Genomic DNA, 137,823 nt, shown 5'->3' with positions numbered 1-137,823 from the left:
CACTGCTGGGTGATCTGAAAAGTATATAGCCAATTGATCAATAATATAATAATACACTTAGCAAACATTGTTATCTTTAATTTACAATCTGTAGAAATTATGAGAATAGAACAGTTCAGAACTTTTGTGGAACATTACAGCACAATTGAAAAATAGAAACTGGATGGTGTTCAGATATAGATGTGAGGGGTGGAGGGGAGCTGAAGGATGCGACTAAAAACAAAATAAAGATAACTAATATACTAATATACTGTGTCTGTAAAATGTATATACTATGTATAAGCTGGGTGTAGAAGCCGAAGTGTTTTTGTCCATCAGTTTTCTCCAATTAGGGGAGAGGTGGTAGGATTAGGGGAAAATAATAGTCAGTCCTTGCATAAATGGCTCGGTCTATGAATTTGAGAGTAGTTACATTTCTCCACCCCCATCCCTCAGCTGTTTACCGAAACAACAGCAGCCGGGGGGTGACCACTTTGGTGTAGATTCAGTCCGGAACATGGAAGATCCACGCTATATCGCGTTTGAAATTTGAAGGCAATGTTCCCATGTTCGCAGAGATTGCATTCACGGTAAACGTTGCATATGTCGGCTCAATCGGACATTACATCTACATTTCAATCACCCTATAACGCGGATCTTCCTCGGTCCGGATTGAATCTAGCCCTTTGTTTGAATTGCAGATTGCCCCTTTAAAAGCCACAGTCTGTAAGACTTCCAGTAATTTCAACTAATGATATATAGCCTACCCTTGGAGATTGAGATAAATACAAAAACAATTCTTACCATACACCAAAACATGGGACCTATGACTCTACTGTTTATGTTTCTGTTGTTATGAGACTTGTATAGCTTACCATTATGTTTAGAAAAGTAATGTTGCATTCTCATGGAATGGCATTCATTGACTCCTATATATATATATATATATATATATATATCATATAAATCAATAGATGTGCATGTGAAAATGGCATAGGATGCACGTGCTCCATTGTTAACATTTTTGTTGGTGGCCCACTCTTTGATGGTGCAGTATGCACATACTGTAAGTGTATGCCTAGCCCTAGTCTATATTCATTGTCAAAATAGATTTTATTCTAACTCAATGAGTTCATTTAATAAACAATGAATTATTTGATGATACAGAGTGTCTTCAGAGTAACCAAGCCAGAGTGAAGATGGTTTGATTTGATGTATTATTTCATCTGAGTGTGTCACATCCTTTGCATTCAATTGTACTCTATATGTGCTTTCAACTGCAATCAATCAACATACATGTATTAGTATATACTAATTATACTACAGGTCTTCGGGCAGAAGATCAGAGGAACTCTTGCAGTTATATTCTGATTGATTCCACCACAAGCGTTTAACAGTTGGCAATGTAACATGTTTAGTGGGAGTTTGTTGTCATGCTGAATGACTGAGTGGTTAACAGGTTGTTAAAGTGATTTATCAGCATTACTCTCACATTTTCGAATGAAAACATGTACTTTTTAATTTTACCTATTTTTCCTGTAGGTTTGTAGTAACATCAGGCACGGCCAAACAAATGATCAAAAACATTTTCTCAGCACCCCCATGGCTGAAGAAAATGAATATGAGCGAAGTGCCCAATTCTAATAACTCTGTGTAATATGCTGCCTTTTTTAAAAGAATGTGCAGTGTGTCTCATATATTTAATGTTAAACTGAGCAGTTTATGGCACACAAGAAGGCACCAGCTCCCCTCTCCTCCATGCCTATGTCATCGGCCCTTTTTTTAAATGATCCCACCAACAGGTGATGGTTAACAACCTTGCTAGACTGGTCTTGCCTCCCTATCATGTTGCTTGAGAACCTACAGTAATAATATCCCATATCGGAGTATAGAGAGCAAGGTGATCCCAACCAGGCACCAATGCAGCACTTCAACAACCAGTCGGAGAACCATTTCAGTGGACAGGTGAGATGCACAGCCTGGGGAAACGTTCCTGGGTGAACCAGGGGTTCTGTGGCTCTCCTCCATACATTACTCGGGCCATCCGCACCGTCTACAACCCCCAGTCCCTCTTCCACCAAGGCTCCTTCGACAGCATCTGCAAACTTACCACAAATGAAGGAAGGGAAAGGGGGATACCTAGTCAGTTGTACAACTGAATGCATTTGACTGAAATGTGTCTTCTGCATTTAACCCAAACCCTATGAGCCTTTTCCCAACCGAGATCAAGCGGCTAGAGACAGGTTCAGAAACAAAACGTGGTGGATGCTGCTCGTTTTTCAAAGGTATGATTTGGTTCAACACAGTTTGTTGTTGCATTTGCGTTTGCTTAATTTTTACTATATTACCGTGTAAGGATATCAAGTTGAAGTGATGTACAGACTAATACTGTGTTGGAAATCCCTTCCTTGTTATCTCATTTAAGGAAATGTGTAATGTCTTAAATTAGTATATCATTTAAGAATTATCTGAAATTATGGGATGATCTTCAATTATGTAGGACTACGGGTCACTACACTGACTTAGAATACATTGGACAACTGGAAACTAAATGAGAGAGGGTGCAGGCCAGGCAGCAGGTTGTTAGCCAGCCTAAACATGGCGGTGTTCGCTTAGCAATCTCACTGGAGAAAAGACCTCCTCCATTCCTGTCATTATTTAAAGAGATTGTAATATCTCACATCTCAAAATAGGGCTACTTAACCACTTTTTATTTTACACACAGAGACTGATCATGTAGATCATATTCTTTATATTATTTTTCACTTTAACTTTCACTTCACTACATTCCTCAATGAAACAATGTACTTTTTACTACAAACATTTTCTCTGACACCTAAAAGTACTCTTACATTTTGAATGCTTAGCAGGAAAGGAAAATTGTCACATTCATGCACTTATTAGAGAGAACATCCCTGTTGCCTCTGATCTGGCGGACTAACTAAACACAAACACTTTACTTGTAAATTATGTCTGAGTGTTGGAGAGTGCCCCTGGCTAGCAGTAAATAAAATAAAACAATTATTCCGTCTGGTTTGCTTAATATAAGGAATATTAAATTATTTATACTTTTACTTTTAATACTTAAAATGTAAAACCAAATACTTTTACTCAAGTAGTATTTTACTGGGTGACTTTCACTTTTACTTGAGTAATTTTCTATTAAGGTATCTTTACTTTAACACAAGTATGACAATTGGGTACTTTTTCCACCACTGCTGACAATGCTCTGGATTTACGAACGTCCAGAGCGCACTCTGGCACTCAAGATTTGAATTTATGAATACAACCGAAATTGTAAAATGTTTAGCTAGTCATTTGTTATGCTAACAAGCTAGCAAGAGGTTGCATAGCAACAGCATCAACTTCCGGTAGACAGGCGAAGCTTTAGTAAGCTCAACTGAAACAATACGTTTCATTTACAGTATACTAAAATGTACTAATAGTATATACTCATTAAGTATACAGTATGTTCGTATGGGTATTTGAACACAGCTATGGCCTGTGTATGTGTGCCATTCAGAGGGTGAATGGGCAAGACAAAAGGTGTGCCTCTGAAAAGGGTGTGGTAGTAGGTGCCAGGCACGTCAGTGTGTCAAGAACGGCAACGTTTCTGGGTTTTTCATGCTAAACAGATTCCCCTGTGTATCAAGAATGGTCCACCACTCAAAGGACACCCAGCCAACCTGACACAACTGTGGGAAGCATTGGAGTCAATGCCCTGACTAATTGAGGCTGTTCTGAGGTCAAAATTGGGTGCAACTACATTTTAGGATGGTGTTTCTAATGTTTTGTACTCTGTGTAGGTGTGCTCTACCTCTAGCCAATAGCGCTGTTGGCTAGAGCTAGAGCACACATGCCAATACCAGAGCGGGCTCACTTGCTCAATAATTTTTGGGGGGAGAAAATCAGTTGAGTTGAAAATGCTAAGGAACTCATTTAACATGTATTTTTTATTTGGTACATAGAAATTTACTGCAAAATCTATTTTTATGTGCACTTTATCATGACACATCATCACATATCTGCAGGAAGTCAATCTGATGGAAACAAGTCTCTGGTTTCCATCTCTGGAAATAATAAATATAAAATGGGATGCTTGCCAGCAAAGCCACTACACAACACTAAACAATACATTAATTGCACTATACCACTGCTACACCTGGCTATCAGCGGAGCCTTGTCTGACGATGAAACAGTTCATTCAGCCTCATTTACTGACATTTATAAAAACATAGCTGATATGGCTGTCTTAATTAAACAAATGTGGTTTCTACTGACAATTGATATGTACAAACTATGGCGTAAGTGGATGACAAGCGCATAAGAGGCAATCCATAATTAAGACTAAGACAATGAGCGTATTTTCTGCTGGCTTGTCCCACCACCACAGAAAGCACTGAGCTAGGCTGAATCACCTGCATTTTGGAGCTACCTTACCTAAGAAAACAAAAAAAGAGACCATGTTTGTATGCTGCTTTATTAACTCAATGATATATATTTTTTTACATTGTTTGCAAACTGATATGTGACTGGTATTAATGCCAAAATAACATTCAAAACAGGCAAAGCCTCCAAAAATATATATATAATAATAATTGTTACTTTTTTGTGCTAAAAATGTGGGGCTCAAAACAGGTGTGACTCTGCCCTGAATGACCGGTCGCCACTATTTACTACAAACAAAAATGCGCAATAGACCACGTCTGGAATCAAACAATGAAAAAGCATATGCATAATAATCCACTGACACAGACAGCCAATATGTTCTTCATATTTTGTTTGTCTTGCAAAGGAGCGCAACTGAAAAAGTTGTTCTGGCTGATAGTGTATTTACAGCGAGTTAACTGGGTCGTTCCACGAAGTGAGACCCCTTTGGTAGTGTAACTTTGAGATTTTTCTTCACATAATTTTTACATTTTGTCATGAAGAGCACATGTTCAACTTAATAAAAAACATGTTTTCACATCTCATGAGATTAAATTTAAAAAATATGAAGGGGTTGCATGTTTCTTCACAATATGGTTTGAACGTTCGTTTTGGACTGATGCCATACCGAGCATTCTACTCAATGCATCGTCAATGAGTGCTGATGAAGATTTTCATCAAAAGTGCATTACAGTGGTTTGGAAATACAAGGCAAATAACTAATAGGAAAACCTTTTGTCATAATTTTGATGTCCCCAGATTGCTTGCCAACTATAACTTTGGCTAGCTAAGATTGAGGGGAGGCCACCGGATTTTAGCTAGCTAACGTTAGCATTGCTAGCTATTTTTCACTAAATTTGCTAGCTAATGTCAACATTGCCATCTATCTAAAGTAAATACATGCTAATGCTGGCAAAGTGTAATCCTACTAAATATCTGAGTACGTTAGCAATGTCATCGTATTTCCATGCACTATAGTGAAATTAGACAAAACAGTAGTTAGCCTCCTTCCAGAATGACTGGGCTTATCACCACTTCACGGCCCCACTACGGCACCGCCGATAAAGGGCGGCTTGAGAACGTTCATAACAATGGCATGACGCAACCCAGGGATCGAGGTGCAACCTATGAATAGCAAGTTCCTATAAAGTGTCAACTAAAGTAACATGGTTGACTGTAACTGGGTTGATGATTTCATCTCAAATCAGCTATAAATTCCCTTGTGACAGGGGGAATGGAAGCTTGTTGTGTGCAACTATGGGAGAAATTATGTACATATATGGAGGAACATAAATACTGTAACACAAGAGAGAGATACACTTATAGAGTGCATTTGCCATTCTGGTAAAATACATTGTCTATTGTATAGGAGAGAAGAACAGAGGAGGCCATAGATGTATAGTCTTCTGATCTTAGACAACCACATGAAGAGAAGGCGACACCTAGGACAGCTGGACATACAAAGGTCAGAGGGATATACAAAGGAGGGGGTCAGCCAAATGACCAACTGATGGATTATAGACATAACTCACATATTCTTAGGACATGGAGATGCTGAAGGAATGACAGGGGAGATATGGGCGTTATTGGGCTGAACAAGCAGGATGCACGGATTGGGATGTAACTTCATTTGCATGTGGGATGGTCTCATATGTTGTATGTGTATAAATCAGAGCGAGTGCTCTGAAAAAGTGTGTGTGTTCCGCGGACCGTTTTGAACAAATTAATTTATTCAAAAGTGAAGGAGAATCAAAGGAGAGAGCTAGCTATATTTTGTTGTATTCTTTTCCCACTTTCAGCTAGTTTAGCCTACTCAAACACCTGGCTCAAACAGAGAGGGATGCTATGTTAGCTAGCTGGCTATGGCTATCCAACACTGGAACTCTTCCAAGTCAAGGTAAGCTTTTGGTTTTATTCATTTATTTCCACTGGGGCACACCGGTGTAACTGCTAAACTGCTTGCTGACTGTACACTGTATTGCATGATTGTAGGGGGTTTACTAACGCTTTAGTTCTAGTAGCTATGTTGACTATGACACCAGCTAATAATGGTGACAGCGATTGTAGGCTGTGTATAGTGGTTATGATATGAAGGTTATGGCTTGGAAAGGTTTTTCTCCTGGTCACAGACAGCTGATGTTTTGTGCACTGAATTCCACAAGCGAAGGGAAAAGGTGACAGGAGGAGAGCATGTCGAGAAGGAATTATAGCTACAATGATCAAAGTGATCATGCTGTTTGTATGTGGCTGTGGTGAAAGTGAACTGTGTTTTAGTGTGATCAGGGGTGTATTCATTCTGCCGATTCTGTTGAAAAACATTCTTAAACGGAAGCAAACGGAACGAAACAGGGATAAACATACCTGAATTTGTCCCATAGAAACCATTGTTTGCAACTGTCGGACTAATGATTACACCCTAGATCAGCTCGATGTATTGAATGTATTACCATCTGTCACCTTGATTACTCAAATGTCTCTCAACATGTGCACCTACGTTGTAAACTTACATTCATAGGTTATGTTGTAGCAACCTCATGATGGGTATACGGAAAATTTGAGTGTCATGTAGTAGTTAACCTATCGATGTTACATTGAGCTGCATGAATGGAATATGAATGACAGTCATCCAATATGCTGTAATAGAAATAAGGCATGTTCATAAAAAAAAAAAGTCATCTTAAACGGCACCGACCGCCACTGGGTGCAACAGGGAAGGGCAACTGAATGCAAGCTTCACACATCTACTTATCAGTAACAGGGTTGACGCGTTATGCTCGCCCCACTCAAACACCAGAAAATGGCCAAAAAGAGTAGAACCAGCTCACCTTCTGTTTGACTATTAGATGTTCAATGTTTCTTTCAAATAATTTTGGGGGGGAATAGTTTCACCATATTAAAACAATAATTTAGTTCATGTAACTGGGTTACCTTAAAATGTATCGCATTAAATAAATAATAATAGTATTCAGAAATGACTTTGTCAAAGCAACAAAATAACTAGGGCTTTACAATAATGGTGAAAACGTGGAGAAATGTTGGGGTTAAGTGGGGTAAAATTCAGATTTTAGAATTTTCCATGTGGTCTATATTGAAGGGCACTTTATTTTTATATAACAGGATTTTAAAATTCTATATTCGCGCACAATTTCTAATTATAATATCAAAGGGATGCAAAAGGCACTCATTTCGAGGAATGACCCAATTATTCAAGTGTCTGAAAATAGGGTAATGTGGGGTATTCTCACAGAAACCTCTTTATGTCACCAATTATTTTCCAAAACTTTCTCTGTCTGCCACTACTCTTGTCCAAAAAAACCAATTCTGTCTCATCTAAAAATGTTGTCACTAACAAAATGATTCTGAGATAAGTCTATTATTTTGTAATGTAGATTAAATATACAGTGCCTTGCGAAAGTATTCGGCCCCCTTGAACTTTGCGACCTTTTGCCACATTTCAGGCTTCAAACAAAAATATATAAAACTGTATTTTTTTGTGAAGAATCAACAACAAGTGGGACACAATCATGAAGTGGAAAAACATTTATTGGATATTTCAAACTTTTTTAACAAATCAAAAACTGAAAAATTGGGCGTGCAAAATTATTCAGCCCACCTTTTGCTGCGATTACAGCTGTAAGTCGCTTGGGTTTTGTCTCTATCAGTTTTGCACATCGAGAGACTGAAAATTTTTCCCATTCCTCCTTGCAAAACAGCTCGAGCTCAGTGAGGTTGGATGGAGAGCATTTGTGAACAGCAGTTTTCAGTTCTTTCCACAGATTCTCGATTGGATTCAGGTCTGGACTTTGACTTGGCCATTCTAACACCTGGATTTGTTTATTTTTGAACCATTCCATTGTAGATTTTGCTTTATGTTTTGGATCATTGTCTTGTTGGAAGACAAATCTCCGTCCCAGTCTCAGGTCTTTTGCAGACTCCATCAGGTTTTCTTCCAGAATGGTCCTGTATTTGGCTCCATCCATCTTCCCATCAATTTTAACCATCTTCCCTGTCCCTGCTAAAGAAAAGCAGGCCCAAACCATGATGCTGCCACCACCATGTTTGACAGTGGGGATGGTGTGTTCAGCTGTGTTGCTTTTACGCCAAACATAACGTTTTGCATTGTTGCCAAAAAGTTCAATTTTGGTTTCATCTGACCAGAGCACCTTCTTCCACATGTTTGGTGTGTCTCCCAAGTGGCATGTGGCAAACTTTAAACAACACTTTTTATGGATATCTTTAAGAAATGGCTTTCTTCTTGCCACTCTTCCATAAAGGCCAGATGTGTGCAATATACGACTGATTGTTGTCCTATGGACAGAGTCTCCCACCTCAGCTGTATATCTCTGCAGTTCATCCAGAGTGATCATGGGCCTCTTGGCTGCATCTCTGATCAGTCTTCTCCTTGTATGAGCTGAAAGTTTAGAGGGACGGCCAGGTCTTGGTAGATTTGCAGTGGTCTGATACTCCTTCCATTTCAATATTATTGCTTGCACAGTGCTCCTTGGGATGTTTAAAGCTTGGAAAATCTTTTTGTATCCAAATCCGGCTTTAAACTTCTTCACAACAGTATCTCGGACCTGCCTGGTGTGTTCCTTGTTCTTCATGACGCTCTCTGCGCTTTTAACGGACCTCTGAGACTATCACAGTGCAGGTGCATTTATACGGAGACTTGATTACACACAGGTAGATTGTATTTATCATCATTAGTCATTTAGGTCAACATTGGATCATTCAGAGATCCTCACTGAACTTCTGGAGAGAGTTTGCTGCACTGAAAGTAAAGGGGCTGAATAATTTTGCACGGCCAATTTTTCAGTTTTTGATTTGTTAAAAAAGTTTGAAATATCCAATAAATGTCATTCCACTTCATGATTGTGTCCCACTTGTTGTTGATTCTTCACAAAAAAATACAGTTTTATATCTTTATGTTTGAAGCCTGAAATGTGGCAAAAGGTCGCAAAGTTCAAGGGGGCCGAATACTTTCGCAAGGCACTGTATATACAATGCATTCGGGAAGTGTTCAGACCCCTTGACTTTTTCCAAATTTTGTTACTTTACAGCCTTATTCTAAAATGGATTAAATCATTTCCCCCCCCCTCATCAATCTAGACACAATACCCCTTATTGGCGAAGCACAAACTCTTTTTTTTATTCTAGCAAATGTATCAATTTTTATTATGAAATATATTTACATCAGTATTGAGACCCTTTACTCAGCACTTTGTTGAAGCAGCTTTGGAAGAGATTACAGCCTCGTCTTCTTGGGTATGACGCTACAAGCTTGGCACACCTGTATTTGAGGAGTTTCTCACATTCTTCTCTGCAGATCCTCTCAAGCTCTATCAGGTTGGATGGGGAGTGTCGCTGCACAGCTATTTCAGGTCTCTCCAGAGATGTTCGATCGGGTACAAGTCTGGACTCTGGCCTGGCCACTCAAGGACATTCAGAGACTTGTCCCAAAGCTACTCCTGCGTTGTCTTAACAGTGTGCTTAGTCTGTGTGCTTAGTGTCATTGTCCTGTTGGAAGGTGAACCTTCGCCCCAGTCTGAGGGCCTGAGCACTCTGGAGCAGGTTTTCATCAAGGATCCCTGTACTTTTCTCCATTCATCTTTACCTCAATTCTGACTAGTCTCCCAGTCCCTGCTGCTGAAAAACATCCCCACAGCATGATGCTGACACCACAATGCTTCACCGTAGGGATGGTGCTAGGTTTCCTCCAGATGTGAAGCTTGGCATTCAGGCCAAAGAGATACATCTTGGTTTCATCAGACTAGAGAATCTTGTTACTCAAGTCAAATCAAATTTGATTGGTCACATACACATATTTAACAGATGTTATTGCGGGTGTAGTGAAATGCTTGTGCTCTTACCTCCAAAAGTGGAGTAGTATCTAAAAATTCACAAATCTAAAAGTAAAATAATAAAATGAAGGAATATAGAAATATTAGGACGAGCAATGTAGGAGTGGCATTGACTAAAATACAGTAGAATAGTATTAAGCAATAATGCTCGAGGGGGTGTGGTATATGGCCAATATACCATGACTATAAGGCCTGTTCTTGAGCATGACGCAATGCGGAATGCCTCTGGACACAACCCGTAGCCGTATATTGGCCATATATCACAAACCCCCAAGGTGCCTTATTCCTATTATAAACTGATTACCAATGTAGCAGTAAAAATAAATGTTTTGTCATACCCGTGGTATACGGTCTGATATACCACGGCTGTCAGCCAATCAGCATTTAGGGCTCGTACCACCCAGTTTATATTACAGTATATACATATGAGATGGGTAAAGAGGAATGTAAACGTCATGGTCTGAGAGTCTTTAGGTGCCTTTTGGCAAACTACAAGCGGGCTGTCATATGCCTTTTACTGAGGAGTGGCCTCCGTCTGGCCGCTGTACCATAAAGGCATGATTGGTGGAGTGTTGCAGAGATGGTTGTCCTTCTGGAAGTTTCTCCAATATTCACAGAGCAACTCTGGAGCTCTGTCAGAGTGTAAGTTCTGTACTTACAGCATTCCTATAAATTCATTGTTATCAGGTTTGAACTTTGATGGACCTTTTTTGTTGTTGACATTTGTCAATATACACTGAACAAAAATATAAACGCAACATGCAACAATTTCAAAGATTTTACTGAGATACAGTTCATATAGGGAAATCAGTCAATTGAAATAAATTCATTAGGCCCTAATCTATGGATTTCACATGACTGGCAATACAGATATGCATCTGTTGGTCACAGAAACCTTTTTTTTTAAAGTAGGGGCATAGATCAGAAAACCAGTCAGTTTCTGTTGTGACCACCATTTGCCTCATGCAGTGCGACAGATTTCTTTCGCATAGAGTTGATCCGGCTGTTGGTTGTGGCATGTGGAATGTTGTCCCACTCCGCTTCAATGGCTGTGCGAAGTTGCTCGATATTGGCTGGAATTGGAACAGGCTGTCGTACAAGTCAATCCAGAGCATCCCAAACATACTCATTGGGTGACATGTCTGGTGAGTATGCAGGCCATGGATTAACTGGAACATTTTCAGCTTCCAGAAATTGTGTACAGATCCTTGCGATATGGGGCCGTGCATTATCATGCTGAAACATGAGGGGATGTTGGCAGATGAATGGCATGACAATGGGCCTCAGGATCTACGTCACCGTATCTCTGTGCATTCAAACTGTCACAGATAAAATGCAATTGTGTTCGTTGTCCGTAGCTTATGCATGCCCATACCATAACCTCACAGCCACCATGGGGCACTCTTATCACAACATTGACATCAGCAAACTGCTCGCACACTCAACGCCATAAGTACAGTTGAAAGCGGGATTCATCCATAAAGACCACACTTCTCCAGCGTGCCAGTGGCCATTGAAGGTGAGCATTTGCCTATTGAAGTCGGTTACGACGCCGAACTAAGACCCTGGTGAGGACGACAAGCATGCAGATGAGCTTCCCTGAGGTTTCTAACAGTTTGTGGTATTCTTATTCATTCTTCATTTGTGCAAACCCACAGTTTCACCAGCTATCCAGGTGGCTGGTCTCGGACGATCCCGCAGGTGAAGAAGCCGGATGTGGAGATCCTGGGCTGGCGTGCTTACACGTGGTCTATGGTTGTGAGGCTGGTTCTCTAAAACGGCGTTGGGGCAGTTTATGGTTGAGAAATTAACATAAATTCTCTGGCATGCCAATTGCATGCTCCCTCAAAACTTGAGACATCTGTGACATTGTGTTGTGTGACAAAATTGCACATTTTAGAGTGGCCTTTTATTGTCCCCAGCACAAGGTGCACCTGTGTAATGACCATGCTATATAATCAGCTTCTTGAAATTCCACACTTGTCAGGTATATGGATTATCTTGGCAAAGGAGAAATGCAAATTTGTGCACAACATTTGAGAGAAATAAGCTTTTTTTGTGTGCATACAGAACATGTATTTATTTACATATTCACTGTAATTTAAGCTTTAAAACAGCAGTTTTCTCCCTGCCTCATGAAAATAATAAGAATGCCTAGAGCGTGCAAAGCTGTCATCAAGGCAAAGGGTGGTTATTTGAAAAAACTAAAATATAAAATATAACACTTTTTTTTTGGTTACTACATGATTCCATATGTGTTATTTCATAGTTTTAATGTCTTCACTATTATTCTAATGTCTTCACTATTATTCTACAATGTAGAATAGTAAAAATAAAGAAAAACCCCTGATTGAGTAGGTGTTCTAAAACTTTTGACCTGTAGTGTATATCACACTGTACCGCAGCTCTTCAGCACTACAGATTGAATTATAGAGCCCTAAGATGACTTTTCCTTCTTGAGCTCTAACCCCATGAGGGCTAATCATAACACTTTACAATCACTGTAAATTGACCCCGTTTTAGGTTGCACTATTATAATAATGTATAGTGTAAGCTATTATAAATGCTTAAAAAAGCTTTAAATTCATTCATGAAACTTTACTTTATAACTTCCTTTTCATTTTTTCCAACTCAATTTATCACTGTGTCCCAACAAAGTCTTTAAAAATATATACATCTGTTTATTTCTTTGTCAATTTCGAAATACTTAATTACTTAATAAAAAACAATTCAGCTAACGTAATCTAATTTTAACCATCATGAAAGGTCCCGCAGTCCAAATCGTGTTTTTCACCAAAGTAGTATGACCAAAGTATGGAAAATGACTGTTGCTGGTATATTGATAAAGTTTGATTATAAAGGTACTGGATTCCTCCTCTGTGTCAACTTGAATTCAGGAGGCAAGATAATTTAGGCTTTGTGTGACATCACATATAGCCACTCATTTGAATACACCAATGGTAACGTCTTATTCCCTTACCTAATTTAAATAAGTACTGTCTTGTAACCATCATCGTTGAAGGGGTATTCACAGAGGGGTGTGGTTTACATAGCTAGCTAGCTAGTCAACTGGTGCCAGAATTTGACTGTGGGGTGTCAGCAAATACAATTACATGTTTTCCCTATTCATCTAAGGCAAAGATACTTATACCCCTTTCATCTAAATGATTAATAATGGATTTATTTTATATAGCGCTTTTCATTACGAGAATAATTTGTCACTTTAAAAACAAATTTTGTGATCTGGCAGTTCTTGGGAGATGGTCATCTTCAGATGATATGCAGTTCGGAAAGGTAGTCTCTTGAGTGGAGGGAGCATTGATGCTACTGTCTTTGGTGTTAGCTAGTTACTGGCTAGCTAGGTCTTCAGCCAGCATGGAACCAAATTGGGGAGGGTAGTTTCAAGTGCAACAGAAAAGACACGCCAAACAGAAGCTGTATAAAACATGTATAGTCATGGTTTATGGACATGGCCTGGGAGTTAATATACACTGAGTATACAAAACATTAAGAAAACCTGCTCTTTCCATGACATAGACTGACCAGGTGAAAGCTATGATTCCTTATTAAATCCACTTCAATCAGTGTAGATGAAGGGGAGGAGACAAGTCAAAGAAGGATTTTTAAGCCTTGAGACATGGATTGTGTATGTGTGCCATTCAGAGGCACACATACACAATCTGGTGCGCCTGACACCTACTACCATACCCTGTTCAAGTGCCTTTGAACAGGGTATGGTAGTAGGTGCCAGGCGCACCAGTTTGTGTCAAGAACTGTAATGCTGCTGGGTTTTTCGCGCTCAACAGTTTCCTGTGTGTATCAAGAATGGGCCAACCCCCAAAGGACATCTAGCCAACTTAACAACTGTGGGAAGCATTGCAGTCAACATGGGCATCCCTGTGAAACACTTCCAACACCTTGTAGAGTTCATGCCTCGAATTGAGTCTGTTCTGAGGTCAAAGGGGGGGGTAACTTAATATTAGGAAGGTGTTCCTAATGTTTGGTATAGTCTGTATTTTTTTTTTTAGGTGTACCCAAACATGTAATTTCACAGATCATGCGTTGATTTCTGATATCAGTATTTCCGTTTGAGTAGGTTACTCTCTCCACTCACATAAAGAGAACAATATGTCACTCACACTTGAGGGATACACAGTAAGGTTTATTCAAATGTATTACATTCAAATTATTGGTATTATTATTTCTAATGTTTAACAAACCAATGTTATGGTTATGATATTAGTGCAATTTCCAGATTTGAGTTACTCGTAACATTGATTGCATCAGTAGTGGACATGCAGGCACAGACCCTGATGCATGGGCATGCAAGCACACATGTTCTCTTTCACCTCCTCTCGTCCAGACACCCATGGAGGACCTAGCTACTACCTGAATGTGGTTGTACTGATGGTCATCACCTTGTTAGCTAACAGCCTTATCATGTCTGGTAGACTGTTGTAACTATCTGGAGCGCTACCTGACCATGGTCCACGCTGTCGCTCAGAGTTCCCTGGTACAAGTGTCGTCTGGTAGGGATTGTACTTTTTATCCTTTCCAAACAAAACGTTTTTTTGGTCTGTTCCTACTGGCTATTATGATCATGTGCGTCTGCAGCGTGACTGTTCTGACAGCTCTGATTCGTCCAGGGTTGGGGGTGGGACAGGGAGCGGAGGGACCAATCAAAGATGAGGGCATTCAGAATCATCATGGTCATCCTGGCAGTGCTGGTGGTCAGTATTGGTCGTGTCTATTGAATGAAGTGCTTTGTACAATGAGATGTGCGTAGCTCGCTCAGTCACCTATGTCAGTGTCTGAATCCCAAATCACCCCTCTTTCCTCCCATTTGCACAAATGTCCCAAAGCTGAGGGAGTGAAAATTATCGAGAGTGAAGGGCTAATTAGACCCTCAGATAGCCACTAATGACCAAGCCAGCAAGGCTGCAGGCTTCAGAGCAGAGCAAAGTGCTATTCCAAGACGCACTGCAATATGTTTGGAGTTTGCGCAATTCCATACAAAAGAATTGGGAGACGTTCATAATTATATGCAATATGCATCTGTTTATGTCTAATTTCGAGACTTGGCACATGTAACAGATCAAACACCTCCCAAATGAAATGTTTAACTGTTACTGAGGTTTGTGTCTTGTAAAACGACAAGGGGGATTTGTTCATTTGAATTTGAAGCTCATTTTATTTTTTAAAAATGAACATGAATTGCATCATTCAAGTCAGGAGTGTGTCCCGATGTTGATGAGTTTATCAATCCCATTGTCACGCTCTGAAAGTCACCCTCTGGGTTTCTTCAGCAACACGTGACAACAGAGGGCCCTCCCAAGAGAGTTGGTAGGGGGGGGGGGGGGGGGGGGGGGGGGGGGGGGTACTGGATTCAACGTCTGTTTCCCAACTTTGGTACTCAAGTACACCCAACATTATATTTTTGTTGTGGCACCAGACAAGCGCAACTGATTCTACTTGTCAACTAATCATCAAGCTCTTGACAAGTTGAATTAGGTGATTTTTGTCTGGGGCTACAACAAATGTGTTGTTGGGGCCTTGGGGTTACTCAAGGACCAGAGTGGGGAACGCGAGTTTGGAAAACTGCATTGTCTTCAAAACCATTGGACTAGTGACTAATAATTAGGTTTTATGTTAAAAGGTGTCCAACCCTTTCTTTTCACTAGAAATTGTATTGTTTCAAAAGGAGCATTTGGCTATTTTAAGGATCACAGGTCATTTTAATTATTCATATATTAAATTGTACAGTTTAAGCATCAAGTAATATGTAGTATTTTGAGTAGTGTAATTCATAAATTGTTATAAAACATTAGCTTTACAATATTTACTCCCCATTTAGGCAAACAGCTCAAGACTTGTAGTAGTTACAGTAAATGCACCGAACACAAACAAGACGGGGGATCAGCTTATTTTCTTCCAATAATCATTTTTATTGAGACCCTTTTACATTGAAAAGGGAATTTTGTCAATCGCTGAGCTTTATTCATCATTAAAACAATTCTGCCATTTACATTCAATACTTTGAGCAACCAAGATAATACATTTTCAAAAACGTGCAATACACCCTCAATGTTTCCAGGAAATGTTAACTCCTCGTCGCCTGCTATTAGCTGAAAATGGCACACAACATCAGTTCTAAAATCTAGAGTTCAGGTTTCTAACAGGGCTTCAGTGAGTAAAATAATGAATGGTGACGTAACTGACATTTAAATTAAGGCTTCTTTGTAAATTATATTGAATATATTCAATATGTCAGCCCTGCATTGCACACCCATCTACAGTATATACAGAATTAGGTTTGTGGAGGTCCTGTGTTACTAAAGAGTACATGCTTGGAAATCCTTATTTTAAAATCAGGTTGAGGGTTATATAAATGTTTGGCCTTCCTGACCCTTTTCCTTTATAAGTGACATTTACAGGTATAATCAAATAATAACATACAGATTTACACGCATTTTCAAGAAATTCGGCTAGTACAATGTCAAGAGATAAAGACAGTGAAGCAAATAAAATGTAAATATACATAATGGCACGCAAATCCATACTCATTCGAAGATTTACAGCTAACATGTGAACCCTAAAAGTGCTTCTTAAAACAGGAGACTGAAAATGTGTTTACTCACATCTGTCAAAAGTTCAGAAAGTGATTTAAAATCAGCAAACGCACAATCAGAGTTGATGGGGAGAAACTAACCATTTAAAGAGCTTTATGTTCCTATGCAATGTCCTGTGACAAACTAGGGTATTCAAATGACCTTTTAAGTCCATTTTAGGCTACATTAAGTAGTAAACAAAAACTCATATTTTTTTATTTTATTTAATTTTTTAAAGATATCCCCTATATAAAAGCATGAAAATTCAGTCCAAGTTTGGTTTCAACCACCTGTTGACATTTAATTTGTACATAACTTCAGCCAATAACCCCCCCCCCCCCCTCACTACTTGTCTTTATAAATAACATTTGCTTCCTCATATATCTGAGAGTTAAGCTATTGTTCCTGATCTTCTCTGCTTTAACACAATCTCTCCAGATGATTAGATTACAATGCTAATTTCTTTATCTTCTCCTAATTGAAAGTCCACTAATTCTGAATTGGTGACATGCCTGTGTTATTGATATGAGTGAGAGCCTGCTCACTGTGTCTGGTAGCCAGCCATGTTGAAGTTTCCCTGGTTGGGCATCACAGGACCGGTCTGGGGCTGGGACGGTGCCGGGGATCCAAACCCTCCAACCCAGGCTGGGGACTGGGACTGTCTGCAAGAGAGAAGACAACCACAGTATGGGTCAAGGAATGACACAGAGGCTGGTAAGTGAAAGCTTTGGGCTATAAAACACTGATTGCATTTGTCACCTTGAAAGGTTCTGTGCTGCTGCAGCCAGAATGGAGTCCCTGTGAACAAGATCTCATAGTTTAGTGTAGCTCTGGAGTCAAACCATTTCACCAGGTTCGCCAATGACACTGGATATAAGGCCTATGCTTGCAAATGTCAACATGAAACTGTGGTAAAGGAGAATATTGTTGACAGAAAAGTAGTAATGGTGTTGAAATGTTAAATAGATACTGTTGAGGAAAGCAAACAGTCTTGATAAAAATGTTCTGAATGTAACCAGCAATGTGAGCCTCTTTTGTGCAATCACACCAGGAAGCCTACAGTATAGTCTGAAAAAAGAACAGAGCTCCCTAATGAACAAGTGCTGCAAACAACTGAACGAGTATGGATACTAAGGAAATAATTCTCATTTCAAGAGCATTTCACAATGTGCATGATCTGAGTAATTAGTTTATACTTACTCTACACCAAATCCTTGCTGATTCCAAGACTGTCCATAAGACACTCCATAAGAGGGCACTTGCCAACCATTTGCCATGTACTGTTGTCCATACTGCTGGGCCTGGGGGCTCCCATACATTTGGCTCCATTGTCCCCACTGACCCTGACCATACTCCATCTGTTTAAAGATACAATTGATCATAATCCAATAATTTTCTGGGTGAGTAAAGAGAAAAAAATGTGCACTTGGAAATGTCAATATTTTAATTGAGCAGTGTCTCAATTAAAGATACTTGTGTCCTACCTGTGGTACGCTTTTGGCCATGTCGGGGGATTCTTTGCCCCAGTAGCACTTCACTATGTGGCATTCGATGGATGTTCCATTTACAGAAACAATTGCATGGGCAGCACTTTCATGGGAGGAAAACCTGTCAGAAGAACACAAATGTCGACAAGAAACGGTGGTCAAGAAAAGTAATTCAGCACTGCAATCACAGTGTAAAATAAAAAATGTGCAACATGAGAGGAATTTGTTTTTTTATGGTTGACAGTGTTAAGGAATAAGTACCGTTTCAAGAATATCAATCATAGGAAAACACACTGTAATAACTTATGAATAAACAAACTATTTATAAAGAGTGTACATACTATTCATAAATTAATATTTCATTCATGAGCATTTATACCATTTAAAACATGCTTAAAATAATTTATAAGGATATATAATAATAATAATAATATCCAAATTATTATAAAGAATAACCAAAAAAGGATGTAATAAAACCATTTAACTACTTCCACAAATAAATCTGATTGGATTCTACAGTAGACATTATTATTGGGGGCTTTTGGTGTAGTATTAGAAGATTTATTATTGAGTCATATACCGGTACTGCCATCTACAGGCAGAATGAGGCAATACATAGTGTTGTACATAAATAAAATAGGGAATCTTTGCTCAGAATAAAACGGTACCTGATGAAAGAGTAACCTTTCTCTGGGAAAACTCTTATTTCCATGATTTGTCCAAAGGGTGAAAATGTCTGTCGCATGAGATGCTCTGCAAGGAAAAAGATTTCAATGAAACAATCATCCACCTTTGTCTGCCAACCCAGTCTTTGTTTCCCCAAACTCTATTTGTTGGGAACATCTAAAGATTGATTCTAAACAGTCTGAGTGTAACTTTTCATGTTTAAATTAACTTGCCTGATAGTCCGGACTGGATTCCTCCACAGTACACGGTGCAGTTCTGGGGACTGGATTGGTTCACTACATCTTCAAACCTCAGCTGCTTCGAGCCATCTGGTGTAAATATACAAAGGAGATAAATATCAGCCTCATAACTCCCTTTTCAACTCTATTAAAGCAACACAGTCTTATCTCACTCATACTTACTGTCTTGCACATTCTTTGGGGCGGGTGGCTTGCGAGTTGCCCAGTTGGTCCTTATCTGGCGTCCCCCTAACCACTGTCCCCCCATGTGCACAATGGCATTCTCTGCATCCTGTTGTTTAAAACAAAAGACAACGTTTCCTCTCCAGATTCTACATTGTTCTATACATATTCTATAAACTATGTGCTATTATTATTATGTCATTTAAAACATGTTTTGCATACTAAACGATGGAAAATAATATATATTCAACAGGAATAATTATCAAATAAACTACAACTTGTACTTAAGTTACAAAATAAACCAACAGAGCACACAAAATGTGCATTTACAGTGTACTTATTTATAAAACTTTAAAATTATCTTAAGATCAAATCTAGTGAAAATAGAAAATAGTAAACAGAAATAGAAATAACCTTCATCTTGTGTTCCTGCACCGGAGCCTTACCAGTTTGTTATAGAAGGACACAAATCCATACCCCTTAGATTTCGCTGTAGTCATGTCCTTCACAACACGAGCATCCCTGGAAGGACACAAGACAATAGCATCAGACCATTGCACCACTGTATAACATGCATAAATTAAAAGGAACCACACACACACACACACACACACACTGAACTTCGAATCGACTACATTGTCCCCTAAAATCCCAATAAATATCTTAAAGGTGCTACACATAGGATTTGTTGAAATTTTTGCATTGTAATTTCAGAAAAGGTCCATAATATATCTGCCATAATATATCTGCATTAACAGTGTAATGATAGTGTTTTACAGTATTACTTACTGTACCTGCCAGTGTTGTGATTGGCTGTGATAGTCTTGATTTCTCCCGCCGGAACAGCATCTGTCGTCAAAATGGGAAAGCTGTTCTGACTATGTGGCATTGTTATCTAGTGGAAATCGCTCTGTCCTTTCCTGGTTGCAAAAATTCTACACTGTTCACTTAACTTCAGTTTATGTGAGAAAACAAGCACTGAATAGTGTAGGGAATCATTTTGCAATCTAAATCGCTGTGAAATATATTTTCAAAAACAATAAATACCGTTTTTACAGCTGTTTGAAGCTGTAACCGTTTCAGTTTTGGTCCACCAGCTTCAAACAGCAGAATAAAAAAATAACATTATGTTATTGAAAAGATAAATACACAGCAATTCAGATGGTACAATGATTTCCTACACTATTCAGTGCTAGTTTTCTCACTTAAACTGTAATTTTGCGAACAGTGTAGAATTTTTGCAACCAGGAAAGGACAGAGCGATTTCCACTAGATAACAATGCCACATAGTCAGAACAGCTTTCCCATTTTGACGACAGATGCTGTTCCGGCGGGAGAAATCAACAGAATGATATCCCAGCCAATCACAACACTGGCAGGTACAGTAAGTAATACTGTAAAACACTATTCAAGCACCTTTAACTACCTTAAAAACCCTCAACTGATTACTGATAAAAAGGCAGCATTTGAAAACAAAAACAAGTACAAACAAATGCAACCTACACTGATAGTTTAACTGCTTCTTTCTCCAGATTCATTTTCAGTTAAGGGTTCCCTGTCAAACAGTGCCACATTATAATCCACAACACTTCTTATGGACTACCATGCATTCCTAATATCTGCTGATGGTGCTCATCCTACCAATATAAATATATATAAATATCAAAGAGAAAAAAGGAATTAAAATGGCATACATGGCCTGTTAACAGATTTCTTTATTTTTCCTGGTAAATTCTTTACCACCATTATGGAGTTTGGTGAGCTGCAAATTTGAAAACATTTTCAGATTTTTAGGAAAGGAGCATAAAAACTATCAACATTAACAAACCAGAATCAGTTTTACACAAATCTTTAAGTATATGTATTGAATATTGGAGTTTGTTATACTAAACTAGGTCATGTTAATACAAAAACACAAAAAGAGAGGAATAGAATAAATAGAGAAAAAGTCTACATCTGAGTTTCCAGTGTGCACAGTTCCTTGCTGTTAGACTTCAAGCTCCTGTCCAATCCTATGAGCATTTCTGTAAAAATAACCAGAACGCTATTACTTAACTGAGACTCACAACTACTGAAAGGCTGAATGCTTTTCAGGGTTACACATACAAAGCTTGACCTGCAATCTTATATTTGACATAGCAAACAACTTACCATTTCCTACATTTATCAAAAAAGCACGAGGGGAAAACAGAAAGCTGACATTCAATGTTGTCAGTGAAAATAGTTGAGTTGTGAAATTAGTGGGGTTTTAGTCAACGAATTACAATTGAAAATAATTTGTCACTTGTTCTGTCATCCTGCTTTTCACAAATGATCAAAACAGGGATAGAGATGTATGTATCAAGACTGGGTGTGATGTGCTTTAAAATGTTATTTCAACCAATAATCAAAGAAATTACATTTACAGTATACCACACATTCGGAAAGTATTCAGACCCCTTGACTTTTTCCAAATGTTGTTATGTTACAGCCTTATTCTATAATGGACTAAAGAAAAAAAATGTCCTCAACCTATACACAATACCCCATAATGACAAAGCAAAAACAAGATGTATTACAAATGTATTACAAATAAAACAGAAATATCTTATTTACATAAGTATTCAGACCCTTTGCTGTTAAGACTCTAAATTGAGCTCAGGTACATCCTGTTTCAATTGATCATCCTTAAGATGTTTCTTCAACTTGGAGTCCACCTGTGGTAAATTCTATTGATTGGACATGACTTGGAAAGGCACACACCTGTCTATAATAAAGGTCCAACAGCTGACAGTGCATGTCAGAGCAAAAAATCACCCCAAGGGGTCGATGGAATTGTCCAAATAGCTCCGAGACAGGATTGTGTTGTGGCACAGATCTGGGGAAGGGTACCAAAGAATTTATGCAACATTGAAAGTCCCCAAGAACCCTGTGGCCTACATCATTCTTAAATGGAAGAAGTTTGAAACCACCAAGACTCTTCCTAGAGCTGGCCGCCACTCCTCGGTAAAAGGCACATGATAGCCCACTTGGAGTTTGTCAAAAGGCACCTAAAGGACTCTCAGACCATGAGAAACAAGATTCTCTGGTCTCATGAAACCAAGATTGAACTTTTTGCCCTGAATGCCAAGTGTCATGTCTGGAGGAAACCTGGCACGATCCCTACAGTGAAGCATGGTGGTGGCAGTATCATGATATGGGGATGTTTTTCAGTACAGAGAGATCCTTGATGAAAACCTGCTCCAGAGCATTCGGGACCTCAGACTGGGGCAAAGGTTCACCTTCCAACAGGATAACGATGCTAAGCACACAGCCAAGACAACGCAGGAGTGGCTTAGGGACAAAGTCTCTGAATGTCCTTGAGTGGCCCAGCCAGAGGACTTGAACTCTAGAGACCTGAAAATAGCTGTGCAGCAACTCTCCCCTTCCAACCTCCCAGCGCTTGAGAGGATCTGCAGAGAAGAATGGGAGAAACTCCCCAAATACAGTTGTGCCAAGCTTGTAGCGTCATATCCAAGAAGATTCGAGGCTGTAATCGCTGCCAAAAGTACTTCAACAGAGTACTAGGTAAAGCAATACTTAAGTAAATGTTATATATTTCAGTTATTTTTAAATTTTTGCACATTTATTAAATAAAATAACTGTTTTTGCTTTGTCATTGTGGGGAATTGTGTGTAGATTGATGAGGGGGGGAGAAACTATTTAATACATTTTAAAATAAGGCTGTAATGTAACAAAACGTAGAAAAAGTCAAGGGGTCTGAATACTTTCCGAGTGCACCGTATATACTGTATGTGGTTACACATCTATTCTGTTCATGGACCTCTTACAAACACATTCATTATGAGAAGATCTCTAAAGTTACTTGAATGATTCGAAAAATAACAGAGAAAACCAATTTCCAGGAGATGTCAAGTCTGGATACAACATACTAAATCCGACAAGCTTAAAACACAAAGCAACTTACGAGATTTTCCCAAAAGGTGCAAATGCAGCTTTGATATCCTCAGTGGTGATCTCAGGGCTCAGGTCTCCAACAAATACATGGAAGTGATCTGAAATTATCAAGACAGAATAACTATTATTCTCTAATGTAGCTACTGGGTGGCAGGTAGCCTAGCAGTTAGAGCGGTGGGCCAGTAACTGAAAGGTCGCTGGTTCGAATACCCGAGCCGACAACGTTGAAAATCTGTCAATGTATCCTTGAACAAGGCATTTAAAGCGTTGCTTGTCCTTATATTTATATATTCTTAATTCCATTCCTTTACTTAGATGTGTGTATATGTTATGTATTTGTTAGATATTACTGCACTGTCGGAGCTAGAAGCACAAGCATTTCGCTACACCCACTAAACACGTATGTCACCGTACTACTAAATTTCACTGCACTTATCCGGTGTATGTGACAATAAATCTTATAGATTTTTTTTACTGAGAAAAAATAAACAAAGATAGCTCAGATGTGCGAGTGCATTTAGAATTGTTTTTATTATTTTTTACTGCCTTTGTAGTAATAGATGAAAAGGTTCAAATGTAAAACACTTACTAGATGTGTCTTTCTTCTGGCTACTTGGAGTGGTTGCCCAATTTACTTTGACCTCCTGAAGAAAAAAACAGTTCACAGAACAATGAAACGTAAGTGGAGCAAAGACATTCATTCCATGTCCCTTAAAGCAACTGTGAAAGGTTTTACAACTAGGGTTGAATATTATTCCGGTATTTCACAGATGTTCCATCCTGAGAATAAATCACTTTTCTCCCAGGTGACCGTGTTTCCAGCCAAAACCGGAAGTGTCATTCAAAAGCATTATAAGGCATATAAATATGTCTGGATTTGATTAGAGCTTTGATCAGCAAGAACATTCTAACCTGATGCTACCTGCGCCTGATGAGCCACATATTAAATACATTTTATGATCCCTACATTAACGATATTGAATGAGCCCAAGCCCAAAAATGCCCAAATGATTGTGCAGTTTTCCAATATATACAGTTGAAGTCGGAAGTTTACATACAACTTGGCCAAATACATTTACACGCAGTTTTTCACAATTCCTGACATTTAATCCTAGTAAAAATTCCCTGTCTTAGGTCAGTTAGGATCCCCACTTTATTTTAAGAATGCGAAAACGTCAGAATAATAGTAGAGTGTAATTTATTTAAGCTTTTATTTCTTTCAATACATTCCCAGTGGGTCAGAAGTTTACATACACTCAATTAGTATTTGGTAGCATTGCCTTTAAATTGTTTAACTTGGGTCAAAAGTTTTGGGTAGCCTTCCACAAGCTTCCCACAATAAGTTGGGTGAATTTTGGCCCATTCCTCCTGACAGGGCTGGTGTAACTGAGTCAGGTTTGTAGGCCTCCTTGCTCGCACACGCCTTTTCAGTTCTGCCCACAAGTTTTCTATAGGATTGAGGTCCGGGCTTAGTGATGGCCACTTCAATACCTGGACTTTGTTGTCCTTAAGCCATTTTGTCATTGTCTATTTGGAAGACCCATTTGCAACCAAGCTTTAATTTCCTGACTGATGTCTTGGGATGTTGCTTCAATATATCCACATAGAATCATGAAGGAAAATTATCTATTTTATGAAGCGCACCAGTCCCTCCTGCAGCAAAGCACCCCCACAACATGATGCTGCCACCCCCGCGCTTCATGGTTGGGATGGTGTTCTTTGGCTTGCAAGCTTCCCCCCTTTTCCTCCAAACATAACAATGGTTATTACGGCCAAAACAGTTATATTTTTGGTTCATCAGACGAGAGGACATTTCTCCAAAAAGTACGATCTTTGTCCCCATGTCCCCACGTAGTTTGGATTTTTTAATGGCGGTTTTGTAACAGTGGCTTCTTCCTTGCTGAGCGGCCATTCGGGTTATGTCGGAATAAGACTAATTTTACTGTGGATTTAGATACTTTTGTACCCGTTTCCTCCAGCATCTTCACAAGGTCCTTTGTTGTTGTTCTGGGATTGATTTGCACTTTTCGCACCAAAGTATGTTCATCTCTAGGATACAGAACGCGTCTCCTTCCTGAGCGATGTGACGGCTGCAAAGGTCCCATGGTATTTATACTTGCATACTATTGTTTGTACAGATGAACGTGGTACCTTCAGGCATTTGGAAATTGCTCCCAAGGATGAACCAGACGTGTGGAGGTCTACAATCTTTTTCTGAGGTCTTGTCTGATTTCTTTTGATTTTCCCATGATGTCAAGCAAAGAGGCACTGAGTTTGGCCTTGAAATACATCCACAAGTACACCTCCAATTGATTCAAATGATGTCAATAAGCCGATCTAAAGCCATGACATAATTTTCTGGAAATGTCCAAGCTGTTTAAAGGCACAGTCAACTTAGCGTATGTAAACTTCTGACCCACTGGAATTGTGATAAAGTGAATTATAAGTGAAATAATCTGTCTGTAAACAATTGTTGGAAAAATTACTTATGTCATGCGCAAAGTAGATGTCCTAACCAACTTTCCAAAACTATAGTTTGTTAACAAGAAATTTGTGGAGTGGTTGAAAAGCGAGTTAATGACTCCAACCTAAGTGTATGTAAACTTCCGACTTCAACTATACATGATACAGGCTACTACACATTACGCACGACAGAAAAACATAAAAGCCCATAGACGTCGTTAGCTATATGCTCTCGTGTAAATAAATTAAACTAGCTCCAGTAGGCTAATCTTTTTGAGTGTGAATTTATTGTATTATATGGACTGAAATTATGCACCTCGTTCAAACCATGATAATGCAGAAGAAAACATATGATTCTAGTGCAGCATAGGTATAGGCTTCCGTATTTTTATATTTTTTATATTAGGGACCATTTGCATAGTTATTAGGCTGACGCATATACAGTGCATTCGGAGAGTATTCAGACCCCTAGACTTTTTCCACATTTTGTTACGTTACAGCCTTAACATTTATTAAATTGTTGTTTTGCCTCAATCTACACACATTACCCCATAATGACAAAGCAACAACACGTTTTTAGAAATGTTTGCAAATGTGTATATACAGTGGGGCAAAAAAGTATTTAGTCAGCCACCAATTGTGCAAGTTCTCCCACTTAAAAAGATGAGAGGCCTGTAATTTTCATCATAGGTACACTTCAAATATGACAGACAAAATGAGAAAAAAAAAAATCAGAAAATCACATTGTAGGATTTTTAATTAATTTATTTGCAAATTATGGTGGAAAATAAGTATTTGGTCAATAACAAAAGTTTCTCAATATTTTGTTATATACCCTTTGTTGGTAATGACAGAGGTCAAACGTTTTCTGTAAGTCTTCACAAGGTTTTCACACACTGTTGCTGGTATTTTGGCCCATTCCTCCATGCAGATCTCCTCTAGAGCAGTGATGTTTTGGGGCTGTTGCTGGGCAACACAGACTTTCAACTCCCTCCAAAGATTTTCTATGGGGTTGAGATCTGGAGACTGGCTAGGCCACTCCAGGACCTTGAAATGCTTCTTACGAAGCCACTCCTTCGTTCCCCGGGCGGTGTGTTTGGGATCATTGTCATGCGGAAAGACCCAGCCACGTTTCATCTTCAATGCCCTTGCTGATGGAAGGAGGTTGTCACTCAAAATCTCACGATACATGGCCCCATTCATTCTTTCTTTTACACGGATCAGTCGTCCTGGTCCCTTTGCAGAAAAACAGCCCCAAAGCATGATGTTTCCACCCCCATGCTTCACAGTAGGTATGGTGTTCTTTGGATGCAACTCAGCATTCTTTGTCCTCCAAACACGACAAGTTGAGTTTTTACCAAAAAGTTATATTTTGGTTTCATCTGACCATATGACATTCTCCCAATCTTCTTCTGGATCATCCAAATGCTCTCTAGCAAACTTCAAACAGGCCTGGACATGTACTGGCTTAAGCAGGGGGACACGTCTGGCACTGCAGGATTTGAGTCCCTGGCGGCGTAGTGTGTTACTGATGGTAGGCTTTGTTACTTTGGTCCCAGCTCTCTGCAGGTCATTCACTAGGTCCAACCGTGTGGTTCTGGAATTTTTGCTCTTGTAATCATTTTGACCCCACAGGGTGAGATCTTGCGTGGAGCCCCAGATCGAGGGAGATTATCAGTGGTCTTGTATGTCTTCCATTTCCTAATAATTGCTCCCACAGTTGATTTCTTCAAACCAAGCTGCTTACCTATTGCAGATTCAGTCTTCCCAGCCTGGTGCAGGTCTACAATTTTGTTTCTGGTGTCCTTTGACAGCTCTTTGGTCTTGGCCATAGTGGAGTTTGGAATGTGACTGTTTGAGGTTGTGGACAGGTGTCTTTTATACTAATAACAAGTTCAAACAGGTGCCATTAATATAGGTAACGAGTGGAGGACAGAGGAGCCTCTTAAAGAAGAAGTTACAGGTCTGTGAGAGCCAGAAATCTTGCTTGTTTGTAGGTGACCAAATACTTATTTTCCACCATAATTTGCAAAAAAATGCATTAAAAATCCTACAATGTGATTTTTCTGGATTTCTTTTCCTCATTTTGTCTGTCATAGTTGAAGTGTACCTATGATGAAAATTACAGGCCTCTCTCATTTTTTTAAGTGGGAGAACTTGCACAATTGGTGGCTGACTAAATACTTTTTTTGCCCCACTGTGTATATATATATATATATGAAAAAACTGATATCACATTAACATAAGTATTTAGACTTTACTCAGTACTTTGTTAAAGCACCTTTTGGCGGCAATTACGGTCTTGAGTCTTCATGAGTATGATGCTACAAGCTTGGCACACCTGTATTTGGAGAGTTTCTCCCATTCTTCTCTGCAGATCCTCTCAAGCTCTGTCAAGTTGGATGGGGAGAGTTGCTGCACAGCTATTTTCAAGTCTCTCCAGAGATGTTCGATCAGGTACAAGTCCTAGCTGGGCCACATTCAGAGACTTCTTCTTCTACTTCTGCGTTGTCTTAACTGTGTGCTTAGTGTCATTGTCCTGTTGGAAGGTGAACCTTCGCCACAGTCTGAGGGCCTGAGAGCACTCTGGAGCAGGTTTTTATCAAGGATCCCTCTGTACTTTTCTCCATTCATCTTTGCCTGGATCCTGACTAGTCTCCCAGTCCCTGCCGCTGAAAAAAAATGCCCCCACAGCATGATGCAGCCAACACCATGCTTCACTGTAGGGATGGTGCCAGGTTTCCTCCAAACGTGACGCTTGGCATTCAGGCCAAAGAGTTCAATCTTGGTTTCATCAGACCAGAGAATCTTGTTTCTCATGGTCTGAGTCTTTAGGTGCCTTTTGGCAAACTCCAAGCAGGCTGTCAGGTGCCTTTTACTGAGGAGTGGCTTCGTCTGGCTTCACTCTACTATAATGGCCTGATTGGTGGATTGCTGCAGAGATGGTTGTCCTTCTGGAAGGTTCTCACATCTCCACAGAGGAACTCTGGATCTCTGTCAGAGTGACCATCGGGTTCTTGGTCACCCCCTTGACCAAGGCCCTTCTCCCCCGATTGCTCAGTCTGCCCGGGCTGCCAGATCTAGGAAGAGTCTTGGTGGTTACATACTTCTTCCATTTAAGAATGATGGAGGCCACTGTGTTCTTGGTAGACCTTCAATGCTGCAGAAATGTTTTGGTACCCTTCCCCAGATCTGTGCCTCGACACAAACCTGTCTTGGAGCTCTACGGACAATTCCTTCAACCTCATGGCTTGGTTTTTGCTCTGACATGCACTGTCAACTGTGGGACCTTGTATAGACAGGCGTTTGCATTTCCAAATCTTGTCCAATAAATTGTATTTACCACAGGTGGACTCCAATCAAGTAGTAGAAACATCTCAAGGATGATCAATGGAAACAGGATGCACCAGAGCTCAACTTCGAGTCTCATAGCAAAGGGTCTGAATACTTATGTAAATAAGGTATTTCAGTTTTGATTTTAAACTCTAGCAAAAATGTCTAAAAATCTGCTTTCGCTTCGTCATCATGGGGTATTGTGTGTAGATTGCTGAGGAAATAGTTTTATTTAATTCATTTTAGAATAAGGCTGGAACGTAACAAAATGTGGAAAATGTCAAGGAGTCTGAATACTTTCCGAATGCACTCTATATACCTTTCATAATATTTCCCCTGTTATTAGCCTACCTCCTTAAAAACTCTCTATTGTTGCTTCATTCCTTCCTCGCTTTCAAAAGTTAAATGAAATAAGTTTTGTTGTCCTTGTCTTCATCATTCTAATGACATCCTTGAATAATATAGGTCTAGAATTAGATGCAGAAGGCTTTCACTTCTCTTCAAGAATGGTCATGGGTATGAATAAATAACTGCTATAGCCTACCGCCATTGCACATTCGCTCTTCTTTCAAACTACCCGTGAGTTCTATTGGCTGCTGTATTTAACATTCAGCAAAAAAGAGCTTGCGTCCCTCTTCAAATAGTCTATTGGTATAAAAAAATGCTCAAAAGAAGTATGTCCAGCAAGCTATTCTAGTCTAGCTTTTCCTGCATGGGACTACAAGAGCTAAGGAGCGTTTTTAAGGAGAGGCCAGCGGAGCACAGGTCTCTTGCGCAATATGCACACACAGAGATTACAAGTTAAAAGCTTATTATGCACAACCCATCATTAACTAGCTAAATATAAGGCTGATACTGCATTGAATGTATTACCTGAAAGAGGTAGGCTAGGACTATCTATATATAGGGCTATATAGCAATCTAGAACAGGATGATCTATTTGGATGCAATTTGAATGGAGTTGATAGAGGGAGAGAGACTGAGAAGAGTGCTTGCACGTGCACTAATTTATGGCAATGACATTCGAGTGACAGGCTGTTTAAAAACTCTGCAGCTGAAATAAAATGTTTTTTTATCTTCACAATTAAAAAACAAGGTGACCCACAAAAGCCAGATAGAGATGGGTAAATTAGACACACACTCTGTCTTTATATTACTGTAGCATAGGCTATGCTGCAGAAAATGTAGGCCTACCTGTCACAAGAACAAAAGTTACCATGATGAGCTGATACGTCTACATGCAATCTCGATTTAGACATGGCACGTAATTTAACAGTTCCATTTCACGCCATCCTTTATAAATAATCTACCGGTTTCTTGCAGTTATTTATCCCGGGGAAAAGGGAGTGGTGTTGTGCGGTAAATCCCGGTAAATCTCAGTAATTGGGTTCCTGCCATTCAACCCTAGTTATAACCAGCACTTCTTAGCAAGAAAACTGCCTCCACACAGAGTACTACATTTGAATGGAAAAATTACCTTTCCCAATATCTTCCTCCCGTTCATGGCTGCTAGGGCAGCAGCAGCATCTCTATGTTCAAAGAACTCCACAAAGCAATACGGGTCATTGCTTGACTGCTGCAAAACAGAAAATCCGACAGAAGAGTTCATCCTCCTGCTATCGGGTTGCTGAGGGAAAAAAAGTTGGGAGAGTATATTATTGCCAAACATATAACATTATTTGGAATACAACGGCAAGAATTGAGTAACCATGTAACTCTACTAGGGGGATTACCATGTATCATCAACATTGTCTTGCAATATGTAACATTGTTTAAAAGGCTGGGATTCAATAACCCTAGCTTTCCTCTTTGGGACAGATATGCCAAAGGCTAACCTAAAGGCTGTTCTGTACATAAAAAATAAAAAAATAAAAAATATATGTGATCTGATTGCATTCATTGCACATCTAGATAAAACCCACTATAATAGTAGAGGCCTTGAAAAAGGCCTAATCATACATTTACTAAAGGGGAGAGAAAAGTATCAGAAACAGAAAACACCCACTTTAAGATTAGTAAATATCTCCTGATATATCTGACTAAACAAGACATTCAGGAAAAAAAAAAAAAGAGATCAAACCAAAGAATGTCATCTAGTTCATATGGATGGAAGCCTATACCGTCTCACCCAGCTATGCTGGAGAAGTTGAGAGACTCGAGGACAGGTCCACTACAGGCCATTACATCAGCATCCCATGGTAGACCATATTAAAATAGCATACAAAAAAACAAATGGATAGAGTATGATCATAGATACAATTTGATCTGAAGCCATTCATGTGATTATTGTGATTTTGCTATTGTAAATGTTTTGTAGGCTTATGTAGCCAAATTGTATCTATGATCATACGTTATCCATTTATGTTTTTTGTATGCTATTTTAATATATGAGAATTAACCAATGATATCAGGCCACACCCGGCCATGATTACAGACACGTGTGTCTTTTGACACTATATAAATGAGTCATCCCGCAGTGTTTGTCATTATACCCTGATGAAGACAGCTTGTATGTCGAAACGTTGGACATAAATATTTTTGCATCTGAGCTCCTAGAGTGTGGCTCTCCTTTATTTTTTTTACGTGTTCCACTCCGCTAGCCAGCACCTCGCCTAAAAAGGTGTGCGTTTCTTTGCCTCTAGATTATGGTGTGTTTATCAACATGATGGAAATGTAATCAGTTTTAAGTAAAAAATAAGAACAAAGGCAACATTAAAATTTTATGGAAAATGGGACCCAATTATGTGAAAAACTGGTATGTGCCATAACCACGTTTCCATCCACTGTATTTATCAGAGTAAAGTCATACCATTGAAATTGACGTAAACGCTGATGAGCTTGATGCTCCTTTCCAAGGGTCTTATTCTGGTGACATCATGATTGACTGCCATTTGACAAATATTTTTTTTTCTTTTTGTTTTGATATTTTAATCTGCGTGCCCTGAACGCTTCTGGACAAAATCAACATGCGGACGCACACACGCATGCGGTCTAGTCAACATGTTATCCATAATAATCTCATGTAGACTAGCCTACCCGCACTGTATCTGCGAGCTGTTGGCTAGAGTGCATGTGCCAAGACCAGAGCAGGCACTATTTAACAGATTTTTTTCCCCCACAAAACTATTGGTAGTTGAAAATGCAATGGAAACACATTGAAATTTAGATTTTATTCAGTACATGAAAACTTAAGCGAAAAAGGATATTGTGTGCGCTAAGTCATCAAGCACTGATTTTTCTCCACAACAACTCTATTTGGTGGAAACACACCACTGGTGGGAAATGCATACCTTTTCTTTATGCAGATTTTTGCATGAAAATCTGTCACCAATTGGATGGAAACCTAGCTAATGACAGTTGTTACAGTCAAAGGTTAACCATAGTAGGTACCCTGTATACAGACTTGAATTCCTAGACTTAGTACATAATCCAATAAAATAATTGTCTCCATAAATCATCAAAGTTAATAGAGCAGAATACATCTTACCTCAGTTATCATTTTACAACTTTTGCAAGGTCCAATTTGGGTGAACAGCTGAAGAATCAAAATTTCTGTTACATCTCTGGACAGGTTACCAACATACCTAGGAAAAGGATGGGGTAAATTAGTGATCTTAGAAGGTTGGAAGCTGATGATTTAAGGATAGGCTACACTATGGAAGTTTAGTTGCTTAAAATGTCACTTTGAATGTTATTTATGGAATAATATCTCATGAATCTTTAGTTTTAGGCAGACAAATCTGCCTTTGTTAATGGTTGTGGGAAGGCATGGCCCTGTCTGTACAATGAGGACATATCTGGAAAAGAATTCTGTCCATTTAGGGGACTTTCGGCTCTAGGCCTAGGAGACCCCTTTTAGCAATAGAGCACCCCCAAAGGCAAAAGGTCTGAATATGCATTTTAAAGTTCAGCCTATAGGTCTGTATAGCCTCTAGATCTGAAATAAATGTAGACTGAAATAGTTATTTCAAATTGTATCAGTCACATGCTATGTAAACAACAGGTGTAGACTAAAAGTGAAATGCTTATGGACCCTTCCCAACAATGTAGAGACGAAAATGAGAAATAATAGAAAAATAATAACACGAGGAATAAATACACAATGAGTAACGATAACTTGGCTATATACACAGGGTACCATTACCGAGTCGACGTGCAGAGGTACGAAGTAGTTGAGGTAGATTTGTACATATAGATAGTGATAAAGTGACTAGGCAACTGAATAGATAATAAACAGTAACAGCAGTGTATGTGATGAGTTAATGCAGGTAGTTAAATAGTTAACCAATAGCTACCCGGATGAATTACTTAGCAGTCTCATTGGTTTGGGGGTGGAAGCAGTTTAGGGTCCTGTAAGGTCCTGACTTGGTGCATCGGTACCGCTTGCCGTGCAGTAGCAGAGAGAACAGTCTATGACTTGGGTGGCTGGACTCTGAACATTTTTAGGGCCTTCCTCTGACACCGCCTGGTATCGAGGTCCTGGATGGCAGGGAGCTTGGCCTCAGTGATGTACTGGGCCGTACGCACTACCCTTTGTAGCGCTTTGCGGTCAGATGGAAAGCAGTTGTCATACCAAGCGGTGATGCAGCCAGTCAAGATGCTCTAAATGGTGCAGCTGTAGAACTTTGAGGATCTGAGGGCCCATGCCAAATCTTTTCAGCCTCCTGAGGAGGACACAGCGTTGTCGTGCCCTCTTCACAACTGTGTTGGTGTGTGTGGACCATGATTATTCCTTAGTGATGTGGACACCGAGGAACTCTAACTGCTCCACTACAGCCCTGTCGATGTGGATGGGGGAGTGCTCTGCCCTCTGTAGTGCACGATCAGTTCCTTTGTCTTGCTGACGTTGAGGGAGAGGTTTTTGGAACCACACTGCCAGGTTTCTGACCTCATCCCTGTAAGCTATCTCATTGTTGTCGGTGATCAGGCCTACCACCGTTGTGTTGGAGTAGTGGCGGTCACACAGTCGTGGGTGAACAAGGAGTACAGGAGGGGACTACGCACAGACCCCTGAGGGGCCCCCGTGTTCAGGGTCAGCATGGCGGATGTGTTGTTGCTTACCCTCACCACCTGGTGGCGGCCCATCAAGAAGTCCAGGAACCAGTTGCAGAGGGAGGTGTTCAATCCCAGGGTCCTTAGCCTAGTCATGAGCTTGGAGGGCACTATGGTGTTGAATGCTGAGCTGTAGTCAATGAACAGCATTCTCATGTAGGTGTTCCTGTTGTCCAGGTGAATCTATTGAGGTGGTATGCGAATTGGAGTGGGTCCAAGGTGTCTGGGATGATGGTGTTGATGTGAGCCATGACCAGCCTTTCCAAGCATTTCATGGCTACAGGTGAATTTAGACAGGTTACCTTGGCATTCTTGGGCACAGTGACTATGCTGGTCTGCTTGAAACATGTAGGTATTACAGACTGGGTCAGGGAGAGGTAAAAAATGTCAGCGATGAAGATTGCCAGCTGGTCAGCGCATGTTCTGAGTAGGTGTCCTGGTAATCAGCTGGTCCTGAAGCCTTGTGAATGAATGTTAACCTGTTTAAAAGGTCTTACTCACATCGGCTATGGAAAGCGTGCTCACACAGTCGTCCGTGAGCAAACAGTCGTACATTGGCTAGCTAGCTATCTAACTTGCTAGCCACCTAACGTGCTAGCCAGCCAGCCCATAGAGAACACAGTGCATTGTGGGTTTTGCAATCGAATTGAGCTGCAACAGATTTCCACAATGATTTTTAAAACGTTTTTTTTTTTAAAACACGTTTTTTAACTTTATTATAACAACAAAATAAAACATTTGTTCAAAAAAATATTGTTCTTACATATTAGTGTTATGTAACACTGTAAATGATAGGAATTAGTGGTTTTGGGTGGATTTTTCCTTTAACATCCACTTCCGTATTGAGCACGTCATTGGTACTTCCTGTTTCAGTTTTTGCTTGTAAGCAGGAATCAGGAGGATGAAGTTATGGTCAGATTTGCCAAATGCAGGGTGAGGGACTGAGGGTGAGCTTTGTATGTAGAATAAAGATGATCTAGAGTTGTTCCACCTGCACAGGTGACATGCTGGTAGAAATGAGGTCAAATGGATTTCAGTTTTCCTGCCTTAAAGCCACCGACCACTAGGAGCGCCGCCTCTGGGTGAAAATGTTTTTGTTTTCTTATGGTTATGGCCATACTGAGTCCCTCAGTGGAGGTGCCATAATACCATTTAAAGCTAGTGGTCAAACAGGGAAATGGTTCCAATCATTTTCCCCATAAGGGATTTTAGAAACACTTAAGATAAGGGCTGCGTTTCAAGTAGGCGTACCCTGAAGTGACGTGTTGATAACCATGTAAATCTCTTTCGGACAAGGTGAGTTTTATCAATATATTCGGCTCTATTTACTCTCAGATTCGAAAATTCTAATAAGCATCAAAGTAGACATCATGCAAAACCTGCACGTCATCTCTAGCTGACACCTTTGCTAACAGGTATTGTGTCAATTGAAAACTTGCATAAGACAGTTCACAGAATTTTTTATTTAAATGAATGTAGCCAATTTATTAATTACTACATTTAGCTAACATTAGATAGTTCATCCAGAGATTCTTACCATTGCCTCAATTTGGCAGTCTCGTTCAGATCATCATGGCATTTGTAGTTCTTTATGATAGTCACATTAGCGTTTCCGAATATATTGATAAGTCACCTTGTCCTAGATAGAGTTACATGGTTATCAAAACGTCACGCCAGGGTAAGCCTACATGAAACACAGCCCTTATTTTAAAATGTTTCTAAAATCCCCTATGGGAAAAATTAATGGTGGAAAAATTATTGGAACCATTTCCCTGTTTGACCACTAGGTTTTATGGGTATTATGACTCATACACTGGTACTCTATACAGCTCATTGAGTGCGGGTCTTAGTGCCAACATTGGTTTGTGGTGGTAAATAGACAGCTAAGAATTTTTTTGATGAAAACTCTTGGTAAATACTATTTACCAAGAGAGTTTATCGAAATTTTTCTTAGCTGTCTATCATGAGGTATTCTAACTCCTGCAAGCAGAACCTTGAGACTTACATAATTAGAGATTGCGCACCAGCTGTTAACAATTAAGACCTAAATAGGTTAAACAAGGAGGACCAAGGCACTCTGTTTGCAATGAATTAAAGCCTAATTATTTATTATAGCTAGCTAGACTAACCAAAGTAACATAGTTACAGCTGTAGCTAGCTAACATATCTACTTGAGTTTATACTACCTAACATTAGATAATTAATTTCAAATAACACACTTTCACCTCACCACTTCAGTATGGAGACAAGGGGAAGGCATCACTTGACACCAATGTACGCATAGTTAGCTGACAAACTTTTGTACATTGTGCTGTAACGCACAATTGACCTTATTTTAGTGCCTAAAAAAAGTAATACTTCCAGGTCAACTGTAATATGAATACCATTGTAAAGCACAATTTCTCCCCTATCCAGCGAAATTAATGAAGAGAACTTCATGCTGCACGTCTCTGCATGATTGAAGAAGGCAATGAGCTCCGTCTGGTCTTTTTTTAAATGACGGGAGAGGAAGCGAAACCTACTGTGTGAAAGGGGGAGATGTGGGAAACTGATTTTTTCACCCTATGGCTTATCTGTCCAACTTATCACCTCTAAACTGTAAATAAAACACTATAAAGAGTTTATATAAAATGTAATTACATACCTATTTGAAGATTTGTGTCGAATATGAATCGTTTTTAGGGCGGCGCTAAAGTTATCTTCAGAAGTAAACAGCGGCTGTCGCAGCTTTTGGGAGTCATGTTGACTTACAGTGATGACGCAAAAAATGAATACATTCAGTTGTACAATTGACTAGGTGTTGGTACTAAGTACCCTTTCTTATTTGTAATTGAAGAGAGAAGAGCTACACCAGGTGGAGAGACTGTACGACACAGAATGATTTGCATTATGCGTGCTGTATGTTATGTCATGAGACTTCACAATTTAATGTACAGCGTCAGAGGATTCCGTTTTTTCAACTTATCTCCAATACAATCGGGCAATTACCATGTCAATCAACGCATGAATAGAAACATAGTTCGCACCCCAGATTTTGACGCCAACACAGTCCCATTTGTTTTCATTGCTGCCTCGTTTGAGCAAGTTTGTACGGAATGGGGTTAGTCAACAGTAAATACACCTGCGTTGCTAAAAACAATTCGTTGTTGCGGGGAGATTTACATACATTAGCTTTGCTTTCAAATGTATTAGGTTGGACGAAACCAGTCTATGGGAAGCCAGAAGTTAAATACAATTCCATTAATATACTGCGTTGGCGGGCAGGAAGGTTGATCATTATAACGGGGGAATTTGAGATATTTAAAGGATCGTATTATTAAAACAGATTGAAACGTGAGTCTGTTGGAGACTCACTTCCTCTGTTTACCTCATGTCAAAATAAAAGTCCACCACAAATGATTCACTTATTGTCCACATATGACGTACGTGCAGGACTTTTATTTTGAAATGTTTAAAAGCACCTCGCTGACAGCTAACGTTATCCAAAGCCAGCCAAGCTGAGGAACGTTCAACTCCGTTCTCGATATAAGAACGAAGTTGAGCGTGCCGACCTCAGCTTAGACCAGCCAGGATTGGGACATTTCAACATGAAGATAGCTAGTTAAGAAGATACCAATAGCTTGCTAGCTAAGTAGCTCTAACTAGCTGATGTGTCATGCAATATATTATTGCATAAGTTAATGTATATAGTTTGGTCAGCCTACTTGATAGTTCTGTAACCTTTGTTTCACTTGGAGAGAAACAGTATGCCGATGAGTGAGAGGTTGAAATGAGGAAGCTGTTGAGGTCGATAGCTAACTAACATTAGCAAGCTAACTTGGCAACGTCGTGACTGTTGTGTTGACTACTTACAGGGTTTTGGGGTGGCATTCGTCTTCCATGTTCAGAAATCGATTGGCATAAATGTCGACTAACGAACTGGGTGTGCTGAATTAAATAAGAAGAGGGCCTAAATCAATTTATTTCTACGTTATCTAAACTAGCTAGCTAAGAGAAAGAAAATGGCGCAAACCGGAGAGCCAGGAAGCTGATTGATGCACATGCGCATGTCGCCTACAGAGGGACTGGGAGTGAAAAATAAAGTTGAGTCAGCACTAGAAGAAAACAAGGCAACAGTAAACACTCACAAATGATGCAGCGGGAACGTAGTTAAAAATAGTAGCATACACTGCAAATTGACAGCAAGAATCCCAAACAGATATAGTACGTTAGGCTATTTGACAAAAACAGAACCGTTTCATACCTTACAGTGGGATACGATCACATAAACCTCTATGTATGGGAATACCTGGGAATAGATTTTCTAAATTAAAACTACTTTGAGCTCATTCCCTGCTGATTTTACAGTATTTGATGTCCTATATATATACACAGTGACAGTCAAACGTTTGAACTACTCATTCAACTCATTCTTTATTTGAACTATTTTCAAAATTGTAGAATAATAGTGAAGACATCAAAACTATGAAATAACACATGGAATCTTAAACAAATATATTTTATATTTGAGATTCTTTTTTGCCTTGATGACATCTTTGGCATTTTCTCAATCAGCTTTTTAAAAATGTTTTTTTTTAAATTAAATGTAATTAGGCAAGTCAGTTAAGAACAAATTCTTATTTACAATGACAGCCCACACTGGCCAAACTCAGATGACGCTGGGCCAATTGTGCACAACCCTATGGGACTCCCAATCACAGCCAGTTGTGATACAACCTGGATTTGAGCAAGGGTGTCTGTGGCGACACATCTAGCGCTGAGATGCAGTGCCTTAGACCACTGCACCACTCGATAGCCCCATGAGGTAGTCACCCAGAACTGCATTCCAGGTCAAATCAAATCAAATGTTATTTGTCACATACACATGGTTAGCAGATGTTAATGCGAGTGTAGCGAAATGATTGTGCTTCTTGTTCCGACAATGCAGTAATAACCAACAAGTAATCTAACTAACAATTCCAAAACTACTGTCTTATACACAGTGTAAGGGGATAAAGAATATGTACATAAGGATATATGAATGAGTGATGGTACAGAGCAGCATAGGCAGAATACAGTAGATGGTATCGAGTACAGTATATACATGAGGTGAGTATGTAAACAAAGTGGCATAGTTAAAGTGGCTAGTGATACATGTATTATATAAGGATGCAGTCGATGAAATAGAGTACAGTATATACGTATGCATATGAGATTAATAATGTAGGGTAAGTAACATTATATAAGGTAGCATTGTTTAAAGTGGCTAGTGATATATTTACATCATTTCCCATCAATTCCCATTATTAAAGTGGCTGGAGTTGAGTCAGTGTCAGTGTCAGTGTGTTGGCAGCAGCCACTCAATGTTAGTGGTGGCTGTTTAACAGTCTGATGGCCTTGAGATAGAAGCTGTTTTTCAGTCTCTCGGTCCCAGCTTTGATGCACCTGTACTGACCTCGCCTTCTGGATGATAGCGGGGTGAACAGGCAGTGGCTCGGGTGGTTGATGTCCTTGATGATCTTTATGGCCTTCCTGTAACATCGGGTGGTGTAGGTGTCTTGGAGGGCAGGTAGTTTGCCCCCGGTGATGCGTTGTGCAGTCCTAACTACCCTCTGGAGAGCCTTACGGTTGTGGGCGGAGCAGTTGCCGTACCAGGCGGTGATACAGCCCGCCAGGATGCTCTCGATTGTGCATCTGTAGAAGTTTGTGAGTGCTTTTGGTGACAAACCAAATTTCTTCAGCCTCCTGAGGTTGAAGAGGCGCTGCTGCGCCTTCTTCACGATGCTGTCTGTGTGAGTGGACCAATTCAGTTTGTCTGTGATGTGTATGCCGAGGAACTTAAAACTTGCTACCCTCTCCACTACTGTTCCATCGATGTGGATAGGGGGGTGTTCCCTCTGCTGTTTCCTGAAGTCCACAATCATCTCCTTAGTTTTGTTGACGTTGAGTGTGAGGTTATTTTCCTGACACCACACTCCGAGGGCCCTCACCTCCTCCCTGTAGGCCGTCTCGTCGTTGTTGGTAATCAAGCCTACCACTGTTGTGTCGTCCGCAAACTTGATGATTGAGTTGGAGGCGTGCGTGGCCACGCAGTCGTGGGTGAACAGGGAGTACAGGAGAGGGCTCAGAACGCACCCTTGTGGGGCCCCAATGTTGAGGATCAGCGGGGTGGAGATGTTGTTGCCTACCCTCACCACCTGGGGGTGGCCCGTCAGGAAGTCCAGTACCCAGTTGCACAGGGCGGGGTCGAGACCCAGGGTCTCGAGCTTGATGACGAGCTTGGAGGGTACTATGGTGTTGAATGCCGAGCTGTAGTCGATGAACAGCATTCTCACATAGGTATTCCTCTTGTCCAGATGGGTTAGGGCAGTGTGCAGTGTGGTTGAGATTGCATCGTCTGTGGACCTATTTGGGCGGTAAGCAAATTGGAGTGGGTCTAGGGTGACAGGTAGGGTGGAGGTGATATGGTCCTTGACTAGTCTCTCAAAGCACTTCATGATGACGGAAGTGAGTGCTACGGAGCGGTAGTCGTTTAGCTCAGTTACCTTAGCTTTCTTGGGAACAGGAACAATGGTGGCCCTCTTGAAGCATGTGGGAACAGCAGACTGGTATAGGGATTGATTGAATATGTCCGTAAACACACCGGCCAGCTGGTCTGCGCATGCTCTGAGGGCGCGGCTGGGGATGCCGTCTGGGGATGCCGTCTTAGTCCCACTATCATTTGTTTTTCTTTCAAAAACAAGGACATTTGTAAGTGACCACAAATTGGCTCCAATTAAGTGCCGTCCACAGGGTATGACATGGCGTTGCAAAATGGAGTGATAGACTCCCTTCTTCAAGATCCTTTTTACCTTGCACAAATCTCCCACTTTACCACCACCAAAGCACCCCCAGACCATCACATTGCTTCCATCATGCTTGACAGATGGCGTCAAGCACTCTTCCAGCATCTTTTTATTTTTTCTGTGTCTCAAATATGCTATTCTTTGTGATCCAAACACCTCAAACTTAGATAAATTGTCAATGACACTTTTTTTTTCAATCTTCCTCTGTCCAGTGTCTGTGTTATTTTGCCCATCTTAGTCTTTTCTTTTCATTGGCCAGTCTGAGATATGGCCTTTTCTTTCTTTGCCTTAGTCCACTGCGCCACACGGGAGGTCCGCAAATGAACTTCTAACAAGGCACACTTGTTAATTGAAATATATTCAAGGTGACTACCTCTTGAAACTGGTTGAGAGAATGCCAAAAGTGTGCAAAGCTGTCATCAAGGCAGAGTGGCTAATTTGAAGAATCTCAAATCTAAAATATGTTTTTTTTTTGGTTACTACATGATTCCATATGTGTTATTTCAAAGTTTTGATGTCTTTACTATTATTCTACAATGTAGAAAATAGTAAGAGTAAAGAAAAACCCTTGAATGAATAGGTGTTCTAAAACCTTTGACGGTAGTGTATATATAATGTCAATTATAACGTTACTTAATCAACATTGACCGACGATACATTTGTAACTGTAGCCACCATCTGAGCTGCACACATTATAGCCACCACGTGTGAAGGATACATACAAACATAACTTTGAGTTTCCTGACTGAAATGCCAGTCGCCTTACTGTCAGGCTGGAACCCCTTGAATCTCGAGACACACTTGCAACTTTTACGCAACATTGACCGTGCTATTTATTTCGAGAAACTTCCAGCCCCATCTCCCACACGTCACCGTGCGGAATCTTTAAAGGGTCCATTGACTGAATAAAATGGCACGGTATAAAGGATCAAGGAGTTTGAGCAGCATGAACACACAGTCACCAATGGTAGATATGGTCAATAATAACGATCCTCTACCGCCAGGATGGGAAATAAAAATTGACCCACAGACAGGATGGCATTTTTTTGTGGATCACATTAATCGCAAAACAAGCTGGAATGACCCAAGACACGATTCCAAAAAGGTAGGATCATGGATGTGTAGTAACATGATGTGTACCGTGGGAGGGCTCGTGTGATATATATTCAAAGTTGGAGTGAAATGTCATGTCTGCTTGACAGCATGGCAGACACAACACATAATCTCTCTAATATATGGCACGGTCCTCGATCAAGCGCTTCAGTGGTTAATAATGATGGTCACTGCTTCTGATACGCACTGGCTTATATTATAGGGGAGACAGAGTGGGCATATTCTATTTATAGTAGGCTATGCTTCTATACATTTTTATTTACTTTAAAAACATGGGCTACAAATTGTCTCTGCTAAGACTTAATATACGCCAACGCAATGGAATGCTGTCTATTGTAGGCTCCAGCTCTCTCCCACATGCATTATAACGGGTTAACTAACAATAGCAATAGCTGTTATAAACGGCTATGTTCTTGTGTTATGGTCTAAGCTGAGCAACGGCTGTTGTAAAAGGCTATGATATTGTGTTATGATCTAAGCTGGCAGGTTTGTTGATGACGCACAGTCATATGTAAAGCCATGCCTTTGAGTGTTTGATCATTTCCATAATGTTTATTTAAAGCCTATTAGACCAAGCAGACTACAGACTGCATTTGTTCATATTTCTTACACTCTTAGAAAATAGGGGTTCCAAATGGGTTATTTGGCTGTCCCCACATAGGATAACCCTTTTTGGTTCCAGGTAGAATTATTTTGGGTTCCATGTAGAAAAGGGTTGTGTGTAGGGTTCAACATTTAACACAAATGGGATCTACCTGGGATCAAAAGGGGTTCTTCAAAGGGTTCTTCTACCAGGACAGCCAAAGAACCCATTTAGGTTTTTAGATAGCACCTTTTTTTACTAAAACTTTTCCTTACAAGGGATTTGAAGGTGTTCATCACCCACCCATATATAACAGCTCCAAGAAACCTACAATAGCCTACATTAAATTAACAAATCGCTGAATTTGTTGACATGTTTTTACACCATTGAACTGTGCAGAAGTACTATGTGTCAACTTTAAATGTTGAAGGGTTGGAGGAGCAGACCCTAGGCTGCCAGTTGGCGTCTTGCATTAGGAAGATCAACACTTTCTGCTGTCCGAAGTTAGTGTCACTAAGAATCTGCTGGAAAGACACAGCTGTTAGGGGATAAAATTGGTGCAATGCTGGAAGTGCACAGAGACCCTGCCAAAATGGCAGAGGGCAAATGGTCGTTCAGAGCTATTGGCTGTGTCATAACTACTTTTGTTGTATAAAAAAAAGTCAAGGAACGATGTAAAGAAAAGGTAGAATATACCCCACACATCACTCTTAAGTCATATTTAATTGTAATTCTTATTACCATGCAATATACAGCTATTTTGTTATTACATAGTCATGGCAGCTTGAGACTGTTCCAATACAGTGAGTCCAATGGGCCAACAGTCTTGTGGACAAACTTTTGTCTTTGTCGTATCAAACTGTGTGGACTTATACTGAACAAATATATAAACGGAAGATGTAGTGTTGGTCCCATGTTTCATGAGCTGAAATAAAAGATCCCAGAAGTGTTCCATACGCACAAAAAGCTTATTTCTCTCAAATGTTATGCACACATTTTTTGACATGCCTGTTAGTGAGAATTTCTCCTTTGCCAAGATAATCCAAACACATGACAGCGGTGGCATATCAAGAAGCGGATTAAACAGCATGATCATTACAAAGGTGCACCTTGTGCTGGGGACAATAAAAGACCACTCTAAAATGTGCAGTTTTGTCACACAACACAATGCCACAGATATCTCCAAGTTTTGAGGGAGCGTGCAATTGGCATGCCTCCAATGTTGTTTTTGAGAATTTGGCAGTACGTCCAACCGGCCTCACAACCGCAGACCACGTGTAACCACACCAGCCCAGGACCTCCACCTCTGGCTTCTTCACCTGCGGGATCGTCTGAGACTAGCCATGAAACTGTGGGTTTGCACAACTGAAGAATTTCTGCACAAACTGTCAGAAACCGTCTTAGGGAAGCTCATCTGCGTGCTCGTCGTCCTCACCAGGGTGTTGACCTGACTGCAGTTCGGAATCGTAACAGACATCAGTGGGCAAATGCTCACCTTCGATGGCCACTGGCACGCTTCTAGGATTAATCCCAAAACTGATCATGTAGTGATATCAAAGAGATACTGTTCCCTGCTGTCACAGTCAGGTGTCTCACTCTGACAGTTGACTGCTTAATTGGTTGTCCTGGTGATCACCAAGACAGCATCATGGAGTTTTTTTTGTCTCCACTGTGAATTTATGATCAACATGCATGTGAGGACATGAGACAACTATGATTTGTTATAATAGTAAACACTGCCTAGCAAACCAACAAATGCAGAGCCTACATACCCACATGTAGTGATGGCTTGCTTCTTCTGACAGGCACATACTTGCAATTGGATAAGAACTACACTCTTAGAAAAAACGGGTTCTTCGGCTGTCCCCATAGCAGAATCCTTTTTGGTTCCAGGTAGAACCCTTTTGGGTTTCATTTAGAAGATAACCCTCTGTGGAAACGGTTCTACATGGAATCCAAAATGGTTCTTCCTGGTACCAAAAAGGGTTATTCAAAGGGTTCTCTTATGGGCACAGCTGAAGAACCCTTTTTGGTTCTAAATAGCACATTTTCCCCCCCTAAGAGTGTAGTTTCCTCTTCCAAGTGGTCAGAGAAGTGATACTTTTATTTTTATCTCCCAGGGATATTTCACAATGTACCGAATGCTTTTTTGCTTATAGATACCAGAGCAGATTCCAGAGCAGACATATTTGTTTCAGCCTCTAGCAAATGGCTTTTTTCAATCAATCTCAATTTAATTTTAATAGCCCAATGGTCTTAGTTTGGAAAAAATAGCAAATCTTTCCGGGATGTTGGACATCATTCCCTCATAGAAAACACATTTTATGATGGATTGGCAGTAATTGCTTGCCTTTGGGGCTAGGGTTTCACTCACATACTTATTTGCATGTCTTAGATATGTATTAATTCAGACTTTTTTTCTTCTTCAGGTCAGCCAGCTGTCTCAAAATGGCCCCAGTGTGCCCCCAGAGCCGAGTCCTCAGGAGATGCAGAAGGCCTTCGTGAGAGACATGAAGCACCCCACCCTCCGTCAGGGTTACATCCCAATCCCAGTCTGCCATGAAGGCGTAGACATCCGTCAGCAACAGCAACACCAATGTTTCCCGTACATTCAGCCGACTGCTCTGCAAAATGTACGAGCAGACGGGCGGACACCCTCCCCCACCCCGACGCTCCACTGCAGGCCTAGATCTCCTTTGCAGGGTCCCTCCGAGAGCACTACCCCTGAGCCCTACATGTCCTGTTCGCCTAGTTCACAAGGACCTGAGGTGAGACTGATTTAGCTAATGAGATTACTACGCATTAACTCTTACCATTTGCTTTAATCATAGATTGATGTCATTGGAGGATTTGCAGAGAAAGTTGTAGTTAAATGCAGGTGTTTGATGTCGGAATCAAACTAAACCTCCAGCTACTTCTAGAGCTACTTGTAATATTGAATATACAATTGTACTTCCTCTGATTCATGCTAGACTTTCATTCCTTAGGGCCACCCCTTCCACCAGCCCCCACGACCCAGCAGCACAGGCCTCCAGGCAGGTTACATCACCATCCCAGTGATCCACGAGAGGGCTGGAGGTCACCCACAACAAGCCCCTGTCAACTCCACTCTCTACACCCAGCGCTTTCCGGCTTACTCAGAGCTCCAGCCCTCCTTCCACCACCTACAACCAGAGGACTGGAGCGGTCATCATGGGCCCACGTCTTCTTCCCGGGACCGTGCATCCCCCTCCCCGAGCGTGCTTCCCCAGCACCGTGAGACTGCCGCCATCCATATCCCTCCGCATATGAGGAGCCAGTCTCCCCTCAGTGCACAGGTCATTACAGAGAGACCACAGGTACCTTTTTTCCATCATCGCTTCACCTATTGCCAGTCCAATATCATTAGGATTCATCTATATAAAAAGTATAATATAAGTACATAGCCATAAATGCCAGAATAGCAAATTTGACATTATTCCTGATGAATAATTAGCAGGTTGACATTTATTGTCATGAATCTTGCCCAAGAGGTAGAACTGAGTGATTTCCGCTAGATAGACCAGCTGCAATGTCAAAATTGTCTATATCGTAAACATTTAAGGTTAGGGTTAGCAATGTGGTTTTAAGGTTAGGCATAAAATCAGATGATATAACTTTGTAGCTGTGCTAGTTAGTGACCACTCTGCAGAGCTACCTCCAGGTCAAGATTCATGACAATAAATGGCAACATGCAAATAATTCCTTCTTTCTTCCCCAGGTCCAGGTCCACCACCACCATGTCCCACAGAGAGAATCACACCACAGAATGGAGCAGGAGATCTCTCAGTATCCCCAAACTGTGCAGAGAGAGGCTGACACACAGCAGCTTCAACAGCCACAGATGTCACAACGACCACAACAACAGCCACAGCAGCCACAACAATACCAACAACCACAACAATACCAACAACCACAACCACAGCAGCCACAACAGTACCAACAGCCACAACAACCACAACAATACCAACAATCTGAACAGTACCAACAACCACAACAGCCACAACAGTATCAAAAGCCAGAAAAATACCAACAACCTGAACAGTACCAACAACAACCACAACATCCACAACAACCACAGCCACAACCGCAGCCGAAACAGACAGCAAACATCACAGTCCAGATGCCCCCAAAACCAGAAGCCCAGGAGCCAGTGGATGCTCCTGCTCCACAGGAGGTCCCGTCCACAACAGCAGAAAACGAGTCCGCCGCTCAGTGTCACCCAGGCTTGGCTAAAGTACAAAAGATAGTGGAGAGAGTGGCGAAACTGGAGCAAGAGGTGAAATGCTTTGATGGAAAGAAGAACGATAAGAGGTACTTGCTGCTGGAGGAGCTGTTGACCAAAGAGCTTTTAGCATTGGACTCAGTGGACCCAGAGGGGCGTGTGGATGTGCGACAGGCGCGACGTGACGGAGTCCGGAGGGTCCAGACCATACTGGATGCACTGGAGATGCTGGATGAGCGGCCATCGGAGCCAGTCAGTGCGTCCTCGATGGAGGGCGAGAGCCCGCCACAGAGTGGAGAGCAGCCTAGTACGATCAGCCAAGCGAATGTGGAGATGGCCAGGGAGATCTCATAATGACTGCTTTATTATGGCGAAGAGTGAAGAGAAACGTCATCAAATATGACGTGGAAATAGGCTGCTCCCAATGTTCCCTATACCCCCCTTTCTACGGCAGATATCACATATGAACTATAAGATGCATGTTTGCTTAATTTCCAGTGTTGGTATTTTCTGGTATTCACCACATATGTGATGGTGGTATCTGAGTGCAATTATGTTTAGCCACTGTTGTTGCCTTTTGCCGTGCCAATGTCTTTTTGCAAGAACATTGTCATGTTCAGTGTGTTAAAGACACATGCAGAATGGAGATGATCTAAGAGGCCTTTATACATCCATATAGGAAAATACTATGAAAATAGCTTATTTCAATTTTAAAAAGTACATATATGTTGTTGCCTTGGGACCATGTGACGTGGTTGTTGTAAAGTTGTTCAGTACATATTCAATAAGAGAACACTGGTTGGAATGTATAGAGAAGGCTACATCTCTCTATCTAAGAAAGGGACTCAGTTGCTATCGTTAGAGATGCCTAATATTTCCCTCTTAGTTCTAATCCACTACTTCGAGAAACAATATTTACCTCAGATTCCATATGAAGAAATGGGATAAATGTTAGTGAATGTTAATGATTCAGTCAGAGAAAAGTATTTATTTTTGGGCCTCAGGTGACAAAGAGCCACCTAAAGGGAAGAATCTTCATTTTCCTCCTCTCAGAGATTCCTCTCAGAATCTTCCTCTTCCTCTCGGTTCCTCTGGGTTATTTAACACACACCTAACAAATTATATGGTTGATAGAGTTACTTCGGGTTTCATTAGTTTCAGCCTGTAGGTGCATTGCCTATTTTGGGTTCTTGGCACTTATTTCACCATTATAATATGTTTATATTTCATTTGTAATGATTAGGGAACTTGATATGTTACATTCAACAATTACATCTAGTCACCTTTGATTCAAGTAAGATTTAAAATTGGTAGAATGTTTTACAACATTTTTACATTTGTAGTTTCACTTGTAATGTTATTTAAAGAAAGGAATTATTGCTGAATTTAAGAATGCATTTAGACATGTTGGATGTGAGCTGCATAACCTCATGAGATGTGAGACTATTAGCATCAGCTGCTAATCAAGAATAACAATTCAAAGGGTCAATGTAAAAGAAGGCATTGTTTATCACAGCTTGTGCATTGCAGATTGTTGCAGTGTTGACAGCTTGGAGTCACGTTAGCATGGTTGCAAATAAAATGATTTATTTTGACGTTGTCTATAATTGAGTGATTTTATAGTAGGTTACAGTATTGTGATATGTTGCCATCCTTGCTATCAAGTGGTTCTATATGGTTTACGCAAATCTAAACCTCACCTTGTATCCTCTCCATCACGTAACACCTTGTGTGAGACAAGCAACACATGGTAGATCCAGGAAAAAATGACACATTAGGAGAATGCACAGTATTGAATAAGCACTCTATTAACTTGGCATGGGGTGTTTATTTTTTTAGGTTTAATATATTCCATTCAATAATACATTCCATTCACCACCAAACGTGTTTTTTTTTTTCACTAAGAGAGCATATAACCCTGCTGTAAGTGCCACCTGAAATAAATATAATGAACTACTACAATTTCAACATACAAACATAAGGGGAAAATGAAAGTTTGATCGACCTTCAATATTCATAACCAACCTATCAACGTTGATAAAAACTGGTAGCCTAAATGTGTAATTACCCAAATACCAGTATATCAATAAAACATTATTTGAATTGAATGTCGAATTTTGATGAGAGACGTGTCACTAATTCAGACTCAATCAGCTCAAACAGCTGAGCATTTGAAAACCTTAAACTTGCTGTACGTTGGATTTTGCTCTAGCCTAGGCGGAGCTCCTATTGAACAGTCCCAGAAAAGAGACGTCCACCAATCGGTGCACTGGGCAAGGTAAATCGAGTGCACCTGGTGGAGCTCAATATAGAGTGAAGAGTAAGGTCACGTGTGATTGTTTTGTTTTGGAGCGTGAAATCCTGTGGAGGCAGTTGAGCAACACTGACTTGGCTGTGACTGGGGCAGAGATGGATGGAAAGGCAGTGGGTGAGGTGTTGAGGAGGATGGGATGGAGTGTAGTTAGTGGTGGAGTGGAAAAATGGTTAGGTAGAATAGTGAGATTAAAGGTTAAGAAAAAGAGGAAGCCTGAGGCACCTTTGCAGGTCTTGTGAAGGGAGGGTCTCTTATTGAGGCACAGCGCCTCCAGATGGGAAGAAGGTGAATAGCCTGTCAGTGCTACTAAACTTTTAGGATCTGGTACTGACAGAAACAGTTAGGATTGGGTATATGAGTTACTATGTTTGAGCTTACGTTCCTAAACCATTGTGTTGCTATAACTGTCAAAGGTTTGGGCATGTGGCTGCGGTGCGTAAAGGCAAAAGGAGGTGTGCGAAGTGTGGGGGAGAACATGCATATGGGGAATGTGGAGACGGGGTCCAGTTAAGGTGCTGTAACTCTGGGGGTGCCTATAGTGTGCCATATGGGGGTTGTGCATTGATGAAAAGACAGGTGGAAGTGCAGCAGGTGTGGAGTGAGCGTAAAATCTCGTATGCAGAAGCAGGGAAGGTAGTTCACGCAAAAACTAACGGGGAACCCAGTAGAGCAAGTATTCCAGGGCAGGTCGGGATGCAGGTTGGACGGGATTGAAAACAGGTATGTGGGAAGACAAGACAAAACCAATGGAAAATGAAAAATGGATCAATGATGGCTAGAAGGCCGGTGACGTCGACCGCCGAGCACCGCCTGAACAAGGAGAGGCAACGACTTCGGCAGAAGTCGTGACACTGGTAGTAGATATGAGGAAGGTTGTTACATTTGTGATCGCAGCAATCAATTGCACAGAAGAATTACAATCTAAGACTAAGAAGATACTGATCATAGTGGATCAGGCAGTGAAGTGTCTTTGGATCGCAGGACTGACATGGGAAAATGTACAGGATGACCTCAATGAGATTGAGAATCAGTCCAGCCAGGAATCATGTATTGGTTAATTTTCATAATGGTGTTAATCATTCAATGGAATGACAGAAGTTTGATGCCTTAATGGGCAAGAGTTCAAACAGTTTCTTGAGGAGTTACCGGTCAAACCTATTGTGATATGTCTCCAGGAGATATGGCTTAAACCAGTCTGTAGAGATAGGGTGGCAGGGGAAGGAGGCGGGTGTGCTACCTTTATAATGCCGGGGATCCCATATGGGTGTGTGAGAGATGGAGTTGAACAGGAGTATGTAGTGGTAGAGGTGTGGTTGGGAAGGGGAATATGGTAATAGTGAACTTTTACAACATGTGTAAGAGACTAGAGTTGATGGCCTTTGGGAATGTAGAAGATCAAGATAGGAGACAGCTAATGTGGTGTGTGGTTTTTAATACTCATAATACGCTCTGTGGAGGGTTACGGACTGATGTAAATGGACATGTGTTGGAGGAACTACTTGATGAGAAAAGTCTTGTGAGACTTCATGAAATCCGGGGAACCGGAGGGTGGAAGATTCAGTAGGAAATGGATTGAGGCGATATTTGAGAAAGCAGAGAGGGGTCAGTTTCAGGAGTTGAGTGAACAAGAGCTGTCTCAGGTTGATCTCAATTCAGATATAGAAACAGTCAATGATGAAGTAAGAGGAGCAATAGTAGGGGCCGCAGGGCAGGATATTCCTATGGGTACAGGGGGGACAAAGAGCAAGGCAGGTGAGTCCTATGGGTACAGGGAGGACAAAGAGTAACGCAGTCCCCTGGTTGAGTGTGGAGAAGCTGTGAAGAGCAGGAACAGGGCATTCAGAATGTTGAATAGGTCCCATAATTACCAGCACCTGATTCAGTATAAACAAGCACAATCAGTAGTAAGGAGGATCATTAGGACAGCTAAGAGGGAGTGTTGGTGCCGGTTCTGTGGAAACATAAAAAGGACCACTCCTGTGGGAGAGGTATGGTAGGTGATAAAGAGGATGAGTGGGGTCAGACGAGATTGGGATCTCCCTGTGCTGGATTAGCCCCCTGGGCTAAATTTTTTTAAAAATGTTATCTATGCCCAAGCCCTAAGAATATGTTGTGGAGCAATCAGGAGCTCCCCGGTGGCAGCGATGCAGGTAGAGTTGGTAGAGATGCCATTAGAATTAAGAAGACAACAGCTAACCATGATATAATGGGTAAATCTAAAAGGACATAAGGTTGCACATCCTACAAAAAAGGTACTCCTAGAGAGCTGGAAACACGAACGAAATCTGAACACAAGTTTTGGGTAGATAGGCAATGGCATGGCGAGAGAGATGGGGTTGTTTGGGAGGGAGTTTCGACCCTCTGTTGTTCTTCCTGCTATCCCACCTTGGTTGCTCCCTCAGCCAGTGATAGATCTAGGGTTGCCTGAGCAGGTAAGGAGTAGTTGTATTCACAAATAGATCAGGGGAAGACAGGTGGGGAGGACAGGTGCAGTTTGACCTTATGGCTTTGGTCCACACTCCAATCCAGTTGGTGGCGGTAATGCACATTAAAGGTGGTTGCCAACCGCGATCAAACATCCATAGAAGAAGTCACGTGTGATTGTTTCTGCAGGAAATCGACAGTCAGTTGGTCTTTCGACTGGAAATGAATAACCAGCTACATTTTCACACATTGAATAAGTGTCTCATTATGTCTACGTTTTGAATTAAGAAAGAATATTTAAAATAAGCAAAGCAAACGTTAGCCAACTTGCCAGGGCAACGCCCTGTCAGTAACGTTAGATAGGCGTGCTAGCTATAGCTAGCTAACCGGTTTGGACCACAGAATATTTACATGGTTTGACATACTGTACACCGATAAAATGGAGCTGTTTCAAGCCAAAGACCATTATATTCTCCAGAGTGGCGACCATGCTCTTTGGTGTAGCCGAATAGATGGGACCATGAGCGCCAGACCTGGTAGGCAAAATACATTTGTCATTTTTAAAATTCAGTTTCTCATAGCCATCAATTAGCTAGCTAACGTAACATCAGTAAGCTCGGACATCAAACCCATAACTAAATGGCTAGCTATAATGACGTCAAGCCCATAGCATGAGCATTTCCTCTTGTCTTAGCTATGTCTTCATTATCCAAGCAAGTATTGTTTTACACGTTGACAATGACAACTATATAGGACGCTGTGGATCCAACAACAGCGCACCTTACTAAAATTCGAGTGCCATTCCATTTTTGGTTGCAATAATTTAGCTATCTAAACAAACATCCTCATGTTAACTGCCAGTCCATTAAATGTGTATTATTACCATACTTTCATGTCCAGTGTGGCACTGCCCAGTTGACCTGATAGGGATATTTGGAATAAACAGACTGCGATGCTCGAGGGGCACAGTACAAATTATGTAGCAGGGTTCCATTCAAACAATGAGCCAGAAAACATACGGTGACATTGCTCCATATGTTTCCATGTTTAATTGTCTTTAAATTGTTTTGTATTGAACAAAACAGTTATTAGGGTTCATAATTCCTGCATCCTCCATCCATTTTTCTTCTTACATGAGCTTGCTTTATTGGATTCCTTTGGCTACATGGTTAACTGTTCATTTCCTGAAATGCCACTCAAGCATCTGTTGTGGTTCCTTATTTCCTTACACTGAATTCCACATATTTACAGACTAGTTACGGGCTCTCTGCTACACAACACACTACCTTGCGTGACTTGTTCTGCTTCTTGGGAGACGAGCATACTTAGGCCAGATTAATTGAGACAGATGGGTCCAGCCCAAAGTACCAAATGTCATAATGACACCTGTCTCGAACAATGAGAAGATTTTAAATAGACAAGATAGCGGTGTACACATTGTTGGATTACTTAATGGAGAACAAATAATTATTTTAATAACAGAGCATTTTCTAAATTCAAATGCACCGCACCTTGTAAGTCCCAGTAATGGATACCAAAAATCTTTGGTTAAATCAAATGATCTGGTGTAACAATCTGTAGCTACCTTAGGCTAGATCGTTAGCTCTTGTGCTCCTGTCTGACCTGCACCCGTGTCTTGCCAAAACACCTCCCCCTTCTCTGTGACAGAGTGGCGAGCTAAGCCGGGACAATTCACAGCAAAGCCAGTAGCTGAGCCGATGAACCTTGCCTTTCTGTTGTAACCAAAAAGCTGTTGAGAGGGAGCAGCCACTGTATGGATGTAAATGACTACCCTGTGGGCTAGCTGAGGTCACATGGGTGTGCAGCCAGCCTGAACAGGTTTAGGTTGCACTGCTCTTCCATTATTTAATTGGAAAAGGGTTTCCATTCCTCATTGGACTTGTTGACACTAGCACCGACACGAATTTCCACAATATTTCACATTTCTGAACAAATCTATGGTTGAGTTTGTATCATGGACAAACAGAGAGATGTGTGTGTGTATATAGGGGCAGCCCCTATTTTCCACCTCCCTGCCCGGGCTCCAGCGCTGAGGTCGGTACAGAGTTCTCTGGTCCATGGAACAGGAAGAGTTATTGTCTCAGCTACCTAGATGTTCTCCAATCTCCACCCTCTTTGTTGCCCATTCATGACTCAACTCTTCAACTGCTTGACATACCCTTCACGTCTAGTTTTCTGTTATACCAAAGTTGTTTTAGTTATCAGCATCAGTTAGCTAGTTGTGATGTAGTAATTTGGCATTGATGTAGTCATGCCTCAGTGCATCATGTTACTACACAATTATTTAAGAATGAAAACTGACATTAGCTAGGTTTCCATCCACTTGTTGAATAAAAAAAGTGTAATGATGTCACATCCTGAAAGTTCCATGTGTTTATTTTCTCATTCTAAACTCTATCGATGATGGGTTTGCCATAAAAAGTGTTGCCAGAAACATGGCTACTGTCTGTGACCCTCTGACCTGGTTTTTGTACCTCCGCTTCAGTCAAAGAAATTGTCATCATGTATTCTTTACATCCCTCAAACTCAACTCTGGACCACAAACCAGTTACACTGTGTTTTTTCATTATTCCCCTTTAATCGGGGACTGAATGGGACTCCAGGTGGGTGCAATTAATTATCAAGTAGAAAAGAAAACCAGCAGGCTCCGGACCTCGTAGGGTAAGAGTTGAATACTCTACCTCTACATGTATTCTTCCCAAGTGATAACACTTGTCTATTTGAACTGTGAAAAGAATCTCTTGATGTTTTAAGCACTGGATGCATTAAATACTTCTGAACTTGGCTGCTTGGTATCTAGATACTACTGTAATGTAATGCTTCATGATGATCCCTAACAGTATAATCAGAAACCCTCAGTCCAAACCTTGCATGGAAAGTGCAGCAAATGGTCCACAATGTAAATATTATTGGGATGGCATAAGACTGGCACAACCAGGGATAGCCTACAATCCATCAACTTGGTGCTCTGTTTTGAAAATAGGCTTATATGCATGTGCTGTTTATCATTAAATAACTTAATTGCTCTTAGTTTGTGGGGCGATTTTCTTAAATGTTTTTACTTTGTGTCCACTCCATAAGTCTTTATTTTCTCTGATTTGTCTCTTCTCTCTTTATTTCAGCAACAGACCTTCTGTTAGCTTGGAACCCAGTGTGCTTGGGCCTGGTTGAGGGTCTCATCGGGAAAATACAACTTCATACAGGTAAGTGAAATGGTGTAGGCATTGTGCTACAAGTACTGGCTTATTGGCTGACTGGAGAGGTACCATCGATCTTCAAAACAGCTGCAGTCTTCCTTACTGAGAAACACAACCTTGACCAGGACATCCTATCCAACTACAGGCCCATCTCCAACCTCCCCTTCCTATCAAAAGTACGGGAAAAAGTGTTTGCAACCAGCCTCAATCCCATCTATCATCTAATCAGTTGTAAAAGGGTTTCCAGTCTGGTTTCTGGCCTTTGCACAGCACCAAATAGGGATGGGCATGAGTACTCAAACAGACGTCAAAGCTCGATCTTTAACCAGAGATAACAAAAAAAAATCTGTATTCGGTGGAATGCGCTTTGTGGCTGCCCAAATGGGAAAGTAAAACGTTCTCTTGACAACAACATTAATTTGCTTTGACTCTAGTGTTCCATTTGTACATATGATTTGCGGGGCACCACAAAAAAGAAGCCAAGCATCACAATGTTTATCTCCCTAAATTCCTTTTCCCCTCCTTGTCTCATTCACTCAATTGTGTTCTGACCGCTCCCTCCACACACGCAGTGTGCAAACAGTCCTAAGTCCTATTAAAAAGGTATCTAAATGATTGGATACACAAGCTAAATGACGACAGTTTATCACAAATTCAAAATGGACTGGTTGATTGAAGTAGGAAAATAAGTGTTCTAACAACCATCTGCAGTTTCAGAATAATTGCGTCCCGTCTATTTTCTGTTTAAGGTACTTTGCCCACTGATAGTGCCATTTAGAATTGGTTACCCTAGGTCGCTGGTCATTTTAACTCTGGATTCTGCATTTTTCACACCAAAAAGGAAATAACTATCTTGCTGTGTTTTGTAAACGCAGATCTAAAATGCTTCTTATTGTAAATCCCGCTCAGCTTCAGTCAGTGTTTGCTCCAAATCATGAATGTAAAATATTTGTTTCAGTTGCACTTTTCCACTCGGATGAAATATATTTGCTCAGGTCATTGAATCACCAGATAGCGCTCTGATTTATGCGTAGGCTACTTTTCCCCCGGTACTTTCCTCCGGTAGCAAGTTAAAAGGCAAGATTAACTTAAAACAAAACAGAAAGAATGTACAGTGCCTTGCGAAAGTATTCGGCCCCCTTGAACTTTGCGACCTTTTGCCACATTTCAGGCTTCAAACATAAAGATATAAAACTGTATTTTTTTTTGTGAAGAATCAACAACGAGTGGGACACAATCATGAAGTGGAATGACATTTATTGGATATTTCAAACTTTTTTAACAAATCAAAAACTGAAAAATTGGGCGTGCAAAATTATTCAGCCCCCTTAAGTTAATACTTTGTAGCGCCACCTTTTGCTGCGATTACAGCTGTAAGTCGCTTGGGGTATGTCTCTATCAGTTTTGGACATCGAGAGACTGAATTTTTTTCCCATTCCTCCTTGCAAAACAGCTCGAGCTCAGTGAGGTTGGATGGAGAGCATTTGTGAACAGCAGTTTTCAGTTCTTTCCACAGATTCTCGATTGGATTCAGGTCTGGACTTTGACTTGGCCATTCTAACACCTGGATATGTTTATTTTTGAACCATTCCATTGTAGATTTTGCTTTATGTTTTGGATCATTGTCTTGTTGGAAGACAAATCTCCGTCCCAGTCTCAGGTCTTTTGCAGACTCCATCAGGTTTTCTTCCAGAATGGTCCTGTATTTGGCTCCATCCATCTTCCCATCAATTTTAACCATCTTCCCTGTCCCTGCTGAAGAAAAGCAGGCCCAAACCATGATGCTGCCACCACCATGTTTGACAGTGGGCATGGTGTGTTCAGGGTGATGAGCTGTGTTGCTTTTACGCCAAACATAACGTTTTGCATTGTTGCCAAAAAGTTCAATTTTGGTTTCATCTGACCAGAGCACCTTCTTCCACATGTTTGGTGTGTCTCCCAGGTGGCTTGTGGCAAACTTTAAACAACACTTTTTATGGATATCTTTAAGAAATGGCTTTCTTCTTGCCACTCTTCCATAAAGGCCAGATTTGTGCAATATACGACTGATTGTTGTCCTATGGACAGAGTCTCCCACCTCAGCTGTAGATCTCTGCAGTTCATCCAGAGTAATCATGGGCCTCTTGGCTGCATCTCTGATCAGTCTTCTCCTTGTATGAGCTGAAAGTTTAGAGGGACGGCCAGGTCTTGGTAGATTTGCAGTGGTCTGATACTCCTTCCATTTCAATATTATCGCTTGCACAGTGCTCCTTGGGATGTTTAAAGCTTGGGAAATCTTTTTGTATCCAAATCCGGCTTTAAACTTCTTCACAACAGTATCTCGGACCTGCCTGGTGTGTTCCTTGTTCTTCATGATGCTCTCTGCGCTTTTAACGGACCTCTGAGACTATCACAGTGCAGGTGCATTTATACGGAGACTTGATTACACACAGGTGGATTGTATTTATCATCATTAGTCATTTAGGTCAACATTGGATCATTCAGAGATACTCACTGAACTTCTGGAGAGAGTTTGCTGCACTGAAAGTAAAGGGGCTGAATAATTTTGCACGCCCAATTTTTCAGTTTTTGATTTGTTAAAAAAGTTTGAAATATCCAATAAATGTCGTTCCACTTCATGATTGTGTCCCACTTGTTGTTGATTCTTCACAAAAAAATACAGTTTCATATCTTTGTTTGAAGCCTGAAATGTGGCAAAAGGTCGCAAAGTTCAAGGGGGCCGAATACTTTCGCAAGGCACTGTACCTGCTCGTTGAACATCCCATTCCAAAATCATGGGCATTAATATGGAGTTGGTCCCACCTTTGCTGCTATTACAGCCTCTACTCTTCTTTTGAAGGCTTTTCACTAGATGTTGGAACATTGCTGTGGGGACTTTGTTCCATTTAGCCACAAGGGCATTATTGAGGTCAGGCACTGCCTCGCAGTCATTGTTCCAATTCATCCCAAAGGTGTTCAATGGGTTTGAGGTCAGGCCTCTGAAGGCCAGTCAATTTCTTCCACACCGACCTCGACAAACCATTTCTTTATGGACCTCACTTTGCACAGGGGTATTGTCTTGCTGAAACAGGAAAGGGCCTTCCCCAAACTGTTGCTACAAAGTTGGAAGCACAGAATTGTCTAGAACATCAGTGAATGCTGTAGTGTTAAGATTTTCCTTTACTGTGTTAGGTTCTGAACAGAGTAAAAACTCTAACGGACGACTAGAAAAAGCTCAAACCAAGTTTTTATTCACCCCCTGGGTCATACAGCTGCAAAGACAATGTATATATATATTTAGAACCTCCTACTAAGCGGGGTTAACTCCTTACACATCTAGACAGCCAATACATCTCTGTTGTTAGGCAGGAACTTCTTTGGTTTCTCTCACTGATGTAGTCATGGCCCTGCCTGATGCTAGACCCTTCATAGCCGTGGAAGTGTATGCATTTGACATAAGACTAGTAGGATGGTCGTTGGGGTGGGTCCCTCTGGCCCCACCCCGGAGGTTTCTTCTCACTTCATCTGACTTGACCTCGAGCCAAAATCCTCCCTAGTTCCGCAGCTCGCCTGCCTTATCAGGAACTGAAACTAGACTGTTGCCCTTTGCCTCCCTCCTTAGGAACATTGATATTCAACAATAACATGTTTGAACAGAATATGAACTTTCTGCACTTCACCTCGTCTCACTCAGTAACTTTCCATACATCAAGTTCATATCCACCCTTCATTGACCCCAACATACTTTCCTTATACATGTAAAGTAATTAATAACTTCTAGTATGGTAACATTAACAAGTATATTTCAAGCTAGAATCCAACTGAAACTAAGGGGCCAGCCCGAACCTATGAAAAACCGCTCCAGACCATTATTCCTTCTCCAACAAACTTTACAGTTGGCACAATGCATTCGGCCGGTAGCATTTCCACTGCTCCAGAGTCCAATGGCAGTGAGCTTTAAACCACACCAGCCGATGCTTAGCATTGTGCATGGGTATCTTAGGCTTGTGTGCAGCTGCTCGGCCATGGAAACCCATTTCAGGAAACTCCTGACGAACAGTTCTTGTGCTGATGTTGCTTCCAGAGGCAGTTTTGAACTTGGTAGCAAGTAATGCAACCAACTACAGAAGATTGTTATGCACTTCAGCACTCAGCGCTCCTGTTCTATGAGCTTGTGTGGCCTACCACTTCGTGGCTGAGCTGTTGTTGCCAGTGTTTGGTGGATACATTGGCACGGATGTGGTTAGGCCTGAGACAGACCGTGCCAATATATCCTCCAAACACCGGCTTCAAGGGCATTATCACTTTTATATAGCGGGTCTTTTTGTTCTGTATCTATGGACCCAGTTGTTCATTCTAAATGTTCCATTGCCACACTGGCTGGCAACGTTCTTATCCTTGGCTTGCTAGCTATCCAACTACGACTAGCTTACAGTCACGTCAAAAAGTGGAGCCAGAATAACCGCAAAGTAGCTGCATTTGCGTTTAAGCTATTTTCTAGTTACATTTAATTTGGATACATCCATAACAATAAGCTAATGATGCACGATTCCTCCTGGTATAGAATATGTGCTCTTGTCAGGACACTGTTGTTCAGAGCAGCTAGCCAACAACACAACTAACACAATCACTTCAAGCTGAAGCTGGAAAGACAGTAGACTAGCTGCAATTTGTTTATTTTGACCTGTTTTTCTATTGATAATTTTTAAGGATATATACAAAACTATACTGATTCAGGATTTTGACTGGCTGAGAAAAGCTGCCGCCTGCCTGTCTATCTCGTCCCAACTCCTGACATGTTCATTACTATGGGACAGCTGGAGATCGAATTTGAATGTTGAAACAATGTTGCAAATGTTAGACAGACGGCAAGGTTTATACAAATCTCCACTGTTAAACTAAATGTTAGTCTAAAATAAATGTGAGAATGTCTCGATGTGTTTTATAGTGGAGATCAAGTTTATAAATTGCCTGGCTGGGCTGATGAGACAGTGGATTGCGCAGTCAGATGGAACAGAGTAAATAGGCATTTTTAACATCATAGATTTAGCCGGTGGTAACTTGTGGAATTCACACCAGCTGGAATGCACTTTTAACCAATCAGCATTCAGGATTAGACCCAACCGTTTTATAATTCACAAAAACAGCACTTGCAGCTCTAACAGAGCAGACATTTTACGAAGTGACGTGTTGCAAAGGTGGCATCCTTTGACGGTGCCACGTTGAAAGTCACTGGGCTCTTCAGTAAGGCCATTCTACTGCCAATGCTTGTCCATGGAGATTGCATGGCTGTGTGCTCGATTTATACACCTGGCAGCAACGAATGTGCCTGAAATAGCCGAATCCACAAATTTGAAGGGGTGTCCACATACTTGTGTGTGTGTTTGTGTATATATAGTATATATTGGCCATATACCACAAACCTCCTAGGTGCCTTATTGCAATTATAGACTGGTTACCAACATAAAAATACATGTTTATTCATGCCTATGGTATACGGTCTGATATACCACGGCTTTCAGCCAATCCGCATTAAGGGCTCGAACCACAGAATTTTATAAATATATTTATACTCTGGACTCCTACATTTCTGAACCTAATATTTCTTAATTCCATTATTTTACTTTTTAGATGTGTCTATTGTTAGATATTCCTGCACTGTTGGAGCTAGGAACACGTGCATTTCCCTACACCCGCGACAACATTAATAAAATACTAATACTAAATATGTGTATGCGACCAATAAAATTTTATTTCATTTTGATTTGACCTACGGGGCATCAGAGGGCCAACCAACTTTTTGGTAGAGAATGCCGTGATGAGTATTAACACTGTCGCCCGTAATAAAGCACAGTGCATTGATGATGAACTGCATCGAACGTCTTTAATGAAGTGGCAGCTGCATTCAAATCTCCATAATCTAGGAACGATAGGAACCTCGACTGAATAATCTGCTTTCTGCTATTTAGTGAGAGGCAGGACCTATTTCTATAGAAGAAGCCAGTTTTTTTATTTTATTCTCAGCTTCTTAACTAACTCGTTAATATGCTTTTTAAAAGATGCCCAGGTATTTGTAAGCAGGGACACCAAAGTACGTACAGTGGGGCAAAAAGTATTTAGTCAGCCACCAATTGTGCAAGTTCTCCCACTTAAAAAGATGAGGCCTGTAATTTTCATCATAGGTACACTTCAACTATGACAGACAAAATGATTTTAAAAAATCCAGAAAATCACATTGTAGGATTTGTAATGAATTTATTTTCAAATTATGGTGGAAAATAAGTATTTGGTCACCTACAAACAAGCAAGATTTCTGGCTCTCACAGACCTGTAACTTCTTCTTTAAGAGGCTCCTCCGTTCTCCCCTCGTTACCTGTATTAATGGCACCTGTTTGAACTTGTTATCAGTATAAAAGACACCTGTCCACAACCTCAAACAGTCACACTCCAAACTCCACTATAGCCAAGACCAAAGAGCTGTCAAAGGACACCAGAAACAAAATTGTAGACCTGCACCAGGCTGGGAAGACTGAATCTGCAATAGGTAAGCAGCTTGGTTTGAAGAAATCAACTGTGGGAGCAATTATTAGGAAATGGAAGACATACAAGACCACTGATAATCTCCCTCGATCTGGGGCTCCACGCAAGATCTCACCCCGTGGGGTCTAAATGATCACAAGAACGGTGAGCAAAAATCCAAGAACCACACGGTGGGACCTAGTGAATGACCTGCAGAGAGCTGGGACCAAAGTAACAAAGCCTACCATCAGTAACACACTACGCCGCCAGGGACTCAAATCCTGCAGTGCCAGACGTGTCCCCCTGCTTAAGCCAGTACATGTCCAGGCCCGTCTGAAGTTTGCTAGAGAGCATTTGGATGATCCAGAAGAAGATTGGGAGAATGTCATATGGTCAGATGAAACCAAAACATACCTTTTTGGTAAAAACTCAACTCGCCGTGTTTGGAGGACAAAGAATGCTGAGTTGCATCCAAAGAACACCATACCTACTGTGAAGCATGGGGGTGGAAACATCATGATTTGGGGCTGTTTTTCTGCAAAGGGACCAGGACGACTGATCCGTGTAAAGGAAAGAATGAATGGGGCCATGTATCGTGAGATTTTGAGTGAAAACCTCCTTCCATCAGCAAGGGCATTGAAGATGAAACGTGGCTGGGTCTTTCAGCATGACAATGATCCCAAACACACCGCCCGGGCAACGAAGGAGTGGCTTCGTAAGAAGCATTTCAAGGTCCTGGAGTGGCCTAGCCAGTCTCCAGATCTCAACCCCATAGAAAATCTTTGGAGGGAGTTGAAAGTCCGTGTTGCCCAGCAACAGCCGCAAAACATCACTCTAGAGGAGATCTGCATGGAGGAATGGGCCAAAATACCAATACACTGTTCTTAACAGTGTGTGAAAACCTTAAGCTAGTTATTGATGGGGGCGGCAGGGTAGCCTAGTGGTTAGAGCGTTGGACTAGTAACCGGAAGGTTGCAAGTTCAAACCCCTGAGCTGACAAGGTACAAATCTGTCGTTCTGCCCCTGAACAGGTAGTTAACCCATTGTTCCTCATTGTTCCATCATTGAAAATAAGAATTTGTTCTTAACTGACTTGCCTAGTTAAATAAAGGTAAAATAAAAATAGCAACTGGCTAACTCATGTAGCGCTAATGTAACGTTAACAGGCTAGTTGGCTAGCAACCTTGCAAGTTACTTTAGGACTTGATTGTTATAAATCATTTACTTGTAAGTTGGCTGAAAATGCTATTGAGACCAGTAGTCATGATGATTGATTGAACGGTGATTTGTGGTGCTCATGCTTCCTATCACTCAAAGTTATGTAACAAGCTAAGGTGACAATGCCTGCCATGGAAAATGTCCAAGTTGCTTTGAATGTTCATAGTGTAAGAACACTTTTTTTTAAACCCTCAAAGGATAACATCATCCAACTTTCAAAACAAGTCATTTTTGGCTAGCTACAGCATTCATCGAGTTAGCTAGGTTGCTGTTTAGCTTTCTAGCACGTTCACTAATTTGTTTGTAAACAATTAACAAGATAGTTACCTACCACGTCTTGTCCAACTGTCTTTACACATCTATATGCACATAGTCTGGGTAGCCATTTGATTAGATGTTCAGGAGTCTTATGGCTTGGGGGTAGAAGCTGTTTAGAACCTTCTTGGACCTAGACTTGGCGCTCCGGTACAGCTTGCCGTCCGCGTAGCAGAGAGAACAGTCTATGACTAGGGTGGCTGGAGTCTTGGACAATTTTAGTCCTGGATGGCAGGAAGCTTGGCCCCAGTGATGTACTGGGCTATACGCACTAGAGGTCGACCGATTAATCGGAATCGCTGATTAATTAGGGCCGATTTCAAGTTTTCATAACAATCGGTAATTTTGGACGCCGATTTTTTTAAAATTTATTATTTATTTATTTATTATTTTTAATTATTTATTTGATATATATACACTGCTCAAAAAAATAAAGGGAACACTTAAACAACACAATGTAACTCCAAGTCAATCACACTTCTGTGAAATCAAACTGTCCACTTAGGAAGCAACACTGACAATAAATTTCACATGCTGTTGTGCAAATGGAATAGACAACAGGTGGAAATTATAGGCAATTAGCAAGACACCCCCAATAAAGGAGTGGTTCTGCAGGTGATAACCACAGACCACTTCTCAGTTCCTATGCTTCCTGGCTGATGTTTTGGTCACTTTTGAATGCTGGCGGTGCTTTCACTCTAGTGGTAGCATGAGACGGAGTCTACAACCCACACAAGTGGCTCAAGTAGTGCAGCTCATCCAGGATGGCACATCAATGCGAGCTGTGGCAAGAATATTTGCTGTGTCTGTCAGCGTAGTGTCCAGAGCATGGAGGCGCTACCAGTAGACAGGCCAGTACATCAGGAGACGTGGAGGAGGCCGTAGGAGAGCAACAACCCAGCAGCAGGACCGCTACCTCCTTGTGCAAGGAGGAGCACTGCCAGAGCCCTGCAAAATGACCTCCAGCAGGCCACAAATGTGCATGTGTCTGCTCAAACGGTCAAACACTCCATGAGGGTGGTATGAGGGCCTGACGTCCACAGGTGGGGGTTGTGCTTACAGCCCAACACCGTGCAGGACGTTTGGCATTTGCCAGGGAACACCAAGATTGGCAAATTCGCCACTGGCGCCCTGTGCTCTTCACAGATGAAAGCAGGTTCACACTGAGCACATGTGACAGTCTGGAGACGCTGTGGAGAACGTTCTGCTGCCTGCAACATCCTCCAGCATGACCGGTTTGGCGGTGGGTCAGTCATGGTGTGGGGTGGCATTTCTTTGGGGGGCCGCACAGCCCTCCATGTGCTCGCCAGAGGTAGCCTGACTGCCATTAGGTACCGAGATGAGATCCTCAGACCCCTTGTGAGACCATATGCTGGTGCGGTTGGCCCTGGGTTCCTCCTAATGCAAGACAATGCTAGACCTCATGTGGCTGGAGTGTGTCAGCAGTTCCTGCAAGAGGAAGGCATTGATGCTATGGACTGGCCCGCCCGTTCCCCAGACCTGAATCCAATTGAGCACATCTGGGACATCATGTCTCGCTCCATCCACCAACGCCACGCTGCACCACAGACTGTCCAGGAGTTGGCAGATGCTTTAGTCCAGGTCTGGGAGGAGATCCCTCAGGAGACCACCTGCCACCTCATCAGGAGCATGCCCAGGCGTTGTAGGGAGGTCATACAGGCACGTGGAGGCCACACACACTACTGAGCCTCATTTTGACTTGTTTTAAGGACATTACGTCAAAGTTGGTTCAGCCTGTAGTGTGGTTTTCCACTTTAATTTTGAGTGTGACTCCAAATCCAGACCTCCATGGGTTGATAAATTTGATTTCCATTGATAATTTGTGTGATTTGTTGTCAGCACATTCAACTATGTAAAGAAAAAAGTATTTAATAAGAATATTTCATTCATTCAGATCTAGGATGTGTTATTTTAGTGTTCCCTTAATTTTTTTGAGCTGTGTGTGTGTGTGTATATATATATATGTATGTGTGTGTGTATATGTATGTGTGTATATATATATATATATATATATATATATATTATTATTATTATTATTATTATTATTATTATTATTATTTTTTTTTTTTACTTTTTTTTTTTTTTTTACACCTTTTATTTAATCTTTATTTAACTAGGCAAGTCAGTTAAGAACACATTCTTATTTTCAATGAAGGCCTAGGAACAGTGGGTTAACTGCCTTGTTAAGGGGCAGAATGACAGATTTTTACCTTGTCACCTCAGGGATTCAAACTTGCAACCTTACGGTTAACTAGTCCAAAGCTCTAACCACCTGCCTCACGAGGAGCCCGCCTGTTACGCGAATGCAGTAAGAAGCCAAGGTAAGTTGCTAGCTAGCATTAAACTTAATCAATCATAATCACTAGTTATAGCTACACATGGTTGATGATATTACTAGTTTATCTAGCGTGTCCTGCGTTGCATATAATCGATGCATTGCGCATTCGCGTGAAAGGACTGTCGTTGCTCCAACGTGTACCTAACCATAAACACCAATGCCTTTCTTAAAATCAATATACAGAAGTATATATTTAGTTACTAGAAATCCAGGTTAGCAGGTAATATTAACCAGGTGAAATTGTCACTTTTTAAAAACCTTTATTTAACTAGGCAAGTCAGTTTAGAACAAATTCTTATTTTCAATGACAGCCGTGCAGTCATGAGTGAACAGGGAGTACAGGATGGGACTGAGCACGCACCCCTGAGGGGCCCCCGTGTTGAGGATCAGCGTGCCGGATGTGTTGTTACCTAACCTTACCACCTGGGGGCGGCCCGTCAGGAAGTCCTCGATCCAGTTGCAGAGGGAGGTGTTTAGTCCCAGGGTTCTTAGCTTAGTGATGAGCTTTGAGGTCATTATGGTGTTGAAAGCAGAGCTGTAGTCCATGAATAATACATTGGTTTTACCAGAGAAGAGCATGTATATACCTCTGATTCTAACGAATCAATTGAATTTGAATGCTTGAAATTTCAGTTCGTTTAGCTAGATGCTGTGTTTCACCACAGACAGACAGTGAGAGAGAGAAAAGGTGAATAAGTCACGACTTGGGTGGTTTATGTACCATATACGGCCATTTGGAAATGGCCCTGGGAGGGTTTTTTCAATACCATGTTAATATTAGCTACATTAAGTAAATACCTTCAGTCAACTTGTGCAATATGTTAGGCGATCCGCTTCATTTCACCTGTTCCATTATTTTACATTGTGAAGCTTACCGTAGTTCCCCAGAACATTTGACCCAGTCACATGTTTGTTTGTTTGTTTGTTTGTAAATAGCACAACAGGAGAAAGCGAGAGCAGGTTGAGTTCAGCTGTGTATTGACTGAGGTCACGTTTTATATTGAAGTGTATTCAAGTGTTTTTCTTCAATCGAGTGATCAGGGACGGGCACGTGCAACTACACTCAATTAGTATTTGGTAGCATTGTCTTTTAAATTGTTTAACTTGGGTCAAATGTTTCGGGTAGCCTTTCACAAGCTTCCTACAATAAGTTGGGTGAGTTTTGACCCATTCCACCTGACAGAGCTGGTGTAACTGAGTCAGGTTTAAAGGCCTCCTTGCTCGCACATGCTTTTTCAGTTCTGCCCACACATTTTCTATAGGATTGAGGTCAGGGCTTTGTGATGGCCACTCCAATACCTTGACTTTGTTGTCCTTAAGCCATTTTGCCACAACTTTGGAAGTATGCTTGGGGTCATTGTCCATTTGAAAGACCCATTTGCGACCAAGTTTTAACTTCCTGACTGATGTCTTGATGTTGCATCAATATATCCACATAATTGTCCTACCTCATGATGTCATCTATTTTGTGAAGTGCACCAGTCCCTCCTGCAGCAAAGCACCCCCACAAGATTATGCTGCCACCCCCGTGCTTCACGGTTGGGATGGGTTCTTTGGCTTGCAAGTCTTCCCCTTTTCCCTCCAAACATAACAATGGTCATTATGGCCAAACAGTTCTATTTTTGTTTCATCAGACCAGAGGACATTTCTCCAAAAAGTACGATCTTTGTCCCCATGTGCAGTTGTAAACTGTAGTCTGGCTTTTTTATGGCAGTTTTGGAGCAGTTACTTCTTCCTTACTGAGCAGCCTTTCAGGTTATCTTGATAAAGGACTCGTTTTACTGTGGAGATTTTACTGTACTTTTGTACCGGTTTCCTCCAGCATCTTCACAAAGTCCTTTTCTGTTGTTCTGGGATTGATTTGCACTTTTTGCACCAAAGTACATTCATCTCTAGGAGACAGAACACAACTTCTTCCTGAGTGGTATGATGGCTGCGTGGTTCCATGGTGTTTATACTTGCGTACTATTGTTTGTTTGTACAGATGAATGTGGTACCTTCAGGCATTTGGAAATTGCTCCCAAGGATGAACCAGACTTGTGATTAAATGTTTTTTTTTAATCTGCGGTCTTAGCTGATTTCTTTAGATTTTCCCATGATCAAGCAAGCAAAGAGGCACTGAGTTTGAAGGTAGGCCTTGAAATACATCCTCAGGTACACCTCCAATTGATTCAAATGATGTCAATTAGCCTATCAGAAGCTTCTAAAGCCATGACATCATTTTCTGGAATTTTCCAAGCTGTTTAAAGGCACAGTGAACTTAGTGTATGTAAACTTCTGACCCACTGGAATTGTGATACAGTGAATTATAAGTGAAATAATCTGTCTGTAAACAATTGTTGGAAATCTTACCTGTGTCATTCACAAAGTAGATGTCCTAACCAACTTTTCAAAACTATAGTTTGTTAACAAGAAATTTGTGGAGTGGTTGAAAAATGAGCTTTTATGACTCCAACCTATGTGTATGTAAACTTCCGACTTCATCTGTATGTATTAATTTGTAGATGGCCTCACCCATTTCGTATGATATGAATTACGATTCGTATTGTATGTTATGAATTTGCAACAATTACAATGTTACGAATTTGCATAACGTATAATATGTTAAATTCTAGCTTGGTGACTAACGTTAGCTAGCTCGTTAAATGTTAACTCCTTGCCTAGCTATGTTAAAGGTTTAAGGTTATGTTTAGGGGAATTGTTAGCTAACATACTAAGTAGTTGCAAAGTAGCTAAAAAGTAGTTCAAAAGTTGCTAAAGTTGTCCGTGATGAGATTCAAACTCGCAACCTTTGGGTTGCAAGACGTTCACGTTATACGCCCATCCATCCCGACTTTAGTTTTTGCCTTAACTAACCATCTGTCTTATGTAACCATACGAGTGTCTCGGATTTACATGCAGAATAATATGAAATGCTCTGAGACCAGGTTGAAACAATGCATGGCCATCATATTTCTAATGTTTATCATAGAAAGAATGTAGCTCCATTTCCTAATTTTTTGTTTAAAGTTAATCTTTCATTTTACCCGGAGAGAAGTAGGCTGGCTACACTGAGAAAAGCACAGGAGAAGTAGCTACACATTAGTCAGAGCACTGTCTGCTGATAAAATATTTGTGTTATCTTTTTTTTTGCTTGAAAAACACTGAATTCTGCGTTAATGCGACCCCCAAGTTTAACTTGCTAGTTATCTAAGTGGCTCAGTTAATGACGGGGCATCATATTGTGTTAGCTTTCTGCCATGTTTGAAAAGTCAACTCATCCAAAGGGCTTTATCTGTACAGTTGCCACTGCTAACTTCATTTTCTTGTTTTTTTCTCCTCTCCATACTCTGCCTGTTTGCTACTCCCCCATGTTCTCTGAGCAGGCCTGTTGCCCTAGCGACTTCACACAGACACAGCCTGTACATACACATGCTGCTACAGAGCCAGTACTGTTTTTCCATCAGATAAGCATGCCTCAACTTAATTATTTTGCACAATGTCTCTCGTTCACATTCACTTGTAAATGTCCAAACTCACCAAAATTGATATTAGGTAGCTCCTACCTATATATGTGTAACTTTATGATTTGGATTGCCTGTCATTTGCAATTCGTTTATTTTAGTTTACGCTCGTTAGCATATTTAGCTAGCAACCTCCATGGAATTTCGCCATAACTTGTGCTATAATAATGGTAATAAACGCCAAGTGGGCTGTTTTTTTTTTGGGGGGGGGGGGGCGCACCCTTGGGTACTAAACCGGTAATACTGTAAATTCCTGTGAGAGAAGGATGATATGACAATATGAAAGTCTGGATACCGCCCAACCCTAGAAGTCAAACCTTATGGAATGTGTGGAATTGTGTGCCTTTGATGATGTCCCCCTTACCCCTTCTTGTTGGCAGATCTTCCTCTGGGTCTCATACTGATCCGCCAAAAAGCGCTGGTTGGCCAGATGCCAGGTGACCACAAAGTCTACAAGATCACCAAGATAGCTGTCATTCCTCTGTCTGAGGAAGAGCCAGTGGATCTGGAGCTGGAGGTGAGAGATTGTCTGTGAGGCACGTTTTATCTTTGAGGTTAATGGAGCTCTGAGCATTCAAGCAGTACTGTGACTTTAAGTGTGAAAATGCAGCGGTAATCACATTAAAGTAGCCACTGATGTGCTATTGTCTCCTTTTTTAAAGGTGCAATATGTAGCTTTTTTGGCGACCCGACCAAATTCATATCGAAATGTCTTATAGAGCTGTCATTCTCATTGAAAGAAACGGTAGATATGTTCTATGTGCTCTATTTCTATGCTTCCTGTTCTTAAGTTTCGTTTTTATGGCTTTTACCTTTGGTTATGTACACCAGCTTCAAACAGCTGAAAATAAAATAGATGGTACAATGCTTCTCTACACTATACTTGCTTGTTTTGTCACAAACTAAAATTTGTCAAACTATTAGAATTTTAGCAACCAGGAAATGGCGTAGAGATTTCTGCATAGTGCATCTTTCTTTAATCTAGGATGCAGCCATGATGAGATGAAAACCATAGTTTGCCGCTATAATCTAGGCTACCCTTAGTGTTTTTCAATTTTACGATTTAATTTCAATGTTTCTAGTAAGTATCTCAATTGCCCTGTTTTGATTGACACCTTGATGAGTCCAATTAATCACCTTGTAAGATGAACATCCAAGGTACACTACATTAGTGTTATTTTTCTGCATTGCCAATGTTAATCAGAATTGTTTAATTAGAAACCAAAGTAATGTGATTTTGCTAAATGATCTCAGAGAAATCGGGATTTTGCTTAGATGCCAGTCTTACAGGTGAGCCATGATGATGATACAGATGATACTGATCATGAGAAAGTAAGTGAAACATTTCCAGTAAACGGGATGTGTTGGATAATCATGTCTCTGGTATGTTTCTAGAACCTAGCCCTACATACTGTCCATACCACAGAATTATTATTCCATCCCGTCTAGGAATTCAGTAGCCCTGTGAAGTTGTTTTAGAGTTTTCTGAACCACTTGTTTTGGATGTTTTTGACTGTTGGTAGCGAGTAGCTTTGAATTGATGTAATTAGCTAGCAATCACATTGAGACTGAACCAATTAACTCAGACACCATAGTGATTAGCTGTCAATCAACCTCGTAGACATGTCCACCAGTATGATCCCAATTGTCTATCATTCCCTTTAAATATATTTGGAAAACTTTAATCATGAACTAAATTATGAGGAAGTCTTATAGAGTTGGGGTCAATTCAGAATGCTTTGGTATACTCAATTAGCCTAAACTGATCTGAATTAAGGGTAATTTTTAAATTTTTAATTGAACCTTTATTTAACTAGGCAAGTCAGTTAAGAACAATTTTATTCAAATTCTGCTTTCAGATGGGTTGGAAAAGTGAGCGTATTTCTCAGAGTTAATTTTTAAATTCCTGTTACACATCACTACAGGGGATGATGATGTTGGTATGTTAGCAGTGTACAATTTTGATAGAAAGTCTGTCCTTTTTCTTTTAGCTTTGTAAGAAGCATCACTTTGGGATCGACAAGCCAGAGAAGCTTGCACCGTCTCCAGATGAGTCGAAGTACCTGATGAAAACTCTGAGTCAGATCAAGTCCAATGTTGGGGCTCCCACTAAGAAAAAGGTTATAGAATTTGTAGTTCTGTGCTCAGATATCCCATGTAATTATCATCTTACATGCCTCTTGTACATTTTTTAAATTGGTACATTTGCTTTTATTTATTTATTTATTTTCATTTATAGTTTATTTGTTAGTTATTTTTCTATATTATTTTGACAATTTAATACCATCCCTGTCCACCACCCAGTATTCCCCTGCCTTTCAGGTTAAGGAAAACAAAGAGAAGGAACGTCTCGAGAGGCGGTTGCTCGACGAGCTGTACAAGATATTCATGGACTCCGATTCCTTCTACTACAGCATGACTTATGACCTCACCAACACTGTGCAGCGGCAGGGAGACACAGAAAAGTCCAACTTACCCCAATGGAAACAGGTAAGTGGTTATTACTACGCTCAAAGCACACAGGTCGCATTTACTAAATTAGATCGCTGGTAACGTTTGGCCTGGGGTTCGCCGGTTTGAGATGCCTGGTTTAAGTACAGTAGTATTTTACCACACATTTCCTGTCTTTTAAGATAAGTTTAACCAAGCTTAAATAATTAAAATAAAGTAATTGTGTTTGACTGATAATAGTTATTTTCCTCTTCAAGGTGGATGACAGATTCTTCTGGAACAAACACATGGTCCAGGAGCTAATTGATCTGCAGGTAACTGATGCATTTCAAGACTGGTTTGACAGGAATGGATAGACTAGATATTAATTTGTGAATTGTCAGATACAGTGCATTCGGAAAGTAATCATACCCCTTATCTTTTTCCACATTTTGTTACATTACAGCCTTATTTTTTTTTTTAAATCCTCAAAGCAGGACTAGCTTCGCGATAATAACCCATAATGACAAAGCGAAAACAGGTTTTTAGAAATGTTGGCAAATTTATATATATTTTTAAACAGAAATACCTTAGTTACATAAGTATTCAGACCCTTTGCTATGAGACTTGAAATTGAGCTCAGGTGCATCCTGTTCCCATTAATCATCCTTGATGTTTCTACAACTTGGAGTCCACCTGTGGTAAATTTAATTGATTGGACATGATTTGGAATGGCACATACCTGTCCATATGAGGTCCCACAGTTGACAGTGCACGTCAGAGCAAAAACCAAACCATGAGGTCAAAGGAATTGTCCATAGAGCTCCGAGACAGGATAGTTTCGAGGTACAGATCTGAAGGGTACCAAATAATGTCTGCAGCATTGAAGGTCCCCAAGAACACCGTGGCCTCCACCATTCTTAAATGGAAGAAGTTTGACTCTTAGAGCAGTCCGCCCGGCCAAACTGAGCAACTGGGGGAGAAGGGCCTTGGTAAGGGAGATGACCAAGAACCTGATGGCCAATGTGACAGAGCTCCAGAGATACCCTGTGATACCCTGTGGAGATGGGAGACCCTGGGGAGACCCTACCATCTTTGCAGCACTCCACAAATCAGGCCTTTATAGTAGAGTGGCCCAACAGAAACAACTCCTCAGTAAAAGGCACATGAAAACCCGCTTGGGGTTTGCCAAAAGGCAACTAAAGGACACTCAGACCATAAGAAACCAGATGTTCTGGTCTGATGAAACCAAGATTGAACTCTTTGACCTGAATGCCAAGAGGCACGTCTGGAGGAAACCAGGCGCCGCTCATCACCTGGCCAATACCATCCCTACTGTGAAGCGTGGTGTCAGCAACATGCTGTGGGCATGTTTTTCAGCGGCAGGTACTTTGATACTAGTCAGGATCAAGGGAAAATGAACGGAGCAAAGTACAGAGAGATCCTTGATGAAAACCTGCTCCAGGGTGCTCAGGACCTCAGACAAAGGTTCACGTTCCAACAGGACAATGACCCTAAGCACACAGCCAAGGCAATTAAGGAGTGGCTTCGGGACAAGTCTCTGAATGTCCTTGACTGGCCCAGCCAGAGCCCGGACTTGAACCTGATCGAACATCTCTAGCGAGACCTGAAAATAGCTGTGCAGCGACGCTCCACATCCAATCTGACAGAGCTTGCGAGGATCTGCAGAGATGAATGGGAGAAACTCCCGAAATACAGGTGTGCCAAGCTTATAGTGTCATACCCAAGACTCGAGTCTAATCGCTGCTTAAGGTGCTTCAACAAAGTACTGAGTAAACTGTCTGAATACTTATGAAAATGTAATATTTCTGTTTTTTTATTTTTAATAAAATATCCAAACATTTTAAACCTATTTTTTTGCTTTGTTATGAGTTATTGTGTGTAGATTGGTGAGGGGAATAATAAAATAAAAAAAATTCAGAGTAAGGCTGTAACGTAACAAAATTCGGAAAAAGTCAAGGGATCTGAATACTTTCCGAAGGATCTGTATAAGAGTACAGATGGTCATGGTGCACTGGTGTGACACTGAACGCTTCTGCAGAACCCTATCTGAACAATAGGGAAATGTTCTAGCAAGGAAACACTTAGTGGCAGGTATTTTTGGAGTGATTTGAACGGATAGCAATCATACTCCTTTTAATCGATGTTAAATATACAGTACCAGCCAAAGGTTTGGACACACCTACTTATTTAAGGTTTTTCTTTATTTTTCCTTTTTTTTTTTTTTTTCCTTCTACTATTTTCTAGAATAATAATGAAGACATCAAAACTATGAAATAACACATGGAATCATGTTGTAACCCAAAAAGTGTTAAACAAATCAAAATAGATTTTAGATTCTTAAAAGTAGCCACCGTTTGCCTTGATTACAGCTTTGCACACTCTTGGCATTCTCTCAACCAGCTTCATGAGGAATGATTTTCCAACAGTCTTGAATGAGTTTCCACATATGCTGAGCATGTGGCTGCTTTTCCTTCACTCTGCGGTCCAACTCAACCCAAACCATCTGTTGGGTTGACGTCGGGTGATTGTGGAGGCCAGGTAATCTGATGCAGCACTCATCACTATCCTTGGTCAAATAGCCCTTACACAGCCTGGAGGTGTGTTTTGGGTCATTGTCCTGTTGAAAAACAAATGATAGTCCCACTAAGCGCAAATGAGATGGGATGGTGTATAGCTGCAGAATGCTGTGGTATCCATGCTGGTTAAGTGTGCCTTGAATTCTAAATAAATCCCAGACCATGTTACCAGCAAAGCACCCCCACACCATCACTCCTTCTCCATGCGTCACGGTGTGAACCACACATGCGGAGATCCTCTGTTCACCTACTCTGCGTATCACAAAGACACAATGGTTGAAACCAAAAGTCTCAAATTTGGAATCAGACCAAAGGACAGAATTCTTGGCCCAAGCAAGTCTCTTCTTCTTATTGGTGTCCTTTAGTAGTGGTTTCTTTGCAGCAATTTGACCATGAAAGCCTGATTCATGCAGTGTCCTCTGAACAGTTGATGTTGAGATGTGTCTATTACTTGAACTCTGAAGCATTTATTTGGGCTGCAATCTGAGGTGCAGTTAACTCTAATGAACTTGATGGACTGTCATTTCTCTTTGCTTATTTTACCTGATCTTGCCATTATATGGACTTCGTCTTTTACCAAATAGGGCTATCTTCTGTAAACCACCCCTACCTTGTCACAACACAACTGATTGGCTCAAACACATTAAGGAAAGAAATTCCACAAATTAACTTTTAACAAGGCACACCTGTTAATTGAAATGCATTCCATACCTCATGAAGCTGGTTGAGATAATTACAAGTGTTCAAAGCTGTCATCAAGGCAAAGGGTGACTACTTTGAAGAATCTCAAATATAAAATATATTTTAATTTGTATAACACTTTTTTTGTGGTTACTACATGATTCCATATGTGTTATTTCATAGTTTTGATGTCTCCACTATTCTACAATGTAGAAAATAGTAAAAATAAAGAAAAACCCTTGAATGAGTAGGTGTGTCAACTTTTGACTGGTACTGTATACTGAACTACTGCATTCCATCTTTATACATCTCAAGTTAGCATCACTGTACAGAGTTGTAACTTTTCTTGTTGTGTTGCAGGTTCCAGAGGTGGACTTCTGGGTGACACCCATCATTCAGGGCTTTGTGCAGGTGCAGGAGCTGGTAGTGAATTACAACGAGAGCCCAGAGGAGGAGAAGAGCAGCCCCGATACGCCGCTCCAGGAGCTCACCTGCGTGGACGACATCCACCCGCGCTTCACCGTGGCCCTCATCTCCCGCCGCAGTCGCCACCGTGCAGGTACAGTTTAGAGGTCATGGACACCCAGGCCAAATTGCTAGGGTCTATTTGCAACACTTTGATTAAGTCATAGTTACATTCTGATCATTATTGGAGGGTGAATTTAATGATCATAGTTTTCTTCTCCCCAAAGGGATGCGGTACAAACGCAGAGGGGTAGACACAGATGGACACGTGGCTAACTTTGTGGAGACCGAGCAGCTGATACACGTGCACAACCACTCACTGTCCTTTGTGCAGAGCCGCGGTTCGGTGCCTGTCTTCTGGAGCCAAGCAGGCTACCGCTACAACCCCAGGCCTCGGCTGGAGAAAGGTCAGTGGGATATTTACAATCCAAAATACTGCCTTGGGAATAATGGGTGCATTCGTTTAAGCATGTCCAGTGCCCCGGGTGGGCCGAATGTATTTTTGTGACTAATGCAATGGGCTTAAATATGCATACTCCACCCACCCAGGGCACTGGGCAAGCTAAAATGAATACGACCCCATCATATACTTTTTCCCGTTATGTTATAATCATCTTTTCAGGAGAAAAGGAGACCATTCCTTACTTTGCGGCTCACTTTGACGAGCAGCTCAACCTTTACAAGAAGCAGGTGAGAATCGTATGCCAGACAGCATTGGCATTACTTTGATATCACTACCAAAGCTTGAGTTTTCGTTTAACTTAGACTTGTCTATGTAAAGACTTATCATTATAGTAAAGTTGATACAATTTGCAACTATGTTTTGACAGGTCATCATAAACTTAGTGGACCAAAGTGGGCGTGAGAAGATTATTGTCGACGCATATCTCAAACAAGTCCTTCTGTACAACAATCCTAACCTTACATATGTCTCTTTTGACTTCCATGAGCACTGGTAAGAAAATTGATACACAGAAACAATCAGCTCTTGGCTGCACAGGTCATTTAATACTGAACAAAAATATAAACACAACATGTAAAGTGTTGATCCCATGTTTCATGAGCTGAAATAAAAGATCCCAGACATTTTTCCACATGCACAAAAAGCTTATTTCTCTCAAATTTTGTGCACAAATTTGTTTATATCTGTGTTTGTGAGCTTTTCTTATTTGCCAAGATAATCCATCCACCTGACAGGTTTGGCATATCAAGAAGATGATTAAACATCCTGGTCATTACACAGGTGCACCACAGGTGCTGGGGACAATAAAAGGCCACTCTCTAAAATGTGCAGTTTTATCACACAACACAATGGCACAGATGTCTCAAGTTTTGAGGGAGAGTGCAATATGCATGCGGACAGCAGGAATGTCCACCAAAGCTCTTGCCAGAATGGAATGTTCATTTCTCTATGATAAGCCACCTCCAACGCCATTTTAGAGAATTTGGCAGTACGTCCAACCAGTCATACAACCGCGTGTAACCCCGCCAGCCCAGGACCTCCACTTTCGGCTTCTTCACCCGCGGGATCATCTGAGACCAGCCACCCGGACAGCTGATGAAACTGAGGAGTATTTCTGTCTGTAATAAAGCTCTTTTATGGGGAAAAACTCATTCTGACTGGCTGGGCCTGGCCCCCCAGTGGGTGGGCCTATGTCCTCCCAGGTCCACCCATTGCTGTGCCCCTGCCCATTCATGTAAAATTCATAGGGACTTATTAATTGATTTCAATTGTCTGATTTCCTTGTTTGAACTGTAACTCACAATTTTTTGGGAAATTGTTGCATTTTATGTTTTTGTTCAGTATAATAAGTAACTCTAATAAGCAAAGAATAACCTAAACTACAATTCTTGTATTTATTTTTGTATTATAGTATGCACTTCCCCTGTATTTTAATTGGTCTTTTGTCTTCTCAGTCGAGGTATGAAGTTTGAGAATGTGCAAACGCTGACAGATGCCATCTCTGATATTATCGCAGACATGAGATGGGGCTGGTAAGTGTGCGTGTGGGAGTGTGTTATTGCCAACCTCAACAGACTTTTTTTAGGGCAAGTAAAAAATCTTGAATTAATCATTAATTGATTGCATATGTTGATCAGAAGCTCCATATCTACATGTAGTGCATCACACAGTGAATGTTCCTCTGTCAGGGTGGACCAGGCAGGAGTCATCTGCCATCAGGAGGGCATTTTCCGGGTCAACTGCATGGACTGTCTGGACAGGACCAATGTAGTCCAGGCTGCCATAGCTCGTGCAGTAATGGAGGCACAGGTGAGATTCCCCCTACTTCGAACATGTCAACTTAAAGCTGATGATGTAATGGTAGACATAGTAATGTGGTAATGGATGGCATATTACATATGAAAAGGTAAAGAATAAAACATCAAATTTAAACTTTTTCAGTGGAATTCTCGTGTAAGTGTAGTTTTCTGGCAAACGTTCGATGGTGACTGATGCCTAGCTTTATGTCTCTGCGTCACTCAGCTGAAGAAACTAGGTGTGATGCCCCCTGAGCAGCCTCTGCCGCTCAAGTGCTACAGGATCTACCAGGTCATGTGGGCCAACAACGGCGACACCATCAGCAGACAGTACGCCGGCACAGCCGCCCTCAAGGTAAAATCATTTGCACGTGTAAAGTTTTAAGCTAATATTAGGTTTGCTATATTCGGTTTGCATCTGCCAACAGGATACTGTCCTGTTACCCCTCAGTTAGTAGGCCTCCACGGCAAACTGATCAAGTAATTAAACTAGAAATGAGGGAGGCAGACAGCCTAGTGGTTAAGAGCATTGGGCCAGTAGCCAACTACAGTTGGAAGTTTACATACACCTTAGCCAAATACATTTAAACTCAATTTTTCACAATTCCTGACATCTAATCCCAGTAAAAATTCCCTGTTTTAGGTCAGTTAGGATCACCACTTTATTTTAAGAATGTGAAATGTCAGAATAATAGTAGAATGATTTATTTAATATTTTATGTCTTTCATCACATTCCCAGTGGGTCAGAAGTTTACATACACTCAATTAGTATTTGGTAGCATTGCCTTTAAATTGTTTAACTTGGGTCAAACGTTTCGGGTAGCCTTCCACTTTGCTTCAATATATCCACATAATTGTCCTACCTCTTGATGCCATCTATTTCTCAGAACAAAAATAGACTGACAAGTTTCAGAAAGTTCTTTGTTTCTGGCCATTTTGAGCCTGAAATTGAACCCATAAATGCTGATGCTCCAGATAGTCAACTATTCTAGAGGGACAGTTTTATTGCTTCTCTAATCAGGACAACATTTTTCAGCCGTGCTAACATATTTGCAAAAGGGTTTTCTAATGATCAATTAGCCTTTTAAAATGATACACTTGGATTAGCTAACTCAACGTGCCATTGGAACACAGGAGTGATGGTTGCTGATAATGGGCCTCTGTACGCCTATGTAGATATCCATAAAAAAATCAGCCGTTTCCAGCTGTAATAGTCATTTACAACATTAACAATGTCTACACTGTATTTCTAACCAATTTGATGCTATTTTAATGGACAAAAAAATGTGCTTTTCTTTCAAAAACAAAGAAATATCTAAGTAACCCCAAAGTTTTGAACGGTAGTGTATATTTTAGGAAGTTGTTCCTAATGTTTTGTAAACTCGGTGTATGTCGACTTGGAAATATCCAGGAAAAAAAGTACACCAGGAGGATGGAGAAAGTAAAGAAGAGTCCTACAACTTTTTCCCCCCACTTTCTTTTAGATTAGTGCAGGCTGTATCACAACCTGCCGTGATTGAAAGTCCCATAGGGCTGCGCACAATTGGTCCAGGTTTGGCTGGTGTAGGCTGTCATTGTACAGTGCCTTGCGAAAGTATTCGGCCCCCTTGAACTTTGCGACCTTTTGCCACATTTTAGGCTTCAAACATAAAGATATAAAACTGTATTTTTTGGTGAAGAATCAACAACAAGTGGGACACAATCATGAAGTGGAACGACATTTATTGGATATTTCAAACTTTTTTAACAAATCAAAAACTGAAAAATTGGGGGTGCAAAATTATTCAGCCCCCTTAAGTTAATACTTTGTAGCGCCACCTTTTGCTGCGATTACAGCTGTAAGTCGCTTGGGGTATGTCTCTATCAGTTTTGCACATCGAGAGACTGACATTTTTTCCCATTCCTCCTTGCAAAACAGCTCGAGCTCAGTGAGGTTGGATGGAGAGCATTTGTGAACAGCAGTTTTGCGGTTTTGCAGCGGTTTTGCTTTATGTTTTGGATCATTGTCTTGTTGGAAGACAAATCTCCGTCCCAGTCTCAGGTCTTTTGCAGACTCCATCAGGTTTTCTTCCAGAATGGTCCCGTATTTGGCTCCATCCATCTTCCCATCAATTTTAACCATCTTCCCTGTCCCTGCTGAAGAAAAGCAGGCCCAAACCATGATGCTGCCACCACCATGTTTGACAGTGGGGATGGTGTGTTCAGGGTGATGAGCTGTGTTGCTTTTACGCCAAACATAACGTTTTGCATTGTTGCCAAAAAAGTTCAATTTTGGTTTCATCTGACCAGAGCACCTTCTTCCACATGTTTGGTGTGTCTCCCAGGTGGCTTGTGGCAAACTTTAAACAACACTTTTTATGGATATCTTTAAGAAATGGCTTTCTTCTTGCCACTCTTCCATAAAGGCCAGATTTGTGCAATATACGACTGATTGTTGTCCTATGGACAGAGTCTCCCACCTCAGCTGTAGATCTCTGCAGTTCATCCAGAGTGATCATGGGCCTCTTGGCTGCATCTCTGATCAGTCTTCTCCTTGTATGAGCTGAAAGTTTAGAGGGACGTCCAGGTCTTGGTAGATTTGCAGTGGTCTGATACTCCTTCCATTTCAATATTATCGCTTGCACAGTGCTCCTTGGGATGTTTAAAGCTTGGGAAATCTTTTTGTATCCAAATCCGTCTTTAAACTTCTTCACAACAGCATCTCGGACCTGCCTGGTGTGTTCCTTGTTCTTCATGATGCTCTCTGCGCTTTTGACGGACCTCTGAGACTATCACAGTGCAGGTGCATTTATACGGAGACTTGATTACACACAGGTGGATTGTATTTATCATCATTAGTCATTTAGGTCAACATTGGATCATTCAGAGATCCTCACTGAACTTCTGGAGAGAGTTTGCTGCACTGAAAGTAAAGGGGCTGAATAATTTTGCACGCCCAATTTTTCAGTTTTTGATTTGTTAAAAAAGTTTGAAATATCCAATAAATGTCGTTCCACTTCATGATTGTGTCCCACTTGTTGTTGATTCTTCACAAAAAAATACAGTTTTATATCTTTATGTTTGAAGCCTGAAATGTGGCAAAAGGTCGCAAAGTTCAAGGGGGCCGAATACTTTCGCAAGGCACTGTAAATAAGAGTTTGTTCTTAACTGACTTGCCTAGTTAAATAAAGGTTAGATAAATAAAAAAATATGCCTCAACCATGGCATGTAATCTAGCTCTTATACTGAGCGACTTAATTAGTGCAGTCATCTAAGAGCTAGGTAAGACAACCACATATCACAGTCAATTGGTACAGATTTTCATGCAAATAGTCAAAAATCTGCATAAAAATTATATGTGCATTTTCCCACTGGCGACATTTCCATAATTGTCTTGTTGCAGATAAAATGCTGTGGATGATGACGTAGTGCACATAAAAATAACTTTTGCGGTTAAATTCCCATGTACAGAATAAAACATAAGAAAAATGTTTTTCCATCAGATTTTCAACTCTGCTGATGTTTTGTTACGAAAAATTGCATTGTACAGCGATTGTGCCCACTCTGGTATTGGCAAGTGCGCTCTAGCGAGCAGCTAACATATACAATGCGGGTATAGCCTACATGATGAGATTATTATGGACAAAAGAAGATGATTATTTTTATTTGTCAAACGGCAACCAAGCATCGATCATCATGTCACCAGAATAAGACCCTCGATATTTATTGGAAAGGAGCATCAAGCTCATCACCTTGCATTTTCACCAGCCTGTAAAATTCATCATAACTTATTTCATCTGTAGCCTATAAATGTTATGCTTTCCTGAGTCATACTGGGAGGGCCACACAATATAATAGCCATCATTACTTCGATATCATGGCATACTTAATTTTACAGACACAAAAATATCCCTCCTTTTTCTAGCGTATATTGCAGGGTTCCCCAACTGGCGGCCCCCGGGGTAGGTTTTAATTGGCCCCCAAGTTTTCTGAGCAACATTTTGTTATATATTAATTGTATTTGGAATTTATTGTTGTGCATATTACTGTAAAAAATACCAGGAAATCAGCTCCAAGTGATTGTAATTTCAGAAATCTGTTCCCAATTATTCCCACACATAAGAGATGTGACCGAATAGAAATAATAATTTAATAATAATTGACTGGATTTATATAACGCTTTTCTAGCAACTGAGGTACTCAGAGTGCTTTACATAGGTGGGGGAAACTCACCTCATCCACCATCAATGTGTAGCACCCACCTCTGTGATGCATGGCAACAAATGTTCTGCCAGAATGCTCACCACACAATAGCTATCAGGTGGAGAGGTGAGGAGTGATATGCCAATTAGGAATGAGCAGGATGATTAGGTGACAATGATGGAATGTGGTCAGGTTGGGAATTTAGCCATGATACAGGGGTGAATACCCCTAATCTTACAATAATGAATGACCACATAGAGTGACCAAATTAGCTGTTTCCATCAGGCCTGATGTTAGATTTTTATTCGGCATGTACTTTATTCACATCAAAATGTTGGATGGAAATCTAGTTAGAGGAAGTAAAACTTTTCCTCAATAAAGCCAATAACAGCCAAGTGTTTACACTACATAGTCCTAAGTCATGAAGAGTATAACATCTTTTTCCAGCCTACTACTTTTGTGGAACGGATCAGACATTGACTGTGCAATATCTTGCTTGTTTTTGACATTCTCTGTCTGTAATCCCATATACAGGGAGACTTCACCAGAACGGGGGAGAGAAAACTGGCCGGGGTGATGAAAGATGGCGTGAACTCAGCCAACCGCTACTATCTGAACCGCTTCAGGGACGCATACAGACAAGCAGTCATTGGTAAGAAGTGACCTGTAATACTTTACTTAAAGCCTGCAGGTATGATGCAGTTATAATTCATTCTAAGACGTGTAATAAGCATGCATGATCCCCTTATGTGTTATTAATCATATCATATCATTGTGTGTCAGGAAAACAAAATATATACACTACCGTTCAAAAGTTTGGGGTCACTTAGAAATTTCCTTGTCCAAATGTTTTGTCCATTAAAATATCATCAAATTGATCAGAAATACAGTGTAGACATTGTTAATGTTGTAAATGACTATTGTAGCTGGAAACGGCTGATTTTTAATGGAATATCTACAGAGGTCCATTATCAGCAACCATCGCTCCTGTGTTCCAATGGCACATTGTGTTAGCTAATCCAAGTTTATAATTTTAAAAGGCTAAATGATCATTAGAAAGCACAGCTGAAAACTGTTGTGCTGATTAAAGAAGCAGCATCCTGGATGCTGATGCTCCAGATACTACACTAGTCTAAAAAAGGCCAGTTTTATTGCTTCTTTAATCAGTGCAACAGTTTTCAGCTGTGCTAACATAATTGCAGCTGATATCTCAAAGTGCTGTACAGAAACCCAGCCTAAAACCCCAAACAGCAAGCAATGCAGGTGTAGAAGCACGGTGGCTAGGAAAAACTCCCTAGAAAGGCCAAAACCTAGGAAGAAATTTAGAGAGGAACCAGGCTATATGGGGTGGCCAGTCCTCTTCTGGCTGTGTCGGGTGGAGATTATAACAGAACATGGCCAAGATGTTCAAATGTTCATAAATGACCAGCATGGTTGAATAATAATAAGGCAGAACAGTTGAAACTGGCCATGGCACAACCCAAGGGGGGGCGCCAACCCAGACAGGATGACCACATCAGTGAATCAACCCACTCAGGTGACGCACCCCTTCCAGGGACGGCATGAGAGAGCCCCAGTAAGCCAGTGACTCAGCCCCTGTAATAGGGTTAGAGGCAGAGAATCCCAGTGGAAAGAGGGGAACCGGCCAGGCAGAGACAGCAAGGGCGGTTCGTTGCTCCAGAGCCTTTCCGTTCACCTTCCCACTCCTGGGCCAGACTACACTCAATCATATGACCCACTGAAGAGATGAGTCTTCAGTAAAGACTTAAAGGTTGAGACCGAGTTTGCGTCTCTGACATCGGTAGGCAGACTGTTCCATAAAAATTGAGCTCTATAGGAGAAAGCCCTGCCTCCAGCTGTTTGCTTAGAAATTCTAGGGACAATTAGGAGGCCTGCGTCTTGTGACCGTAGCGTACGTGTAGGTATGTACGGCAGGACCAAATCAGAGAGATAGGTAGGAGCAAGCCCATGTAATGCTTTGTAGGTTAGCAGTAAAACCTTGAAATCAGCCCTTGCTTTGACAGGAAGCCAGTGTAGGGAGGCTAGCACTGGAGTAATATGATCAAATGTTTTGGTTCTAGTCAGGATTCTAGCAGCCGTATTTAGCACTAACTGAAGTTTATTTAGTGCTTTATCCGGGTAGCCGGAAAGTAGAGCATTGCAGTAGTCTAACCTAGAAGTGACAAAAGCATGGATGAATTTTTCTGCATCATTTTTGGACAGAAAGTTTCTGATTTTTGCAATGTTACGTAGATGGGAAAAAAGCTGTCCTTGAAATGGTCTTGATATGTTCTTCAAAAGAGAGATCAGGGTCCAGAGTAACGCCGAGGTCCTTCACAGTTTTATTTGAGACGACTGTACAACCATTAAGATTAATTGTCAGATTCAACAGAAGATCTCTTTGTTTTTTGGGACCTAGAACAAGCATCTCTGTTTTGTCAAAGTTTAAAAGTAGAAAGTTTGCAGCCATCCACTTCCTTATGTCTGAAACACATGCTTCTAGTAAGGGCAATTTTGGGGCTTCACCATGTTTCATTGAAATGTACAGCTGTGTGTCATCCGCATAGCAGTGAAAGTTAACATTATGTTTTCGAATAACATCCCCAAGAGGTAAAATATATAGTGAAAACAATAGTGGTCCTAAAACGGAACCTTGAGGAACACCGAAATTTACAGTTGATTTGTCAGAGGACAAACCATTCACAAAGACAAACTGATATCGTTCCGACAGATAAGATCTAAACCAGGCCAGAACTTGTCCGTGTAGACCAATTTGGGTTTCCAATCTCTCCAAAAGAATGTGGTGATCGATGGTATCAAAAGCAGCACTAAGGTCTAGGAGCACGAGGACAGATGCAGAGCCTCGGTCCGATGCCATTAAAATGTCATTTACCACCTTCACAAGTGCCGTCTCAGTGCTATGATGGGGTCTAAAACCAGACTGAAGCATTTCGTATACATTGTTTGTCTTCAGGAAGGCAGTGAGTTGTTGCGCAACAGCCTTTTCTAAAATTTTTGAGAGGAATGGAAGATTCGATATAGGCCGATAGTTTTTTTTTATTTTCTGGGTCAAGGTTTGGCTTTTTCAAGAGAGGCTTTATTACTGCCACTTTTAGTGAGTTTGGTACACATCCGGTGGATAGAGAGCCGTTTATTATGTTCAACATAGGAGGGCCAAGCACAGGAAGCAGCTCTTTCAGTAGTTTAGTTGGAATAGGGTCCAGTATGCAGCTTGAAGGTTTAGAGGCCATGATTATTTTCATCATTGTGTCAAGAGATGTAGTACTAAAACACTTGAGCGTCTCTCTTGATCCTAGGACCTGGCAGAGTTGTGCAGACTCAGGACAACTGAGCTTTGAAGGAATACGCTGATTTAAGGAGAAGTCCGTAATTTGCTTTCTAATAATCATAATCTTTTCCTCAAAGAAGTTCATGAATTTATCACTGCTAAAGTGAAAGTCATCCTCTTGGGGAATGCTGCTTTTTAGTTAGCTTTGCGACAGTATCAAAAAGGAATTTCGGATTGTTCTTATTTTCCTCAATTAAGTTAGAAAAATAGGATGATCGAGCAGCAGTAAGGGCTCTTCGGTACTGCACGGTACTGTCTTTCCAAGCTAGTCGGAAGACTTCCAGTTTGGTGTGGCGCCATTTCCGTTCCAATTTTCTAGAAGCTTGCTTCAGAGCTCGGGTATTTTCTGTGTACCAGGGAGCTAGTTTCTTATGAGAAATGTTTTTAGTTTTTAGGGGTGCAATTGCATCTAGGGTATTGCGCAAGGTTAAATTGAGTTCCTCAGTTAAGTGGTTAACTGATTTTTGTCCTCTGGTGTCCTTGGGTAGACAGAGGGAATCTGGAAGGACATCAAGGAATCTTTGTGTTGTCTGTGAATTTATAGCACGACTTTTGATGGTCCTTGGTTGGGGTCTGAGCAGATTATTTGTTGCAATTGCAAACGTAATAAAATGGTGGTCCGATAATTCTGGACTATGAGGAAAAACATTAAGATCCACAACTTTTTTTCCATGGGACAAAACTAGGTCCAGAGTATGACTGTGACAGTGAGTGGGTCCAGAGTCATGTTGGACAAAACCCACTGAGTCGATGATGGCTCCGAAAGCCTTTTGGAGTGGGTCTGTGGACTTTTCCATGTGAATATTAAAGTCACCAAAGATTAGAATATTATCTGCTATGACTACAAGGTCCGATAGGAATTCAGGGAACTCAGTGAGGAACGCTGTATATGGCCCAGGAGGCCTGTAAACAGTAGCTATAAAAAGTGATTGAGTAGGCTGCATAGATTTCATGACTAGAAGCTCAAAAGACGAAGACTTCATTTTTTTTTTTGTAAATTGAAATTTGCTATCGTAAATGTTAGCAACACCTCCGCCTTTGCGGGATGCACGGGGGATATGGTCACTAGTGTAGCCAGGAGGTGAGACCTCATTTAACACAGTAAATTCATCAGGCTTAAGCCATGTTTCAGTCAGGCCAATCACATCAAGATTATGATCAGTGATTAGTTCATTGACTATAATTGCCTTTGAAGTAAGGGATCTAACATTAAGTAGCCCTATTTTGAGATGTGAGGTATCATGATCTCTTTCAATAATGACAGGAATGGAGGTGGTCTTTATCCTAGTGAGATTGCTAAGGCGAACACCGCCATGTTTAGTTTTGCCCAACCTAGGTCGAGGCACAGACACGGTCTCAATGGTGATAGCTGAGCTGATTACACTGACTGTGCTAATGGCAGACTCCACTATGCTGGCAGGCTGGCTAACAGCCTGCTGCCTGGCCTGCACCCTATTTCATTGTGGAGCTAGAGGAGTTAGAGCCCTGTCTATGTTGGTAGATAAGATGAGAGCACCCCTCCAGCTAGGATGGAGTCCGTCACTCCTCAGCAGGTCAGGCTTGGTCCTGTTTGTGGGTGAGTCCCAGAAAGAGGGCCAATTATCTACAAATTCTATCTTTTGGGTGGGGCAGAAAACAGTTTTCAACCAGCAATTGAGTTGTGAGACTCTGCTGTAGAGCTCATCACTCCCCCTAACTGGGAGGGGGCCAGAGACAATTACTCGATGCCGACACATCTTTCTAGCTGATTTACACGCAGAAGCTATGTTGCGCTTGGTGATCTCTGACTGTTTCATCCTAACATCGTTTGTGCCGACGTGGATAACAATATCTCTATACTCTCTACACTCACCAGTTTTAGCTTTAGCCAGCACCATCTTCAGATTAGCCTTAACGTCGGTAGCCCTGCCCCCTGGTAAACAGTGTATGATCGCTGGATGATTCGTTTTAAGTCTAATACTGCGGGTAATGGAGTCGCCAATGACTAGAGTTTTCAATTTGTCAGAGCTAATGGTGGGAAGCTTCGGCGTCTCAGACCCCGTAACGGGAGGAGTAGAGACCAGAGAAGACTCGGCCTCTGACTCCGACTCGCTGCTTAATGGGGAAAACCGGTTGAAAGTTTCTGTCGGCTGAATGAGCGACACCGGTTGAGCGTTCCTACAGCATTTCCTTCCAGAAACCGTGAGAAAGTTGTCCGGCTGCGGGGACTGTGCCAGGGGATTTATACTACTATCTGTACTTACTGGTGGCACAGACGCTGTTTCATCCTTTCCTACACTGAAATTACCCTTGCCTAACGATTGCGTCTGAAGCTGGGCTTGTAGCACAGCTATCCTCGCCGTAAGGCTATCGTTCTCCTGTATATTAGGAGTACAGCGACTGCAATTAGAAGGCATCATGTTAATGTTACTACTTAGCTTCGGCTGTTGGAGGTCCTCACGAACCGTGTCCAGATAAAGCGTCCGGATTGAAAAAGTTGAGGAAAAAAAACAAAAATATAAACGGTAATTAAAAAGTAAAGTTGTCAGGTAGCAAAATAGGTTGGCAACAAAACGCACAGCAACTCGAAAAGTCTGCAAGTTGTGACAGGAAATGACGTCACCTCAGGAAAAAAAACTAGGTCGGTAACGGCCGAAGGGGAGGGGTGCTCACATGAACTTTGTCAGGACTTTGGTCTGAAGAAGAGTATGGTTTGCACTGTTCAATGACAGTTCATTTGTTTAGTCTTAAAACCGTGACTCAATCGTTCTTCCCTCCCACCTCTCTCTCTAGACCTGATGATGGGCCATCCTGTGACAGAGGACCTGTACTCCATTTTCAGTAAGGAGAAGGAGCATGAGGAGAAGGAGCAGGAGAGCCAGAGAGTAACCCAGGAGCAGGTCAGCCTCCTGCTACAGACTTACATGCAGCTACTGCTGCCCGACGACGAGAAGTTCCATGGTGGCTGGGCACTCATCGACTGTGACATGAGGTTGGTGCTGGAACCATCCACAAATCACAACTCTAAACTTAAAGGGGCAGTGCAGTCAAAAACATGATTTGCCTGTGTTTTTTATATATTTCCACATCATGATAATACACTTTTTGTGTAAGAGCTATTTGAAAAGATAACCTGTAATTTCAGCTTATTTGGTTGGGTGGGGTTTTTAAGTTAATAGACATATAACAAAGAGAGTTTGAACTCCTCTCTGTCAATAACAGCTAATTTTCAGGTTACACATCCCTCCCATTAGGCTCCTCCAATTAGGTCCCACTCCCAGACAGTCCTAGCAAAATTCTTGCTTGAGAAATTGCATTTAGCTATTTTTTTTTCATTGACTGAATCCTTTCATGAGTTGGCTCTCAGTGTTTGTTCTCCCAACACTGTTAGTGTGCATCAATTAAATGCAGCTTTATTTATTTCCTCAGGGGAAATTAAGATGCACTTCAAAATCAACACCTTGAAAGTGTTTGTTCCTCAACAAATTGTTCATGTAGAAAGCTCATCGTCACATTTTTTTCCTACTCAACAGCCTTATTGACGCAACCAGCAAAGACGTGGATGTTCTCCTGCTGTTATCCAACAGTGCATATTACATTGCATAGTAAGTGCCTACATTTTATTACAGAAGAGTCAATTACATGTTTTAGCTGTTCATTATATCATCGTTTTTTTTTGCTTTTGTTTTTACAGCTATGATGAGGAAGCTGACAAAGTCAATCAGTACCAGCGCCTCAACTTGGAGGGTTTGGAAAAGATTGAAATAGGTGAGTGTTTCCCCTTAAGAGGAATATAGCTCCACAAAGTGAAAATTCCAAAGTGTAGACAGGGTCGAAATCAGTCCTTCACAGCTTCAAGATTTATTTCACCCTGTAAATCTACTAAGCACACACTTTGGGCATGGTTTTCATTCATTGTACACAAATTCTGAATGATGCAACTACTGTTTTTGATTTACCACAAACATCTAAGTAATGCATCAATAAAGCTCACAACATGTCCTGTTCTTTTTTAGGCCCAGAACCTACTCTGTTCGGGAAGCCCAAATTCTGCTGTATGCGTCTACACTACAAGAATGAGGAGACAAGTGGGTATTTTCACACACTGAGGGCTGTCACAAGGAATCCTGAGGATGACGGTAAAGGTATGGGAAGATTACCAGATTTTATTTTATGAAATAAATAGACTGGAAGCACACTGCCCGTATAGCCACAAAATTACTTGAATTCCTTGTCCTGACCTCCCATTGTGGGAATGATTCATTATATTTCAGACACGTTACAGTGCATAGCTGAGATGCTTTGCATAACAAAGCAAGCCATGGGACTTGACATGCAGGTGATTGAAAAGAAACTGGAGAGGTGAGTTGGAATTCATTATCACTCTTTCTAGATCTTCAGAATATTCTTCTCTCATAGTTACTGTATTTTACACTTGTGCAGTATGCCTATACTAGCCCTTTTACAGTTCTAGAACAAAATCTCATTGACATGGATATGCACTATGAATAGAAGCCCTGGATAAAATACTAGACTATATTGTCAATCCATTTGTTTCAGAAGGCACAGTAAACCTCACGAGGACATCATGGGCAGACACCCTGACCAGGTCCTTGGCAGCTCTGGTCTGGCTCAGGGAAAGAGCTTCCTCCTCAACAAGTTCTCCTCTCTCAACCAGAGGGTGAAGAAGTCCAATGTCAACATGGGCTCCTTCAAGGGGAGGCTGGGCAACACCTTCTCCACTAAGCCCGACGTGAACTTCCTGAAGCCCACCATTGGGATCACCCTCTGGAAGTCTGACAGCAGCTTGGAGACCTCCGAGGGGGCAAACACCGGCCCGGCTCTGAAGGACCTCTGTGACAACCACTCAGAGATGTCGTCCGACTCAGATTCGTACAACTCGGATGAACACCTGCGCGCCGGCTCCTTGGAAAATGTGGACTATGTGCTGCCCAGCTGCGGCATCGTGGCATCAGCTCCTCGGCTAGGCAGCGTGGAGCTTAACATCAGAGTCACTGGCAGTGACAGTAAACAGGGGGCTCCGGCTCTAGCCGGTCCTGAAGACCAGTCTCCCGACGCTACCTCAGAGGGTGAGGAGGCCATCCTGATAGACTTTGGAACGCCCATTGATGCCTATTGCCACCAATTCATCCAAGATGCGCAGACCAAACCTGTGGAGGTATTCGGGGAGCAGATGACTGGTGGCGTCCCAACACAGAACCCACATGTCCCTTCACATGCTAAAGGTCCCCTGGCCCCAGACGAGCACCCAGGTTCAGATCAGAAGATGCAGGCGAAAGAGCTCCAGCTCCCTTCCAGGCCATCCCAGCTAGATGTTACCTCCAGACCCAATCTCCTGACTGCCCAGAAGCTCAGCTCGGCAGCTTCTGGCAGCTCCCAGAGGAGCCTGGGCTCTCACATGGAGGGCAGCCTGGGCCCCTTGCCCGCCGACGGCAACAGCAGCCGAGTGGTTTCCCCCTTTGCCAAGATCAAGAGCTCAATGGTGCAGGTGGCCAGCCTGACCCAGGCCGGACTTACCCAAGGCATCAACTTTGCCGTGGCAAAGGTGCAGAAAAGCCCAGAGCCAGAAATGGGCGGTCTCAATGAGACACAAGAGAAAGAGCTGAAGGCAATGTTTACACAGTGCCAGACAAGGATCATACAGATCTAGCACTTCTAAAGTTGTAGCCTCTAAGCAGGTTTTTGTACAGTTAGTAGTATAGTATGTGACTTCCAGTACAGTAGCTAGCAGTAGCATAAGCTTGCACAAGAAGGGACCCACACTGACTTGACTAAGAACCCTGCTCTTCAATTCCCCTTGTAGTTGACCTGACCATGTTTACAGCCAGTGTTGTGTAGTATATAATACCCCAGCTCAATACACGGCGTACTTAATCCTAATGCAATTCCTTTCCGACTACCGCAAAGCATTATATTCTGCCAATATGAACTAATTGAACTAACCATAGCCTAAAGAAAATGATTTAATGAAAAGCAGCAAACAGACAACATTCTTTAATAAGACTCAAACAGAAAAAGGCAATAGCTACACCTCGTTTCAATTTCCCACCCAAATACAGGGAAACTCTACATATTTCAATGTGTTGAGTGCGCAAGTGGGTCTGTACTCTGTACGCAGCGTAGTACCTTCGTTGACGTGTTTTGCTCGACAAAGACTGAAGCATTCCTTTCAATTGATTTTCCAGCTACATTTGCATGTCAGGCTATTGTTGATAACTGAATTAGATAAGGTAGGCAATATCCAGTGCATGTTGAGAGATGAGCTCTGAATTGATTACTTTTGTGATTCCATAGGTGCAGTGCACCTATTGGCGTTTATGATATAGGCCTAGTTCATAGCTCTGTTTCAAAAACATTAGTAGAAGTATCCGACCAAATGTCCCTATTGATTTTCAAAGGGCAGCTCAATGTTAGATATTAGACCTACCCTAGGCTAGTAAGAAAACAAACATACAACTCCTAGATAAATGGGGATCAGTAGCTCGGTTTCCATCAAATTGGTGACAGATTTTCATGCAAATATTCAAAAATCTGCATTAAAAACAATATTCTCATTTTCCCACCAGAGATGTTTCCATCAAATTGACTTGTGCATGATAACGTAGTGCACATAAAAATTACTTTTGCGGTTACATTCCTGTTCCGAAAAAAACTAAACTAAATTGGTTTCCATCGCATTTAACTCTGTTTTGTCACAAAACAAATTGTTATACAGTGGGGTCAGAAATTATTGACAACTTTAATAAAGATGAGCAATGACTGTGAAATAATTAAAATACTGAACTATATTGTATGCTCAATTTTTTGGGGGGGAAATTATATTAATACAATTACTCAGAAAATAGATTGTTTAAACAAGTAATATAAAAAGATCTAAAGAAGGTGGGGTTCAAAATTGACTCCACTAAAGATTCTTGTAAATAAAGTAGTCAAGTTTAGTATTTGGTCCCATATTATTAATGGTAAATAATGTATTGTGTTATTTTGGAGTCACTTTTGTAAATAAGAATGGAATATGTTTCTAAACACCACTTGATACCATGATTACAGCTAATCCTGAAATGAATCTTGAGTGAGAAAGTTTGACCTAAGATCATACCCCCCCAACAAGTTTGAGTCACACGCTTAATGTTGTCATTGCGTGCTAGGAATATGGGACCAAATAGAAACACTTTTGACTACTTTATCTTTACGGATGACAATGATGACCCCTAACTTTGAGATTTTTTTTAATGACTTGTTAAACAAAATCTCGTTCTCTGAGAAATTGTATTAGTATAAAATAATTGCATTCATTATTGCTCATATTTATCAAGGTTGTCAATAATTTTGGACCCCACTGTAACCTATGTGCCCACACTGGTCTTTGCACGTGCTCTCTAGCCAAAAGCTTGCAGATAGTGCAGGTAGGCTACCAACATGATGAATTTCCTATTATGGACAAAAGAGCAAGATTATTTTTACTTGTCAAACGGCAGCCAAGCATCGATCATCATGTCACCATAATAAGACTCTCGATATTTATTTGAAAACAGCATTAAGCTTATCACCGTGCACTTTCTCCATCCTCATAACTTATTCCATCTGTAGCATAATACACTCCATGCTTTTCCGAGTTGTAGTGGGTGGACCACACATGTCATTGTGTGACTCCAAGTTCGATATGATGGTTATTATATCAATATTTGCGTATAATTAATTTTACTGACACAAAAAGATCCCACCTTGTCTAGCAGATTCTGTCGTGAATTATTTTATTTTTCTATCCCACATGTACTTTACTCTCATAAAAAAGTTAGTTGGAAACCTGGTTATTGTTGTCGAGTTTATTCCCCATCAATATAGGACATTTAGCAACGTACAAGAATTCCGGTAAGAGTATACTGTTTGATATGTAAGTATTGTACTGTATGTATATCTGTTCCCTAAGTTATAACCTTTTCATTGACCAACAAGTATTTATGGACATATAACTATATCTCCGTACACTTTGGCTTTTGATCATGTTGATGCTAGAGTTAGATGCACTGCTGCTGAACATTTCCGAAGGGGTTTGAGCATACCCAAAAGTCACTATTAACTGACAGCTTACCAAAATCATTTGAGATTCTGTAAGCATTGGTGGATTGATAGGATTTAATTGAGTTTTCATACAAATGGTTGTATGCATTAGGTCTATGAGCCCTAAGTCCGTCACATGTTCGACAAATACTGTACAGTAGCATATAGAATATATGCAATGTGGTCCGTCCAAAGCTTATTAAAAACACACTTCGATGCTTTATGCACTCCTGAATCTAAAGTGTAAGCCTTAAAAGGACATGAAAGTGGGAGATTGTATCAGGTATTTATGGCAAATCTACCTTTAGAGTTAAGTTTATTCCATCATGATGTTGCATAATTGGTTTGATCTTGGTACTGTATATTAGATCATGTTCAGGGTAATGTCAGCTTTGTCTTGGGATATTCCGTCCTCTGGCCTATGTTTTTAAATGGTGTTCAATGCTCAGGACATGAGCTCCATTGCTGTGTTTTCAACTTTGTGGCAACAGTTTGGGGAAGGTCAATACAGAAATGGTTTGTTGAGATTGGTGTGGAAGAACTTGACTCCATATTAATGATAATGATTTTGGAATGAGATGTTCAATGAGCAGGTGTCCACATTGGCCACGTCGTGTATAAACGCAACATGTAATAATTTCAAATATTTTAATGAGTTACAGTTGTTATAAGGAAATCAGTCCAATTGAAATATATTCATTAAGGCCCTAATCTATGGATTTCAAATGGGAATACAGATATGGATCAGAAAACCAAGAAACTGTCCTCGGAATTGTGGATGCCGAATGATTTCCTAGTAGCCTGCTGATATTGTTTGGCACTGCCAAAGCTTTAATATGACATCCTCAATGCAATAGGAATATAAGGCTTTAAGCAGGGCTACGGGTTGTATTTCATGTTGTATTTAAGAATGCATGCACTACACTGGAGCAGTTAAATCGGAGCAGAAACCGTTCTTACCTGAATTAAATACCGATTTGTAAAACATGATTATTTTATAGTGTAAACACTCCTTTCATATGGAGTTTTAATGTTAGGAGGGGGTATAGTCCTTACATTTGCCAGATGGGAGTTTTTTTTTTTTTTTTTTTTTACACTAAGTGCTTTTGAAACAACCTTTTATTTGTCATCAATGGCTGATGTCACTTGCCAGATATGTACCAGTAAGGATTCTGCCCATAGACAAAGTACAGTTCTATTTCAAATATATTGTTTCGATATCTCACAATGGCCGTTGTCTTAGATGGATTCTCTAATGGAAGAACCAATCACAGCAGAGCTATTGAGCCTACTGCTACGCAAAACCCCCAGCTACGCAGCAGGCTGTCAACCGACATTTCGGCCTTTCCCAGAGGCCGACAGTGGGGGAAGCGTTCGATCGCTGCGACTGCATCGAGGTCCCGCCCAACTGGAGGGGCGTCTGACCTAGGGGTACGTGCCCGGCGGTAGATGCAGCCAACAGATCACTATGGGGCAGAGGCACATCTCTACTCCTAAAACCCCACCACTCGTGCAGCAGTGCTCTTCTATGCATCTGCTCACAGGGACCGCCACTGGTGAGCAAGAGTCATCTGACTTGTGAGCAACTCGCTGCAGGAAACTGGCGAGCATGTGCAGTCAATGCCCGCCCTATTCTGGATCTACGGATCCTCAACAGATTTCTGAGAAAGTCCATATTCTGTATGCTTACGCTCAACGTGCTGTCTCGCTCTGTTAAGGTCGACTGGTTCATTTCAGTAGAGACCGTAAGAGAAAGACAGATTGGAGAGCTGTTTGTACCAGATTCGAACCCACGCCAGCGGCCCTAACTGCTAGGCTGTCGCAGGACGCTTATTTTCACATAAGTATTCTGCCGACACACAGGAGGTTTCTCAGGTTCGCCTTTCAAGGCAAAGCTTCCGAATACCTCGCTGTTCTCTTCGGGCTAGCGTTGGCTCCCTGAACGTTCAAGTGTGTAGAGGCGGCGCTAGCACCCCAGAGGGGTTAAAAGTATCCTCTTACATAGACCATTACCTGCTTTGCTCCCCTACACAGAAGCAAGCGGTACTAGACATGGCTTCTCTTGTATGCACTCTTGTAAACACTTCACCGAGCTAGGGTTCAAGGTCAACCAGAAAAAGAGCTGTTTGGTGCCCACTCAGAGAATAGAATACCTTGGCGTCAAGCTGGATTCTCTCTTATCGGGCTACACTATTGGACAGCCACGCTCAAAACATGTCTCAGAGTTCTTGGGTTGATGGCGTCCACCTCAGTAGTACCACTAGGACTACTGAGAATGACACTTCCAGAGTTGGGTAAAAATTGTCAACGTTGGCACCTCAATCGAAAGATGAAGGTTTCCACGGACTGTCTCAGCTCTTCGTCACTGGAAGATCCCCTCAATCTTCTTTTCAGGCACCCCCTTAGGGGTAGTGTCATCGAGGAAGGAGGTGACGACAGATGCATCAGTCAAAGGATGGGGCGCAGTTCACGAGGGAAGAGCAATAAACAGACTGCGATCCCCACAGCTCCGCCACGCTCGTAAAGGACCTCAAACTGCTGAGTGTTTCATTTGAAATTGTCACATCCTGGTCAGAACAGACAATATTACTGGAGGCATACATCAACCACCAGGATGGCACTTTCTCGCTGCGCTTACACAGACTGCCAAGAGTATTCTGTGGAGCAGTGCACATCTCTCATTATGCGTGACTCATGTCCCGGGTGTACTGAATGTGGGAGCAGACTTGTTGTCCAGGGGGAATCCCAGATCTGGGGAAGAGTTACCGTAGATCGCTTCACAGAAAGACACGTTGTCCCTTGGCCAAGAGTGTTGCTCTATGCTTGATCCTCCCCTCTCTGAACAGAGTGAGGGAACAAGGCTTATCCCTGATCTTGATAGCTCCTCGATGGCCAGGAAAGCTCTGGGTAGCAAAGCTCACTTTACGACGAGCCCTGGCAGCTACCATTACGCAAGGGATCTACTGACCCAAGCGAACAGAGAGATTTTCCACCCTTACCCGGAAACCATGACCCTCACTGTATGTGAACAAGTGGTGCGTATTTGAGAGGTGGTGTGACCAGAAACAGAATTCCTTACCAATGCTCTGTATCCAAGGTTTTATGCTTCTTGCAGGATTTTAGACGGAGGGGAGGCATTCTCCACTGTTAAGGTTTATTTAGCCGTCATATCTGCCTGTCGTATAGACTTCAACAATCACACAGTAGGGAAACGCCCTCTTATGTTTTATGAAGAGAGTGCGTCGTTTACGCCGTCGCCAAGCCTTTAACTCAGTCTTGGTACTTTGCTTGAGGCAATTTCCCAGCAGTTGCTGGAAAGTGTGGAGATGAAATATCTCTGCCCAAAACGAGTGAGTGAGTTGCATGCACTGTCAGTTTTTTTTTTTTTTTTTTTTTAACCAGGTAAGTCAGTTAAGAACAAATTCTTATTTTCAATGACGGCCTAGGAACAGTGGGTTAACTGCCTGTTCAGGGGCAGAACGACAGATTTGTACCTTGTCGGCTCGGGGGTTTGAACTTGCAACCTTCCGGTTACTAGTCCAACGCTCTAACCACTAGGCTACCCTGCTGCCCCAGTTCAACATTCATGCCTACAGTTTGCCCCAGGGTTATCCAAGGTAACACTGTAACTCAACCCTGCTTTCATGCCTAAGGTCAGCGGCAATTACAATTGTCTAGTCTTGGAGTTTATGGCTTTCCACCCGCCGCCCTTCACTTCTATGGAAGAAGAGCATCTCCACCGTTTGTGTCCAGTACGAGCTTTGAACATCTATTCTGAACAGAAATATAAAGCGCAACATGCTAAAAAAAATGTTGAGTTAAAGTTCATAAGGAAATCAGTCCATTTAAATAAATGAACTATGCCCTAATCTATTGATTTTACATGACTGGGCAGGGGTGCAGCCATTGGTGGGCCTGGGAGGGCATAGACCTCATGCTGTTTAATCAGCTTCTTGATATGCCACACCTGTCAGGTGGATGGATTATCTTGGCTAAGGAGAAATGCTCACTAACTGGGATGTAAACAAATGTGTACAATTTTAAATGAAGAAGCTTTTTGTGCGTATTGAATGTTTATGGGATCTTTTATTTCAGCTCATGAAACCAACACTTTATATGGTGCATTTATATTTTTGTTCAGTATACTTGGATAGAACGAGAGCATGGTAAGAGTGACCAACTCTCCATCTCCTAGGTGTCCCCCCTGCAAGAGGGCCCCTCTCTTGTCAACGACTATCCCATAGTGGAGGCTATTAAAATAGCAAGGGTTTGCAGCCCCCTGGGGGCTTGAAGGCTCATCCCACTAGCTCTTTGGCACTGATTAAGGGCATTTGTTTGCAATACTGCACGTTGGGCCACCCCTCATACATTTGAGGTTTTAACAGCTGGATGTTTCTGCTCCTTCGTTTGTGCCTCAGGGGTGATATTGTTGGGACTAGTCTGGCTTCGGAGAGCAAGTGGGCAATCTATATCCCCATTGTGAGAAAGTGAAGCGATATATTTGAAATAGAACTTGGGGTTACTTACGTAACCGAGATTACGAAGTTACATTTACAACATTGTGAGTGACTAGACTAAACACGATTGCACTGCATTTAAACACATTTTCCAGCGATAATCCCATGTCTGAATGTCTGTGGTTGTACTTCACCTCTCAAACAACTGACTTGTCATTTTTTTATGTTGTACTCAAATTTGATTGAATATTAAAATATATTTCTTATTTCTACCGTATAAGTTCTTTGTCCTGGGTCTATGAAAAATACTATCTACACAAAGAATTTCAGTAAATTAAAGATTTGAAGATATGACAAATATTTTACATGTTCACTTGTGTCATCATGAATGCTTTGAGAGGCAAGTTAAGGATCATATCACCTCTAGCTTACCTGACACCCTAGACTCACTTCAATTTGCTTACCCCCCTAATAGATCCACAGACAATGCAATTGCCATCACACTGTCCTACCCCTTCTGGACAAGAGGAATACCCATGTAAGAATGCTGTTCATTAACTATAGCTCAGCATTCAACACCATAGTACCCTCCAAGCTCCTCATTAAGCTCGGGGCCCTTGGTCTGAACCCCTTCCTGTGCAACTGGGTCCTGGACTTCCTGACGGGCCATCCCCAGTAGTGAAGGTAAGAAACACCACTTCACTGATCCTCAATACAGGGGCCCCACAAACGTGTGTGTGCTCAGCCACTTCCTGTTCACCCATGCCTCCAACTCACGAATCAAGTTTGCAGACAACCGTAGTAGGCCTGATTACCATCAATGACGAGACAGCCTACAGGGAGGAGGTGAGGGCCCTGGGAGAGTGGTGCCAGGTGAATAACCTCTCACTCAATGTCAACAAAACAAAGGAGCTTATCGTGGACTTCAGGAAACAGCAGAGGGTGCACACCCCTATCCACATTGACGGGAACGCAGAAAGCTTCCATTTCCTCTGCATACGCATCACTGACGATCTGAAATGGTCTACACAGACAGTGTGGTGAAGAGGTCAGGAGGCTGAAGAAATTTGGCTTGGCCCCTAAAACCCTCAAACTGTTAGATGCTCAATTGAGAGCATCCTGTCGGGCTGTATCATCGCCTGGTACGGCAACAGCACCGTCCGCAAGGTTCTCCAGAGGGTGGTGCGGTCTGCCCAACCCATCACCGGGGGCAAACTACCTGCCCTCCAGGACCCGATATCATAGGAAGGCCAAAAAGATCAAGGACAACCACCCTCTCCACAGCCTGTTCACCCCGCTATCATCCAGAAGGCGAGGTCAGTACAGGTGCATCAAAGCTGGGACCGAGACAGAAGCTGTTTTTCAATCTCAAGGCCATCAGACTTAAATAGACATCACTAGCCATCTTCCATCCGGTTACTCCTCCTGCACCTTAGAGGCTGCTACCCTATATACATAGACTTGGAATCACTGGTCATTTTGATAATGTTTAAATACTGCTTTAGTCATCTCATAAGTATATACTATGTTTTAGTCAATGCCACTCCGACATTGCTCAATCTAATATTTGTATATTTCTTAATTCCATTCTTTTACTTTTAGATTTGTGTGTATTGTGAATTGTTAGATACTACTGCACTGTTGGAGCTAGGAACACAAGCTTTTCACTACACACACATACTTATCAGACGGTATTGCGGATGTGGCCAATAAAATTTTATTTGACGCCTTTGTCCTCACCGGTAGCAGGGATCTGCCCTCTGACGTGATGAGCACATTAATATTGCAGGGGAATTCCATCTTGTGGTAGTTGAAGTCATAATCAACCTTCTGCCAGGAAATCAGGTTCCCCAGAGCCGGGATGTTCCAGACACCTAAAACGGGACACATTTCTATGAACATATTACCACAACACAAGGCTATTCAATGGATTAAATGACATTGCACTACAGCAATTGGTATAATAAATGAGTGAATATACCATGGCTGTTGCACAAAAAGCTAGAGGCACTTCTGTGGGTATCTTAAACCAGTTCACAGTCCCTGCAGCACAGTACATCTTTCAGCATGCCCAGAAACAACCCTTCTCCCAACCCCCCACTTGGAGATATGAGTGAATAAGACGGGTATAAGCAATGTCTAAAATTCTACCCAGCCTATCAGAGAGCAAGGTGGAGCAACTACCCCAATGTGTACACCTATCAAATACTCTCTGGTCTACACAAGTGTTAGAGGTTGTTTCTGGGCTGGGCCTAGTGGCTCAGGGTCAAACTCTGGCCCTAGTTGCTTCTCAATGTGCCCTGTGGTTCCCAGAGCCCCCTCCTCTTACCTGAGATGTCCAGTTGACCCTGCTCCAGCTGCATCTCATCCAGGAAGAGGGCGGTGTCCCTGGCCAGCTGCAAGGCTCCACTCACCAGCTGGTTAGCCACTGCGTCCTTCTTTGGGCACCAGATGCAGGCTGTTCATGGTGTGGAGGCTCATACTGAGATTACTACCGGAGAGAAGAAAAAAACAGTAACCAGAGTTACTTTAACATACTTTGATAAACTGTCTGTACAATTAAGTCTTGTGATGTCTGTTGTGCAACACAATTAAACTGTCAATCTTCAAAGCCACTCCACTCAGATTTGGAACACCCAATGTTACTCTCAAACCCATGATTCCCTAATCCATACGCACAAAAATCTTATTTCTCAAAGTTTTTGCACAAATTTGTTTACATCCCTGTTAGTGAGCATTTCAAGAAGTTGATTAAACACATCATTACACAGGTGCTCCTTGTGCTTGAGACAATAAAAGGTAACTTTAAAATGTGTTGTGTGACAAAACTACACAATGCAACAGATGTACCAAGTTTTGAGGGAGTGTGTAATTTGCATGCTAACTGCAGGAATGTTTACCATAAACTGCCTCCTTTTAGAGAATTTGGCAGTACATCCAACCGGCCTCACAACCACAGACCACGCACCAGCCCAGGACATCCATATCCAGCTTCTTCAACAGCGGGCTTGTTTGAGGGGTGTGCTGGGGAGTATTTCTGTCTATAATAAAAGCCCCTTTTTGGGGAAAAACAAATTGACTGCACCCCTGCCCAATCATGTGCAATCCATAGATTAGGGCCTAATGAACTAATTTCAATTGACTGATTTCCTTACTTGAACCTCAGTAAAATCTTTCAAATTGTTGTTTATATTTTTGTTCAGTATAGATATCTACAAAGTATGCATTCTTTCAGTATTGTCAGAAACAAATCTAATACTGGCCTTAAGTGGAGGGCAAAATTTATTTAGTCGTGACAATGAAGAAACTATACTGCAGGCCAGAGTTGCATATTAGTGTTCTATTCAATTTTCATCTCAATTACTAAAGTGGCACCCACATATGCTGTTAACCCTAAATTCAAATCTCAAATAACAGTCAACTCAATTTTGATTTGATATGGAGCATGATACAATATATTAAACACACCCAAGGCACCAGCAGTTGGATGATCTGACATGAGTCGCTCTGTGTATGAGTTGAGCAGACAGCCACTGAATTTACCCAGAGGCAGGACATCTCACCTGTGATGAGAGACCCACACAATCACTATCAGGAACCACTTGTATTTTTATTTATTTTTACTTCCAAATGGGGACTCTTTCGTTCGACCCCGGAGAGATCAGGTGCGCTGCACTCTTCTTTTTAAATGTTTTTTTATGGAGAGGAGCAGGGGCAGTGTGGCACTAAGATAGAAAGTAGCTAAACAGACAGACTAGTGTTGCCAACTAGTTTTCAGGGTAAGTTGCTCGAGGCAGGTTGATTTGTTGCTAAAAGACGTTGTGGTTTCATTGCGTAATAGCGTAAAACTGTGTCATTACGTAAAATATACAATAACGTTACTCAATTTGACTGGCCATCTCGAAAAAAAATATGATTTGACATTTGTTCAGGTACAGACTCCCACTATTTTCTGTACAGTTTTGATTGATGTTGTAAGTTCTGTTCAAGATCAAACATTCATGACCAACTATATTCATTGGGTTTGGCTCGTCGAACCCGTACTACTACTGCTGCAGTCAGCCAATAATGATCTGAAATTGCTGCTGACGTCACTCACAATGCACTTTTGCAGCCAGACACGTGTGTTGTGACAGATAACATCGTTGTTTTGTCATTTAGAGGGAAATTGTGTGCATTTTAGTGTTTGAGTCACTTTTCAAAAGTAGCTAATTTGTTGCTAGGTGCTGTTTGAAAATAAAGTTGCCAGGGTAGTCCTGAAAAGTTGCTAAATCTAGCAGCAAGATTGCTAAATTGGCTTTCACTGAAACCGACTCACGCTAGACAAACTTTTTGCTACCATCGGTCATCTTGTGAGGATTTAAAATATGCTTGGCTTATCATGAGGGTGTCTGTGTATGTTAGAAGTAACATTTTGCAACATATGGTGTGACTAGCGGCAAGGCTGTGGCTGTCCTTGGGTGTAGGCAGTTCTCATGAGTTGTTGGGGGCACATACAGAACATAGTGTTGCGAGAACAAACGGTCTTTTGTTAGCTAACAGGAGCCAGATGTGTGATAACTGTATCGAGAGTATGAGCGCATAGATATTCTACACAGCAACAGTTACATCTATCAACTGGAGCGCCTAAGGGGCTGGGACCAGCTCGTGCGCCAACAATCAACGATAGGTTGAGTAAATTTAAACCACACTTGGCCTCTACTCTGACAGGCCAGCTCGGAAGCAGGAACTACTTCTGTCAGAGTATAAACCACATCCTCATAATGCATGCTGATCAGGATAAATTCACATGGCTGTTATGGTTGTAAAGACGAGATGTAAACAATGTGTATTGACTAATCATAAGAAACAACAGCAACTATCACAATACAAAGATAATTCCACACTAAATATTAATTAACTCCCAATTAACCAGTGTTTATTGAAACACGACTAAAGCAGTTCCATGTAAGCAAGCTTAGTAACTCATTCCAGTCTGATACGTTTGTTTACTCTGATAAGCCTTATTGGTCTGTTTACCTAGAAGAATCCGTTTTTTTCAAACGCCTAGCTAGCTTACTGTGTTTTGTACTCACTAGCTAGCCTCTGGGGGATCGTTGTCCCTAAACCTGGACGGTTGTTGCTAACATGTGCTAATGAGACTAGAATGAAGTTGTATACAACAGCCAACTTTCCAGGACATAGACATGTCTAATATGGGCAGACAACTTAAGTTCTTGTTTCTCTAACTGCAATTAACAGTAGCTTGTATCTCTAACTGCAATTAACAGTAGCTATTACAGTGAAAAAATAGCAAGCTATTGTTTGAGGAGAGTGCACAACAACAAAAAACTGGTTTGATACATTCACCTCTGAAGGTAAATAATGTACTTTACAGTCAGTAATCTTGCTCTGATTTGTCATCCTGAGGGTCTCAGAGATAAAAATGTAGCATAATTTTGTTTGATAAAATCCATTTGTATGTTCAAATGTAGGAACTGGGGTCTACCGTTTGACCCCACTGCGGTCTCTGGCTCCACACCCACCCCACCATCTAGATGTGTGACAGTGAGTGTATAAGCTAATGATCCATCATCTATGTCATTCCTGGGAGTGTGTAAACTTTTTTATTACCATAGCATTTTTGTATGTTCTCAATCTCTATAGTTATGTACTTAAATGTATCAAATGACCAATTCGGCATATTTGGGCAAACTCCTGACAGACTTGATACAAAATATTGTGCAGGAATGTAATTCTAAATTACACCTAGACTCATATCTTAAAGTATTGCCTTTCTCTTACATTTCAAAGATGGAACAACATTTTTTATAGAAAATGCATGTTTTTTTTTAGTTTGTATGATCTTTTACCAGATCTAATGTGTTATATTCTCCTACATTAATTTCACATTCCCACAAACATCCAAGTGTTTCCTTTCAAATGGTATAAATAATATGCATATCATTGCTTCAGGTCCAGAACTACAGGTAGTTAGATTTGGGTTTGTCATTTTAGGTGAACATTTTTTTTTAAGTGTCCAACCCTTAAGAAGCTAGCCAACATTAGTTAGCTATTGAGGTGGCTAGCTAACTAGCTAAATTCCCGAACAAACATATTCTCGTTAGCACCACATCCACAGGATTTGTTTGCTTATCAAACATCCCTTTGACAACGCTCAAGTACATCCTTAATTATGCCTCAATAACTTTATCACTCGACTCGCTCTCTCCTGGCCCGGGTTATACCTCACTGGTTCACAGTGGCGGGAAAACTGCGTAATATTTTCGAGAATATATTTAATATTATTGCATTTTAAATAAATATTCTGTTAATAATGTTGGCTGTCGACTAGAGAGTAAAGTCAATCAGAAACATTGTTAACCTTTTTTTTAATTTTTTTATGTTTTTTAATTACAGTACCTCAGCCACAGCAGTAGATGGCAGCACTGAATCTTACTCATATATTTATTCCCGTACCCGGTCCATCAAGACGGCAAAGAACTTGCGGAGATTCAGCGCCTACTTAACGAGGAACGATTGACCACGTATTTGTACTGTTTTTGGCTTGAGTTTATCACTTGTATAACAGATCAGTGAATTTGTGCAAACGCCAGCACTGAGAACTACGTCTGACATCCGGGTTGTGAAATGATGCTGCTCCGGCAGTAAAATAAGCTTTGCTACGTGTAATTTGGGGTGAAAATGGCTGATAGGAAAACCAATAATGTGCCGAATTCCAGCGCAAATCTACTGTTTTCTGCGGCACCGGAGTTCAACTTCAATTTACCTGTCATACCTGTCAGCCAGGCCAGTGGTCCAGCGGTGTTATCAGGAGGTAAGATAACGCTAAGCCAGGCACAGCAGGGCCCCTAGGAATTCAATGACTAACATGACAGCTAGCTAGCCAACTAACTACTGGTTAGTTAGCTGTCAACTAGCCCTTGATCATGCTTTACTCTCAGTTACATTACTCATAAGAGTCATTGGACAAAGGTGTCTTTTGCAGGAATGGTTTGTTAGATCCCGACGCTCGCTCTGAACATGCATCGCTGGCGGTATAGTTTTGGAACTTTATCGTTCAAATAAGCTATATATATTAACTTGATACACACCTTGATAGGGTTAGGGGTAGTGTTCCCACACGGCCTTATCTCCATGTTACAACGTTTGTTTACGGAAAAAGAGAACACCTGTGCTAATTAGCTATCTAGCATGTTCTGAACACCTGTGTGTAACCTTAACCCTGGTGTAGCGTAAGTGTCGTTTCGTTGGATGGAGGCGCCCATAACTGTATTGATCTGTGCAAAACTGGTACAGTAAGTGTATATTTTTATTTATTTAAAGGATTCTTTCTCGCTGATTATTGACGTTTCGAAACGTTCAAACACAGCATGGGGATTGTAGTTCACATGACGTGAGACAAAGAAATCTGTAGCATTGGGCAAAGCAGTGGTTGATTGTAGGGGTGCCCATGGGGCTGGGGATCAGACATGGCCCGGGCAGGTTTCAAGGGTTAGAGTAGTGCAGAAGTTGTTATATGCTGAGGCAGTGAAGAAAGTAGGTAGGTCAAGGGGCGGCAGGGTAGCCTAGTGGTTAGAGCGTTCAAATCCCCGAGCTGGCAAAGGTACACATCTGTTCTTTCCCTGAACAGGCAGTTAACCCACTGTTCCTAGGCCGTCATTGAAAATAAGAATTTGTTCTGACTTGCCTAGTTAAATAAAGGTTAAACAAAAAAAAAAAGGATGAGGGATCTTGAGAGGAGTGGTGTGAGTAGTAGATATGTACCACTACAGAGGGATAGGCCAACAAGTGATATGTTTCAGTAAGATTGGATTTTTTGCATTTATAGAAATGGTTATCAACTGTACTGCAGAGATGGAACCTAAGTTGTAGAAAACTGAAGCAGCTGCCGAGAGGTATTTGTGTGTGTTAAGTGGTGGTGTTACATCCTTTCAGGTTGACCAGAGGTAGTACTAAATAGATATAAATAGTGGTTCTTTTTTATTATTATAAAAATAAATGTGTAGTGTTAGATGGTAGGGTATTTGCTTGAAAAATAAACAAAGTATAAGGGAGTTGTACTCCAGTCTAGTAGGTGGCGGTAATGCAACATTTATTGGATGCCAACTGCCGTTAAACCTCATCGAAGAAGTAGTAGTTCACATGTAGCAGTAGTCGGCTGCGAAGCTGGCTGAGAACTGTTGGTAGAATGCCGTCTAGAGTTTGAGAGCTAGCTGTCCACAAGCCCATTACACATTTTAAACGTGTAGATAAATCTCTGCAATGTATTAGATATCAGGACATTTCTTTGGGAATTGTTTTAATAGCTTGGTAAATAAGAAGAATAACAGTTGCTACAGCTAAGCTGAGGGACGCTTAGCTCTCAAAGGAGAGATTGTTTTCATCTCTACATGTATTTGTGAAACGTATTGACATGTTGGATAATAATTTATTACATTTCTATAGCACTTTTTGTAGAATCTCAGTGCTTCAAGAGCAAAAAAACAAACAAGCAATATGTCATGATGGGTCAACCAGTAGTGGCCAAATCTTTGAAAGCTGCATCCTCCGAAGATGGAGAGGGTCTGTTCATGGCTTGAACTGAAGCATAGAGAGGCAGCCTTGAGGTACTATGCCCCCAGCATCTGGAATAGCCTACCAGAAAAACCTATGGTGAGCTGAAACTGTGGACTTATCTTAAAACACACCTTTTTAGCTTTCTTTCCATAGGTTGCTTTTTAGTCATTCAGTTTTTGTTATTCTTTAGTTTTGTATCCTCTAATGCTTGTTGTGTAGTAAATATTCATTTGTTTTTATTTGTATTTTTCCTGTGAAGCACATTGCATGGCATTCGATGTCTGAAATGTGCTGTAGAAATAAAGCTTGATTTGAGCGGAGAGAGCTGGACAGAGGATGGTAGATGATGATGGAGTCTGCTGATGATCTTGTAGAGGGCAAGTCTGGGAACCAGCCTAAGTCTTACAGTTACTGGACTTCTCTTCCACTCTGTGTAGCACCACTTGGGTGACGCCTCAGCAGCTCTGGGCGCCAGAAAGGTCCCCACATAAAGTTCAGAATAGTAGTCAGTCGTCCTCTTTACAAGTCCTCTCACTCAGCAATGCTGTATTCCTCTATCTCCCATTCATCTCATGCTTTATGCCACTACTCAAATGATGTTCCCAAAAGATCAGGTGAAACAAAAAAGATGGTACTGTGTCCAGATGCATTTTTCAAACAAAAGCTAGCTAGCCAAGCCCAAAAGTATTAACCTGTCAGTCAATCTGCAGAGCCGTGGCTCAAAAACGGCAGATGTATGCAATAAAAACGAAACGTTATCAAAAACAAAAGAGCGCATGAAAAAACAAAAAAATATATACACATTTACAGGAGCTCTGTGCACCGAGCTGTTTGTTTAAACTACTAGCACACAGCTCAGACACAGCGCATACCCCACAAGACATGCGACCAGTGGTCTCTTCACAGACCCCAAGTCCAGAAAAGACAATGGGAGGCGCACAGTACTACATGAAACTCTATTCCACATCAAGTAACTAACTCATGCAAGTCGCAAAATCAGATTTAAAAAACATATAAAGATACACCTTACATGGTGTCACTACCATGGCAGGAAAATACCATGGTATTTACACCAGTACCATGGTATTTACCTGCTAAAAAATAAGGCCATTTTTTTTTATTGTACTAGCTACCATGGTACCCAAATTAACCATGGTAGTACAAAGAAAAAAATACCATGGTTTTGTATTAGCAGCATGTAGTAAAACATGTAAGCATGGTAGTTGTTTACATTGTATGATGAGGGCCTGTGTCCCACCGTTTTTTGGTTAAGTGACCAAAAGCATAGTAATTTATGGTACTCATAATGCAATGTTGACTACTTGCTCTGCAATGTTAAAGTATAGGCCTAGTACCCTCTTAAACCCCTTTTTAGTTCAAACTGAAAAACCCCAACACACATGATGTAGTGCACCCTCTTAAACCTTGGGACCTGGGTAGGGTGAGAAGAATGGAGTCTGAAACCTTGAAGATTTAAAATTAGTTAGTTTATCTGGTGCATCTTCAATACAGTTTTCAGTTCTCTCTCTCTCTCTCTCTCTCATTCAACTGACTTGGCTAATCTTATACAATTCTAAATAGCCAACATACAAAAAAATAGCCAACCTCCACCAAATTTCACAGTGGGTGTGAGACACTGTGGCTTGTAGGCCTCTCCAGGTCTCGCACCCACTGTGAAATTTGGTAGAGGATCAGTGATGATCTGGGGGTGCTTCAGCAAGGCAGATTTGTCTTTGTGAAGGAAGCATGAATCAAGCCACGTACAAGGTTGTCCTGGAAGAAATCTTGCTTCCTTCTGCTCTGGCAATGTTCCCCAACTCTGAGGATTGTTTTTTCCAGCAGCACAATGCTCCATGCCACACAGCCAGGTCAATCAAGGTGTGGATGGAGGACCACCAGATCAAGACCCTGTCATGGCCAGCCCAGTCTCCAGATCTGAACTAGAGGTTGACCGATTATGATTTTTCAACGCCGATACCGATTATTGGAGGACCAAAAAATGTTTCTTTGTAATAATGACAATTACAACAATACTGAATGAACACTTATTTTGTTTAATATAATACATCAATAAAATCAATTTAGCCTCGAATAAATAATGAAACATGCTCAATTTGGTTTAAATATTGCAAAAACAAAGTGTTGGAGAAGAAAGTAAAAGTACAATATGTGCCATGTAAGAAAGCTAACGTTTAAGTTCCTTGCTCAGAACATGAGAACATATGAAAGCTGGTGGTTCCTTTTAACATGAGTCTTCAATATTCCCAGGTTAGAAGTTTTAGGTTGTAGTTATTATAGGACTATTTCCCTCTATACCATTTGTATTTCATTAACCTTTGACTATTGGATGTTCTTATAGGCACTTTAGTATTGCCGGTGTAACAGTATAGCTCGCCCCTACCTGGGCTCGAACCAGGAACACCACTACAACAGCCACCCTCGAAGCAGCGTTACCCATGCAGAGCAAGGGAAACAACTACTCCAAGGCTCAGAGCGAGTGATCTTTGAAACGCTATTAGCGTGCACTAACTAGCTAGAAATTTCACTTCGGTTACACCAGCCTCATCTCGGGAGTTGATAGGCTTGAAGTCATAAACAGCACAATGCTTGACGCACAATGAAGAGCTGCTGGCAAAACGCAAAGAAAGTGCTGTTTGAATGAATGTTTACTCGCCTGCTTCTGCCTATATTGATTTCTGAACATTTCCTAAGTTAAAACATCAGTATTGTGTTGTTTAAAAATGAATATGAACTTATTTGCTTTGCATTTTTTGAGGTCTGACAACACTATTTTTTGTTATTTTGACCAGTTGTCATTTTCTGCAAATAAATGCTCTAAATGACAATATTTTTATTTGGAAGAAATGTTGTCAGTAGTTTTATAGTATAAAACAGAAATGTTCATTTTACCCAAACACATACCTTTCAATAGTAAAACCAGAGAAACGGATCATTTTGCAGTATTGACTCAGTGTTGGTGCTAGCAAATTGTGAGACCAGTTATCAAAACGCCTCGATATAACAGAATTTAGTTTAGCGTTCCTCAGCTATCTATAGCTTTGTCAGGTCAACAGAACTGTCGTATCAACAGAACCCTTGTTGGTCTGTAGTTAGTTAGTCAGTTGAGTTTCTCAAAGGGTGGAATTCACATTGGATTGTTGACATTGCGCACATTTAGAATGAATGTACTGTTCAAATCTACTGCAGTAACTCAGTTGCTCAAATGTTCTGTTGTTTTTCCAAGATGATACTGCAGATGTCGGAGAAGAAGACAGCTTTCTTGGCCAGGCCTCTGGAAATGCCCCAGCACCATCAACGTTTAGCTACTTCTCCAGTCCCGTGAACAGTAGTGACCCATTTGCCTCCATCGGTCATCAGCCGGCATGTCCACCACCAGCGTCACTCTCAGTATCCCTCGCGACATCGGGACCAACCTCTGTTCCCAGTGTTGCCAGCATGGCCCCAACACCCCCTATCCCACTAATCAACTCCAACCCTGCTGTGCCACAGCCATTTGCCACTGGCGTTCATCAGAACCCCATGGGAAGCTACACTCCTCCCCCTAGCACAGTGACCCCACCCCCTCCACAAGCCCCCGATCAGAGTTATAATCCGTACCGTCACACACCCCTCAGCAGCAGAGCCAAACCATATGTGCCAGCTCCAGAGGTCCAGTCGCTATTCCATCCACCACTGCAGCAAAATCCGTACACTATGGGCTCTCCAGCTCCAACATTCCAATCGGCACCCTCCACATTCACAAAGGTAAACAACAACTCCACTCTGATAGGGTGTTAGCATTCACTGGTTTCTCTTGCTATTTATTGCCTGACAATCAGGCTAATATATATGTCTTTACTCTCCCTTCAGCCCTCCCCCACCCAGATTCAAGGGCCTCCCCCTATGGCCCAACATGCCGTCATGGCTGGAGCACTGGTCCCAGCCAATCAAATGATGCAATACAACGTGTACGAGGCTGTTCAGCCTCACTGGTTCTTCTGCAAACAAGTGGAGTCCAAGAGCGCCTGGCTTCCCTTCAGTATCCTGGACTCCATTCAGCTGGAGGAGATCTATAATTCAGGTGAGATGAAGGATCTGATTTCTACTACATTAGAGCCATTCATAGTATCGTTATCCAAGTTGACTTTTCATCGCTCTCGTTTATTTAGGCCTGGCAATTTGTTAAAGCTGTCAGTGCAGCGACCATTTCAAAATGTTTTGAAACATTATCCGTTGCATGCCCTAATAAACACGACCCTAATTTATGCACACTCACAGAGACCTGGTCATCTCACGAGTCTGTCATTTTGTTTTGCTTTTCATAAAATTGTATGCCATGTCTCTCTTTTTGTCGTGAATCATTTCTTGTCGCACTGCATTTTCTGGTACGTAAAGCAAATATCTGTGAGAAACAGACAATAAAGAATAAAGACTACGTTTTTTTAATTCTCCTCTAGTGCAACCGGACCCTGAGAACGTGATTGTGTGCACAGACGGCGGGCGCTACGACGTGCAGCTCTATGACCGCATACGAACAGCTGTATTCTGGGAGGAGGAACCTACAGAGGTGCGGCGCTGCACCTGGTTCTACAAGGGAGACTCAGACAGCCGCTTCATCCCCTACTCAGAGGAGTTCAGCGAGAAGCTAGAGGTTTGTCGCATCGTAAAAAAAAAACAGGACCTTGTATGGACCAGGGTCATGTTCACTAGGCCACGCAATGAAGGAAAACAGTCATAAAAAGGGATGTACTTCTGAAAATGCCTGTGTTTGTTTTCCATTGCAAAAGTTTTCCTATGTTTTACTAGTGTGCCCTAATGAACAATACCCAGGTTTTGTCTCACTGTTACGTAAATTATAATACAACTGACCATGTGGTGTTTTGGGTTTTAGCCCTGAGAGTGGACTGATAGGTGAATGTAATGTCTGAGCTTTGTTTGATTGGCTGTCTTCTCTATGTAGGGAGAATATAAGAAAGCTGTGTCAACCAATCAATGGCACCGTCGGCTGGAGTTCCCATCAGGGGAAACCATTGTCATGCACAATCCAAAGGTATGTTGGTAGGCCTTAATTTTACGGTGCAGAATTACCAAGTGTTTACTAAAATTACATGATAATCACAAAGTAGTAACTTATCCATAACTTGTTTTTGTTTTTTTGGAATTCATTACAACAAGCACCATTGGGTACCAGTTAGTTACCAATTGTGAACACTGATCAAGACTGTAAGGAAAAATAACATCATGGTTTTGAGTGGACTTTGTTTGCAGACCCAGACATGACTGTGTTTCTAGTTTGTGAAAATGCCTTTTTATGTCTTTCAACAGGTGATAGTACAATTCCAGCCCTCCGACATGCCAGATGAGTGGGGTACGACCCAGGATGGACAGACCAGACCCAGGGTGGTCAAGAGGGGCATCGATGATGACCATGACGAAGTTCCTGATGGGGAGCTCCCTCAGGTGGATCACTTGGTGTTCATGGTGCATGGCATCGGTCCAGTCTGTGATCTGAGGTTCAGGAGCATGGTGGAGTGTGGTATGTGTGATTTCTCCATATAGCCTCTATATTTCCCAGAGCTATAATAATATTGTAAAATGGATGTGCTTGTTTATGTGCTGATTGGTATATGTCATGGTATGTTCTTCCTGTTATGTTTATGCCCAGCAATAATGAATAGCGTTTATTGAATGTCATTGTGTTGAATATCCATTTAGTACTCCATACTAACCCAGATAGAGTATTAAAAATGTGTGTTCCTTGTGTTCACAGTGGATGACTTCCGGACTGTATCGCTGAAGCTGCTGCAGAGTCACTTTAAGAAGGCGCAGGACGAGCGTGTCATCAGCCGAGTGGAGTTCCTTCCTGTTCAGTGGCACACGGCCCTGCATGGGGATGCCACAGGGGTGGACAAGTGAGGAGACACTAATAGAATTTGAGGACGTTCATACACTTGGGAATAGGGCCTGTTCTTTGTGGGATAGGGAAATTATATTGTAACACAAAACATCTTTGCTGACCTGAGTGGCAAGCTTGTACAAATGGCTGTGTCACAGAATATTACTGTCAAAACCTTGCTTCCTTTATCCTCATTTCCTCAATTTCTCTCAGAGTTCATTGGAGGAAGAGGTCCAAGGGAGGGACCTTAGATCCTCTCCTCCAATTTGCCTTGAGAGGAATTGAGGAAACAATTATGGAGGAAGCAAGGATTTGGTGTCAATCAATTTCCAACTGTTTTAGGAGGATAAAGAAGATCACCCTGCCCAGCACAGGTCGTCTGCGTCACTTCACTAACGAGACCCTCCTAGATGTGCTGTTCTACAACAGCCCCACCTACTGCCAGACCATCATGGACACAGTCGCCCTGGAGATTAACAGGATCTATGCCCTGTTCTTGCAGCGGAACCCAGACTTCAAAGGAGGCATTTCAGTTTCCGGACATAGTTTAGGTACAAACACCCAAATACCAAGGGACACTTTTCCAGACCCAGATAAAGCCTAGTCCTGGATTAAAAACCTTTTTGTGCTTTTTAGGTCAGGACTAGGTTTATGCTGTGTTTAGAGGGACTCAAAAAACGTCATACCAGTCGACATAACAGGACAAGAAAGAGGGTGACTGCAAAAGCAAGCTAGCACATTTGTATGCATTGCTATGGAGATTTCAGTAAGCAATCAGTGCAAATCAACATCCGGTAGAAAACAAAGCTGAGGCAGACGACAAAAGTTGAAAGATTTGAACTCTGGCGGCAAGTCCCATCTACCGTGGCAGCTGATGGAATTTACCATTGTGCCCTCATTGAAAACAATGACATCCGGTTTGCCGTCTGCCTCGTACCATCTAAACACAGCATTAAGAAAAGCATCCCCAAGTGTTCATACTTTTAGCTTAGTCATGTGAGAAAGATTTGGACAAACCGGTCTCTCTGAATGTTTGTTTGTAGGATCTCTCATACTTTTTGACTTGCTGTCAAACCAGAAGAATGGCTTACCTTTGCAAACCATGCCAACTGCTAATGGGGACACCAAACAGGTAGTGGGTCCATAACTATCCAAACATTGTTTATTTCTTTATTTAGGTGACACCAGAGAGTGCAACAATAACCTGGAGTTTCCCACTTCTTCTTAAAGCAGGTGGCATCCCCCGCTGTTGCTACTTCACCTGCTGCTGTAGAGGAGGAGCCTAAAGAGGAAGGGAAGGAGTTTGTCGATCTTTCTTCTGCTTTGGAACATCTGGGCCTGTCTGAGTACCAGAGCACTTTAGAACAGGAGAAGATTGACCTTGAATCTTTCGTAAGAACCCTCCTTGCTTGTCATGAACCCATACAGTTATTGCTATTTACTTTCAATACTTATCACACTATTAAAGAGACATTACACTCCAAAATAAAACGTTTGACAGATGTTTTCAGATCTCGAAAGTCTAGGTGAGTCACGCCATTGGTTGTGTAGATCCAGCTTTATGCCTAAATCAATCATGATACCTACCCCACAAATGAATGGAAAATATAATTTACTATGCTTATCTTTACATTTTTGATTGTGGCTATAAGGATATAGCTATATGGATATAGCTGGATCTACAAAACAAATTGGTATGGCCTTATCTGAACAGAACCACATATGAGGTCTGAAAATAACTGACTTTTGAGTGAAATGTCCCAGGAACCGAAATTAAAGGATTCAATTATATTGCAATGACTCCCTAGACCATATCATAGAGTCAGTGGTTGCAATCAAATTTCCTCTCTCCTATATTCTGATAGCTTATGTGCACAGTTGAGGACCTGAAAGAGATGAGCATTCCATTGGGGCCAAGGAAGAAAATAGCCAAGTTTGTCAAAGAAAGAGCAATTAAGCAGGTGATCATTTAATTGTCTTTTTCGCTCAGACACCAGTGTTGTGTTCAATAGGAAGAATGTTTTGAAACGGGGCGGCGCTACCTGAACTTAGAATACAAAGTTCTGTTTTCTATTGCTAAACGTTTCACTACAGTGTGCCCTACTGAACACAATCCAGTGATGGTTAAAACAGTGACAACTTAACATAATTGTGTGTTCATGTGCCTTCAACTTCGGACTCCTTTTGTCAGGTAGCACAAGAGAAGAAGGCAGCAGAAGTTAAAGTGGCCAGTCAAGAGGTTGTCCCTGCCCAATCAATCGAGCCCCTCCCAGGGCCAGGCACCACTAAGCTTCCTGTTGGCGGGGCTTACTCCTCTGTCCATGTGGATTACAACTACTTTGATGTTGGCACTGGGCAGGTAAACCTAAACCTCTGTCAGGATTCAATCAGATCAGCGGTGTCGAAGGTGTAACTGCGTTAGAGCTGTCAAATCCTCAAGCGGCTCCTGGTGTTACGTATTGCAGACATTGCCATTGGATGCACCAAGATGCATTAATAGAAATAATCTACAGCCTTTCTGTAATGTCATGCATAAGCATACATTTTCATTAGGACACATCTTTTTCCCTCAAAACATTACATTTTTTATTTAACCCTTATTTATCCAGGAAGTCCAATTGAGGTCAGAAGACCTCTTTCCCAAGGGATACCTGGCCATGAAAACAATTGTGGTGTATGTGTGGATCTAAAGTACACTGAACAAAAATATGAACGCAACATGATAAGTGTTTCATTAACTAAAATAAAAGATCCCAGAAATGTTCCATACCCACAAAAATAGAATTTTCTCAAATTTTGTGCATACATTTGTTTACATCCCTGTTAATGAGCGTTTCTCCTTTGCCAAGATAATCCATCCACCTGACCCATGTGGCATATCAAGAAGCTGATTAAACAGCATTACATTGAGGGGGCGTGCAATTGGCATGCTAACTGCAGGAATGTCCACCAGAGCTGTTGCCAGATAATTGAATGTTAATTTCTCTACCATAAGCTGCCTCCAACGTTGTTTTAGAGAATTTGGCAGTACGGCCAATTGGCCTCACAACCGCAGACCACGTGTAACCCCACCAGCCCAGGACCTCCGGCTTCTTCACCGGCAGGATCGTCTGAGACCAGCCACCCGGACAGCTGATGAAACTGAGGATGTCATGTGGGCGAGCAGTTTGCTGATGTCAACATTGTGGCGGTGGGGTTATGGAATGGGCAGGCATAAGCTACGGACAACGAACACAATTGCATTTTATCGATGGCAATTTAAATGCACAGCGATACCATGACGGGATCCTAAGTCCATTGTCGTGCCATTCATCTGCTGCCATCACCTCATGTTTCAGCATGATAATGAAAAGGGAAAGGGGGGATACGTAGTCAGTTGTACAACTGAATGCCTTCAACTGAAATGTCTTTTGCATTTAACTCTGAATCAGAGAGGTGCGGGGGGCTGCCTTAATCGACATCCACGTCTTCGGCGCCCAGGGAACAGTGGGTTAACTGCCTTGATCAGGGGCAGAAAGACAGATTTTTACCTTGTCAGCTCGGGGATTCCATCCAACAACCTGGAAGCTGAAAATGTCCCAGTTCTTCCATGTTCAGCATGCTCACCAGACATGTCACCCATTGAGCATATTTGGGATGCTCTTGATCAACATGTACGACAGCGTGTTCCAGTTCCCGCCAATATCCTGCAACTTCGCACAGCCATTGATGAAGAGTGGGACAACATTGCAGAGGCCACAATCAACAGCCTGATCAACTCTATGCGAAGGAGATGTTGCGCTGCATGAGGCAAATGGTGGTCACCAGATACAGACTGGTTTTCTGATCCACGCCCCTTTTTTTTTTTTTTAAGGTATCTGTGACCAAGAAATGCATATCTGTATTCATAGTCATGTAAAATCCATAGATTAAGGCCTAATTCATTTATTTACATTTATTGATTTCCTTATATGAACTAACTCAGTAGAATCTTTGAAATTGTTGGATGTCGGTTTTATATTTTTGTTCAGTGTAGTTATCTAAAAGCACTGTCTTGTCTGGTTTTGGTGTTCTGCTCCATAGGTGTCTGTTGTGTACCACACTCTGGACTTTGAACCGGTGAATTTCTTTGCCCTGGGATCTCCCTTAGGGATGTTCCTCACAGTGCGAGGGCTGAAGAAGATCGAGGAGAACTACCAGCTACCCACCTGCAAGGGATTCTTCAACATTTACCATCCGGTTAGCCAGTCTTTCTCAGACATATCTTTCCTGGAGTATGGGTGTGCATGCAGATGACATACTGTATGTGATAGGATTGTCACTGTTAGCTATAAAGCACTTTGACAACTGTTTACATAAATGACTTCATAAATACATTTGAGCTGTGACATGGTTAATGCCAATGTGTTTCATTAAAGTACATCAGAGTAGCAAATACTGTACATTCATTCATATGCAAGGGTGTAATCAAATAGTTTTATTTTTAGTTCTAAATGTTAAAATATCTGATTGCTCTTTGTTTGTTTTAGCTGGACCCAGTTGCTTACAGGATTGAGCCCATGATCTTGCCAGACTTGGACTTGAAACCTGTTCTGATTCCACATCACAAAGGGAGGAAGAGGCTGCATCTTGGTATGGAACTACTGGCTATTTTATCCTCTGATTTATTTTCTATTTCTTAGCCTACCATTGTCAACCATTGGTTCCCAAGTGTAATTTGTTTTAGAATAATGACTGTGAGGGGTTTACATGATGGATTGTTTGTGTATGGCAGAGCTGAAGGAGAGTCTGTCCCGCATGGGTTCGGACCTCAAGCACGGCTTCATCAGCTCCGTGAGGAGTGCCTGGCAGACCCTCAACGACTTTGCCCGCGCTCACACCACCAACGCCCAGCTGGCGGCCGAGCTTGCCATGGTGGCCAATCAGATCAAGGAGGAGGAGGAGAAGCATGCACGCAGCGATGGTGAACATAAGGGCACAGTGATTTAAATAAGTAATGAAATATTGGTATTTTGGTTTATTTGTATATAAAAATGTTAACTTGTAAATAATGTGGTTAGTCGCAGAACACAGGATAGTGGAGAGTCCTGAGCTGCTGAGAGAAGAGGAGGCCCAGATGAAAATAGGAATGCTGAACGGGGGAAACCGCATCGACTACGTCCTACAGGAGAAGCCCATCGAGAGCTTCAACGAGTACCTTTTCGCCCTGCAGAGTCACCTGTGCTACTGGTATGAAAATCGGTTCTGGCACTTTTACATCAAGGTGGAAATGGTGACTAATGTGCACTGTTGAATACTTTTAACGTGGGCCTTGGCTGGATCAGCCACTCGTATCATTCTGCCTCTTGGGCGCTCCACACAAGGTTATACTTGTGTGTGTGGTTGGTTGTAGCTTCTGTATGATTAAAAGTTAGCCAAGATTTAGCCATATAATGTTTTATTCTAAATAGCCACTAATGCCGATTTTTGAGTCTACTGTTGAATCTGTGGCTGAAACCCACTCCATGGCTTGGATTGTTTGTCTTCTCTACACAGCTGATCTATTTTAAGTTGATGTATTCTGTTTGAAAAATAATTCAGTCTGTAGTGATTTACTTGTGCCTTTCTTTTTGCAGGGAGTCTGAAGACACAGCCCTACTACTCCTAAAAGAGATTTACATGACCATGGGGATATACCCAGAACAGATTCTACACTGATGCAATAGATTGGTAGCCTGGTGGAACCAGCCTGGTTGCTACGTTTACCATTTTCTTTCACTGCACGTAAGTTAAATGGAATGGTGAACACAGCTATCAGGCTGGTTCCACCAGGTTGATTAGAGTGAATAATACACCTTTCTAAAACCCTCATACTGTTTATCTCCCCATCAGGTTTGGCCATGTAAATGCTTTTTAATTTTATATATGCTTCTATGCTTCTTGTTAATATTAATTTTCCTTTTGTATATTCTCATAGTCTATTGTATGAAGATGAATACGCTTGTAATATACCATTTGTCTTAAATTAACTAGACCAAATTAGTGGATTCCAAAACCACTTGTTTGAAATTACATTTTTATAGCCTAAATTCTAGAACTGGTGAGGTTTGCGTGCTGAACAATATGGAATCACCAAATGGAACATATACAAGAGAAATCACATAAAAACTGCAAATGAAATATTTACCTCCGTTTGTTATTTTGTTTAAAAATACTTGTGCAATAAACCATTTTACTTTCACATTACTTGACTTATTTTCAGTCTTCAGTGCTTTTATGTTGTATTTTTATTGCTGATTGTTAAAAACCGTATTAAATTGCACAAGTAGACTTCCACATATCCTCAAATCTGGGTCGAAATAGAAGACTGCTTTTACTTTCTGCTTCAAAAACCAGGGTTCCTCCATTACCTTAGTGTGCTTAAATATACAAAGGTTTGTGTAACTACTTTGGTGATGAGCGATTTAACCGGTTATTAAACAACTAATTGACAGACGTCATTTCAATTATTTGAATCTATATATATATTTTTTTTTTTAAATTGGTGAGCCCAACTCGCTGTTTCTGTAAATCATTCACGAGAGAAGTTAAGTGGAGAACTATATGGGACACTGGGCTGAAGGGAGTTGTAGTTTATATTAAGCAAATATTCAACATAGTTCAGCGTACAAACGTGATAATTAACAGCAATGACCATAATCCACTGTGCCGATTCTTTTCCGGCTCGTACAGAGATGGATACACTTTTATGCCTGCTATGTTCAGTTAGATACACACCGACCGCATAAGCCACCGGGTGAGAGAAATGTACACAACACGATGGGAACGAGGCATAGAGACGGTTTGTGAAAGTATGCGTTATCTACTTTGAAAAACTAGCAAAATTATTGCCCGACAGCGCTGCTGCATACTTGGGCAGGCTAGCGTAGCTAAATACGATGACTAAAGACAGCAACGTTACAGTATGGGGAGAATAGAGAACTCTATTTTAGGCTTTGTAATTTGCATTAAAATGAAATAATCATTTTTGTCATTATTTCAAAAATATTGAAATCGAAAAACGTGAATATTTTTTAAACGAACTAAAACCGAACCAACCTCAAAAAGCACAAATCAGGCAGCACTACTACTTGAATGGATTGGAGTGAAAAGAGGGTCAGTTAAGGTTTTCAGGAAATGATTGAAGTGTGACCCAATTAAAGGCACTTCCGGTTGGCACAGGAAGCTATAAGTAAACACATGTCTTTATTGACATAGCCACTTACAGAATCCTGAGTTTTAAGTCTTTAAGTTAAGAATTGACTGATCTACACAGGTTTGAATACAGTGATTTTCATAATGACAGGTTATGTGTTTCAAAACACTTTTAGGGTGAGCTAGCTTGATAGTTAACGTTTGCTTTAGTTTGCGCGCCAGCTCTGCAAATTCAGCAGGTGTGTGTGTGAAGGCTTCCAACAAAACTAATGACCTGCAGTGGATCAAACCATTGTGAGGCAAAGGGCGGGAGTCGCAATCTTTTGAAACTTAAAAACGCGCTATTAAGTGTCTATAATCAGCATAAGTGCTTTCATTGCGTTCATTCATATTATTGAAATTACATAGATATGTTTACAGTGATATATTGGGGGGGGAAATCATATTTTTCCCAGGATAGGGGGGTCGTGTCCCCCCCTGGGATTTCTGCCTATGCACGTGATATCTCCTCACTCACGTGGTTGATTGAAGAACTGATTTGTGTTGATGGCAATTACCATATAAATTCAAAGATGAAGAAGGAGGGATGACTAGAAACGATTCAGTTGACCGTTTTATGTGTGGATTAATTGTCGGAGTAGAGGAATTTGTGTAATTCAGGTAAAAAAATAACGCAATGTTTATATCACAGGACAAATTAGCTAGCGGGTTAACTCGCTAAATTGCCATACATGTTTCATGCTTTTCGGCCTGTCCCCAATTTAATGCCATTGGTCACATATTTTGTTTTGATATTTTAACCTGCTGGTATGTTTATAATGAACTTTATCTGTCGAAAATGGAAATTGTGAGGTTTGAGGTCTTGTGGTGGCTTACTACTTTGTCCCGCTCCGGGATGGTCTAGCAACCATCGCATTTTTGTCCATTTGGGATCCTGTGTATGCGGTAGATTTTTGCCGTGTTTGCGTCCACTTGGGAAATGGGAGATACGGGTCCGGAAAACTTTTTTTTTTTTTTTTTTTCTAGTGATTTGTTGACCGCTCGGTGTAATTGTAGGTCTCTTACGGTCCACTGCTTTTTGCCGCCCACTGGTCCACCCAGAACACGACTGTAATCCTGATATATTGAGGTAAGTGATGGGGTGATCCTGGAAATGAGTCACTAGTTCTGTGTGTAAATGGGCCCGTTTGATATTGTATAGAATGCTGTTTAAGTCTATTTTCTATTGTATACTGGGTTTCCCCAATGTAGTGTTTTTTGCTAAATGTGCAAGTGATTATATACATATATGACATTTGGAGTGTAGAGTGAAATGAAAGACAACCCCCCCTCTCCAAAAGTTGGGTCTGTGCTGTTGTGAGTTGAAAAGACTTGGATAAATTCATGATGAGAGGGGGTCAACTACCCCCTCTGCTGGGTAATCTAAGAAAGCAACTGGGGGAGGAAAGGGGGAGTGTACAGGGGGTTGGGGGGAAAAGAAGGGTGTGGTGTGGGTCCAAATTGTGGGTAGAGCCTATTCTAAATTTAGCTGCTCACACCAATTCTTAAAAATGAGGTCTGCTGTGGTTGTTGTTCAGTGTATCAGGTCTGTTGTGTGGAATTCATCATGTGGTATCTCCAAGAGAAATGGGCCATGTGTGGTGATGTAACCGTTAATGACTTTGAGGTTCCGTTTTCGATCTGGTGAAAGGAGGTGTGAGTAGTTAATAATGGGGATGTAAATAATTGCATTAGGGAAAAAGTGACTCTTGCTTCCTTGTGCATTGATGCATTCTGTTTGATGTTTTGTATGGGTCATTATCCATATTGTTTATGCCCACCGAGAGAACCACTATGCATGCTGGTGTCTAAATGAACCTCTGTTTTCTCCAGGACCTTTTTGAAATGGTCAAATGTTGCTCCAGGGTAACTCTCCACTTGTATGGGTTATGAAATGGAGGGATTCTATTAACATTTGAGTCTCCCAAGACTAGTATTGGTTTATTTCCCTTAAAATTCCAATCTGCCACCTTGCCATTTCGTGTAATACTTAAAGGCCCGTAGATGTCCTCCTAGGATCATAAATTAAACTGAGGTAAGCTCCAAGTTGCCTCTTTTTCTGGGTGGCAGTGCAGAAGTCGATGTGGTGAGAGATTCATTCAACCATAGTGTTGTTAAATATGAACATAAACGCCATATTGTGCATTTAAATGGTTTCATTGTTTTGTTAAAGGAAAGGAAAAACCTAAAAGAGGAAGTGCCAAACTAAAACCAAACAAACCATAAATATATAGAGTAGAAATAAATTATGAATAAAACCATGTTCTTCTCCATCCATTTTCCTGTCTGTTAAAACCCATTTTCTAATACAGGCCATTTGGTGTTATTGTCTGTAGGTTCTGGATCCACTCCCGTGCTGCCCACAGGTCCAGAGGCCCACAGGTCCAGCCTATATGTGACTGTAACCCTGATATGGTAAGGTGAGTGATGGGGTGCTCCTGGAAGTGGGTTATGAGTAAATTGTAGGTTGATGTGGGCACTTGGCCAATGCAAGTTCAAAACAGACAGTGTGACCCAATTAAAGGCACTTCCGGTTGGCACAGGAAGCTATACGTAAACACATATCTTGCTTGGGGTATTCTCTTACAGAATCCTGAGTTTAAAGTCTTTATGTTAAAAATTGACTGATCTAGACAGGGTTGAATGCAGTCATTTTCACATTTGCAGGTTATGTACATCAAAATACCTTTTGGGTGAATTTAACCACTTCCGGATGCTCCAGGATGCTTAGATTCGACACAGGTAGACCTCATAGTGGTCTGATGGACTGTCATAGAAGACAGGTTCATAAGGCATTCATAACCCACATAGGCTTCAGGTTGAATTTAGAGGTGCAGGCAATGTATTCCTATGGGGAGAGAAGTCAATGCAAACTGTTTGAAGTAAACACCTTCTTTTAACTGCTAAGGGTTAATGCCACACGGCCAAGGTTAGGCTTGCACGGATCGGGAGGACCTCAGGAACGTACCTGAGGTCGAATTGTGCTTCTCACCCTAGCAGTTCTCTCACTGTCACCCAAAACAAATGACATTTTGGGCCTACTTTTCTCATGGTCGCTGCGCTCAGACCGAGCGAGCTACGGGATATCTCGTTGAACTCTGCACGGCCTAGAGATTATGTTTATGCCCTTGCCTGCTCTCTGTGTCTTTCAGCACCACACCTTTTCACTCCATCCTTGCTGTGTGTGTGTGTGAGAGCTTTTCTTTGACATCTGCTGGCGGAAATTACTGATTTACAGTTTAGGAGGGTTACCTAGTCACACATGTGAAGTTTTGGAAAGATGTGACTTTTTTAACCCTTCAAAACAGACAGTGTGACCCAATTAAAGGCACTTCCGGTTGGCACAGGAAGCTATAAGTAAACACATGTCTTTATTGACATAGCCACTTACAGAATCCTGAGTTTTAAGTCTTTAAGTTAAGAATTGACTGATCTACACAGGTTTGAATACAGTGATTTTCATAATGACAGGTTATGTGTTTCAAAACACTTTTAGGGTGAGCTAGCTTGATAGTTAACGTTTGCTTTAGTTTGCGCGCCAGCTCTGCAAATTCAGCAGGTGTGTGTGAAGGCTTCCAACAAAACGAATGACCTGCAGTGGATCAAACCATTGTGAGGCAAAGGGCGGGAGTCGCAATCTTTTGAAACTTAAAAACGCGCTATTAAGTGTCTATAATCAGCATAAGTGCTTTCATTGCGTTCATTGATGGGGTGATCCTGGAAATGAGTCACTAGTTCTGTGTGTAAATGGGCCCGTTTGATATTGTATAGAATGCTGTTTAAGTCTATTTTCTATTGTATACTGGGTTTCCCCAATGTAGTGTTTTTTGCTAAATGTGCAAGTGATTATATACATATATGACATTTGGAGTGTAGAGTGAAATGAAAGACAACCCCCCCCCTCTCCAAAAGTTGGGTCTGTGCTGTTGTGAGTTGAAAAGACTTGGATAAATTCATGATGAGAGGGGGTCAACTACCCCCTCTGCTGGGTAATCTAAGAAAGCAACTGGGGGAGGAAAGGGGGGAGTGTACAGGGGGTTGGGGGGAAAAGAAGGGTGTGGTGTGGGTCCAAATTGTGGGTAGAGCCTATTCTAAATTTAGCTGCTCACACCAATTCTTAAAAATGAGGTCTGCTGTGGTTGTTGTTCAGTGTATCAGGTCTGTTGTGTGGAATTCATCATGTGGTATCTCCAAGAGAAATGGGCCATGTGTGGTGATGTAACCGTTAATGACTTTGAGGTTCCGTTTTCGATCTGGTGAAAGGAGGTGTGAGTGGTTAATAATGGGGATGTAAATAATTGCATTAGGGAAAAAGTGACTCTTGCTTCCTTGTGCATTGATGCATTCTGTTTGATGTTTTGTATGGGTCATTATCCATATTGTTTATGCCCACCGAGAGAACCACTATGCATGCTGGTGTCTAAATGAACCTCTGTTTTCTCCAGGACCTTTTTGAAATGGTAAAATGTTGCTCCAGGGTAACTCTCCACTTGTATGGGTTATGGGTTATGAAATGGAGGGATTCTATTAACATTTGAGTCTCCCAAGACTAGTATTGGTTTATTTCCCTTAAAATTCCAATCTGCCACCTTGCCATTTGGTGTAATACTTAAAGGCCCGTAGATGTCCTCCTAGGATCATAAATTAAACTGAGGTAAGCTCCAAGTTGCCTCTTTTTCTGGGTGGCAGTGCAGAAGTCGATGTGGTGAGAGATTCATTCAACCATAGTGTTGTTAAATATGAACATAAACGCCATATTGTGCATTTAAATGGTTTCATTGTTTTGTTAAAGGAAAGGAAAAACCTAAAAGAGGAAGTGCCAAACTAAAACCAAACAAACCATAAATATATAGAGTAGAAATAAATTATGAATAAAACCATGTTCTTCTCCATCCATTTTCCTGTCTGTTAAAACCCATTTTCTAATACAGGCCATTTGGTGTTATTGTCTGTAGGTTCTGGATCCACTCCCGTGCTGCCCACAGGTCCAGAGGCCCACAGGTCCAGCCTATATGTGACTGTAACCCTGATATGGTAAGGTGAGTGATGGGGTGCTCCTGGAAGTGGGTTATGAGTAAATTGTAGGTTGATGTGGGCACTTGGCCAATGCAAGTTCAAAACAGACAGTGTGACCCAATTAAAGGCACTTCCGGTTGGCACAGGAAGCTATACGTAAACACATATCTTGCTTGGGGTATTCTCTTACAGAATCCTGAGTTTAAAGTCTTTATGTTAAAAATTGACTGATCTAGACAGGGTTGAATGCAGTCATTTTCACATTTGCAGGTTATGTACATCAAAATACCTTTTGGGTGAATTTAACCACTTCCGGATGCTCCAGGATGCTTAGATTCGACACAGGTAGACCTCATAGTGGTCTGATGGACTGTCATAGAAGACAGGTTCATAAGGCATTCATAACCCACATAGGCTTCAGGTTGAATTTAGAGGTGCAGGCAATGTATTCCTATGGGGAGAGAAGTCCATGCAAACTGTTTGAAGTAAACACCTTCTTTTAACTGCTAAGGGTTAATGCCACACGGCCAAGGTTAGGCTTGCACGGATCGGGAGGACCTCAGGAACGTACCTGAGGTCGAATTGTGCTTCTCACCCTAGCAGTTCTCTCACTGTCACCCAAAACAAATGACATTTTGGGCCTACTTTTCTCATGGTCGCTGCGCTCAGACCGAGCGAGCTACGGGATATCTCGTTGAACTCTGCACAGCCTAGAGATTATGTTTATGCCCTTGCCTGCTCTCTGTGTCTTTCAGCACCACACCTTTTCACTCCATCCTTGCTGTGTGTGTGTGTGTGTGTGAGAGCTTTTCTTTGACATCTGCTGGCGGAAATTACTGATTTACAGTTTAGGAGGGTTACCTAGTCACACATGTGAAGTTTTGGAAAGATGTGACTTTTTTAACCCTTCAAAACAGACAGTGTGACCCAATTAAAGGCACTTCCGGTTGGCACAGGAAGCTATAAGTAAACACATGTCTTTATTGACATAGCCACTTACAGAATCCTGAGTTTTAAGTCTTTAAGTTAAGAATTGACTGATCTACACAGGTTTGAATACAGTGATTTTCATAATGACAGGTTATGTGTTTCAAAACACTTTTAGGGTGAGCTAGCTTGATAGTTAACGTTTGCTTTAGTTTGCGCGCCAGCTCTGCAAATTCAGCAGGTGTGTGTGTGAAGGCTTCCAACAAAACTAATGACCTGCAGTGGATCAAACCATTGTGAGGCAAAGGGCGGGAGTCGCAATCTTTTGAAACTTAAAAACGCGCTATTAAGTGTCTATAATCAGCATAAGTGCTTTCATTGCGTTCATTCATATTATTGAAATTACATAGATATGTTTACAGTGATATATTGGGGGGGGAAATCATATTTTTCCCAGGATAGGGGGGTCGTGTCCCCCCCTGGGATTTCTGCCTATGCACGTGATATCTCCTCACTCACGTGGTTGATTGAAGAACTGATTTGTGTTGATGGCAATTACCATATAAATTCAAAGATGAAGAAGGAGGGATGACTAGAAACGATTCAGTTGACCGTTTTATGTGTGGATTAATTGTCGGAGTAGAGGAATTTGTGTAATTCAGGTAAAAAAATAACGCAATGTTTATATCACAGGACAAATTAGCTAGCGGGTTAACTCGCTAAATTGCCATACATGTTTCATGCTTTTCGGCCTGTCCCCAATTTAATGCCATTGGTCACATATTTTGTTTTGATATTTTAACCTGCTGGTATGTTTATAATGAACTTTATCTGTCGAAAATGGAAATTGTGAGGTTTGAGGTCTTGTGGTGGCTTACTACTTTGTCCCGCTCCGGGATGGTCTAGCAACCATCGCATTTTTGTCCATTTGGGATCCTGTGTATGCGGTAGATTTTTGCCGTGTTTGCGTCCACTTGGGAAATGGGAGATACGGGTCCGGAAACCTTTTTTTTTTTTTTTTTTCTAGTGATTTGTTGACCGCTCGGTGTAATTGTAGGTCTCTTACGGTCCACTGCTTTTTGCCGCCCACTGGTCCACCCAGAACACGACTGTAATCCTGATATATTGAGGTAAGTGATGGGGTGATCCTGGAAATGAGTCACTAGTTCTGTGTGTAAATGGGCCCGTTTGATATTGTATAGAATGCTGTTTAAGTCTATTTTCTATTGTATACTGGGTTTCCCCAATGTAGTGTTTTTTGCTAAATGTGCAAGTGATTATATACATATATGACATTTGGAGTGTAGAGTGAAATGAAAGACAACCCCCCCTCTCCAAAAGTTGGGTCTGTGCTGTTGTGAGTTGAAAAGACTTGGATAAATTCATGATGAGAGGGGGTCAACTACCCCCTCTGCTGGGTAATCTAAGAAAGCAACTGGGGGAGGAAAGGGGGAGTGTACAGGGGGTTGGGGGGAAAAGAAGGGTGTGGTGTGGGTCCAAATTGTGGGTAGAGCCTATTCTAAATTTAGCTGCTCACACCAATTCTTAAAAATGAGGTCTGCTGTGGTTGTTGTTCAGTGTATCAGGTCTGTTGTGTGGAATTCATCATGTGGTATCTCCAAGAGAAATGGGCCATGTGTGGTGATGTAACCGTTAATGACTTTGAGGTTCCGTTTTCGATCTGGTGAAAGGAGGTGTGAGTAGTTAATAATGGGGATGTAAATAATTGCATTAGGGAAAAAGTGACTCTTGCTTCCTTGTGCATTGATGCATTCTGTTTGATGTTTTGTATGGGTCATTATCCATATTGTTTATGCCCACCGAGAGAACCACTATGCATGCTGGTGTCTAAATGAACCTCTGTTTTCTCCAGGACCTTTTTGAAATGGTCAAATGTTGCTCCAGGGTAACTCTCCACTTGTATGGGTTATGAAATGGAGGGATTCTATTAACATTTGAGTCTCCCAAGACTAGTATTGGTTTATTTCCCTTAAAATTCCAATCTGCCACCTTGCCATTTGGTGTAATACTTAAAGGCCCGTAGATGTCCTCCTAGGATCATAAATTAAACTGAGGTAAGCTCCAAGTTGCCTCTTTTTCTGGGTGGCAGTGCAGAAGTCGATGTGGTGAGAGATTCATTCAACCATAGTGTTGTTAAATATGAACATAAACGCCATATTGTGCATTTAAATGGTTTCATTGTTTTGTTAAAGGAAAGGAAAAACCTAAAAGAGGAAGTGCCAAACTAAAACCAAACAAACCATAAATATATAGAGTAGAAATAAATTATGAATAAAACCATGTTCTTCTCCATCCATTTTCCTGTCTGTTAAAACCCATACAGGCCATTTGGTGTTATTGTCTGTAGGTTCTGGATCCACTCCCGTGCTGCCCACAGGTCCAGAGGCCCACAGGTCCAGCCTATATGTGACTGTAACCCTGATATGGTAAGGTGAGTGATGGGGTGCTCCTGGAAGTGGGTTATGAGTAAATTGTAGGTTGATGTGGGCACTTGGCCAATGCAAGTTCAAAACAGACAGTGTGACCCAATTAAAGGCACTTCCGGTTGGCACAGGAAGCTATACGTAAACACATATCTTGCTTGGGGTATTCTCTTACAGAATCCTGAGTTTAAAGTCTTTATGTTAAAAATTGACTGATCTAGACAGGGTTGAATGCAGTCATTTTCACATTTGCAGGTTATGTACATCAAAATACCTTTTGGGTGAATTTAACCACTTCCGGATGCTCCAGGATGCTTAGATTCGACACAGGTAGACCTCATAGTGGTCTGATGGACTGTCATAGAAGACAGGTTCATAAGGCATTCATAACCCACATAGGCTTCAGGTTGAATTTAGAGGTGCAGGCAATGTATTCCTATGGGGAGAGAAGTCAATGCAAACTGTTTGAAGTAAACACCTTCTTTTAACTGCTAAGGGTTAATGCCACACGGCCAAGGTTAGGCTTGCACGGATCGGGAGGACCTCAGGAACGTACCTGAGGTCGAATTGTGCTTCTCACCCTAGCAGTTCTCTCACTGTCACCCAAAACAAATGACATTTTGGGCCTACTTTTCTCATGGTCGCTGCGCTCAGACCGAGCGAGCTACGGGATATCTCGTTGAACTCTGCACGGCCTAGAGATTATGTTTATGCCCTTGCCTGCTCTCTGTGTCTTTCAGCACCACACCTTTTCACTCCATCCTTGCTGTGTGTGTGTGTGAGAGCTTTTCTTTGACATCTGCTGGCGGAAATTACTGATTTACAGTTTAGGAGGGTTACCTAGTCACACATGTGAAGTTTTGGAAAGATGTGACTTTTTTAACCCTTCAAAACAGACAGTGTGACCCAATTAAAGGCACTTCCGGTTGGCACAGGAAGCTATAAGTAAACACATGTCTTTATTGACATAGCCACTTACAGAATCCTGAGTTTTAAGTCTTTAAGTTAAGAATTGACTGATCTACACAGGTTTGAATACAGTGATTTTCATAATGACAGGTTATGTGTTTCAAAACACTTTTAGGGTGAGCTAGCTTGATAGTTAACGTTTGCTTTAGTTTGCGCGCCAGCTCTGCAAATTCAGCAGGTGTGTGTGAAGGCTTCCAACAAAACGAATGACCTGCAGTGGATCAAACCATTGTGAGGCAAAGGGCGGGAGTCGCAATCTTTTGAAACTTAAAAACGCGCTATTAAGTGTCTATAATCAGCATAAGTGCTTTCATTGCGTTCATTGATGGGGTGATCCTGGAAATGAGTCACTAGTTCTGTGTGTAAATGGGCCCGTTTGATATTGTATAGAATGCTGTTTAAGTCTATTTTCTATTGTATACTGGGTTTCCCCAATGTAGTGTTTTTTGCTAAATGTGCAAGTGATTATATACATATATGACATTTGGAGTGTAGAGTGAAATGAAAGACAACCCCCCCTCTCCAAAAGTTGGGTCTGTGCTGTTGTGAGTTGAAAAGACTTGGATAAATTCATGATGAGAGGGGGTCAACTACCCCCTCTGCTGGGTAATCTAAGAAAGCAACTGGGGGAGGAAAGGGGGGAGTGTACAGGGGGTTGGGGGGAAAAGAAGGGTGTGGTGTGGGTCCAAATTGTGGGTAGAGCCTATTCTAAATTTAGCTGCTCACACCAATTCTTAAAAATGAGGTCTGCTGTGGTTGTTGTTCAGTGTATCAGGTCTGTTGTGTGGAATTCATCATGTGGTATCTCCAAGAGAAATGGGCCATGTGTGGTGATGTAACCGTTAATGACTTTGAGGTTCCGTTTTCGATCTGGTCTGGTCTGGTTCGGTCTGGTCTGGTCTGCTTCGTTCTGGTTCGCTCTGGTCCGGTCTGGTTCGATCTGGTCTGGTTCGGTCTGGTTCGGTTCGGTCTGGTTCGGTCTGGTTCGGTTCGGTCTGGTCTGGTTCGGTCTGGTTCGGTCTGGTCTGGTCTGCTTCGTTCTGGTTCGCTCTGGTCCGGTCTGGTTCGATCTGGTCTGGTTCGGTCTGGTTCGGTTCGGTCTGGTTCGGTTCGGTCTGGTCTGGTTCGGTCTGGTTCGGTCTGGTCTGGTTCAGTCTGGTTCGGTCTGGTTCAGTCTGGTTCGGTCTTGTCTGGTTCGGTCTTGTCTGGTTCGGTCTTGTCTGGTTCGGTCTGGTCTGGTTCGGTCTGGTCTGGTTCGGTCTGGTCTGGTTCGGTCTGGTCTGGTTCGGTCTGGTCTGGTTCGGTCTGGTCTGGTTCGGTCTGGTCTGGTTCGGTATGGTCTGGTCTGGTTCGGTCTGGTCTGGTCCGGTCTGGTTCGTTCTGGTTCGTTCTGGTTCGGTCTGGTCTGGTTCGGTCTGGTCTGGTTCGGTCTGGTCTGGTTCGGTCTGGTCTGGTTCGGTCTGGTCCGGTCTGGTCTGGTTCGTTGTGGTTCGGTCTGGTCTGGTCTGGTCTGGTTCGGTCTGGTCTGGTCTGGTCTGGTCTGGTTCGGTCTGGTTCGGTCTGGTCTAGTCTGGTCTGGTTCGGTCTGGTCTGGTCTGGTTCGGTTCGGTCTGGTTCGGTCTGGTCTGGTTCGGTACGGTCTGGTCTGGTATGGTCTGGTCTGGTTCGGTCTGGTCTGGTTCGGTCTGGTCTGGTCTGGTTCGGTCTGGTCTGGTTCGGTCTGGTCTGGTCTGGTCCGGTCTGGTCTGGTCTGGTCTGGTTCGGTCTAGTCTGGTCTGGTTCGATCTGGTCTGGTTCGGTCTGGTTCGGTTCGGTCTGGTCTGGTTCTGTCTGGTCTGGTTCGGTCTGGTCCAGTCTGGTCTGGTTCGGTCTGGTCTGGTTCAGTCTGGTCTGTTTCAGTCTGGTTCGGTCTGGTCTGGTTCGGTCTGGTCTGGTTCGGTCTGGCCTGGTCTGGTCTGGTTCGTTCTGGTTCGCTCTGGTTCGGTCTGGTCCGGTCTGGTTCGGTCTGGTCTGGTTCGGTCTGGTCTGGTCCGGTCTGGTTCGGTCTGGTCTGGTCCGGTCTGGTCTGGTCCGGTCTGGTCTGGTTCGGTCTGGTCTGGTTCGGTCTTGTCTGGTCTGGTTCGGTCTGGTTCGGTCTGGTTCGGTCTGGTCCGGTCTGGTCCGGTCTGGTTCGGTCTGGTTCGGTACGGTCTGGTCTGGTATGGTCTGGTCTGGTTCGGTCTGGTCTGGTCCGGTCTGGTCTGGTCCGGTCTGGTCTGGTCCGGTCTGGTCTGGTTCGGTCTGGTCTGGTTCGGTCTGGTCTGGTCTGGTTCGGTCTGGTCCGGTCTGGTCCGGTCTGGTTCGGTCTGGTTCGGTTCGGTCTAGTCTGGTCTGGTTCGGTCTGGTCTGGTCTGGTTCGGTCTGGTCTGGTTCGGTCTGGTTCGGTACGGTCTGGTCTGGTTCGGTCTGGTCTGGTTCGGTCTGGTCTGGTCTGGTTCGGTCTGGTCTGGTCTGGTTCGGTCTGGTCTGGTCTGGTTCGGTCTGGTCTGGTTCGGTCTGGTCTGGTCCGGTCTGGTCTGGTCCGGTCTAGTCTGGTCTGGTTCGGTCTGGTCCGGTCTGGTCTGGTCTGGTTCGTTCTGGTTCGGTCTGGTTTGGTCTGGTCTGGTTCGGACTGGCCTGGTCTGGTCTGGTTCGGTCTGGTCTGGTTCAGTTCGGTCTAGTCTGGTCTGGTTCGGTCTGGTCTGGTCTGGTTCGGTCTGGTCTGGTCTGGTTCGGTCTGGTCTGGTCTGGTTCGGTCTAGTCTGGTCTGGTTCGATCTGGTCTGGTTCGGTCTGGTCTGGTTCGGTCTGGTCTGGTTCGGTCTGGTCTGGTCTGGTTCGTTCTGGTTCGTTCTGGTTCGGTCTGGTCTGGTCTGGTTCGGTCTGGTCTGGTTCGTTCTGGTTCGCTCTGGTTCGGTATGGGCTGGTCTGGTCTGGTTCGGGTCTGGTTCGGTCTGGTCTGGTCTGGTTCGGTCTGGTCTGTTTTGTTCTGGTTCGGTCTGGTTCGGTCTGGTCTTGTTCGGTCTGGTCTGGTTCGTTCTGGTTCGGTCTGGTCTGGTCTGGTTCGGTCTGGTCCGGTCTGGTCCCGTCTGGTTCGGTCTGGTCTGTTTCGTTCTGGTTCGCTCTGGTTCGGTCTGGTCTGGTCTGGTTCGGTCTGGTCTGGTTCGGTATGGTCTGGTCTGGTCTGGTCTGGTTCGGTCTGTTCTGGTCCGGTCTGGTTCGGGTCTGGTTCGGTCTGGTCCGGTCTGGTTCGGTCTGGTCTGGTCTTGTCTGGTTTGGTCTGGTTCGGTCTGGTCTGGTTCGGTCTGGTTCGGTCTATTCTTGTCTGGTCTGGTTCGGTCTGGTCTGGTTCGGTCTGGTCCGTTCTTTTTCGGTCTGGTCCCGACTGGTACGGTCTGGTTCGGTCTGGTACGGTCTGGTCCGGTCTGGTCCGGTCTGGTTCGGTCTGGTCCGGTCTGGTCTGGTTCGGTCTGGTCTGGTCTTGTCTGGTTCGTTCTGGTTCGGTCTGGTCTGGTTCGGTCTGGTTCGGTCTGGTCTGGTTCGGTCTGGTACGGTCTGGTACGGTCTGGTCCGGTCTGGTTCGGTCTGGTTCGGTCTGGTCTGGTCTGGTTCGGTCTGGTACGGTCCGGTCTGGTACGGTTCGGTCTGGTCTGGTCTGGTCTGGTTCGGTCTGGTCTGGTTCGGTCTGGTCTGGTTCGGTATGGTCTGGTCTGGTCTGGTTCGGTCTGGTCTGGTCCGGTCTGGTCTGGTCTGGTTCGGTCTGGTTCGGTCTGTTCTGGTTCGGTCTGGTCTGGTTCGGTCTGGTCTGGTTCGGTCTGGTCTGGTCTGGTTCGGTCTGGTCGTTCTGGTCTGGTCTGGTTCGTTCTGGTTCGGTCTGGTCTGGTCTGGTATGGTCTGGTTCGGTCTGGTCTGGCCTGGTCTGGTCTGGTTCGGTCTGGTCTGGTTCGGTCTGGTCTGGTTCGGTCTGGTCTGGTTCGTTCTGGTTCGTTCTGGTCCGGTCTGGTCTGGTTCGGTCTGGCCTGGTCTGGTCTGGTTCGTTCTGGTTCGCTCTGGTTCGGTTCAGTCTGGTTCGGTCTGGTCTGGTTCGGTCTGGTTCGGTCTGGTATGGTCTGGTTCGTTCTGGTTCGCTCCGGTTCAGTCTGGTCCGGTCTGGTCCGGTCTGGTTCGGTCTGGTCTGGTCTGGTCTGGTTCGGTCTGGTCTGGTTCCGTCTGGTCTGGTTCCGTCTGGTCTGGTTCCGTCTGGTCTGGTTCCGTCTGGTCTGGTTCCGTCTGGTTCGGTCTGCTCTGGTTTGGTCTGGTTCGTTCTGGTTCGGTCTGGTCTGGCCTGGTCCGGTCTGGTCCGGTCTGGTTCGGTCTGGTCCGGTCTGGTTCGGTCTGGTCTGGTTCGGTGTGGTCTGGTTCGGTCTGGTCTGGTCTGGTTCGGTCTGGTCTGGTCCGGTCTGGTCTGGTTCGTTCTGGCCTGGTCTGGTCTGGTTCGGTCTGGTCTGGTTCGTTCTGGTTCGGTCTGGTCTGGCCTGGTCCGGTCTGGTTCGGTCTGGTTCGGTCTGGTCCGGTCTGGTTCGGTCTGGTCTGGTTCGGTGTGGTCTGGTTCGGTCTGGTCTGGTCTGGTCTGGTTCGGTCTGGTCTGGTCCGGTCTGGTCTGGTTCGTTCTGGCCTGGTCTGGTCTGGTTCGGTCTGGTCTGGTTCGTTCTGGTTCGGTCTGGTCTGGTTCGGTCTGGTCTGGTCTGGTTCGTTCTGGTTCGCTCTGGTTCGGTCTGGTCTGGTCTGGTTCGGTCTGGTCTGGTTCGGTATGGTCTGGTCTGGTTCGGTCTGGTCTGGTCTGGTTCGGTCTGGTCTGGTTCGGTCTGGTTCGGTCTGGTCTGGTTCGTTCTGGTTCGGTCTGGTCTGGTTCGGTCTGGTCTGGTCTGGTTCGGTATGGTCTGGTCTGGTTCGGTCTGGTCTGGTTTGGTCTGATCTGGTTCGTTCTGGTAACTGTGTTTATGAAGTAAAGCATGTGTGTCTGTTGGTTTGAAGTAAACTCTAGTGTGTAGTGTTTTCTGTGATTGATTGTTATTACTGAAAAAAACCGTTGTGTCTAAGAAGTTGACTTCTTGCGGATGAATTGTGTATTTAACCTTAATGGATGGATGATGACCGTTGAGAATGTTTATAAAATCTGTGAATAACTGGATGTCGTGGGGCCAGGCTCCTATTATGTCATCTAAAAAGCGGTAATAACAAGTGGGTTGATATGGACACTTGGCCAGTGCCTCTCTCTCCCATTCAGCCATGTATATATTGGCGTAAGCAGGTGCACATTTTTTGCCCATAGCTGTTCCCTCCACCTGCAGGTAATAATGATCATTGAATAAAAAGTCATTGCTAGTCAGGCTGATTTCTAACAGTTGTAATATTTCTTTGTCCGGTCTAGTGTTGTCTGGGTATCTCTTAAAGATATTTCTAATTGCTTGTATTCCTGTTGCTGTATAGGCTATCAATATCTATCGTGAATATGTGTGTATGGGAGGGAACAACTATGGGTCCAATCCTCTCCATGAAGTGGTAGGTGTCCCTGAGAAAGCTGGGGTGCCTTGTGGAGAGAGGGTTGATATGGTGATCTATATATTGTGAAATGTTATAGGATTCACGATTGCAGTCTGAGACAATCGGTCTGCCAGGAGGAACTTCAAAGGGAATTGTCCATGTCTCCGGTTCCTTGTGTACTTTTAACAGTAAGTAGAATAGTCTAGGTCGTGGGGTGTCTGTACCGTTGAGAAAGTCCCGTTGTTTTGCTGTGATGTAGTGTTGGTCGTAGTCTTTTTATTATTGTCCTTAGCTGTGTCTGTGGTTGTATACTGTTTTGTACCCAAGTGATCAGTGTCCAGGGGGCAGCGAAGCTAGACTGGCGAGTATTATCCAGGTTAAGAAAACTGGCTGGCTGTGCAGAAGGTAAAGGCCGCTAGCAGTGGCTAACAATGACTAAATAGCTAGTTAGCTGGTTAGCTTCTGGAGGTTCTTGAATGTGTTCTAAAAATTAAAAATAATAGCGATTCCGTATCACATTGGGTGAGGCAGGTTACCGGAAGGTATAATCAAATTAAAAATCGAAAAGAGATTGGGACGCTGCGATTCAGACGGTTAGCAGGCCTGTGCTAACAGTTAGTAGGCCGGGGCTGAACAAGGTAGCAGTTAGCGGACCGGGGCTAAACAAGCTAGCAGTTAGCAGGCCGAATTAGCAAGCAAGGAGATAGCAAGGGCTAGAAAGTTAGCCTTTGGGGGACGTCGCGATGGGGTGAGTCTGTTTATGCCTCTTCATGCGGTGACATCGATAGACCTGTCGTGGGTCCGGATATTGTAGCCCAGGAGTATGCTTCGGTGGTAGCACAGGAGCTCTGGCCGGGCTAGCTTCAAGCTAAATGGATGAAAACGCTAGCCAGGAGTTAACATCCGGGGTTGCAGTTAGCTAGTTGTGAAGACCCAGCTGAAAATGTTCCGTTTGCGGTGGGAATCCGGTGGGAATCCGGGGATAAAAAAATAATAATAATAGGTCCGTTATGCTCTGGTTAGAGTCGCGTTGTTCGAACTGGCGAGAGCTTTCCGCGCTGAAGGTTAGCTGAAGACCGCTAGCAATGGTTTGCTGGTAGTTAGCTGTCTAGCTTCAGTTGAGGGGTGCTAGCTAGCTAGCTTGATAGTTAATGTTTGCTTTAGTTTGCGCGCCAGCTCTGCAAATTCAGCAGGTGTGTGTGTGTGTGTGTGTGTGTGTGTGAACGCTTCCAACAAAACTAATGACCTGCAGTGGATCAAACCATTGTGAGGCAAAGGGCGGGGGTTGCAATCTTTTGAAACTTAAAAACGCGCTATTAAGTGTCTATAATCAGCATAAGTGCTTTCATTGCGTTCATTCATATTATTGAAATTACATAGATATGTTTACAGTGATATATTGGGGGGGGAAATCATATTTTTCCCAGGATAGGGGGGTCGTGTCCCCCTGGGATTTCTGCCTATGCACGTGATATCTCCTCACTCACGTGGTTGATTGAAGGACGTGGTTGATTGAAGAACTGATTTGTGTTGATGGCAATTACCATATAAATTCAAAGATGAAGAAGGAGGGATGACTAGAAACGATTCAGTTGACGGTTTTATGTGTGGATTAATTGTCGGAGTAGAGGAATTTGTGTAATTCAGGTAAAAAAATAACGCAATGTTTATATCACAGGACAAATTAGCTAGCGGGTTAACTCGCTAAATTGCCATACATGTTTCATGCTTTTCGGCCTGTCCCCAATTTAATGCCATTGGTCACATATTTTGTTTTGATATTTTAACCTGCGTGTCTTTATCGCGTCTGCAAGCACGTAGCTGGTATGTTTATAATGAACTTTATCTGTCGAAAATGGAAATTGTGAGGTTTGAGGTCTTGTGGTGGCTTTATGGGGGAGGAAAGGGGGGAGAGTACAGGGGGTTGGGGGGAAAAGAAGGGTGTGGTGTGGGTCCAAATTGTGGGTAGAGCCTATTCTAAATTTAGCTGCTCACACCAATTCTTAAAAATGAGGTCTGCTGTGGTTGTTGTCCAGTGTATCAGGTCTGTTGTGTGGAATTCATCATGGGGTATCTCCAAGAGAAATGGGCCATGTGTGGTGATGTAACCGTTAATGACTTTGAGGTTCCGTTTTCGATCTGGTGAAAGGAGGTGTGAGTGGTTAATAATGGGGATGTAAATAATTGCATTAGGGAAAAAGTGACTCTTGCTTCCTTGTGCATTGATGCATTCTGTTTGATGTTTTGTATGGGTCATTATCCATATTGTTTATGCCCACCGAGAGAACCACTATGCATGCTGGTGTCTAAATGAACCTCTGTTTTCTCCAGGACCTTTTTGAAATGGTAAAATGTTGCTCCAGGGTAACTCTCCACTTGAATGGGTTATGAAATGGAGGGATTCTATTAACATTTGAGTCTCCCAAGACTAGTATTGGTTTATTTCCCTTCAAATTCCAATCTGCCACCTTGCCATTTGGTGTAATACTTAAAGGCCCGTAGATGTCCTCCTAGGATCATAAATTAAACTGAGGTAAGCTCCAAGTTGCCTCTTTTTCTGGGTGGCAGTGCAGAAGTCGATGTGGTGAGAGATTCATTCAACCATAGTGTTGTTAAATATGAACATAAACGCCATATTGTGCATTTAAATGGTTTCATTGTTTTGTTAAAGGAAAGGAAAAACCTAAAAGAGGAAGTGCCAAACTAAAACCAAACAAACCATAAATATATAGAGTAGAAATAAATTATGAATAAAACCATGTTCTTCTCCATCCATTTTCCTGTCTGTTAAAACCCATTTTCTAATACAGGCCATTTGGTGTTATTGTCTGTAGGTTCTGGATCCACTCCCGTGCTGCCCACAGGTCCAGAGGCCCACAGGTCCAGCCTATATGTGACTGTAACCCTGATATGGTAAGGTGAGTGATGGGGTGCTCCTGGAAGTGGGTTATGAGTTCCGTTTGTAGGTGTGCCCTTTTAATGTTATGCAGGTGTTGTTTGAGTCTGGTTTCTATGGTGTGTTTGGTTTCTCCAATGTATTGTTTATTGCAAAGTGTACATGTAATTATATAAATGGTGTTATGTGTGTTCAATGAATAGGATTCTTGTACTGGTGCTGATGTGTGGCTGTGTATATTTGTAATGACCTTTATCTGTCGAAAATGGAAATTATGAGGTTTGAGGTCTTGTGGTGGCTTACTACTGAATCTTGCTTTGGTGAGGAGGTCCTTTAAGTGTTTGTTCTTTCTAAATGCTGAAATAATTCTGTATGGTTTGAGTGGTATGTAAGTGTGCTGAACTGTAGAGAAGTTGTGTTTGATTGATTGATGTAGGGGTCTAATTCTATGTGAAAATGTGGTTACTAGGGGGATGATAATTGTCTGTTGATTGAGTATTGATGACAAGGGAGAAGAGACAGAGGAAGTGTTCCGGTTTAGTGATTGGTGCAGATCACTTTCCATAGGGGAGTCAGGGTGAGGGAGGGAGATAGGATGAGAACCAGGGTAATGGTACACATTAGGGTTAGGCGTGAGGTTTGGGGAGGGGTCAAGGTTAGGAGTAGGATGATTTGCTGTGGTCTGTGAGTGTTGGATGAATGGGAGGGAGGGCGGCCAATGTGTTTTTAATGGTTCTTAAAAATCGTTTTGAATATCCTCTTCTAAGTGCATTGAATAGTGTATTTATTGCATAATCCAGGTCTTGCTTGCAAGATGATATCCTGTAGAACCGTATAATTTGTGATTTTATTATTCCCTTAAATGTATGTTTAGGATGGTAACTGTGTTTATGAAGTAAAGCATGTGTGTCTGTTGGTTTGAAGTAAACTCTAGTGTGTAGTGTTTTCTGTGATTGATTGTTATTATCTGGTTCGGTCTGGTCTGGTTCGGTCTGGTTCTGGTTCTGGTCTGGTCTGGTTCGGTCTGGTCTGGTTCGCTCTGGTCTGGTTTGA

General features: G+C 41.9%; 4 protein-coding genes and 1 long non-coding RNA gene across 18 annotated transcripts; 3 read left to right on the top strand and 2 right to left on the bottom strand.

Annotated features, from left to right (window-relative positions):
• Positions 1 to 16,192: 16,192 nt before the first annotated feature.
• LOC110502264 (nucleolysin TIAR) lies at positions 16,193 to 38,429 on the bottom strand. 8 transcript variants are annotated; one of them, XM_036959757.2, is made up of 13 exons: positions 38,088 to 38,429; positions 32,671 to 32,767; positions 30,661 to 30,810; positions 23,977 to 24,031; positions 23,398 to 23,485; positions 19,898 to 19,973; positions 19,452 to 19,560; positions 19,263 to 19,358; positions 19,032 to 19,116; positions 18,361 to 18,484; positions 18,077 to 18,234; positions 17,636 to 17,674; positions 16,193 to 17,538 (listed from the first exon to the last, which is right to left on the bottom strand). In XM_036959757.2, exons 1-13 carry the CDS (start codon positions 38,114 to 38,116, stop codon positions 17,418 to 17,420), a joined length of 1,227 nt encoding a protein of 408 aa, XP_036815652.1. In that variant the 5' UTR covers positions 38,117 to 38,429; the 3' UTR covers positions 16,193 to 17,417. The 8 variants fall into 8 exon arrangements, with proteins under 8 accessions (XP_036815652.1, XP_036815656.2, XP_036815653.1 ...); XM_036959761.2 differs by having other exon boundaries at positions 19,866 to 19,973; positions 38,088 to 38,273; XM_036959758.2 differs by lacking the exon at positions 17,636 to 17,674.
• Positions 38,430 to 40,307: 1,878 nt separating this feature from the next.
• On the top strand, positions 40,308 to 48,593 carry LOC110502265 (BAG family molecular chaperone regulator 3). The gene is made up of 4 exons (XM_021580166.3): positions 40,308 to 42,164; positions 45,185 to 45,523; positions 45,743 to 46,093; positions 46,495 to 48,593. The coding sequence occupies exons 1-4, from the start codon at positions 41,970 to 41,972 to the stop codon at positions 47,350 to 47,352; spliced, it is 1,743 nt and encodes a 580-aa protein (XP_021435841.3). The 5' UTR covers positions 40,308 to 41,969; the 3' UTR covers positions 47,353 to 48,593.
• Positions 48,594 to 51,872: 3,279 nt separating this feature from the next.
• On the top strand, positions 51,873 to 93,860 carry LOC110502266 (phosphatidylinositide 4-phosphatase SAC2). 4 transcript variants are annotated; one of them, XM_021580168.3, is made up of 20 exons: positions 51,873 to 52,272; positions 54,880 to 54,960; positions 69,228 to 69,364; positions 70,839 to 70,967; positions 71,170 to 71,337; positions 71,556 to 71,612; positions 74,919 to 75,117; positions 75,251 to 75,430; positions 75,646 to 75,713; positions 75,854 to 75,978; positions 76,941 to 77,018; positions 77,175 to 77,295; positions 77,509 to 77,637; positions 82,000 to 82,117; positions 87,587 to 87,785; positions 88,327 to 88,398; positions 88,488 to 88,561; positions 88,810 to 88,938; positions 89,068 to 89,155; positions 89,354 to 93,860. In XM_021580168.3, the coding sequence occupies exons 1-20, from the start codon at positions 52,176 to 52,178 to the stop codon at positions 90,462 to 90,464; spliced, it is 3,360 nt and encodes a 1,119-aa protein (XP_021435843.2). In that variant the 5' UTR covers positions 51,873 to 52,175; the 3' UTR covers positions 90,465 to 93,860. The 4 variants fall into 4 exon arrangements, with proteins under 4 accessions (XP_021435843.2, XP_021435842.2, XP_090072636.1 ...); XM_021580167.3 differs by having other exon boundaries at positions 51,880 to 52,272; positions 71,152 to 71,337; XM_090216510.1 differs by having other exon boundaries at positions 51,891 to 52,272; positions 68,710 to 69,364.
• Positions 93,861 to 99,022: 5,162 nt separating this feature from the next.
• LOC149972453 (uncharacterized) lies at positions 99,023 to 99,823 on the bottom strand. Its single transcript, XR_016490848.1, has 2 exons — positions 99,662 to 99,823; positions 99,023 to 99,206 (listed from the first exon to the last, which is right to left on the bottom strand). It is a non-coding gene; the product is annotated as an uncharacterized LOC149972453 (long non-coding RNA).
• A 3,822-nt stretch (positions 99,824 to 103,645) lies between these two features.
• LOC110502268 (SEC23-interacting protein) lies at positions 103,646 to 117,991 on the top strand. 4 transcript variants are annotated; one of them, XM_021580171.3, is made up of 17 exons: positions 103,646 to 104,149; positions 109,136 to 109,656; positions 109,762 to 109,972; positions 110,349 to 110,542; positions 110,852 to 110,941; positions 111,217 to 111,427; positions 111,662 to 111,803; positions 112,130 to 112,338; positions 112,831 to 112,919; positions 113,021 to 113,179; positions 113,653 to 113,748; positions 113,979 to 114,146; positions 115,850 to 116,005; positions 116,296 to 116,398; positions 116,541 to 116,729; positions 116,827 to 116,995; positions 117,382 to 117,991. In XM_021580171.3, the coding sequence occupies exons 1-17, from the start codon at positions 104,017 to 104,019 to the stop codon at positions 117,461 to 117,463; spliced, it is 2,922 nt and encodes a 973-aa protein (XP_021435846.2). In that variant the 5' UTR covers positions 103,646 to 104,016; the 3' UTR covers positions 117,464 to 117,991. The 4 variants fall into 4 exon arrangements, with proteins under 4 accessions (XP_021435846.2, XP_021435845.2, XP_036815950.1 ...); XM_021580170.3 differs by having other exon boundaries at positions 103,647 to 104,149; positions 113,018 to 113,179; XM_036960055.2 differs by having other exon boundaries at positions 104,001 to 105,987; positions 113,018 to 113,179.
• The last annotated feature ends 19,832 nt before the right edge of the window (positions 117,992 to 137,823 follow it).

Source organism: Oncorhynchus mykiss, chromosome 23 (genome assembly GCF_057628025.1).
Source record: "Oncorhynchus mykiss isolate SJ-2025 chromosome 23, ASM5762802v1, whole genome shotgun sequence".
Classification (NCBI taxonomy): domain Eukaryota; kingdom Metazoa; phylum Chordata; class Actinopteri; order Salmoniformes; family Salmonidae; genus Oncorhynchus; species Oncorhynchus mykiss.
Note: the sequence above shows the minus strand (reverse complement) of the source record. Positions and strands in the feature narration are given on the sequence as shown.

What these genes read in the sequence shown, in the direction of transcription:
- LOC110502265 (XM_021580166.3), top strand. Translation starts at nt 41,970, where the DNA reads ATGGCACGGTATAAAGGATCAAGGAGTTTGAGCAGCATGAACACACAG. An exon ending in CAAGACACGATTCCAAAAAG is followed by an intron (nt 42,165 to 45,184) that starts GTAGGATCATGG and finishes TTTCTTCTTCAG; the next exon opens with GTCAGCCAGCTGTCTCAAAA. An exon ending in CTAGTTCACAAGGACCTGAG is followed by an intron (nt 45,524 to 45,742) that starts GTGAGACTGATT and finishes TTCATTCCTTAG; the next exon opens with GGCCACCCCTTCCACCAGCC.
- LOC110502264 (XM_036959757.2), bottom strand. Translation starts at nt 38,116, where the DNA reads ATGGAAGACGAATGCCACCCCAAAACCCT. An exon ending in CCAGAAGAAAGACACATCTA is followed by an intron (nt 23,486 to 23,976) that starts GTAAGTGTTTTA and finishes TGATAATTTCAG; the next exon opens with ATCACTTCCATGTATTTGTT. An exon ending in TGTCCTTCTATAACAAACTG is followed by an intron (nt 19,561 to 19,897) that starts GTAAGGCTCCGG and finishes TTTAAACAACAG; the next exon opens with GATGCAGAGAATGCCATTGT.
- LOC110502266 (XM_021580167.3), top strand. Translation starts at nt 52,176, where the DNA reads ATGGAGCTGTTTCAAGCCAAAGACCATTATATTCTCCAGAGTGGCGAC. An exon ending in GGGCTCCCACTAAGAAAAAG is followed by an intron (nt 70,968 to 71,151) that starts GTTATAGAATTT and finishes TCCACCACCCAG; the next exon opens with TATTCCCCTGCCTTTCAGGT. An exon ending in GTGCAGTAATGGAGGCACAG is followed by an intron (nt 77,296 to 77,508) that starts GTGAGATTCCCC and finishes TGCGTCACTCAG; the next exon opens with CTGAAGAAACTAGGTGTGAT.
- LOC110502268 (XM_021580170.3), top strand. Translation starts at nt 104,017, where the DNA reads ATGGCTGATAGGAAAACCAATAATGTGCCGAATTCCAGCGCAAATCTA. An exon ending in AGTTCAGCGAGAAGCTAGAG is followed by an intron (nt 110,543 to 110,851) that starts GTTTGTCGCATC and finishes TTCTCTATGTAG; the next exon opens with GGAGAATATAAGAAAGCTGT. An exon ending in CAGAGTCACCTGTGCTACTG is followed by an intron (nt 116,996 to 117,381) that starts GTATGAAAATCG and finishes TTCTTTTTGCAG; the next exon opens with GGAGTCTGAAGACACAGCCC.